Below are 125,051 nucleotides of genomic sequence, written 5' to 3'. Positions count from 1 at the left end.
AAAAGTAAAAACAATCTCAGAAACTCCTGTGATGGAGTTTAGTAAATAAATAAATGGTTTGGTTGCCAGAACAACAGCTGAAGGTTCATGGCTCAGTTGTTTTAACACACACCCACACACACACACACACGCACACACACGCACACGCACACACACACACATACACAGGCTCTCCAAGTCAATTAAATTTGATGTTAATAAGTTGCACAATGCAAGGTCCATAAAGACATGGATGAGTGAGTTTGGTTTGGAGGAACTTGAATGGCCTGCACAATGTCCTGCACCTCAACCCGATAGGACACCTTTGAGATGAATTAGAGCAGAGATTGATAGACAGGCCTTCTCGTCCAACATCGGTGTCAGACCTCACAAATGCGCTTCTGGAAGAATGGTCAAAAACTCCCTTAAACACACTCCTAAAGCTGGTGGAAAGCCTAAAAGTTGAAGCTGTTAGCTATAAAGGGGGCGGGGCCAACATCGTATTAAATCATATGGATTAAGAATTGGATGTTAAGTTCAGATGAGCAGGTGAGCGAATACTTTTGGCAATATTTTATATATTTATTAAAACATATTAATGCAATGGCTAAAATGCTTTTAATGGGTTTTAAGAGCTACAGTACGTCTTTGAACTATGCACTAGCATTTAGTGTAAATTGTATGTCCAATATGTCCAAGAATTAATAAGATATATATTTTACCAGTTACAACTGTTAATAAGTAGCTCTGCTTAATGTCTGCAATATTTATCCTAATGTTATCTTGATAAACAGTTGAGTCACGTCTCTAACTGAAACACCTCTCACCAGTAGGAGGCCAAATATGGTAAGGAGGAGCACTGACTCTTCACTAGCTCTGAACGCACTGAACTGAACCTGCTTTTATTTTCAGGAATTTATATTCAGGAATTTTTAAGTTCCCAAATATATAATAATAGTATAAATATGTCTTTTTCTGTGTGTTTATTCCTCTCATCACGTTCCCTTTTCCAAACATCTGTCTCCACTATTTAACCCAATTCCGTGTCTGTTCCTGCTGTGATGTGGCCATACATGCATGACGGTGTGGCAATTGAATTAGTAGACTTGTGTATCCACTTTTTTTAAATTAAAAAGGAAACTTGACCCTGTCAGCTGGCCAACTATTGGCCTCCCAGGGATTCCTATAATATAGGACAGGACTGTACGGGGGATGTGCCAATAACTCCCAGACAAAGCGGTGCAGTGGGCAGTGTGAGGATGTGCATTTACCTGCAAAAAAACAAACACAAAATGCATTTGGTGATCAATAAATATTAAAGTGCCCTATTTTCTCAGAATACCGTCGTGTTTGTCCAAAACACCAATCGTGGAGACATTCTTTTTTTTGTGTAGTGTGTGTGTGTGTGTGTGTGTGTGCAGCTTGAGTAGCTTTGTTAAAAAGCTGGAATGTTTCCATAAGCTTGGATTTATAAAATCGTCAGGTGTGATAAAGAAAGAAAGAGAGAAAGAAAGAAAGAAAGAAAGGCAAACAAAGAGCAAGAAACTGTGGCAGGTGAGAAAAGGATCTGGACTGATCAGGATAAAGTTAAGGTGAAATGATCTGGCTCTGTACCCTTTCATCTAGAAGTGGACCAGAAGGGGAAATACCTGCCACTAGATGTGGAGTGAATAAATGTTGTTGGCTGTGAAAGCTGAGCTGCAGTGGCACTCAATAATTCAGTGCTTGTAACAGACGGCGCATCAGCGGGGTGAAACAGCCGACTGATATGTCCTGCCAAAACAAAAGAAAAATAACGCGGACACCGTTGTCATTGTAATCAGAGCTGTGGAAGATCCATAGAAGTGCTTTGGACCTTGTTGTGCTGTGTGTTGTTTATTGTAACCTACTGGCATGTGAACACAACACAAATTTGAGCTCTGTTGACATTCTGGTGTATTCCGGGTTTTAACAAATAATACAAAAATATCATAATCATTAGACAGTTTTCTTGTGCATTATTGATTGGCGTGTTCAAATGACACAGTATTGTTCAAAGGTTTTGAGCCATCCTCTTTTCTTTATACTGAAATCAATTAAATGATGTAAATTATGCTGCAAAGTGCCTAAAGATACCGTTTAAAATTAGCCATTAATGAGCCCCACAAATAATCACAGACAGGATTACAAGTGAAATCACACTCCCATCGGCTGGGACAAGGAGTACAAGGAGTAGGGTAAAACGTAACAGGCATCATAAAATAGATGCTACTTACTATTGTTCTGTTTCTGAGTATGGGAATATATCATGGTCCTCCAAAAACAAACAGATTATGAGAAGAAACTATGACAAAGAAACAGAAAGGATTAAAATGACCACCATGGCAGGACCTCCGGTGGACACAGAGGCGGGAATCAAACCTGTGTTCATGGAAAATATGCAAACTACATGGAAATAGAGGAGACCCACAAAGCATGGGGAGGACATGCAAACTCCATGGACACAGGTGCGGGAATCGTACCTGGACTCTGATGGTGGAAGGTGACGGTGATAACCACTAAGCCACTGTGAACCCTCATACCAACCTCACTCATCATCTATACCGCTTTATCCTGTATTCAGGGGAGCCTGGAGCCTATCCAAGGAGACTTAGGGCACGAGGCAGGGTACACGCCGGACAGGGTGCCAATCCATCCATATAACAATGTGTTAAAATCACTGAGCCAAACCTGCAGCTGCTACACACTGAATTCATTTCGAGTTTCCCCTCACACCAACCTGTTGCTGATTATTTTCCTTATATGCTACACCGTATCATTACCCACAGTAATATTATTATGACTGTCTTGTGAATATTCATGAATACTGTTCCGTACAAATCTTCAACCTCAGGGCCTCACTAGTCATTATGCACTAAAGTAAAGTACTTTTTTTAACTACTTTACTTAAGTGCGGCGTTCATGCAGATTCCAACTGACACATGAACGAATCACTTCCTTTTAAATGGAACAGGTTTTTGAAGCACAGTAAGCATACGACCATGTCTCCCGCCATGCGTAATAAATACACGGCAAAGACGAATCCATTACTCCCCAATGTTTCCGGGCACAGGATATTAAACCTGCATCAAGCACTATTAGCACTGAAAATTGGATGCTAAACTGCCGAGCTTATATCGAATCCCAGAGCTTTGTGGGTATACAGAGTAGGCTGATACTGTATATTGCAGCAACATGCAATATTTCCCCCTCCATTAAGCTCTTTACAGCGCACGCTGTGTGCCCTGGTGAGGTAACATTAAACTGGGTGTTTGTCAGGACACTTCCTGCCCTCTGTCACTCATCTTATATTCCTCAGCTTATCAGTCCCTCTGTGACCTGTGCTCACGGACTCTCATAAAACATTCTGGGAAACAACACTCTCTCTCTCTCTAGCTCGCTCACTCACACACACACTCACACACACACACACACACACACAAAGGTGTCTTCCATTACCAGCCTTCGAAAGAACAGGCGGCGAGCGTGGAAGTAGCTGAAAGACAGATAGAGGCAAGAAGAGCTGAAATAGAAAGCCTGTTGAACAGTGAGTGAAGAGCGCTTCTAAGAGATCCAGGCAAAGAAAGAAAGAGGGAGGGAGACAGGGAGAGTGGGGGCAAGGGAGAAGGAGAAAGATAGAGTGAGAGAGCGAGAGAGAGAGAGAGTGAGAGAGAGACGGCTCGCCGACTGCTTTCCCTGGTTTGTGTGCAGCCGTGGCAGCCATGGCGTCGGAACCAGGCACCCAGTCCAGGGTGATGTTTCAGACCAAAGAGGAGGAGCCCCCGCCTCGCAAGCTGGGCAAACTAACAGTGAAATACAACCGTAAAGACCTCCAGAGGAGATTGGACATCGAGGAGTGGATCGATGGGCAGCTGCACCTGCTTTTCGACTGCGAGGTGAGAGACGGAGGGGGTTATAGAGGTAGTTTATACTAGACTGCTCACTGTGGCGATCGAGTTGTTTGTTCGTTCTGGCATTTTGGTAGGAACCAGTTCCCTAAATCATCCAACAGAATAAAGTGTGTAATACACCCCAAGAGAGGCATGGCTCTCGAAGATCAATTAACTGCCCGTTTTACCCACACTGGATTCTTCAAGTACTAATTCTGCCCTGTAGGACCGTGATCGTGATGTTGCAATTGATAAATGATGGGTTCTGCTGTCTCACAGCAGCGTATATAAACGACACGTCATGTTGAGTGATACTATCTGACCTTAAGTGATCTGGCAGGAACAATAACCGAACTTACCAGATAACATTAAATAAGCAGACTGTTATTGCTTATGGGTGATATAGTTTTTTTTTTTTTGCTCGTCTGACTAATGCTTTTATCCAAAATGACTTACAATGGATCTCACCTCCAGTTTGTGTGTGTGTGTGTGTGTGTGTGTGGAGTTCTCCCTGTGCTTTGTGGGTTTCCCCAAGGTACTCCGGTTTCCCCCTCCATGCATTGTAGATTGATTGGTGCTCCCAAATTGCCTATTGTGTACGACTGGGTGTGTTTATGTGTGTTTGTGTGCTGGTGCTTTTGATTTCGTCTGAAAAATTATTAAAAAAAAAAAAGAAAAAAAAAAAAGACTTGATTAACAATTGAGACCAGAGTAGATGAGCATTTTTTTGCTTAAACACTCAGCTTGGTGGGGCTGGGATTTGAATTTACAACCCGAAAACTCCTAGACCTTGAACTGGCAATGCTTCTGCTTGAGTAGATGTGTGTGTGTGTGTGTGTGTGTGTGTGTGTCTGTGAGGGGACATTATAATTGTAAAGGTTATATGAAATGTGCTTAGCTGTCTGTGGGATACCATGGCAACAAGGCTCCGGCTGCCATGTGCGATAGCCTGATAGAGTGATACAAATACTGATGATGGTGATGATGGAAACGTCAGTGATGGGGCCAGCATTTCCTCTCCTGCCTCCAACAAAGAAACAAAAAACACGAGAAAGACAAAAATGACAATACTACGATTCGGTTCTTAACGATGTTTGTGTTCCAGACTGTTGCAGTTTGAATCCAAGTGATTTTTAAACCCATTAGAAAGCTAGGACCGAGTCTGAAAGGAGAAATGCTGAGGCTGGCACACCTACATGTTATTGAGTTGTAAACACCGATTCCCGTCTGTTAACTCCCCCTTCCGCTGATTATCAGTGCTCTCTCGACAGAGTGACAGTGTCAGTAGGCAGGCTGCAGCCAGAACCGTGCAGCTGCCAGGATCCGTATGGGTTTCAGCTGACAAGGAGAGAGGAACAGTTTAGGTGTGGAAGTTCTTTTGTTGTGGTGTGAATTTAGTTTGATTCATTTTGTGAAACCTAGCTTGTGTTTGTTGATCTTGTCTGATCATACGAGTTTCTCTTGGAATGAAAATAAATGATATTACACTGTATTTGGAATCCATCCATCCATCCATCCATCCATCCATCTAGAAACCTCTCTAGTGCACCCAGGGACCTTTGGGCCAATGATGACCATTGTTTTCATTCATACAAAATTGCAGTATCCGGAGAAAACCCATGCTAACCACTAAGCCACCGTGTTGGCATATGTAATTCATATTTAAACAAAAACCTTATTTTAAAATTGTAAAAAGATACTTTTTGGACATATTCTGAACTGCTCTTTAACTGCTTCCTAATCAAAGTAAACTCAAGAGGCGTTCCAAGCAGAGCACGAGGATACACATCTTATTAAAAACACAGTCATATATAATGGACAGTTTGAGCACACCAATCAGCCTATGTTGAGCCAATGCGTGTGTTTGGATCGGTGGGGGGCGGTTGCGTCTACAGCCTCTGAGTGTACAGCCCTAACCACTAAGCCTCTGTGCCACCTAGCAACATTATGGATCATCTACTAAATTTTACCAACCATAAAAAGTTGACATGTTTTTAGGAGTCGGTTGATAAGGTGGGACCGGACCGTCACCTAATGCAGAGGATCCACACACAAACACACATCCAATCATAAATAAACAAGCAAGATTCAACCAACCACCAGTAATAATAAGATTCAACCAACCACCAGTGATAAGCCCTTTTTAATTTACTATTACAAAACTCTTCAATAATATTTTATCTAGCTAGCGCCTATGAAATATTTTTCATCTTTTTCCTACAGACACATTCTAGCTGACCTGAAGTTACCTTTTTACAACAGAGGAAGTCTAGTGCTGTCATCATTCTGTCCAGTCTCTATTAAATTGATTCATTTTTATGTTTTCTTTCCATCTATCTTTATGGCAAGCATAACGCTAATAAAAATCCCAACATAGTTTCACATTTATTTGTTTCCATGTTTATTCGTTCATCTTAAGTAAAGGGCTTTATCCTGGTCAGGGTCGCAGAAGATCCAAAATCTATCGCAGGAATTTTGGGTGTGAAGTAGCTTATTGTAGCTTATTGGAAGGGCTTGCGCACATACTTGTTTACTTGCTAATTCACCACTTGCTACAATTGATAGTTTTTGGTTGGTGGGAAACTGGAGAACCCAGAGGGAATGTAGTTGGAACGAGCACAGAAGCTCTACACAGACAAAACCCTGAGCTCAGGAACAGACTGGGGAGCTTTTGTTACACAGTGTCACCTTCTTTTTTTCTTAGAGTGAAATCATGTTGCTTTAAATCAGTAGAAATGTTCCATTAGGTCAAGCATAAACATAAACAGACACAACATTTTATATTGTTGCAGGCTGCAAATAATATATTAAGATGTCATTATGAGATTATGAGCCAATAGACAAAGCAGTAAAATACAAACACTCATTATGTTGTCTGCGGTGTACATCACCCTATTGCAACCACATACTTATCTTTAGACTGACTGGTTTCTTTAGACAGAATTATGGGTTTTAGTAGTATGGACTGGAAATGGCAGACAGCCAGCACGGCCATAGCACTGCTTGATCAATGCTCTCTCTGCTTCACATGTCTGAGACTGGTCTGGATGAATTGGAAGAAAAAATTAGTAGTTTTTAAATAAGCATTGTCACCTTGCACCTCGAGAGTCTGGGTTCGATTCCGGCCAGATTAGATTCCCGTCTCTGTGTGCACGGAGTTTGCATGTTCTCCCTGGGCTTGGTGGGTTTTTTCCGGGTACTCTGGTTTCCTCCTACAGTCCAAAGACATGCAGATTAGGGTAACTGGCATTCCCAAATTGTCCATAGTGTGTGAATGAGTGTGTGACTGTGTGTATGTGTGTGTGTGTCCTGCGATGGATTGGCACCCTGTCCAGGGTGTATCCCTCCTCATATGGTTCCAGGCCCACCGCGACCCTGAATACAGGATAAATTGGTATAGAAGATGAGTGTCTTTTTTTTGTCTTTGGTTTTGCTGTGGTGGCACGGTGGCTTAGTTGTTAGCACTGTCGCCTTGGACCTGCAGGGTCTGGGTTCTATTCCCAGATAGGTTCAATTTTGTCTCTGTGTGTATGGAGTTTGAATTTGCTTCCAGGGCTTGGTGGGTTCTCTCTGGGTACTTTGGTGTCCTCCAACAGTCCAAGCTCATCTCTCAGATTAGGTTAACTGCCAATTCCAAATTGCCCTGTGATGTACTGTATTGGCACCCTGTCCAGGGTGTATCCTTCCTTGTGGCCAAAGTCTCCTGCAATAGGCTCCAGGCCCCCCTGTGACCCTGTATACAGGATTAAGCGGTAAAGACGATGAGTTAGTGAGTGAGTGAGTGAGTGAGTGGTTTTGCTGTTTGAATTGAGATTGTGATTGCACCCTTTAAAAGCAGGCAATATAAATGTAGAACTTGAAAGGTTTCATGAAGCAATCATTCCTTCTGGTGCTTTAGGTAATGCATGCAGAGTACTTTTGCACAAAATGTCAGAGGCTGATTGTTGAGGTTGATGTCCTCTTGTGGTGCAGCTAATATACAAAATATTTTAAAAAATACTTTATTGTAGGCTGTGACCTCTAAATTCCTGATTCAGATACTTGCAATATTACTGAACAATTTCTTACTTTGTTTACATTTAGGCATTTGGCAGACGCTCTTATCCAGAGCGACTTACATTTTTATGTCATTACACATCTGAGCAATTGAGGGTTAAGGGCCTTGCTCAAGGGCCCAACAGTGGCAACTTGGTGGTTGTGGGGTTTAAACCTGGGATCTTCCGAACCGTAGTCCAATGCCTTAACCACTGAGCTACCCCTGGCCCCTCGTTTCCTTCAGAACATCATTTAAAAAATCTTTCTTGCATGAATAAATGTCTGTAAGCTGACTATATTCTCATTACGAGGCTAACCTGTCAACAACCATACCTTACAACTCTTGTAACTCATTTTTATTTTTTGGAATAGCAATTAGCTAATAAATTCATCTAGTTTTCTACCTAGAAAGCACTTAGCTTGTTAGGTGCTAAGTCACAGTGCATGAGTGGCAATGCATTTGTCCACATGGTCGATAAAGAGGCTGAATTTTGCATGGCTTGGCGGTAAGGATACGCTCTGGGTATGTCAAGTCTTCATGTGGAAGCATTTACCGTCAGTCCCTTGTGTCACTGAATTAATTATTCAAGCTCATCTCTAATGCATTCAGCCACTCATTGGATGCTTTAAAGGATCTGTGCATCTCTGACTGCATTTTCATGTATCATGTATAATAAATAAATAAATCATGGAAGCTCAGCTGAAAAGCACTGTGGCTATATGAAAGCAATACTAGGGGCATCACTTACAAACTGAACAGCAAATATTGTCGGATTAAAAAACATTTCATCTCACATCAAATATTTTCACATAAAGTGTAACATCAATGACGTCTGTGTCATTATATGTTTATGGTAGGAACTGCGTCTAATTCTGTGGCAAGCAGTGCTGGAAAGATTAGTAGTAGACATTAGGACCATGCTTGTCTGCCTTGCAAGCACTAAGTTTTAAGGAAGAGAAACATTAGCATTCAACACTAGTACAAATGATGTTTTAAATGTTCTTGCAAGGCCTGCCGGGAAATAAATTATTCAGTCACTGGAGGTTCACCACATAATAATTTTTGGCCCGATTGTAGATTGATGATGATAGATGGATGGAACTCTTTAAATCTTCAAATGCCCTCAGAGCCTTATAAGTGCCAATTCAGCAGGACCCACTACAGATGCAGATCATATTACGCTAATAAAAAATACTTTCTAGCATCGTTAAATGCTTTTGAAAATGATTTACATCTTTCATCAAGGTAAGGAATAGCACTAAAGTTCTTAAAATGTTAGTTATTATAATTAAAACATCAATTATTCTGCTAATCTTGTTTTCTCACATAAGAGTGGACATGGATTTAAATGTACTTTTTAGCATTGTACTGAAGACAATGTCTTTAGGGAACCCAGACACAGACCTGAGTACACTAGAACCCAAAGACCGGTGGTGTAAGTAAAGTAATGTGAACCCTCTGTAATGTGCCCTGGCATTGATCAGCGTGCCGTGATCAAGACCACTATTTCAGCTGCAGTGTACTCAGGCAGGGTTCAAATCATGTATACTATACAGACAAAAATATTTGGTCAAACCTGTTAATGATTGAATTCAGGGGTTTTAATCAGGCCTCTTATCCCCAGTGAAGGGCAATCGTAATGCTTCAGCATACCAAGACATCTTAGACAATGCTATGCTTTCAACAGTTTGGAGAAGGTCCTTTTCTATTCCAACATGACTATGCCCCCGTGCACAAAGCAAGGACTACTGTATAAGGACATGGTTTGATAAGTTTGGTGTGGAAGGAATTGACTGGCCCGAACACAGAGCCCTGACCTCAACTCCATCGAGCATCTTTGGGATGGACTGGAACGGAGATTTCAAGCCAGATCTTCTCATCCATCATCAGTGCCTGACCTCATAAATGCTCGACAGAATAAATGGGCACAAATTCCCACAGAAACGCTCCATAATCTTGTGGTCACCCTTCCAAAAAGAGTGGAACATCACAAAGTGTGTCCGCCACGGTCCTCACAACAAAAGAGACTTAATTACTTATTGGCTGCCAGGTCCAAATCCAACATTCAAAACCATTAATGAGAGTGTTTTTTGCAAGGAAATACATCTAACATGGTTATCTTAAAAAATACTTATTAATAACTGCTTTTTAGTCGTTCCAAATTCCCTCTGAATCGTCCATGATGTGTTTCGATCTTGTGTTTCATTACTGCTAGTTTACATGAGCTTCTGCCAATGTGCTGACAGGTTCATGACTCACTGCTTGGTGTTTGGAATAAGGGACCATACTCCCTACATATCGAAGTAGCTTTTCATTTGATGCTTTTTATGATATTTCATATTATGATATTAAATCGAACTTCTGCAAATTAATATCCTTGTGACATTCAGTTTCACATAGATTTTAATCGGTGAATAAATGATAAATCAATCAGTGAATAAATGGTTTGCTTCCTTTTTTTTTGTTAAACATTATTATTAGTTAGCTAGCAAAACAGCTGTTTTTAGCTGGAATCTAATTGCGTGTGTTACTTAATCTAATCATTTTGACTCATACACATTTCCATAATTTTCATTTGATTGTGTAAAGCTGCTTTGCGATAATGACCATTGCACTATACAAATAAAATTGAATTGAATTGAACTTAAAGCATGAGATGAGGCTGTGAAACCATCAGCACTCAACACAATTTTCTAAGCTAACTAATTATTATTATGTGACTTTTTAAAAAAAAAATTTGTTCTGCTTGTGATTGGTTCTTAAGGCGCTTTCAAACCAGTCTAATTTTCTACCTGTATGTCTATTTGTCTGTCTGTATGTTCATATGTTTGTCCAGCTGAATTTTGTCATACAAAACTAGCTGGACAGGACTTATTGAAACTTTGCCAGTACAGTCAAACCTTGGATTTCAAGCATAATTTGTTCCGGAAGCCTGCTTGTTTATCAGAACATTATATATCAAAGCAAATCTCCCCCATAAGAAATTATGGAAAATCTGAGGATTCGTTCTACAACCCAAAAATAATCATAAAAATATAAAACAAAATCTAAAATAAAAATAAAACAAATTTATCTGCACTTTACCTTTAAAAAGAATACAAACAGAGCAGTCTGGAAGGGTGGCACGGTGGTGTAGTGGTTAGCACTGTTGCCTTGTACCTCCAGGGTCTGGGTTCGATTCCTGGACAGGCTCGATTCCTGGCTCTGTGTGCATGGAGTTCAAAGGTTTCCCTGTGTTTGGTGGGTTTCCTCTGGGTACTCTGGTTTCCATACTCAGTCCAAAGACATGTAGGTTAGGCTAATTGGCATTCCCAAATAGCCCGTAGTGTGTGTGCCCTGTAATGGATTAGCACCCTGTCCAGGATGTACCCTGCCTCCTGGGATAGGCTCCAGGTCCCTGCGAGTTTAAGGTAAAATTTATTTGACATTTTTTCTCATTTTGTACAACGCTCGCAGAACAAGTTACTCGCAATCCAATTACACTGTAATAGGTATTTGCCCAAAGTTAAATCTGCATCATAAATGACATCAAAATATTGAGTAGAAGGGAAGTTATGACCAATTATGGGACAGATTACTGTGCATCTGTCAAACTGTGGGCGTGTCTTAAATCAACTGCTGGACAGAATTTAATTAAACTTTTGCAGGACTTAGATATCTGCCTGACATATTACCTGCACCTTAAGTGAAATCAAAGTAAAATGTTGAGTAAAAGCAATGTTATGAACAGTCAACACCTGCAATTGATATTAATTAGAAAAGCTAAACTTACTAGGATTTTGTAATATTTACACTACTGAAATAACAGCTTAAGTGGTATAAGTGAATTTTAACGCATTAGTGTTGTTTTAAGACAAAACTTATTCTTTACTGAAGACTCTTATAGTCAAAGTAAAGTTGCAGTTCAGCTGCATGGTCAGTTGCTTGTTTTTTGGGGGGTCAGGAAAAGCTGACTGTTTTTGAGTTCACAGAAAAACTAAGTCTGTAATTTCACGGTTTTCTACTTTTAAAACACAGCATCATCGATTCTGCTTGGGTTTATTGGGGGAGCAGTTCTACTCAGGCATGGTGCAAACAATCATGCTGTAGATTTACTTTTTGGGGAAAATTTTTCATTATAATTTTGCAATATACTTGCAACAAATGTTAAGTGTCAACATTTAACAAAGACAACTAGTTAATATGTCAAGACCTTAATATTCTACCTACCATTCATTCATTTAAAACCTTATAATATTATAGCCGTGATACCTATACATAAAACACATAGAGCCGATTCATTAGTGACTGCTTTCCTGTGAGAAAATGTACAATCTAGCATGGTTCATTTATCAGCTAGAACAAACTATGCATTATAGGACTCACTGAAGCTTCTCAGTCCCCCTTCACTAAAGCAGAGAAGCTGCAGTGTCAGATTTTGTCTAAGAGCTCATTAGTAACACTCAATGCCAATAAAGTTCTTTTTCAGACAAAAGTTTGGCATCATTTTAAATAGTATCCTTCAGCAATAAATTATAAAAACTTTGGAAATTCTCATGAAACTGTCATTGAGCTGAAAAATAACAACTTTAGGTGGTACCCAATGATTATCTTTATCTATTCCTAGATTCTAGGCTTGGTCATTTGCATGGCATTGTACACTTTTTTGTGTCTCAAAATGGCATGTGATGAATGCATTGTCAAGATGTAATTAAAAGCATGTCACAGTATCCAATTAAATCAGCTCAGGTTATTGTGAAGTTAGGATGGAGATTTCTAGTCACAGTGTCTTTCCTCCTTTAAGACCAAACTTATTATCTCACTTTTTTTCTATCTAAATCTCTTTATTTAAGACCAAAAATAGTGTCACTATTAATCACAGTGTCTTTTCAGTCATTCTGAAACTGAAAAGACAAGTACTTTATCAGTAGTTCTTCATTAATCTTCAGTAATCATGGTTAGGGTCATAGATCTGAAAGCTCATCTGGTAACACTGGGTCAAGGTCGGAGAATTTACCCCAGATGATTTTCAATCCAGGATGTAGGATTTTCAAATCCTACAGTGCTGCATTCACACATCCATCTTTATACGTATTCAATTTAGCACAGTCAACAGGACAATTTACCAAAGTCAATCTACTGTCAAAAAATATTTGTCTTTAATGGATGAGGACTACGGTAGCGCATTGCATTCACAAAAGAAAAAAAAACACAGAAATTATCTCATAATTATGACTTACTAACTTGTAATTATGACTTAATATCTCATAATTATTAGATCTTGATCCCCCTTATCTCATAATTATGAGATAGTAAGTCATAATTATGAGATCAGGATCTCAAAATTATGAGATATTAAGTCATAATTCTGACATACTTCCTGAGATTTTTTTTTCTTTTGTGAATGCAATGCGCGTCCGTAGAGGACAGTACTGGGTACTGTTTTTCTTTTTGTTTAAAGCAAGTTCCAAAGGTATTGTTTGTATCAAAGCTTTTTACTTATCTGCTCTTCTCTGCCCAGGAGGAAGAGATTCCCGAGCTAGAGATTGACATTGATGACCTCCTGGAGCTCTCAGATGAGGAACAAAGAACCAGACTACATGTAAGCCCTAAGTTGTTCTTTATCACTTTAATATGTTCCTTCATGGACAATATTACATTGGGCCATACTGTTTGTCATATTTTCTGTGTTGGATACTGAAATTTTTGATACAGAGCTGCTAGATGTTATCAGATCTTGGTCTCAATCCCCCAAACAGATAAGGGGAATCAATTCAAACAACAAAACATTATTCTTTTTACATTTAAATGGTTTGACTGGAAAACAAAATAAATGCGATTTTCAGAATTACTGTTATTTCCTGAGTCTTTAACAAAACTTTTAATTTGAAAGTTAATTTAAAAGTTACACTTTTTTGGCAAAAACAAACATGCATTTGATGGACATTTGGAGAAAGTTAAAGAGAAAAAATAGGAAGTTTATAGCCTATTATTGCCATAGCAGTTTCCCCAGCACTCATGGACTTCTGTTATAAGATGCTTTTATCAACCACTAAAGTCAAAATGGAAATGTTGGAGAAGGAGGTTTAACTGAACTTTTTGTATTGTTTGTTGTGTATGTTGTTTGTATATTTTTTTTTTTTTTTTTGCCAGGCGGTGTATTGTAGATACAAAATTGTATATTTACATAGCTCACTGAATTATCAGTGTTGACGAATCTGTGGGAGGTGGATTTATAAATTATTGTTTTTGTGTCATTTAATTGGGTTTTTCTTGTAAAATATCTTATTAGATTCCAGGTACAAAAAAATATGCAAAAGTAAACACAATTGTATAAGATAACAAACTTGTTTCCCGAAAATTGTAAAATAATTGGTAGTCATTCCTTATTTACCGTAAAGTATGATATTATAAAGATAAAAACTGAGATAAAGAGACTTTATTGGCATTGTAATAATTCAACAACATTGATATGGTAGCTCTCAGAGACCAGCAGCAATAAAGACAAAGTAAAAAAAAAACAAAAGAGATAAGTATGCTAAAAATAAAACAAAATATACATACATACAATATATTCAATAGAATGTTTAAAAATGTTTGTCTGGCAGGATTTACCTTTTTTTTGTTTTATACTGTCGTTTTGATGAGAAGGAAGCTTAAACCGGATTGGACTTACTTTTATTGGCAAGCACATAATTATAATCTACAGCAGTAAGCTGTAATTTACTATAAACCAAAGGCATTTAAGTGATCTCTCATCACACTGATTTCCAACTGCATTTCTTCCTTTAAGATGATGGTTCACTACTATACTTGCAGGTTTTATTCATGTGTTAAACACTTCTTAACCCAGGTTTAGTAGTGTCAGAAATCTCCTTAGTTGTTTTCTTTGCTTGATGCCGGACAATAATTTTGATATTGAGTAACTTGACCCATGACCACAAGATATGTTCTCTGACATTGTTGTTTAAGACATGAGAAGATACTCCCCGCATTAGTTAATTAACTTGTTTCCAGCATAAACATATAAATCACTGCAGTATTTATTCAATGGAAGGCTCTTACCTATTTGCTTAAGTAAATCCAGGTGGTGACTTTATTTTACCCAGGTAGTGTAAACAGACAAACCGATCAGTCATTAGATTAAAACCAAAGACATTAAGTCCACTGTTGTGTATTTTCCTATTGTGCCACGGGGGCATGACTCCACAAGACCTCCGGGGGCTTGGTGCGGCGTCCATGGATCGGACTGGTGCATTCCATGGATACTCCTTCGGATAATTAAGATCTGGGTATTTTGAAAGCCGGATCATCAACCTTGAATACCCTGCCAGCTAAGCTCCATTCCCAGCAGGCTGAGATGTACTGGGTGTAGCATATGTTCCTATCATAGTCAGCATTTTTTTTCTAAAGTTTGTGCCATATTAGTTTTTCTGTGGGACTTGATGGTACAGTGTAGCCTTTGGTGCCCATCATACTATCACCCATTTACTGGTATACATATGATTAAAAAATCACGTAATTGAATTCATCTGGAGTTGGTGTTAGTGGTGTGGTCTCAAACGTGTGATGTGTAGACAGTATATGTGTACACATGGCAGGCGATATTCTCCCACAGCACTGAATGCAATCATTCACAACACAACAGTGCAGGAATGTTATTGAGATTGGCTCACAAGTACTCAGCACCATGTTGTACCATATTGGTTTGTGCATGGAGTCAGGTGTGGTTATGTGTGCAAATAAAATGTAAGTAATCTACTTCGTGTACTGGGGTTGCACTTTGAACCTGTCGTCAAAGAAGCCCTGAATGGGAGGGCGCAGGTTTCAAAAATAATTTACATTTACATTTATGGCAGTTGGCAGATGCTCCTATCCCGAGAGACTTAGTGAGGTGATTTGAAGTTATCAGTAAATACATCCAGATAGTGGTTCAGTAGGTCACTCACACACAAAAAGAGCACTATCTTGCTGTTTGTCATTTTCCAATTTTGCATTGGCCAGGGCCTGAGCAAGCCAATCAGATTTTTCAATATTGTGACCTCATATACCAAGAGATCCTTCCCAAAGGCTTCTCAAAGCTTGGTTCAGCCCTGCTCTGCTCAACTCCACCTACACTACCACTCAAAAGTTTGGGATGACTTGCAAATTTCTTTTTTTTTAGTTTACTGATCTATTTTTTACATTCTACAACAATACCGGGGATTTCAAAACTAAGAAATTATGGAACAACAACAGTCAGTTGTTATTTTAGGACACAGAGGTCAGACCTTCTGGAATAGTTCTTGCGAGAACAGTATTGTCAAGTGCATTTGCAAAACCCATCAAGCACCATGACGAAACTAGCTCTCATAAAGACCTTCCCAGGAAAGCAAGACCAAAACTCTGCTGCAGAGGAGAAGTTCATTTAGAGTTACCAGCCTCAAAAAACACCAATTAACAAACAACACCTCAGAGCCTTTATGAAGGCTTTACAGATCATGAGTAACAGATACATATTAGTACATATTTTGGACGCCTTCGGCATTGCTTTACAATGTAGAAAGAAATAAAAATCAGGAACGATCATGGAGTTAGAAAGTGATCCCAAACTTTTGAGTGGAAGTGTACTGTACCTCTGCCTACAGTACATCTGTCGTTCACTGGGTGCCATTTCAAAGAGCTACAGGAGATAATGCTAGGCTTTTATATAGCTAAACATTAAGAATGCCTTTGTGAATGAACACTCAAATGTATTATCCCATTTTTTTGTTGGTCATAATTAGCATAGTAAGGTCTCAATCATGAATGTTTCTTCTCTCTGTGTTTTGACTGGCTAAGAAAATGCTCTCAATGGAACATTTAGGGGCAAATTCATTTAAAGCCACAAACACTGAAACAGCATGTTTGGAAAAGGAATAAAATAGAAGAAAGAAAATCAAATATTGCAGGATGTAGATCTGATTTATAATTTCAGCTTTAAGAGTAAAAGATACATTTTGGAGGCATATAGGTTTGGTTTTAACTTATGGAGCCAGATCAGTTTTATAATCCACGTCCATATTTAGTAATTCACGTATAAATGTAATGTGTGTCACAAATGTATTTCATGACCACATACTGTACAAATGGGTCACAAATGTATTTCATGACACACATATAAATGTCACTTGATTCACAAAAGTATTTCATGACACACATATAAATGTCACTTGATTCACAAATGTTTTTCATGACACACACCTATTTTTTTTAAATCTATTAAGAAGAAGGTTTAAATGCCCTTGGTTAATCACCATTGATCACCAGCAGGTGTGCAGACTTCTGTAAAAGCAGAAGTTTGGGCAGTTTGCTGGTCTGGAACATTCAGGTGTGCATTAACACAATGGCAAGAGGGAAAGACATAAGCAATGGTCTTAGAGAAGCAGTTGTTGCTGCACATCAATATGGAAATGGTGTGAACCATTCCCAAACAATATGGAGTTCAATGACCATGCGATGCTCAAGCTCGTAGGCTTTGGAGCATGCAGATTTCTCAGTCTGCAAATAAGTGTAACCAAGAAATAATTTTTTTTGCCTTTTACTTATACGGGGATCAGTAAAAACATTTGTAAATTTATTTGTGAACTTATACAGATACCGAGTGCCTTTGAGGTTAGGATGCAGGTGACTTCCATTCTTTATAACACATGTGGCATATGCTATCCATGTGCGGTGATTAGGATGAATGGAATAGGACACTAGTTAGGTATATGACTGTGGCTTCATGCACCCTGGATAACTGCCATGTTTCCTTGTAATTCAGACCCGTCTCTGACTTGGTGAGAACTAGACGAGAAAGCACCAGGGAAAGATGGCTGTGTGACAACGGTGTTTATTGCAAATACTGCATCATATGTCACTTTGTGACTACTGAAGGGTTTCTGCATAACCATAAGTTTTCACCACACATGGACTTGTTCTCAGTAGAGCAAACCTTTCAGATATTTTTTAGAAGAATATTAGCATCTAATTTTGATTTAAAGGTGCCATTTGGTCCAGTAAACCTTAGTGTAATTCTAAACCAGCAATGCACTATGTATTTGTAATTCGAATTGTTATACTGTGTATGATTCATAGTAAGAAAAGCATAAAAGCTTGTTGTGTATCTGACCATATGGCTAAACCACTTGATGTAAAAATAATTTTCTTTTTCCCTCCTCCTCACCAGGAGCTTTTGCAAGAATGTGGGAAGCCAAAAGAGGTACTGTGCATCTCTTCACACCTTAATCATCCATGTTTTTGTAAGTTATGAAGAAAACACAAGAAAATCTCTCTTTTCTGTCTCTTTATCCTCACAGGATTTTATCAACGGGTTACTTTATCGGATGAAGGGCCTGCGCAAGATGTCCGGGCCCCTTAAGAAATAGTCCTAGGTCAAAAACCATACGTAACATAATGTGAAAAACGGTGTGTCTGAAAACTCATATCTACCTGTACAGAATTGAACATGTCGGTGGAACTATGTTAAAACATCAAATTTTCCTTTGACAAATGAGACGGCAAGGGAGCTGTTTAGACATAGATTTTTTTTTTTCTTTCTTTTTTTTAACATTACGGTTTATGTAAATTTATGACACTTCTTTCCGCAGACATAGGGTTGCATCATAGATAAAACTGCATTGTCTATTATAATTTTTTTTTCTTTTTTGTGACTTGTACATTTTTGGTTGGCTATTTATATGTTTTTTGTTGTGAAATACACTGTATGTGATCATAAAGATACTTTTCAAGTGTAGACTGTTGGTGATCCTTAACTATGTTGCACATTGTTTTTGTCTTGGTTTAGTAATTAACCATTAAATGCCACGGTTTGGATTAGCTGAATGAAATAAATCATTCACCCAACACTACACCGAGTGTGCCCCAAGTACATACACTGGACTCATTTACATAAAGAAAGCTAGTTGTTCATTTCAAATCTTGCAACTTGTGTCAACATGGATAAAAAAATGTGTTAAAGGTCCAATTGTTGCCCCCCCCCCCCCCCCTTTATTTCTTACTAATCCCCAAAAAATTGAGTTATGGGGAAAAAAGTACATCCTTTTTCAATGCAATGTATTTTAATGGTTTGGAACAATGTCAATGTTGGGTTTATTTTTAAGGCACTTTTAACAAAACAAAGTTGCTCAAAGTCCTAAAATGGCTGCAGACATAGAAACAGACAATAATGCGAAAATAAAATTCACATAAAACAACAAACAACAATAAGTCCGCCTTCATTGCATGAAATAAGCAAATAAAACAGTGAAACAATAAATAAATAATGTAGAAAAATAATTAAAAACCATGGGAGTAGAAAACCATGTCACATTGTATTAAAGGCCAAAGACTATAAAAAGGTAGGTCTTGTGGTCAGATTTAAAAATAGGAAGACTAGAGGCCTGCCTAATGTGCAGCGGCAGCTCATTCCACTGAATGTTACTGAAAAGGCACGAACGACCTGATTTAGGGACTGTAGATAAAAGCTGCTCACCAGACCTGAGAGACCGCGCTGAACTGGATGGCTTCAAAAGGTCAGCACTATACAGTGGTGCTAGATTATTCAGGCTTTTAGCAAGACCTTATACTTGACCGTGAACTGCACAGGGAGCCAGTTTAAGGACGCCAAGACAGGAGTTATGTGTTCCTGTTTACATGCAGTACTGTTTACTTTTTTTTAAAATAGTATTTCTTTAAAGACATTCTTCCTCTTCAGACTTTTGCACAGTACTGTACAGAACAAAAACAAAGACTAGTGATACAGAACTGACTTAATAAGAAATCCCATACTCATTTAGGTGTTATAAGATAGTATAACCATAAATCAATCCCTGGTATATCTGTGTGCTATAGGACTGAAAGTTCAATATATCAGTAATGGTGATCGAGTTAATATAAAGTCCACTTTTACTGATAGAGGCTCAGGTGCAAAACGCTGTGTGGCAATTTCAGTTGGCCATGCATTTGTCATTTGCTTGACCATTTATATGGAATGTTTGTGGGTAGATGCTATGTGTGGTTTTTGTCAAATATGTCTCTTTGCATGATGACCAAATGTCCTCACCTTGGTTTCAACAGTTTAAAGGATTTTATTCCAGAATTTTTGTGGTTTGCAAACCTACATTTTTTGGCTTTTTCTGTTCCTTTCATGAAAATCATACTTAAATCTTTCTAACTGTGCCATCATAAACATCACCATTTAATTTGCGTACAGAGACCTGTTGTTATGGATTGACAGACTCCACAAACAGGGACAGCGAACCCCGAACAGACCAGACACCGGGTGAAGGGAAGTTCAATTCAATTCAACTCAATTCAATTTTATTTGTATAGCGCTTTTAACAATTGTCACTGTCGCAAAGCAGTTTACACAATCAAAAGAATTACTTAAGTTTGTATGGAATGTGAATGTGTATGAATCAAAATGGTCAGTTTGTCCCTGATGAGCAAGCCGAGGGCGACAGTGGCAAGGAAAAACTCCCTGAGATGGCAAGAAGTGAGATGTATTTATATGTGTTGGTGATGAGGTTCAGGTGTGTGTGATTGGGATTCGGGAGATTGGGAGCGTTGATTGGGGGTAGAGCCTGGTGTGTCCATGACACCTGTAGATCCATCAACAATGATCTTGATTTAGCATCTCTGAGTGGTTAAACAGTCTGACTTTTGACTGAATTTCCTCCACTTTGTGAAAGCTCTGCATTTGTTTAAACACTCGTTCTCCCTACAGAATGATGAATTTCAAATTGTTCAGTGATGGCCTCAGAATCCTTCCCAGATTCCTAACAGCTACAGTTGCTTCTCTGTGGTCATGACTGATGTCCTTCCTTCATTCCCTGATTTAGACACAGGCTTGAGTGTTTCAAGACACGAAACATTCTGCTTTTATAGTAATAGACACAGTTCTTAATGATTAAATAATTTCTGCATTTGTTTAGTAACACCTGGCTGCTAATGACACTTTTAATGATTGTGGAAGAAGGAGGGTTGCATGTGGTGGTATCAAAAAGTTTCAAGACTATTTTTTTAACAGGACAAGAGACGGCAGCACAAGGCTGCACAGACAGATACCCACAGAGGAAGCATTGACCTTCAGTCAGTGTGCCAGAAGACATCGTCCTGTGTACATCGGGACATGTGCAAGGGCCAGGGGTAGCTCAGTGGTTAAGGGATTGGACTACGGTTTGGAAGATTCCAGGTTCAAAGCCCACAACCACCAAGTTGCCACTGTTGGGCCCTTGAGCAAGGCCCTTAACCCTCAACTGCTCAGATGTATAATGAGATAAAAAAAATGTAAGTCGCTCTGGATAAGAGCGTCTGCCAAATGCCTAAATGTAAATGTAATGTAATGTAATGTAAAACTGCTGCTATTCTGACCATTCGTTACCACATCTGCGATTTCATCCCAGACAACAAGTTAGAACAAACAGCGAATGTAAAATTCTGCATGAAACTGGGGAAATTTGCCACAGAGGCATTTGGCATGATTCTGCAAGGTTACCATTGTGCTGCAATGAGAGACGTTTTGGGTGGCAAGGATGCGTGCTTCCAGAACAGAAGAACATCACTGGAAGACGATGAGCGATCAGGAAGACCGTCAACGAGCTCAATCACTGAAAATGTCGACATCATTTGGAAGCTTGTGCAATTGTGATGATCATCAGAGAACAATCCACAACATTGTGCAATGCTCACTGTCTTTTTCAACATTTGCTGCATTGTACATAAAAAAATAATTCCTAGGTTCCAGACTTTCAATAACGAATTCTACTACTAGAAATTAAGACATCTGAGGGAGGATGTACAGCAAAAGTGGATCTGTGGCGAGAAAATCTCAAAACATTTTGATAACACCTCTACTTATTTTTTCCCACCAGGTTTCTAAACATTTTAAAATTTCCCAATTAAAGGGTATGTTTACTCTCTTTACCTATCCACTAAAAATTCAGCCTAAAAAAAAAAAAAAATCTTTTGCATTTTTAAGTTGTTTGTTTATAGACCTTGGTGAGGACCACACAATGACTATTTAGGGTCTGATTAAAAAAAAAAAAAAAAAGTAACTGCAAGAGAGTTTACCCCTAGCCTTTATATCTCAGTGAATAGTGCATGCCTCAGTGGTATGTGATTTCCTGCCAACATGTGGAAACTGAAAGCTATGCCATGTCTTTCTACATGACGCTGTGACACAGGACCCATTACTGCATGAATGAAACGTACCGTTGTAAGCTCATGAATAGATCATTGTGTTGGATGTCACCGAATGACAGCATCGTCACTGTCTTCAAGACAATCCACTGTGGTCAGCGTGTGGCTGTCTGAAGCTATGTGTGTGTCTTGTTCATGTCTAATACATTGGCTGTTTTTTTTTGTTTGTTTTTAGTTTTAAGATGAGCAACTTGCGTGACAGGTAAATCCTCTATGCACAGTCAGAATTGATATATATATCCACTTTCATGTCCTCTGTGCTCAAATACAGTTTATTATTGTTCATGCACACATATTGTTTTGTGTGTTATAAATAACACAGAGCATTACCTAACATTGCTAGACTGCTTGTCTGCACATTGTTATAGTGTCAGTGGTACAGGATTTGAGATGTTCCTATTATATACTGTACAAGGGTGGCTGGTACAAGCAGGCTAGCAAAGCTAAGTCGCTGTTTTTTAAAGATTAAAACTGTGAATATGAGTTTGCTTTTGTGGTATCTAGATAAAATTGTTAAGTGTTAACAAATGTTTTTTTAAGTTGATTATTACTCTGGATTTTTATTAGACATTTGGCTTACAGTAGGAAGAGATATACAAACAGATTTTCGCTTATATTTGATGGTATCCATGATTTTGTCTTATTTTTTTTGTACCCACTTATTTCTGGGATTTACCAGTGATTTCCTATTTTCGCTCTTTTCTTATGCAAGAGAAATTTTTCTTTTTTTCTTCTTAACAATATTTTTATTGATTTTAAACAGGGATATAACAAAGTAAACATGTATGGCCATTTTTGCAATCTGTGTTTATGAACCCCTTATAAACCCCTAAACCCCTCCCATCCCTGACTCCAAGCCAGTCTTACATGTCTAAGAAAGGCTAGACACTAAACATATTTAAAGAAGGAAAAAAATGAAATAAAAACATGGAGCTGGACATCTGGGAAAAGAAAAGTAGAAAGAGAAAAAGCAAAGGAAGGGCCCATTGCCTTCTCCAGAGACAGACAAGACATAATATCCCTGACCCACTGGGCATGAGTGGGTGACGTGGCACCCTTCCACTTGACTGCCTGGCCAGGAGGGACGCAAAAAGACACTAAACGACGCTTATCTTCCTCTCTAATTATGCCAAAAAGAGCATCTGATTCAGGTCTGGTTCACGATTGCAATTCAGTATGTCAGTTTCAAAGACATCCCTCCAGAATTTTTCAAATTAGGGCATGTCATGTCCAATACATATGAATAAGAGACGCCTTCTTCGCTTTTACATTTATTACAGCAAAGATTGACATCTGGGTAGAAACGAGCCCTGTGTACAACCTTAAACTGTAATAAAAAGCGAAGTGGGGGGGGGGGGGGGGGGGATGGGGGGTTGTAGGGGGGCATGAGGAGGTTGAGTTGACAAGTTTGAAATTTGAGTTTCATTTGTCATCTGACAGTGTCAAATTTACTTCTTTTTCCCAAGCTGTTTAACGTTGCTTAAAGTGGTGTGACTTGATCCCATTAATATTTCATGAATAGTGTATTTTAGGCCTTTACGCAGTGGGGACAAACGGAGGAAATTATCTATAATATTTGCATCAGAAGCCTCAGGGAAATTTGGTATTGAAGAACTACTGAAGTGTCTTACTTGCAAATATCTGTATAGGTTAAACCTTTCAGACAGCTGTTCAAATGATGCAAACCTATCATTAACAAAAGATCTTTGCAAAGCTTGATGCCCTTACTGTAACATTCCTGAAAGACTGAATCATGAAAGGAAGGACGAAAGAGATGGTCAGAAACGCAAGAGAAAAGAGTTTGTCCAATGCACAGAAAAACAAGTTTTAAAACTAAGACTTGATTTAGAAATTGATGTGGCATATAATCAAATTTAGACTGTGATATGTTTTAGAGAGGTTATAATGTTTGGATCATTTAATTCACAGGATAATGAGATATTACTGGTCAATTGATCCCAATTAAGACTATAAAACCCCTTAGATGCTTGCATGCATCCTGCTTCTGAAAGGCTTACAGATTGCTGTCAGACGCTTTGTCCATCCAGGGTTCATGCAGAGAGAACATTTTAGAGACCGCACGGATTTGATGAGGCAAATAAGTGGACTCTGAGCTACTATCAGGACAAATTGTTACAAAAAAACCCTACATTTTATTTATAAAACTTCAACATAGATGACAGAAAATAAGCTCCCACTTCATGTGCTATCAAATCACTTTTTTTTTTCTTTAAGTGTACTGTATTTCTCTTTCACTACTGCTGTAGTTCCTCTTTTAATTACCTTTTCTTCCTCTTTAATTCTAGCAGCCGATTTGCAGACGGCACAGCACACACTTGCCCTTATGTGGTGCTTAGGGGGTGTTATCTATGTTAATCTTATACGTCTCTAATATAAGATAAAGTGAGATTTGGAGCGTTTTGTTAATCTACCAAAAAAAACTACAACAATAAAATAAAGTCAATGTTAAGTAGACTCTTTAATTTGACACTTGCAATTGAACTCTGGTGCATCCTACTGCTATGAATGGTTCTTGAGATCTTGAAGTTCTTTTATAACTTGATTAGTGTCCACCTGTGCAACTATGTACCTGTAAATTCACTGAACAAGATTAAAACCTTATTATTACAAAAAACCTTTCTGTAACATTCAAAGCACCCAAAAGCATGATGGAGGCTATCATTCTCAAAGGGCCTTGGTCAGAGAGGTAAACAAGAACTCAAGGGGCACTATAAATGGGATCTTGAGTTCCCTTGTAGGGATGAAAGAGACATACAGCCATGACTGCAACACCAATAAGGCCTCTATGAGAAAGCAGCCAGACAGAAGCCATTCCTCACTGAAAGACACACAAAAGGTCGGGAGTTTGACAAAAAGCATCTGAAGAACTCCAAAACCATGGGAAACAAAATCCATTGGTCTGATAACACATATATTGAACTATTTGGAATCAGAAAATCAGGCACTGCGCATCGGCTTATTAAAACCTTCCATCCAGTCAAACACGGTGGTGGCAGCATCATGCTGTGGGGATGTTTTTCTGTAACTGAGACGGAAAATGAAAAATTGATGCATATAAAATAAAGAGGTATCCTAAATAAAAACCTTCTTCAGATTGCTCAGGATCTCAAGCTGGGATGATGGTTTACATTTCAACTAAAACTCCACCCAAAGCATACCACAAGGAAAACACAGAGTAACTCTGTGAAAGTCCTGGGGCCAGAGCTGAACCCAACAGATCATGTCTGGAGAGATGTAAAAATGTCTGTGCCTCAAGTCTGCCTGTTTAACTTAGTTAAGATTGACTAATTCGGTGAAGAAGAATAAAAGAAACTTTCAAAAAAGGTGTGCCAAGTTGTAGCTTTATTCACAAGCAGACTTGAGGCTGTCAATGATGTCAAAGGTGCTTCAACTGAGTACTAAGTGATGGGTCTGAATACTTAGGTAAATTGGATATTTCAGTCCTCATTGTTTTTTTTTTTATATAAATGTGCTCCAAACACTTGTTTGTACTTTAACATGAATTACTGTGTGTATATTTATGAGATAAAAAGAAATCCAGTGTAAGATGAGTGTGAAACAAACAAAACGTGGAAAACTTGAAAGGGTCTGAAAAGGGTCTTTCTCTCTGCACTGTATTTACAGTACAACCCTGAATAGTGATGCTTCTAGACAAATGCCATCTAAAATAATTGTGCTGTATTTTATCTTAGACAATACATAGTAAGACATAAAATGTAGAACGTCATGGACTGTTTTCAGTCTTTTTATTGACCTAAAACAGAGCTCGCATGCGGACAAAAGGCCAAATCACACAAAAACCCCAATGTTAAAAATACTCATGAACAATCAAGACATTTGAGAATCCGCTCTCTTCTCTGTAGTAACCACAACATGTGGTAGGCACTCTTAACACGAATGCAGTCGTTTAACCAAGCAATTAAGCCTCAAATTATTGTCTAGCCAGAGAGACAAAAAGCCTGATCTCCACTTTTGGAAAAAAAATAAATAAAAGTGGATGATTAGTGTCCTAATGGATCACTCACTATAGTAAAGCCCATAATGCTGGAGCTCTGGATAATGCTAAGGCACTTCCTTGCCACTCATCTCCCCCTTTCACATTCATTCGGCCTCTCAATGATGGACCAACCAATGGTTATATGTCCCAAGAGCTGGTCTGTAATGCCTGCTAATGCACTTATCTTTCCCTGTTACATTTGTTCTGCATAGCGGCTCACTTTAAATTCATTTATATTCCTCACAGGACAATCATGGTGCAATGTAATTAAGCATTCAAAAATCCAATAGCAAATAGGACAAAGTGATATTGTATAACAATCCAGAATCAGATCTGGGAATTAGTGAGAGGAAGTGAAAGGGCAGGTGGGAGGGGGTGTAATGGTTTAGTGACTCACGTCTCTGTTAAACATAACCACATGCATCACACAAACCACCAACCAGACACGGCTGAAACGCTAACCTCTTTGGCACTGATCTTAAGCCTAGACTATGTGCTTGGAAATAAAACCTTTGAACAGAGAGACTTGGTCACAGTGCTTTATTAACGACACATTCAGCATATGAGACATAATTAAAAACTTCCCTCAGTTCTCTTATTTCTGAGGGGAAATTACAACATGTGGCCATGGTTTTTAACCCTAAGTAGCTTTAAAATATTGACTTAATGTCCATGGCACTTCAATAAATTAAGTTAACAAACGTACATATTTCTATTTTGTGAGTTTACCATAAACCTGCCATTATTTACATTTTGCTGCAATTACATAGTTTACTTATTTCAGCCCTTAATTGAAATACATTGATCTGTAAAATATTTTTTTCAATATAGGGACAATTCATCTTCCTGTATTGGAATTTAAAAGAGTTTATTTTTGAACATCCACATCACAATGTATCACTGTGGCTTTTCCTTCCCTACTAATCACCATTACTGTTCCCAATGGAAGAAAAGAAAGACTTTCTTTGTATTCATACAATTGTATTTTATTTAAATAATACTTTGCTGAATACACTGCAGTGCTCAGTTATGAAAGTCTTTAACTCAAGAACTAATATATAGGCATAAATTAAACATATTTAGTGCAGAATTGTGGTGCAGAGTGTACAGTACTGCCTCGGAACTCCAGGCCAGTAGTTGGACTGCCTGTGCTACATCGCATATAAAGATGAATGAGTGTGTATGTGTATATGTGTGTGTGTGTGTGTGTGCAGAAATTATGGCCCAGTGCTTGCCTTGTGCCCAGTATTTCTGGGAAAGGTTTTTTATCCAGGTTAACCCTAAGCATGAGAAAGCATGTACTGAATATAAATGAATGAATGAATTATTTAATAAATGTTACTTTTAACTACATTCTTTTAATCAAAACTACAAAAACTGAATCCTTGATGAATATCAGATGATATTAGTAGATAAAAACTGTGAGGGGCGTTCCAGTCGCCAGGATTTAAATAAGTCCTGACATCACTTCAAACCATTTCCACAAATTTAAGCCATTAAAGGAGTTCCTGGAAGGCCGGCGTTTCAGACACGAAGCAGGCACTTTCGATCAAGGCTCTGGCATACTGAGAAGCCTTTCTACCTTGATGGTATGCAGGCACTAGTGAAACACTGGGTTAAGTGCATTAGTGTAGCAGGAGAATATATGGAGAAATAAAGGTAGATTTCACTTTCAGTAGATTTATCTGTGTTCTGCACAGTCTTGGTTTGACTTGAACATCCAACGTATACAAGATTTCAGAAAACATTTAATTCTGCCAAGGGCTAGTGTATTTTAAAAGTACCTAGCTTATTTTAACGGACATATCTAGATACTTAAATGATTATTTTAATATTAAATTATATTTCCATTATAATGATTTTGTTGATCTGTACTGTCATCATGATCTGTACTGGATTATGTTTTCTTCTTGCTTTTCCTAGGGGCTTTGTAACTGGATGTACGGTGCTCATTTCGATCAAATTCATCATGGCCTTCCCTTTGGGAGAAAAAAAAATATCAGTAAAATTAATCTTTCATTGAAAGAGGTTTATCGGGTGAAACATTGTTAAACAGTGATTCTGCCATCAACAACTCTAGATCATCTTGTGACTAACTGAAGTATGCCACCGAAGAAAAACTCTTAACCTTCCGGTCATCTTGACCCCTTTTGGATCGATTTTAAAATCTGGTCAGTTTATCGACTGGTTATAATAATAAACCCATTTAAAGCCTTAAAAAAATTTAACCAATCTTTGTTTGTTAGAAAGTGCGCTCTGAGAATTCCGAACAGACACACTCCACAGAAAATGTGGAGGCATAGAAAGTAAAGAACTATGGGCATACCTTTAAATAAAATTTAGAGATAAAGGGTTCAATTTGCTATGAAATTTGGAAAAATTTTGTGGTCTGATGAGTCCAGATTGACATCAAGGTAATAAGGGATGCGCATGAAGCAATGCACCCATCATGCATACTGTAGTGCTAGCTGTACAAGCCTCTGGAGGCAATGTTATGATCAGGGGTTGGTAAGCCTAGGCTCAGGAACGTTATGTGAAAATAAAATAAACTAAGCTGATGATCTGAATGTACTGAATGACCAGGTTATCAGGTTTTCTTCTCTGGTGACATGGCAATTTAGGGAGTTATTCCAGGACTTAAATTGTGAAAAAGTGGTTCTGGGAGCATGGAGAAATCACTTTCACATATGAATTGGCCACCACATTTTGCGCTGTGATCAAAGTAATTAAATCAACAAAATAGGGAGTATATGACCTTTTTTATGCAGGCATTGTAAATATAATATTATATAATGGAAACAAAATATTTTGTTAAGTGGACTCAAAGTGGTTTCTACCTAAAACAGCGATTGCAGTACAGGTCCTGGTCACATGTGTGGCAACGAATGGTGGCATCCTGATTACAGATACAGCACCAGGGCAGCTCATCTTCATCCTCGTCCTCATCATCACCATCACATCTGGCACTCCAGTTAACAGAGACTGCAGGGGGCTTTGTTTTAGCTGACTGCGATGGAATCTTACATAAATACAATACATAGAATGGAGTAAATATATCTTAGGCAAGAGTTAATGAAGCATAAAAGAGTGCTTGTTAAAGTTGAAGTGCCCCCCTAAGGCATAAACATGAATTACACTTTCTCAAAAAAGCCATTCTAAACCTTACTATAAATGTCCTTTCTAATCAAATGGAAACAGGGGTGCTAAATATAGAAATAGTTTGCTACTTTAGTGGGATGTTAGAAGCAGCAAATGTAGGCTGTATGGAGGTAGATAACCGTCCACATACCCTGTGTAATAAACCTAACTGATTGTGTGTGAACTGGAAGTGTGTAGAAATTTTGTTACCTTTTTCTTATTGAAATTAGGCTTTTCTTTATTTTCTGGGCCACTGTACTCTAGAGGGATGTTATAACCACTGGCTTCATCTAAAGTAGTCTCTTCTGACATCTAGAGGGAAAAAACAGACAAAGTAGGTTGTGTAAATAAATGACTATAGTTTTGTCACATGGTCCACCCTTTGTCCATTTAATTGTGACAATTCCTAACAAAAATAATAATTTAATAGTACATTACAGCAAATAATAACTTTATAGTACAATTAAACTAATATATACAAGAGTGTTCAAATCAGAATTAGGCTTTTGATTGCGCACAATGATCCAGTTATACTAACACACATATCACAGTGTTTCACTAGCGCTTAGATCCCATAAAGGGAGAAAGTTTTCTCAGACATGATCATACTGTCTGTTTCATGTCTGAAACATGGAACTCCTTTAATGGCCCATATGGAAATGGCTCGGAACGAGGTGAGGACTGTATGGGGACGTGGCAAAAACTCCCAGCCGAGTTCCTGTAAAGTGCAAATGGTGTTCGTGAATAATTGTGTACTGTTACCACAAACAGATGTGACTTTTTTTTTGTTGCACCATTTAAAACTGATTGACATTTCTGTAAATGTCAATCAGTTTTATGGCTTCGTTCATGAGAATTTCATCTTGAGTCCCGGTTTGACTTGAACGCTCCTCATAATACACTACATATAGTCTGTTATCTTTATTTCTACAACCACTTTCTACCTTCTTTAGAATCCTTGCAACTGCTTCCTCCTCAGTCTCTTCATCACTGTCAGGTTGCTGGAAGTCTGTTATTGTGACTGAAACACACAAACACAGCCATACAACACCCAAATTCCAGAAGCAGTGATACACAGTTGTTGTTATAAAACTGAAAAACACCCCAGGGGAATCCATGTCCTGGCATGTTCCTGGGAGGTGGGTGGAAGCAGAGGACTTGGAGAAAAACCACATGAAACCAGGGGAGGGGAGCTCCTATATCACACCACAATCCTACAGCACAGTACTGTTCATTTGTTTTTATTTGGTTGATATACCTCATGTTCAATTCAGTTTTGAATTTAGAATGTGCCTTTTTTTTTTTAAAGAGGATTTACTAATATGTTATTGATCAACTTTATTGACCATTACAGTGGGGCAAAAAAGTATTTAGTCAGCCACTAATTGTGCAAGTTCTCCCACTTAAAAAGATGAGAGAGGCCTGTAATTTTCATCATAGGTATACCTCAACTATGAGAGACAAAATAGGAAAAAGTGAATTAATCAAAAAGTGAAATCCATATTGTAGGATTTTTAATGAATTAATTGGTAAATTCCTCAGTAAAATAAGTATTTGGTCACCTACAGTACAAACAAGCAAGATTTCTGGCTCTCACAGACCTGTAACAACTTCTTTAAGAGGCTCCTATGACCTCCACTCGTTACCTGCATTAATGGCATCTGTTTAAATTTAGTTATTAGTGTAAAAGACACCTGTCCACAACCTCAACCAGTCACACTCCAAACTCCACTATGGCCAAGAACAAAGAGCTGTCAAAGGACACCAGAAAGAAAATTGTAGACCTGCTACAGGTAACGAGCAGGCTGGGAAGACTGAATCTGCAATAGGTAAGCAGCTTGGTGTGAAGAAATCAATTGTGGGAGCAATTATTAGAAAATGAAAGACATACAAGAACACTGATAATCTCCCTCGATCTGGGCCTCCATGCAAGATCTCACCCCGTGGGGTCAAAATGATCACAAGAACTGTGAGCAAAAATCCCAGAAAGACATGGGGGGACCTAGTGAATGACCTGCAGAGAGCTGGGACCAAAGGAACAAAGGGACTCGAATCCTGCAGTGCCAGACGTGTCCCCCTGCTTAAGCCAGTACATGTCCGGGCCCGTCTGAAGTTTGCTAGAGTGCATTTGGATGATCCAGAAGAGGACTGGGAGAATGTCATGTGGTTAGATAAAAACCATGCTTTTCTGCAAAGGAACCAGGACGACTGATTCGTGTAAAGGAAAGATGGAATGGGGCCATGTATCGTGAGATTTCGAGTGAAAACCTCCTTCAGCAAGGGCATTGAAGATGAAACGTGGCTGGGTCTTTGAGCATGACAAAGATCCCAAACACACCACCCGGGAAACGAAGGAGTGGCTTCGTTAGGTCCTAGAGTTGAAAGTCCGTGTTGCCCAGCGACAGCCCCAAAACATCAACAAGAATGGGCCAAAATACCAGCAACAGTGTGTGAAAACCTCGTGAAGACTTACAGAAAACGTTTGACCTCTGTCATTGCCAACAAAGGGTATATAACAAAGTACTGAGATGAAATTTAATTATTGATCAAATACTTATTTTCTACCATAATTTGCAAAAAAATTCATTAAAAATCCTACAATGTAATCATTTTGACCCCAGATCGAGGGAGATTATCAGTGGTCTTGTATGTCTTTAATTTTCTAATAATTGCACCCACAGTTGATTTCTTCACACCAAGCTGCTTACGTATTGCAGATTCAGCCTGGTGCAGGTCTACAATTTTGTTTCTGGTGTCCTTTGACAACTCTTTGGTCTTGGACAGATGTCTTTTATAAGGATAACAGATGCCATTAGTACAGGTAATGAGTGGAGGACAGAGGAGCCTTTTAAAAAAGTTGTTACAGGTCTGTGAGAGCCAGAAACCTTGCTTGTTTGTAGGTGACGAAATACTTATTTTCTTCCATAATTTGCAAATAAGTTCTAGATTTGTCCCTGATTTTTTCCCTGATTTAGTCATGTCCAATTCCTTCCCATCACTAGGGGGCTCCCACATTAAGCTTCTACTACCACTCAGTCGGGTGGGCAGCAGATTATCACGCGTTTCCTCCGACCCCTGTGACGTCACTGACCGCATTTTTTCGAACTGCTTGCTCATGCACCATTGGGGGGAGGGTAACACACTCAGAGGACAGCGTCTCCGGCTGTGAGAGGTTACAGCATCACCCGGGGATCGCAAATGGTCCCACAATTCTGATGGCTCCAATCAAGAGCGTCTGTGAGCTCACGCAATCGGAAGGAGCGGATAGCGCTGTCCTCCGAGTGTGTTACGCCGCCTTTAACGGTGTGTGAGCGAGCAGTTCGAAAATATGCGGTCGGTGATGTCACGTGGGTCGAAGGAATCAAGTGATAGTCTGCGGCCCACCCAACTGAGTGGTAGTAGAAGCTTAATGTGGGAGCCCATATATCCATAGGAAATATATTATTATAGTAATGATAATCAGTTTCCATGGAGTTTGTATTGAATACTTATCCACATGACAATTAGTTAATAATCAAAAACATCCACATTACACCTCCAGCAACACTGAGCTACCTTTGTCTGGGTCTCGTCCTTGCAGCACAGCCATTCTTTTGGCTATCTGAAGAAGTTGCCCTTGGCAGTTTTCCTCTCGTTTCAGCTCCTCCATGGCCTCAGCGAGCAAGCGTCTCTTTTCTTCCTCCATCTGCTTGAGTAACACCTGCTCGTCATCCAAATTCTCGTCCACTGTCCCGCTTGCTTGCTTGTTTAGATCGTTTAGTGGTGTGAATGCATTATCGGAGTTATCATCTATATTATATCACATGAAAGAAAGAAATATAGAGTAGATCCTAAACTGAACCATTATAAACAGGGCCAACATTATACAAGCTGATCATAAATACCGTCAGGGCACTGCTGTCTGTCAATAGCAACTTCCTCAGACATCTGCGTGATCAAGTCATTAGCCTGTTCGGTTTGAGTCCTGCTCTCAGGAGGCTGGTGAACCTGAGACATCGGCATCAGTAAACAATATGGTGGGACAATTTTCAAAACATTTGCCATCACATCACAAGAGAATAGATCGCAGGATTGTGGTGACCATGTAATATCCATATATTTCTTTCAACAGATAAGCTGGTCTCAGGTAGGAGTGCAGTTACCAGCATGACAATATACTGGAAAATAAAAACTGAAATAATGTTGAATATAAACTTACACAAAATTTGTCTCATCAATAATTGCATAGGAAATAAATGTCCAAATGCAGCATATAACAAACATATAACTACAAAATTATATTAATTATTGTATTAATTATTTAATTAACTACTTGCTTCAATACACTACTAAAGGCTACAAAAGAAGATAAAAAAAACATTTAAGCGTTGATTTGTCCCTTAGAATTCTGAATTTATTCTAAGGAAGGTTTTATCTGAAATTAAAGTCAGAACTCGAATAAACTGCCATGACTTATATTATATAAGGTCATAAGGCCATGACCCATTATATATAAAATATAATACTTTCCTTACTTAAATAATTAAATATATTTCATGCCTCCTTTATACTTTCCAAGGTTTAAGCAGTTACTGTCGTTTACTGAACCCATGACACTGGCTCTCTTCTACCATACTTTTAACATGAACGAATCGCCTAAACAGTCTAGTCTACCCTAGTCTCTAGGGCTGGGAAGCACCAGGGACTACCTGATATAATATCATGATACCCAGGTGTCGATTTGTATTGTGATTGAGTATCACGATTTTATGAATATCCCAATTCAATATTACATGTTTTTTTTCCAGATTTTGATACAATTCCACACAATCTTAGCAAATTATTTGCTCCTACCATACAGTATTCTGTGCTGCCAATGTGTGACTATTTTAAAGTGCGCCATCTGTAGGATTTCAGAGGAACTGTGATGTTTTTATACCTTCAATGCAAACATATATAAATTTAAAATGTATATAAAAAAAAAAAATTAAGAATCAGTGCTGCGATACATGTATTGCCAAACATAACTAAATCGATTTCGCCCTCATCTTTCAAAACCATTCCATGCAAAACCATTTAACCAAAATAAAAGCAAACATAAGGAACCATTTTTTTTTTTTTTTTAATCCGGAATTTAGCCTTATACTTACTGGTGGAGAAGCCTGAGAAGGAGCTGGTCTTCCTTGCAAAGCAGCTAAACGGTCTTCCATATCTCGAGCTGAAGGCACTGGCTGATCTGGAGCTTTCAGGGCAGCAAGACGAGCCTCTATCTCCTTCTCAGATGGAATGGATTCTACACACAGATAGATCGAAGATGTATTATTTATTTACTTTCTGTACTGCTCAAGCCCTTACCAGGGAACTCAGGCCACAAGGGCACGCTGAATGGGGTGCCAACCCATTAAAGGGTGCAGGCACACACATTTAAGGTTGAGTTATGCTTCTGTGTCAAGTCTATTCAGTGCCAACACTGTAGGCTAAGCAAGTTGTGGACTGGTGTGTCTGTGCCGCACTTAAATTACACCTCCAAACCAGTTGGCGGTGGGGTTTCTATGCTTCTGTGTTGAGCCTCTTCGCCACTTTCGGGTCAGTTTTAAATGCCAAGTATTTCTGTCCATTTTTCGGACTCCCTTTAAGTGTCACTGTGATATTACATTTTTACATTGCATTTAGAAATGTGAAAAAGCATTGCCAGATCTTTTTTTAATGCATTTTATTTTTACTGACATAAGAAACTTATCCAGGAAATATCAAACACATTAAAAGCATCTCAGAGATAACATGATTAACAGACAAAACTTAAAGTATTGTATTGTTCAAAAGTCTAAAGGCACCCTGTGTTTTTTTTTTTTAACAAACTTTTTTTTTAAATTTTGAACTTTATTTATAATTGAGTCAGTACAAAATCATTTCTGATTTTTAAACATCATATCCCAGCACAAAATAAAAAAAAAAAAATACTTGTCGCCAGGAAAGAAAGCAGCATATTATATAACTGACCACTTTTTAGACTAAAAACTAAATGGAAGCTGCTGAGATTTGCATACAAAAAAGAAGCAGGTGCACCAGGCAAAGCCCTCAGAAGAACTGAAAAACACAAATTCTTCTGCCGCCGGTGGCTGGAGTTTGTGTGGCTGGTGTAGCGGGCGTGCCTCACCAGGTATCAGCGTAATAATATATCGGCCGAAACATTGGAGCAGCGCGAGGAGCGGCAGTGAGTTGACCGCACACTCGATTCGCAGGTAGCAGGTGGTAGCACGCGGGCATTAGGATCTGAAGGCGGGCGGAGCTGTGGGGACTCTCTAGTACACAAATTGTACCAGAGACCTAAAGGGTCCTCAAAGCATTGTCACACCAAATACTGTCTGTTTCATTAATAACGGTTTATTAGCCATTTACAGGTTTTTTGCCTACAGCATTTATTTGCATGTTTCTTAAGACTTTTGCCAATTACTGCAAAAAACTTCAATTTCATTGATTCAATAAAAGCGATTTATGGTGAAGAAACTGGAAATGCAATACAATCAGGTGGATCACAGTTGCGCAATCTGTGTCTCCATGATGTGCAGTTACTTTTATGAGGAGCTGCACATTAGGGTAAGCCATACCTGTAGGTTAAGGTGTAGGGTACCTGATGCAGAAGCATAAACCAATTTTTGACACCCAATCATACACCAATTTGGAAAAACAATCAGTCTAAAATACATCTTGTGACTACATGCAAAGCCGTGTCAGATGCACCTCAGTGTTGAACCATACATCTTAACTGTGTTAATGAATGTGTAACACTCTTACTTGGTTTCGTTTCCTCTTTCAGCTTCTGGAGTCTTTGTGCAATCACCTGGTCCTCCTTACTAAGACCCTTAGTTGAAATGAGAGATGGTGTATTATGCTTTCCACTAGCATGTCTTGAAGGCTGATCAGGTTGATTTTGTTTGGCTTCAAGAGCAGCAACGCGCCTGCAATCCAAAACAATATTAACGTAAAGTAAGGACACTGCGTGATATGATTTCAGCAAGAAAACATTTTCTTAGCTCTTACTTTTTATAGTTTTCAGGCGGGGACCATCTTCCAGCATCATTCTGTTTTTCACCACTATATGTAAAAAAGAGTATTTATACCTCATTTATACTGTTTATCCTAAGAGCACAATATAATGTATCGGTGTATTAGAAAGCAAACCTTGTTAGATTGCCATGGCACTGCTTGCAGACTTTTTGCTGAGTGTTACCGTAGCGGGGCACCAACGCACTGAACGATAGACATCCTGAACAAAATGAGCGTCCACAGTTTTTGCAGCCCAACTGTAATGACATGAAATGTTCATTAGTCAAAATGATAAAACTGGTCAGGATGAATCAAAATCTCTATATTATAGATATCGACCAAGACGCTTTGTGACAATGTCAAAAGTGTTGTACAAAGAACTGGAACCATCTAACATCTTAAGTATGTACGCAGAACTAGTACAGATACAGAACTCAGCAATGAAATGCAGTTTAGCACCTACCAGAAGTGCAAATAATAGTGTAATAATAGGGTAATAATACATTTGCGCAAATATAGGCACTGTGCAAATTATAAGGTGCAGTTAAATAAATAGAGTTTATATTATCCACACACAAACACACAGTAAATATTATATTATGTAACATGGCTATGCAGTGAGAATATGACGCAAGTACTGAATAGATATTGCTATATAGTGAAGACGGGGATATAAGCAGCTAATGTTCATAATAATTAGCAGGATATGTGTGTGTGTGTATACAGTATATATCCATTTAGAAACCTCTGTAGACCAACCAGGGACCGTGGATTCCCTGTTTATTCCTATTTTACAACTGGAAACACTCACACACGCATTTAAACACTACAAACTCCAATCTGCATGTCTTAATACTGTGGGGGGAGTACCTGGAGGAAACCCACCAAGTAAACTCCATGCACACTGACGCAGACCTTGGCCTCCCATGACCCTGACACCAGTTCCCCGTTTTTCCTTCCTTAGACCAGGAACATCCCACAAGAGCTGCAGTTTTGGAGTTACTCTAACCTTGTCCTCTAGCCATCACAATTTGACCATTATTAAAGACATTTAAATCCTTAAGCGTACCTATCATTTTTGCTTCCCACACTGGGTAAAAGGTTCACTGCAGCCTAATACATCCTACCCACTTCCAACGTCCACTGTACAAGAAATTGAACATGTAGCTACAGTGACAAATTGAGATGGCTAGACAACTGCGTCAGAACAGCTCCAAAACTGCAGTTCTTGTTGGATGTTCCCGGCCTCAAGTGGTCAGGACATACCAAAAGTGATCCAAGGAAGGCGAGAGGGTCGTGGGTGGCCAAGGCTTACGGATGCACAAGGGGAACAAAGGCTGGCCTGAGTAGTCTGATCCAATAGAAGCGCTAGTGTAGAGCAAATTGAGGGACAGTTAATGCTGGGTGTATTAGAAAGATGTATATATATTGCATGACTGTTTTGGTGTCAAGGGGAGGGGACCTACTCCATATTAGGCAGGTGGTCATAATGTTTTGGCTAATCAGTGTATATACAAATCTACATTTATATGTGAATAATAGGGGGAAAGGCACATGGTAATACAACTGTGAGATGTAGTACAGGGAAAAGTAGGTAAAAGTCTTGTTGTTTTAGTAAACAGACAGGTGTCATGTCTTTACAATCTGTATGAATCACAAGTTTCAATTAACAATCTATTGAATATATTTCTTTTAAAAAAATATAATAACTGTAATAATATTGTGTCTGCTACATGTCATTTTATCACATCACTGTATCCGTTGTTTATACAGAAAACAAGATTGATTGAGCTTCTCCTATTAATAATTCAGGTAAAAGTTTTCCCCCCTAAAATGTAAACACAAATAGACAAACCTCTTTTTTGAAGAGAGTGAACTTTGAAGCACAACCATAACAACGCTTATCCATAGCTGGCCTTCCACTCACTGGAACTGCTGCAGTTATTGTCAAACAACAGACGACACAACACAACACAACACGCGATTCCAGACGAACAAATAAAAAAAACTTTATTAATTCATATACACAACTTAATGTGTTGCCTAAATTAATTAAAACGTTTAATGAACAAAAAATTATATTGCACAAACACAAAACTCATGTCAAACAAGCTAAATACCGGAAGTAAAACATGTTTTGTGAGCTCACGGGAAATGTAGTCCTTGTAAACTTCTTAGCAGCTAACGTGCGTTTAAACTTGGAGTTTAAATTCGCCTATTTAAAACTACAAACATAGAATATAGCCATAAATATGGAAAAGTTTGCAAATTCTTTTCAATTACAAATTATAGAGCCTAAAGCTGATTAATGAACTTATTTTAAAAACTACATCACCCAGTAAGCTGTTCATGACGCACGATTGGAATGACGAAAATATGTTAGAAGATTAAGATAGGGTTATAAAATGCAACAACATTTGAAACGACACTGTAAAAGTGATATAAAAATATCACTGTAATAAATAAATAATGTGTAATATTAATCGTAAAATAAGGTGCAATCCAGGATTCGTTTTTTTTTGTGTCTATGCCGGAAGTGTGGATCACGTGGTCCGAAGTTACCCAATCGGCACGCTGTCACCCTCCTCGCGGTTGTCGTTCAAATCTTCACAGACGTTAAGAAGAGCTTCCAACGGTAATTTTTTTTAAAATAATAATATAAATATATATATTAATAAATGTATGTGAGTCGTTCTGTATAGATATTGATTATTAAATGAAAATTTGCAGAAAACTTATAAATACTGTAACTAACTATAACTAAATCTTTGTTCGCAGGCAGAAGAGACTTGTGACTAGCCAGCTAACACTGTGCTGCTTGTCAACGCTCTCTTAATCCAGAGTCTGCTGTTTACATTACAGGTAACTATAATTTATGTCTTGTCATGTTTATGTTTATATTATTTTGCCCGCTGTCAAAGTGTGTGTATACGATGTGTGTTTGCTATTGAATAGCTTTCTGCAGCTCTATATGAGAGATCAACACTATATGGACAAAAGTATTTGGACAAACCTGTTAATAACTGAAGTCAGGTGTTTCATTCGGGCCTTTTATCCCCAAGGTCAGGGATATCAGCAATCTTAATGCTTCAGCATACTAAGACATCTTGGACAGTGCAATGCCTTCAACTTTGTTGTAACAGTTTGGGGAATTTTCTATTCCAACATGAGTGTGCGCTAGTGGACAAAGCAAGGACTATAAACGCATGGTTCGATGAGTTCAGTGTGAAGAACTTCACTGGTGCAGTGAGTCCTGATGTCAATCTCATCGAGCACCTTTTGGATGAACTGGAAGGAGATTGCGAGTGTTCCCAAAGAAACACTCCAAAATCTTGGACAGACTTCCAAGAAGAATGGAGGTTATTATAGCTGTAAAAGGGGCACAACTCCATATTGAAGTACATGTACATTTGGATGTCATTGCAGGTTTGTCCAAATACTTCTGTCTATATCGTGTATATGAGCATAGAAACTGACTGCTGCTTTTTCAGGAGATGGTCTTCCTTGGTTTCTTGACTGCTTTTAAATTCACACTGTTACTTGTGCAAACTGAAGCTAGTTTACTATTTTAGTGATGGACAAATTATTTTAACTCCGAGTTGTTCAAGTAATATAGCATGACTCTATAATGCCACTTACCATTAGCGTTTCAGTTTTAAGGTAGAAAGTTTTCTTGGTACGCCCAAGTCGTGATTAGATTTATGTGGGAAAAAAGTCCTGCAAAAACAGAACTTCTTTGTGCTATTTCTAATGTTTTTTTTTTATATGCTTACCTCAGACATCTTATGAGATAAGCATCATAATGTATCTTTTCTAGTTTCTTTAAGTGCACTCTATCAGTTAGCAATGGCTGAGGGAGAAGTGGAGTGGGAGTTATGCAAAGAGAACATCCAGCCTCTGAGACGTGGCCGAGCCATCTCCGCCCTGCATCAAGCGCTCGCCCAGCAGCAAGAGGGTACCACTAGTGCCATCAGCCAACAAAAACAGTAAGCACCCTTTTTCCTTTTTTAGTTAAGAATTTACTGTGGTAAAATTTTGGTTGTTTTATTAATGAATTAATTGTGTGTGAATTTTTAGAGCATACGAGTTAGAGCTTCGAATGTATGATGGCGATGACCCTCTTGATGTGTGGGATAGGTGAGATTGTTTTAAACATTTTTCTTAATGTCTTTTTGCAATATGATTAAGGAGACTAAGCTGACAGCCTTTTGACCTTGCAGGTACATAAAATGGATTGAGCAGACTTACCCACAGGGTGGTAAGGAGAGTGGTTTGACCATTCTTCTGGAAACAGCAGTTATGAAGTTTACAGAAGAAAAAAAGTATTATAACGATTCCCGTTACATCGACCTTTGGATCAAATTTGTAAGTGTAATACTAATTCAACAACAGAGCTTGTCTCATACTTGTGTTGTAATAATATATTTGTGCTTTGCCGTTTTTGAACTATAGGCTGAAAACTCTTCCGATCCACTGGATGTCTACCGGTATATGCAGGCTCAGGGAATAGGGACAATGCAGGCATCTTTTTATATTGCTTGGTCTGAAGAGTATGAAAAAAGAGGAAACCCACGGCTGGCTGACAACATATTTCAAGAAGGGCTCAAATGTAGGGCTGAACCTCTGGACAGGCTACAACAGTTTCACAAGTATGGACTATTGTATTCTGTTAATCTTCTATACAGTCGGGTCATATTTATGGCATAAATGGCTCTAATTTTGTATTTTTCCCTCTGTACACAGACATTAATCTGAAACAATGCAAGATGTGATTGAAGTATACAGTCCAAGCTCATGGGGTTTTAAAATATGGATAATATCAACCATTTACGGAATTACAGTTATTTTGTCAGACTTAAAAGTAATGAGACAACAGACTCATAAGCAGTTTGATGGCCGGTTGTGTCCTGTTACTTAATTTTATGACTAATTAAGAAGCTGAAAGCTTTGGCATTGATTCCAGGTGTAAATTTGTGTTTAATAGCTGTTCATTGGAACTTTTTGCATGCGGTCTAAAGAGATGCTGATTCAGGTAAAGTAAAGGACTTCATTAGGCTGGAAAAACAAAGAACGAGAACGAGAGAGCAGTGGCCAAATCAAAAAAAAATTTTTTATGATTCCTAGAAAGATGAAAAACACTTAATTTCGTACGTAAGACCAGAGAAGACGACTAAAGAGGAGGATCATATAATCCTCTTCTGTCCTCCAACAGCCACCTCAATAAATGTAAATGTTTCCATTTTGCCTTAAAATGCAAACCACTGGTAATTTTAAACTTTAAAATAGAGGGAATTTCAAGTCAAACCAGAACTTGTGATGAAATTTCTCATGTATGAATGCATGGAATAGATTGACTTTTAAGCACAGTATGCTGCTGAGTTTCTTTGATGCAGTTTAATCTTTGAGGGCGGCACGGTGGTGTAATGGTTAGCACTGTCGCCTTGCACCTCCAGGGTTCGGGTTTGATTCCCGGCCAGGCTCGATTCATGTCTCTGTGTGCATAAAGTTTGCATGATTTCACTGTGCTTGGTGTGTTTTCTCCGGGTACTCCGTATTCCTCCCACAGTCCAAAGACATGCAGATTAGGTTAATTGGCGTTTTCAAATTGCCTGTAGTGTGTGAGTAAGTGTATGTGTGTGTGCATGTCTGTTAATGACAATCCTGGCGGAGGTTGCTCGGAGTCCACTGTAGTTTCTCTCGTCAAGATTTAGCGAGTCGAGTTTTTGATCCTTGATTGTTTAAACAATAACATGGCTAATGCATACCATAATTAAAGGTAAAGGTAATCCAACAAATCATTAGTGTGTTATAGCGGAAATGTGGAGGGGAATCCACATGCTTCTTTTAAACAAACATGTGTTCACCTTCCAAATACAGGCTTCGGACAAACTCACAGGCAATCTAAAGTCTGTACTTTAATCACATCGTAATTTGATTCATTTCAGTTTCATTACAGTGGTGTACAAAGGAAAAATACATAAAAAAATAAAATGGGTCTCCATTCGAAAAACTTATTTCCCTGGCTGTAGATTGATTTACATTATTAAACATAATTTGCAGAGCATTTCACACATCTCAGACATATCTGTAAGTAAATCCCAATCTGTCTATCCTCAGGGCTTTACAGGCACGTGTTTGTAGGCAGATGATGACGTCATTAAATGATCAGGATACAGATGATGAGGAACCGGAGCCTCAGAGGGCTTCACTTACAGAGCTGAAGGCCAAGGGAAAGAAAAAAGCTGTTGCTCCCATCAGTAGGGCGACTGGAACTGTTGGCTGTGAGTAACGAATACTAACACAATTTTTACTTTTTACAATTAATACAAATACACTGACAATTTTTTTTTTTTACCTTTTACAATTTCTTGGTTACAAACAACAGATGTAAATTGATCTTTTTTCCAAATTTGTTCACTGAAGTGCTGCTTCAACAACTGGATCATGGATCACTGGATAACTGGTGTATTGATGATTTTCTTTTTTTTTTTTTTTTTTACCTTCACAGATGCCAGGGGTCTGCAGTTTAAACAACCAGCTGCGCCAAGTCAGAACAGTCGTCTTGTAATATTTGATGAGAACAAGGAGCATCCCGAGCCTCAGGAACTCAAATTAGAAAGTTGGGCGTCCCATCCAACTGCCAAGGCCAAGGAGAATGAACAGAAACCTGATAAATGGGCAAATGTTAAGGTACTTAATTCAATTATGGGGAAAATTTTCCACTTAATTATCGACCAGTATGTCATATACAGGAAACATTAAACTCCAACCAGGCTTTGTGATGAAAATCCTTGTGATTAAAAGCGAGAAAAAAAGATTGACATCACAGAGACTCTTAGCTGCAGTAAACCATTTGAATGAAGCAAACGCTTTAAAGAAGGCTGTACGAATGATGTTTCTGGCCGAGGTGGCTCTGAGCCCACCGCAGACGTTCTTGTAAGCATTCAGTGAAATGAATGACTAATCTTTAATAATCAACAAAGTTGTTGGCAACTTGCAGAAGAGACGCATCTGACTGTCAGTACTGTACACACAATATTTTATGAACACTACTTGCACGTTACAGAAGCTCAGCTAAGAGTTATTGCTACATCCTCCATACAGTCCTGACCACGCTCTAAGCCATGCCTACAAGTTTGGGCCATTAAAGGAGTTTATGGGAGGATGTGAGATAACGTTCTACCTTGATGGTATCCAAGCACTAGTGAAACGCTGAGATAAGTGCATTAGTGTAGTAGGGCATTAGGTAGAAAAGTTTTTCTCACGCTCATAACTGTTGAATCAAAAGTCAGGTTTGACTTGAACACCTCTCATGTATATAGATGATTGACAGTTTTTCTTTGGTCACTAACACTATTTTCTCTCTCTCATTACCAGTTGCCCCAGAAGTCCAGATTTGGTTATAGTGTCGTCGCGCCACCGCCAAAGCCAACTTTCCAGCCCTTTGTGGAGGAGAGTGATCAACCCCCTGTTGTGTAAGTGTTGTTTGAGATACTGCTATCTGAGGCGAGGCAGGTATGCAGCTCGACCAGCTGCATGCTCGTTGTATTTTTCAACATTCATGGCATAGTGCATCGAGAATTTGACACTGTTAATAGCAAATTCTACTGCCAGGTTTTAAGGTGTCTGAGGGAGGACCTACGGCAAAAAAACTGAGCTAATCTTGAAACCTTTTGATACCCCCTACAATCACCTGATTGCTATGGAAGTCAATAACTAAATCACAAATGGAAAGATACGAGTTGGGATGGTGTCAATGGTGAAACAAATCAGCTCACTTTTGAGAGTGTTTCAGCAACCCCATGTTTTGCGTGATTCCTGTAACACACCGGTTGATGACCTAAACATGACATGGCAATTTTTTCTTATTGCATTAGATAATCTTTATGTAATCTTAAGCATGTGTATTTTATACTTGGTTCTAAAAATTTAGCCATGGTTTTTTATAGGAACATTGTGACAAGTATTCAGAAAATGCTGCTGTAATTGCACAGTGTCGGTAATAAAACACTTGAGAGTATGTTGTTATAGATAATCAACGTTTTGAGTGGTAACAGTAACTACTTCACATAAGGTCATATGACATGACCCTGTTGCTGATTATTTTCCTCTAGCAGAACAAATGTCATTCTGTGTTACTTTTATGCCTGGTAAAAACCTCAATTTTGTGATAGGTAGGGTAGGTTTTCAGCATTGCCTGGGCATTAGTGGCTCAGTGGTAGATTTCTCACCTGCCATGCGGAAGGCCTGGGTCCAGTTCCCACCCAGTGGCCAATCCCCAGTCACTGGATACAGTCCCTAGTCTGGATTAAATAATTTTAAGTTAAGATATGATTTTGTCACAAAGGGCATCCAAAACCTGTGCCAAGTTGTGTGCGGATCAGGTTGGTCCGCTGTGGTGATTCCATGACAAGAGCAGCCGAAAGACTAACAACATACTTAAATTATTTTCTGATTATGCTGTTCTTCTTTCAGAATGCCATGTAAGATCAACCCAACCGTGAACAGTGTTCTTTCAGCAAGAAAGCCCCGTCGTGAGGAGCAAACACCACTAAAGAGGCTACAAGAGAGGCACCAGCACATGCAGCTTCAGCAGGAAGATGAAGACAAAACTGGAGAAAAGAGCATGTACTGCAAGGAACTGCTGTTCAGTGGTGTCACTGAGTTTTGTTTTGAAGAGCTGCGTGGTGAACGATACCGCCAGAAATGCAGCCAGAGACTGGAAGCTGCCAGCAGTGAAGCAAGCAGCCAAGAACCACCACACACTAGTCAAAAAGAGTGATGTGAACAAGTAGTTACGTCCATGATTTAGACTGAATGGCCATTTCCATCCATGTTAGTTTTTTGGTTGTACCTACAGAAATAGAATCTAAAAATAGTCATGGAAATGGTAATCTTTGTGCAGTGATTGGGTAATATTTCAGGACCTTAGACTCCTTTAAATATGTTGTGTATTCTGATGCTTGACTGATAACCATTTTAGGATTCTATTTCTATCGTTGTACTTATCAATGTGCTTTTGTATATATTTGTATATACAGTATAAAACTCCCACTATACACTTACTGGCCACTTTATTAGGTTCAATTCAACTGCTTGTTAATGCAAATATCAGCCAATTACATGGCAGCAAGTCAATGCATTTGACATCTAGAGGCATCTAGACATCGTCAATACGATCTGCTGAAGTTCAAACAGAAGCAGTAAGCAGCAGTTCTCTGGGCAAAAAAAAAATGCCTCATTGATGCCAGAGGAGGGTGGCCGGACTGGTTTGAGCTGGTAGAAAGACAAAAGTACTGTAACTCAAATAGCATATCGTGACAACCGACATGCCAAAGAGCATCTCTGAATTCACAACCCTCAAGCTTTGAAGCATATGGGCTACAGCAGCAGACCACACCATGTGACACTGCTGTCAGCCAAGAACAGGAAATTGAGGCTACATTTGATCAAAAACGTGGACAACAGCATTGGAGAAGCATTTCCTGGTCTAATTTATTTTATTTTTTTTTTACTTTTCCTGTATAATTTGAATGGTATGGTCAGAACTTGTTGTAAACAATGCGAAGGCATAGATTTATCCTGCCCTGTATCAACTGGTGGGGGTGGTGTAATGGTGTGGGGATATTTTTTGGTAGACATTGTGCCTCTTAGTACCAGTTGAGTACCATTTAAATGCCAAAGCCTACTTGAATATTGTTTTTGACTTTGTCCCTTCCCTTACGACCACGGGATAAGTTCACTGTACTCAAATGGCCTCCACCATCACCAGATATCAATCCAAAAGAGCACCTTTGTAAAATTGGAGATTTGCATCATGGATGTTTAATGCCATCATCTCAATATGAACAAAAATCTCTAAGGAGTGTTTCTAGCACCTTGTTGAACTTACGCCATGAAGAATTAAGGTAGTTCTGAAGGCAAGAAGGGGGTCCAATGCAGTACTGTACTAGCAAGCTGTACCTAAAAAATTGGCTAGCCAGTGTATACTACCACTAGCTGGCCTTTTTTAAATCATGTATTAACAATCAAGTTAATAAGTATGGTGGATCCAGTGCAAATTTTTTTTTATATAGAAATGGCTAGTACAGACTCTGATACTGTATGATGTGCACTTGCGCAGCTCATTGCAAGAACCACAAAGTTTTTAATAAACACAATGCGTTTTTAGCAGTGTTTGTAGTGATTTTTTAACAGGTGTGACAAAGTGACAAATATTGTTTCATTAATCAGTTATTCAATCATTAGAGTAAGTATTTAGTCATTAGGATGAAAAGGAGGAAAGAAACAGACAGCTTGTGCACTGCAGGAAATGTATGAAAAAATATCAGTTTTAGATTTAAGTAAAATACAATGGAACCTTGGATTACAAGCATTATGTTCCGGAAGCAGGCTCCTATTCCAAAACACTCATAAAGCAAATTTAATTTCCCATAAGAAACTATGAAAACTCAAATTATTCGTTCCACAGTCCAAAAAAATAAATACATAAAAATGATTAACACAAAAGGTGACAGAGAGAGAGTGTGTGAACGATACTGTGTCAAAGTCCACATGCTTAGGGAAAATTAATTTTAAATTTGATAATAAAGAACATATTGGAATTTTTATGGCTAGATTTGGAAGTTGTCACAAGGTTGCAATACATTATAAAAGGAAACATGGCAAAACATCTCACATACTGTACAATACTGCTGCTAAACTTAAAAAATAATAATAAACAGATCTGGAATGCAAATCTGCAATGTTATGTGGCAAAAAATAAAGGCAGCTGACTACCTTAAAGAACTGATTGACCACAAATTCCCATCAATTGATTTTTTATCCCTGATTGCCCAGGGAGTGTGTGTGTGTGTGTGTGTGTGTGTGTGCGTGCGTGCGTGCAAAGGATGTATTTTAAAATTTGCACTGGCACCCTGTCTAAGGTGTACCCTGCCTTATACCCTAAGTCTATGGATAAAGCAGTATAGGTGATGAGTGAGTGAGAGAGTGCTAAGTCTGTTCGACAGGAAACATGGACTAAGTAGTAAAGCTGTCTCAGTGTTGCCAGGCTCTCAACTTGTTGGTGAGCAGCGTCAGGTACTTTGGTATATACTTCAGGTGGGCCTTGTCCTGGTCTCTTCATACTACCGTCAATTTGTACTTCATAAACAATATGGAAGGTGAGACACCGTGAGTATCTATCATCTTTGACATCTCCACAATTTTCTCAGCTGTCCTGAAGTCATTTTACACTGTGACCATAGAGAAAATTCTCCCTGGGAACATTACCAATTTGTACAGTAAGTTTAATTTAATCTACAACAGGAAATAATGGAAATAAGTATGTAAAATCCTGATGACCACAAAGCCCTGCAGAGGGTGCTGAGGTCTAATTAATGGATTATCAGGGCAGCACTATCCGGCTGCTGGACATTTACACCAGGATTAGATTAGTACAGATTTTCATGGATCCCCAGAGCATCTGAACCCTGAACTTATGAACAATACTCTAGCTAATCTAAATACAGTAGGGCAAAAAAGTACTTAGTCAGCCACCAATTGTGCAAGTTCTCCCACTTAAAAAGACCTGTAATTTTCATCATAGGTATACCTCAACTATGAGAAACAAAATAAGAAAATAAATCCAGAAAATGACATTGTAGGGTGTTTTTTTGTGTCTTGTGTCCTTTGACAGCTCTTTGGTCTTGGCCATAGTGGAGTTTGGAGTGTGACTGTTTGAGGTTGTGGACAGGTGTCTTTTATACTGATAACAGATGCCATTAATACAGGTAACGAGTGGAGGACAGAGGAGCCTCCTAAAGAAGAAAATTACAGGCCTCTGTCATCTTTTCAAGTGGGAGAACTTGCACAATTGGTGGCTGACTAAATACTTTTTGCCCCACAGTATACACACTTTTTGTGCCCTGTGATGGATTGGCACCCTGTCCAGGGTGTACCACACTTCACTAAGTCTCCTGGGGTAGGATCCAGGCCCCCAGCAACCCTGAATACAGGATAAAACGGTATAGACGATAAGTAAGTGGTGAGTGACATGACATCTTTTGTAAGGTTTTTGAGTGAGTTAGTATGTGCTTGTTTGCCCTTTGATGGATTGGCACCCCATTCAGGGTGAATCCTACCTCATGCCCCGAATCCTTTGGACAAGCTCCAGGATCCCATGAGCCTGAAGAGGATAAGTGGTATAAAGAATGAGTGAGAGAGTGAGAGGTTTTTAAGGTTACAGTTGATAACTCTTTCTCTCTGTTTTTAAAACCTGCATTTTCCCCTACCGATTATAAACTTCCCAAACCCTGCTGTGATTTTTAGCCTGGATTGAATCAGTGAGTAAACAATTGCTGCCTGGATGCATCATAGAGTTCATTGTGCAAACGTGTGTGTGTGTGTGTGTGTACATATTCTATACCACTTTATCCTGTATACAGGGTCATGGGGTGGGGTGTAGGGGGGGGGGGTGTTATTGGAGCCTGTCCCAGGAGACTTAGGGCATTAGGTGGGGTACACCCTGGACAAGATGCCAGTGTATCGCAGGACACAAAAATTCAATCACACACTAAGGGCAATTTGGGAATGCAAATTAGCCTAATCTGCATGATTTTGGACTGCGGGAGGAAACCAGATTACCCCGAGGAAACCCACCAAGCATGTAAACTCAATGTACACACCAAGACAGGAAACAAACCTAGACCTTGGAGGTACAAAGCGACAATGCCAATGACTAAGCCACCGTGCGACCTATTATAGTACATATTGAAAAATATTGAATAATTACTTTCGTTCTTTTAAATATCTACTGTACTTCTGCATCAGTGTATCCTTTTATGCTTTTAATGTGGTTGGTTTTTTATCTTGCACTTCCCTTGACCTGTACCCATCGTTATATTGTTATATTACTGTGTTTTCTATTTATGGTTTTGTTATGCACAGTCTTCAGAATGAGTAACATCTCATTCAACTGCACCTTTGTACCTGCTGCGAATGCTCATGTGACCAATGAACATTTGAATGCTGAATGTTAAAACTTTCACTGGGATTTTTCAAATGATACAGTATGCATAATCAAACACTAACAAATAGACTTGAAAGAAGAAAGGAATTAAATTAATAATCTTTGACATAGATAAACCTTCTGTAAGGAGATGCTTATTTATGACCAGTTGCATTTTTAATTCAGATCTCATTATACATCTGAGCAATTGAGGGTTAAGGGTCTTGCTCATGGACCTAGTGGTGGTACTTTGGTGGTTCTGGGGTTCGAACATGAGCTGAGCTGACCCTGTTCAAACGATTACCTTCAAGAGGCGTGCACAGAGATACAGGCGTGTGACTTTATCTGCTACACTGTAAGCAATCATTTGTCCATAAAAAATACTGCCTATAAATAATTAAAACGTCTGACAGTATTAATTATTATTAATAAAATAATTGTAATTTTTTTTTTGTTAGTTTTGAGTGCTCTTGGCAATTGTCACCATGTTTTGGTTCCTATAACACCACACTCTGCTTGTATTTTATTCTTTATGTTAACGCTCATCTTTATGGTCATCTGAATGAGAGCAGCAATTTCCTTTGCTTATCTTTGAACACTTATAGCCTGTATAGTTTCTTATACAGATTGATATTAAGAGAGATATCAATAATATCTAAATTAATATATTTAACAGTGTTCTTTAATTCATTTGTTCAACTCTTAGACAGTCTTTAATATTATCATCTAAAAGTAGATATAAAAAAAAAAAAAAAAACACCAGAGCAGTCTGAAAAAGAGGGTCTTAGTATCAATGACTGTGTTTTTTAGTATCAGATGTCAGATCTATCAGATGTCAATCATATGGTTAACCTGGATGGGAGTTCACTAGAGTCAACTGCAACTCAGATATTTATTTAATTATTTATTTATTGAGATATATCAGATAAGTCAAAAAAAATAATAGCAATTTCACCACATAGCTGAAATATGCCAAATTTAATTGACATATTGTCATATATACTTTGGTTATTTGTGAAATACAGGGTCATCTGAGGGCCACAATTACAATCATAATGTTAATGTCCTGACATACTTAAGAGTAAACTTACAGTGTTTACAAAAAATCTTGTGGATTGGTTTACTAAACCCATGTCTTGCACATCTGAGTACTCACTATCTGGCATGTTTAAAAAAAAAAAATCATCTACACTGTTCATAGCTCACTCAAGGGCACCAGTGGGAATTTTACGCCCCATGACTTGGACAGCATCCTTCTCTAGCATTGGAATTATCCCTGGCGGGCCACTTTATGAACTCTCTGGTCAAAGTCAGATGACCTAAAGTTGCACCTCTCTTGGGTCTAATTAGATCCAGCAACATGGCAATGTGCAGAATAGTGGTAGACACTGCAAACTCCAAAAAAAAACAAAAAAAAAAACTGTCCCATCTCCTGGCAAAGTACAGCATATCACCAAATCTGCTGATAAAGTCTTTGTCTGTTGTATAAAAAGTCAGGAATTACTATCAAGACAAAGACTTTCCCTATTCTGAAAATGTGCTACAGGCTACAAAAACCCAGTTAAAAACCATTAACTGGTGAATCTTTCATCCCTAACTTGAAGATATTGTTAGATATGATCTAATATAGCATCAGTACAAAAATGTTCCCTGTGAAGTATTGCTGTCACATCCAGACTGCGTTCTTGCTTCATGCCCAGTGTTCCCAGGACAGGACAGGCTCCAGATCCACTTCCCAGGATCAAGTATTTAATAGACTAAATTGATGGCTCCCATCAAGTCCCTCTCCATACAATTCAAAGGGTAAAAAAAGTGTCATTAATTAAACATGCTACACCATTTGCATTTAAGAAGACAAGAAAGAGTGCCATTCTTATTAGTAAACCCAAATGCAGTAAAAAGCTTTGTGTTCATTCATGCTTTCAAGCACTAATTGCCCAGAGTCTATTTTAATGCCCCTTTCATCATCTCTGTCTCCTGGAGTTGGGGCTTAATCCTGAATCACAATAGCCTTAACAACCAATAGGGCAGTGGCACAGAGCTTAAGCAGCAAGTCACTTGTTGCCAGGTCAAATGTCACTTAGCAAAATGATTGAAGTCTCAACACAACTCAACACAAAGTACCATATTGTGATTTGTAGTACCAAAAACTAGGCTGCTAAAAAGTAACGATTCTCTAGAGGTTTAGCAATGAGAGCTGTTAATGGTCATAAAACAGAGGGGGGGGGGGGGGCTGGTGGTGACTGTGGAAGTGGTCCTCAATGTATAGGACAAAGTCATTAAGATGCAAATGTAAAGGAGCCCTTTCCCCACTGTGAGTGAAAGCATTGATTTAATGACCTCCTTTTATGCTTAATTTGTCCAAAGTGTCAAAAAAGGTCAATGCTGAATTATATACGTCGTAGTCGTAGGTTAAAAAAGGACAAAATATCCTGACCCTGTATCATAGCATCTTAAATATTTCAAAATAAATATACGATTATTATATTCCAACATATCTTATTAATTGAACTATATTATAGATCACAATATTATTTCTATTAGGTAACTATTACCAATTATATAATTACAAAAACATCTTTATTGGTAACTGTGCATTTACTACATGTATGCCTGCATGAAGTTTATTAATACAGGCTCCTTCAATTTATGCTGCACGCATTGACTTCCTCCCGTGATCCTTCATCATTGCATCGATTATGACCTAACCAGGTCTGTGGCATGCAGAAGCTCCAGGGCATGAACCTGACATCTCAGCCTGCTTGCTCATGGTGGAAACAATGTCAGGTGGCTGAGCCGTCTCACCGATCTGTTCGCCATCAATTTCTGTGAAGTAGTTAAACCAGACTCACATGCTACAAATGCTGAAAGGGACTCAGCCCACAGTAGAGAGTCAGAGAGAGAGAGAGAGAGAGAGAGAGAGAGGGAGGGAGAGAGGAAAGGAGGGAGGAGAATGAGAGAGAGGAGGAGAGAGAGACAGAGAGAGAGAGCACATGAGTGAGGAGGAACGAGAAAGGAAGGAAAGCACGGAGCCATCTCTATGAGGTGGATGAGTCCTCCAGCCGTTGACTGTGATTCTTTTCCTCGCCATGGCCGTGTCTTTAGTCCTGCCCACCCCTTGCTGCACTTGGAGCAGGAGCTGATGGAGGGGGGAGCATATCATTTCCAACAAAGAGCCTCTGCGATGGCCGTTTGTGCCTGGAGGGAGAAACGCATCAGGCTTTCGCTGGCAAGCAGCAGCCTGCAGTCCGAGGCTGCTTAAGAGCTGGCCCTCCTTGGTGTGTGCGCGCATGTGAGTGTGTGTGTGTGTGTGTGTGTACACGGCTGTGCGCTCACAAATCATCCTCCTGGTGGAGAGGCTCCTCACCTCTCATCACAACAAGGTAAGCAGACCTGCTTTTATAATTGAGTCCATTATTCACTCCAGACGATCCTTTTGTTTTTTACCGTTTGCTCCGCTGCTTTCCAGACAAGCAGGAAGATGGAAGCAAAACACATAGAGGTTCATTGATGAGAAATAGAGCAGTGTGTCATGTCCGTAAACAACACAGAGAGGACAGAGGAGTATTATACTAAGGGCATTTGTCATCCTAAGTGACAAAGGAGAGGAAAGGAGCTTTAGAGACTAAACAAGCACTGAAGGACTGCAACACTGTGGAAGCGCTTTCACCTTCCCCTCACCCAATCCCACCTCCCCCCCCCTCTCCCTTTCTTTTTATCCATCTCTCTCACATCCTTTCTCTTCATCCTGTGATGCTTCATAGCAGCCACCCCATGCTGAGGCTCCTGCATTCGGACTCCGAGACGAATTGTCCTCGTATCTTCCCTGTGCATTGTGGTAAATGCCAAATGGAGGTCTGCGGGGAAAAGCGAAGAAAACTGGGCCAGTTGTTGCTGTCATACTGTGTTTGTCATCGGCCGCAGGCAGAGCGCTTAGTTGAACCGATCTCATCCGACTGCACACATTCCATAATAATGTTCCAGATGCTTTATGCATGCTCGAATATGTCATATCCTGAAATAAGGTTCATCAGGTTCGCGGCCCTGAGAAAAAACACACCGAGCTGCATCTGCTCCCGTCTTCCACGCTCATGTGTTTGCTCAAGTTTGCTCTGGTCAAACAAAAAAACGTGGAGGTGTGAGGAGTGGTTTGCTTAGTAAAGGTGCCAAGCAATTATGTGTGAAAGTAGCCTTCATTTAAGTTTCGTACCATGCACTCATCTGTCTGTCACATGGTCGGATAAGTCATGAGAAAAGGAACAGCACTTGAATTAGAAGTGAAATATTGTTCCATTCATATTGATGATATCTATTATTATAGTAAATATATAAATAATAAGGCGGTCAGTATTTAATGCATTGATCTCTATATTGGTATGCATATACTGGTTTGTTCTGTTTTTTAGCAGTTATAGCCAGTCTTCATTAATGAAGTGTGCTGTTGTACCCAAGACCTCACTGATGATTGTAGCTCCTGACAGCAGCATGTACGGGTCATTAGTGCGTCTCCACTTCCTCAGTGTTATGCTGGACGCATCTGGTTTGACCAATTCTAGAACCAGAGATGTGGAAGCTGAAACAGCACTGAGAACAGTTCAGAATCACACAAGAGGTTCAATCTGATTTTAACTAATTCTAGTACTGTTCTCAGAACTGTTTTATGTTCAATCGGATGCATGCTGCGGCACACTGAGGATGTTTGAAGAATTTAAATTTATTTGTGTTAAATCAAGTCAACATATTTAATATTTAAAATTAATTAAATAATTTATGGGCAGCACGGAGGTGTAGTGGTTAGCACTGTTACTGATAGCACTTGCACCTCCAGGGTCCCGGTTCGATTCCCGTCTCTGTGTGCATGGAGTTTGCATGTTCTCCCCGTGCTTGGTGGGTTTCCTCCGGGTACTCAGGTTTTCTCCCACAGTCCAAAGAAAGGCAGTTTGGGATAATAGGTGTTTCCAAATTGCCCATGCGTGTATGTGTGTGTGCCCTGTGATGGATTGTCCAGGGTGTACCCCACCTTGTGCCCTAAGTCTCCAGGGATAGGCTCCAGCCCCTCTGCGACTCAGGAGAAAGCGGTATAGAAGATACACTAACATATATGCTACTAGTCAAAAGTATGGATATGTCTTCTAATTCTAAGTGCTTTGTTTAGTGATTTATTTTCTACATTATAGAATGATACTGGATATTTCAAAATGATTAAATAGCATTAAAAGAGCATTACAATAAAATAACATTAAATAAAAGTTATTACATTACCAATCGACTGTTGTTGTTGATACCTAATTACCTAATGCCATATGTGTTATACGTTACTGCGCAGTAAAATTCCTTCTTCAGATATCCCATCATAGCTGTGGTCAGCCATGATACAGCACCCCTGGAACAGATAGGGTTAAGTGCCTTGCTCAAGGGCCCAACAATAACAACATGGTGGAGCTGGAACCATCATCCTACTTTTCAGTAACTCTGAGTGTAAGCATTTTGTTAGAAGTGGGATTTTAAACCCATACCTTCAGGAGAGACTGCAACCTAAACACAGCATCTTAGACCACTTGGCCATCCTGACAACAATAAGGTCATAAAGACATGAAGTTCAGCTGTTTTGGAATAGGTTTTGCTGGAACAGTATTGTCAAGTGCATTTGCAAAAGCAATCAAGCACCATGATGAAATTGGTTCTCAGGGAGACCATCCTAGGGAAGCAAGACCGAAACTGACCTCTGCTGCAGAGGAGAAGTTCATTTAGAGTCACCAGCACCAGAAACCATGAATTAACAAACTGCACCTCAGACTAAAGCCGTTATGAAGGCTTTCCAGATCATAAGTAGCGGCACATCTTAAAATTATCTGTTCAAAAGAGATGAGATATTGCATATTTTAAAATGCATTTTTTTGTTTTTTGGATGCGAAAGAATTGCTTTACAATGTAGAAAGAAAAACAGGAAAGACCATTGGGTGTGTCCAAACTTTTGACTGGTACTGCACGTCTATTGTCTACTTGGTAAGATATAATATTTTGCAGCGCATCCAAAGCAACTTCCAGTTGAAAGGTGACGGAAGTGAGTATGAGGGCTTAAGGCCAACCACTGTCAGCTTGGAGTTGATGGGATTTAAACTAACAACCAACCAGCCATAACCCAATGTTTGATCCAGTGAACCATCTCAGCATGTCCTGCATTGTAGCACTGGTAGAATATGACTTTTTTGCTGTAGAGTTTTGGATGTAGCTTGTTGTTTACTCACCTAGAGCTGTTCTGCTCATGCATGGCTACTGCTGAAGTATTGAATCAGAAGGTTTTGGGACTATTCATGAGACTTTTTACACAAAAGAAGGTCATTGTGTCAACACCACTAAACCCATTTAACTCTTTGTTTCCGCACTGACATTGTGCCAGGGCTTAGTTAACTGTCAGTAGTTCCTGTGCTTAGGTCAATTACTGTCTAACCTGTCTTTCATGAAAGAGAAGATGTAGAAGAAATAGAAGGAGAGGAAAAAGAGTGACAATGAATGATGAGTAGGAGAGCTGAGGACTACAGATGTGACTTGGCCATGAATGCCACCGACATAAACTTTCAATGCACATTAAGGTTTTTGTCAGAGCTGATCTGTTGCTGGTCCCCAGAGTGCCTGTAGTCATGCTTCATGGTACGTGGCTTCATGGACACAGTGGACTGTGACTGTAGGACCTGATCCAGTTTCTGCACTGTCTGGCAGGACCAGCTGACTGACAAGGGGACTATTCTCTATCCCTTCCTGGAGAAAGGATCCCTTCTTTTCGCTGTCCCTGTACACCCGCTCTGCTGCACTTTAATCCTGGCTTCGCACAAAATTGCACGATCAGTAAGATTTCATCGAAAATCTATTTTAGATCAGGACTCATCTTAACCTCTTCAACTCTCGCGACCAATCCACACTTACTGTACATTCTTTAGTCTCTTAATGCTCCTGAACTAGGTTTTTTTTTGTATTACATTCACTGCACTTGCGGAATAAGTCATACTGTTAAGTCAATAACATATATTAATTTTAATAACCTACGTAAATTTCACGAACAGGAGCGATATAAAATGCATGCCCTTGACATCAGTGAGTATATTTAAACAGTTCCGCAGGCCTGGCTTCAAATGTAAGGTAATGAACTTGTTTAGTCTTTATTTACATAAGTGATAAATAGAATGTGCACTAAAAGCAGATGTTGAAATCACTGTTTTATCCAGTGGAGAGGCAGATCAAATAAATCATGTCTGCAGGGAATTTAGCAGGGAACATTCCACCATTGTACAGTTGTAGATATTGGTGGATGTTTTTATCAATAAATTAGTCCCTGAAAACCGAATTGGAGTGTCTTATTTGGCCAGTCTGATGATACGTCTTTTTCCACAGAGAGGCGAGAATCGAGTAAGGGCCAGATGGAAATCATGGCGTATATCCAAGCTATGAAGAAATTAGTACTTCTTAATCAGCTGTCTAGTTGTCTTTGTCATCGCCTTTCCAAATTAGTTTTAAACAAAAGCGCTATTTGGGCAGGATTAAATCATTTGCAGGGGCTCATCTGTGATTATATTCCTTACCATATTGGCCATGTCAGGGTTTTTCCTTCCTTGAAAATATAAAACCAGACTCACTTATCGTCTATACCACTTTATCCTGTATACGGGGTCGCGGGCAATTAGCCTACTCTGTATGTCTTTGGACTGTGGGAGGAAACCCATTAAGCATGGGCAGGACATGTAAACTCCATGCACACAGATGGAAATTGAGCCTGGCTAGGAATCTAACCCGGACCATGAAGGTGCAAGGCCACAGTGCTAACTACTACACCACCATGCCGCATATAACACCAAATGTTGTTTTAAAAAAATATATTTTAGTAAATACTGTACATGTACCCTGTTTACATTATATACACATCAGAGATTTTTACAGGTAAATGCTGCTACTCATACTATATTCATTCCTGGGTTGCATGCATACTACTCTCAAGTGATGCAAAAGGATTACTTTTTGCCATTAAGGCAGGCATTTATTTATGGAGGAGATATAAAAATGAATAATAAAACCAATTTTTTAAGGCAGGTATTAACAGTTACATTGGGAATGCATAGGATTAGCTTGTAAATAGCATAAGTAATGCCACTAAATACCATATTAGAGTAGTTGCATGTTGTGCCATGAGTAAATCGGGCACAAAAATTGGAAAGATGCCACAGAATAAAGGTAGTTAGAAGAAGAAGGACAAGGAGTACATTTAAATCAAAGTAAACATATGATCTTCCAAAATATCCGTGAAGCTGTGAATGCCGTGTCAGCGGATGGAGGCGCAGTTAAAGAACAAAAAAGAGTTTCGATGGCACATGGAGTGGAGGCATAACCTCTGTCACCTATGCTAAGATTTTATAAAGTTTTTTTTTTATAGCAGTTGAACTGGATAGTGGTTTCATATTTATGTCTTTCAGAGTGCTCGTGGCAATCTGAGGCAGCTCAGCAACCATTCGTCCACCTCATTTAATAGATCTGTGCACGATCTATAGATAAATAGATTTCTGCCTAAGCCCTGGATGGCCAAAGCATCTAACAGCAATCTGTAAGCCATTTAGAAGCAGAACACATGCAAGCATCCAAGAGTTTTTATACCTTTAGTCCATGAATTACAGGGACCAATCATTATAATTCCTAAAAAGATCAATCAAAATTGTATTATCACTTATTGCTGTTTATAACGCTTTATCCTGTATACAGGTTCGCGGGGGGCCTGGAGCCTCCTCCTAGAGAGGTTTTTTTTTTCTTACAGGTGCATGTATTGGTGACATGAACAGTTTTGTTTCATTTTTTTGGTGAACTGCTGATAATATTTCTTCTAAATTTAAATTACTGTATAACTATTGTTATTTAGAGTGTAAATTTTAAAGAAGAGGCAACGCATCAAAATAATGTAAGATCATGCAGTATTTGCAGAGCTTTGATAACTAAAATAAAACAAAATGCAAATAATCATTGTAAACAAATTTTGTTAATGCTTTGGCTAAATGACATTGAAAAAAATCTGTATTTGGTGGAATAACCCTGATTTGCAATTATAGCTTTCATGTGTTCTGGCAAGCTCTCCACCAGTTTTTCACATTGCTGTTGGGTAACTTTATACCACTCTGTTTGCAAAAAAAAAAAACAGCTCAGCTTTGCTTGTTGGTTTGTGACCATCCATCTTCCTCTTAATGACATTCCAGACGTTTTCTGAATTAAATTGCAGTGGTCTCTTATTTTTTTTTCCAGAACTGTAAATATTTGTTCATATATTGCTTCTTGCATGGGACCCAATGTCTTTCAGATACAGTACGGGTTATCATAACTACTGTGTCTAAATATAGCTTTCCTAACCTATTTCTGGTGCACTTCACACAAAATAAAATAAGCTCCAAGTTTTTTTTACCCATTCCATCCCCAGTTGCAATACTAGGCTGCAGTAACTGTGTCACTGGGATTTAAGCAGATGAACACATTCTCTGTCAAGAAGTCCGAGGCTTGCTTGCAAAATCCCTCTTTCAAATGACAGAAATGGGTGAAGCTCTTGCTTATCACTCTCTCAGGCATGAGTTTTGCTCTATTTTCCATCCTGAACATTATGTACCCTTAATCCCTGCACATAAAATATGCATGAATTGAATTACACATGAGTTATAGAGACAATATAGAGATAATGCCTCCTGGAAAGAAATCTAGCTCAGAATGCTTCATCTCGGAATAATATTGTTTCTTTACATTGATGGTTTTTATCCTCAGAAAATATGTTTATATATAATATAATAATAAAAATATTATTTTACTAATGATTACAATTATTAGTTATTCAAAAGCAGTGTCTCTTTATAATTACATTTAATGTTATAAGTGGCACAATGGCTTAGTGGTCATCACTGTTGCCTCGAATCTCCCGCCGGGTTCGATTCCCGCCTTGGGTGTGTATACACTCCAGGTACTCCGGTTTCCTCCCACAATCATGCAGATTAGGCTAATTAGCATTCCTAAATTGTCTATAGTGTGTGAATGAGTGTAGGGTGCGTGCATTTGTGCCCTGCCATGGATTGACACCCTGTCCAGGGTGCACCCTATCTTATACCTGAGGTTTCCTGTGATTGGCTTCAGGCTTCCTGCGACCCTGTATAGAATAAGCAGTATAGAATATAAATGAATAAATACATTTTATGCTATAGAATATCTGTTAAAAAATCTGTTCTTGATTTCACATACCTTAAAGCAGCTATAAACAATTCTTTCTTTATATTGTTCTGAAGTTAACAAAAAAAATCACATGCAACTAATTAGTTAATAGTGGAAAACGTAAAGGTAGAGCTTCAGTTGTCACAAAGTGCTATATATTTTTTCCATAAATGCTAAATTAATGCATTCTTAAAGACAGCGAGGTTGTGTAGAAATGGTTATACGTTGCTAAACAATGCAATAAAACAGGGAAAAAAATGCATTTGTTACTGTTTTTAAGTTTTTAAGACTTTCATTTCTCCAAACATCTTAATCACCTTAGCATCCAATAATGCTGCTTAGTAATACAGAAATGCTTACATTCTGTGATGCATATAGTATTTCACTATATCAGTCACAACACTAAACCACCAACACCAAGTGAATGAACATTAAATTATTAAATATACGAATAAAATGGTAACAGGGTCATCATTAAGGCTTATCTATGTCTGTGGAGACTAAAAGCTAGCCTGTCCGGTTTAATCCCACGGCAAAGTAATGCAGCACAAATTACAAATAAAAAGTTAATTCTGGTCACTTATAGAAAGGTATCAAAACACCGAGTGAATCACAGACTCTCGCATATGGGGCTTAGCAGGCAACCAGTTCAAGGTTGTTGACCTCCAAATTCCCCAGCTGTCAGCACCCAGGGGATGGTAACATTCCAGCGGCACAAGGGGAACCCATACGATACTGGAAATAATGTTTTGTGTTTTAATTTTATGGCTGATCGGTGTATAAATTATAACATAACACATAAATCAACAACATGATATCACAAACTTTAGCTCTATTTAGCTAGCACGATTGTGCAGTAATGCTAACTAAAATGTTAGCTCTATGCTAACATGCTAATGAGCTACTAAAGTAAGAGCAGGGCGATTTAGCATAACACACAGCATAAGCTTGAATATGCAATAACGCGTTAAAGATTTATTGCATACATCAAGTAGCTTCATTTTAATTAACATTTCAGGCCACTGGAGCATGTACAGAGTGCAGGGCATGATTTAAGCTGAGCGGATAGGTGAGAAAACAAAGAGGTCATTAAGCGGACTCTCTCGCCCTCTCCCTCTCTCTTTGTTACAATAGATCTTTGACTGTAAGGGAGCTCCTATACACATACATGCACGAATGCTGCAGTCTCATTATAGTCAAAGGGCAGAACGGTCACAATAGTGATCATGATGAAGGAGTCCTCCTGCCGTCTCATCCCCCTGCAGAGCATCCCACTGCAGCCTTGATTGTATACATGCTACTGAGCAAATCTTGCAGTGTAATTCAGATGGGATTATGCCTATTCCTGCCTCAACCATTACATAATCTGGAATCCCTCACACATACCTCAATCTAACATGATTTTGGTGAGGGATGAAAGAATGGCAGTCCCACAATTGGATCAGTAAGGAGATGTTTTTTGCTATTCCCATCATCGCAACGACACCTGTTCGCAGTGTAGGTTGCTGCATCACTGCATAAAAACACATATACTGTTCTGCAGTAAGTTTTCCAAAAGCATTGCAAAGAAACGGTGTGTAAGGTTCAATGTGAGGTTCTCACTCCCTTATTGTCTATACCTCTTTATCCTGTATACAGGGTTGTGGGGGGCCTAGAGCCTATCTCTGGTTACTGGGGGCATTGGACAGAGTGCCAATTCATTGCAGTGTGGGCACACACACATACAAATGCTCATTCACACAATAAGTTGCAGGTCTTTGGACTGGGGAGAAAACCAGAGAACCCAGAGGAAACCCAGCAAGCCTGGGAGATCATGCAAACTCATGCACAAAGACTTGAGGGGGGTTCGAACCTGGCCCCTTCAGGTGCTGACTACTAAGCCACTGTGCCGCCTCAATGTGATGTTGCCACTACAAATTAACTTCTTTGTGTTGCAATGCTTTTAGGAAACTCAACCCATGTTTGTATGGTCATGAACATTATGATATCTACGCCATTGTTGATAATTTTATTCATAAATATTAGAGAATGGACATTTCAGAATTGAACATTGAACACTGGTTAATTTCACTGACATCGGCAGGCAACCGGACCATTTTATAGCCATTAGCAAACGACTGATAATCAACCACTTACTGCTTCAAATAAAATAATTTAATAATTATTGAACTTATTTACAGTATTATGCATAATGTATATTAAATTACCAAAAACTTGGCAAAAATCAGAGTCAAAAAGGGCTTAAGGGAGACTGGATAACTATTCCTCAAGACAAAATAAAAAATGCAACAAAGTCTGGCTGTTTGGAAAAAAATATATGAAGAAATGATATGTAGCTTAGTGACTTAAAATGACTTTTGCATAGTATTGTGTAAACATGGACTGGCAGTATATTAGAATTCAATTTAGGTTAGCGCAATATAGTCTGTTTTCTAGTCAAATGAGATTAAAGCTAATGTGGGTCACTCAGCAGATCTTGTCATGATTAGTATTATCAAAGTAGGGACTACGGTCTGATACAACAGCCAATGGCTGTACATTTAATGTACTTAATTTGTACATTACATGTATTTAATTTGTACCTTTAATTACAGAGATCCCTGTAAAAAATATATATATCTATCTTAAATATCAGGAGCAGAGTTTATTTTGCACATTATTTGTTTGCACACTGTGTACTAATTTAATTGAATTTCATATCTCAGTGGATTAGGTGTAAGAAAGTGTTGTACTTAATGCAGCATGAAATAACACCATTAATGGAGATATAATTTTTCATATACCCCGAGTCAAAAATCATAGATTTCTTACACATGTCTAGTGAGGCTGAAAATTATTTCAGAGTAAATAAAAGTGCTTTCTTACATTTCCAAACACATATATGCACCTTTCACACAATCAGATTATAGGACTACTTTGTTTGGCTAGTTTTACAATACACACATCACTTCTAGTGAGTATTTGAAAGATCCACGCTAGTTGTTGGCTGGGTAACCTGAGAAATCATTTATGATTCTGAGAGTATTTAATCTGAGATTTGATCTAAATACAATAAATGTACTGAAAATATGGCAAAAGAAGACTAGATAAATCTTTATTAACTGACATACACTGATTAGCCATAACATTATGACCACCCTTGTCCTTTAGTCAACATAATTTAGCTCCAGTCAAAGTCAATTCATGCTTGACCAAGGAAGAAAAACCAGTGAACTGGCAACATGGTCAGGGTGGCCATACAAGGGGAGTGAAGGATGACCTGTGTAGTTCAATCTAAGAGAAGCAAGCACTAGTGTAGTTGACATGAAATTGAGGAAAAGATTAATGCTGATTTACATGCTGGTAGAGTAACTCTTCCTCTTTGCAAAGGTACCGCTCAACATTATCACCATCACAAGTGATGCATTTGCACCATCACTAAACTCTCGAATCATCTTTGAAAATCCCCTTTGTCACAGTTCTTAGTCTTCATGGTTTGTATTGAGCTCATGGGTAAAAAAATTTTAATCAATTTGTGGACATTGCTCCGCTCGATGGTGTTGTCTCCGTAAACATTCAGTAGCACAGTGGGAGACTATCACCTGCATCCCTCAGAGAGGATTGAGCAGAATCATTGTATGGAGGAAAAGTTACTCTACCAACAAAATAAGTCACCTATGTGAGTTAATAAAATAGTTATGCCCGCTATAACGTTACTTTTGGGACATCACCTCGTACCTGTACATCACTTTTATATTAAACGCTAGCAGAAGTACCGTTGATGGGAAAAGAGTTTGTAGAAATTGTTAAAATGTTAAAAAAGTTAATGCTAAAAATAAGCTCATCAGCTTTAGTGTACTCAGTTAGAACTGGGATTGGATAATTGGTAATTGTAACAAATTTATGAATTTGTTATATATTGTCATTTCATCTTATTACAATCAATGATAAAGAGAGAATACACAGTAGTTAAATTTGTGTTTATGCCAGTTGTACTTCTTTCGTCGTCAGCCAAATACATTCCCTGTTCAGTAACTGGAGAGTGAATCACAGATGAAAAAATGAAAAAGTAGATTGTATAAAGATTAAAATTTTGTCTTAAAATGACTCCAGTGTGGTAAAATTCGCTTATACCACTTCAGCTGTGAAAATATTAACTAAAACCCAGTAAAACTATTCAGTTTTTATTTTATCTATTGGTGCGGGTGTTTCTGAGCAAGTAGCTTATTAGTACTGTAGCTTATTTTAAAGTAGATGATTAAATCCGCCATATAACTATTCATAACATTTCTTTTACTCAACTTTTCAATTTTACTTATAGTGCAGGTTGATCTTCAGTCAGACATCTAAGTACTGCAAAAGATTCATTAAATTCCGTTGAGCCATTTTTGCGTGATGCTGTGACAAATTCTGTCTGGACAGACATACAGACATACAGACAACATTTTCAAAGATTGGTTTCTGGTTCTCTAATGTATGAAAGAGCGAGTTCTGACCAATGTACAGACAAAACCTTTCTTTTATTTATATAATTAAAACAAATTATACTGTCATGTCTTAACTTGAAGAACACAAATTTTTAAATAAGCAGGAAATTTTATGCTCATCCTACATAGAAGAAGGAAAGAGAGATCGAGAGAGAAATAGAGAGAGAGAGAGAGAGAGAGAGAGAATAATGGGTGGTCATGCCTCAGAAAATCAATAGCAGTAACTGTGACACCACGGTGCTTTTGGAGAACAGAGATCCTGTTTGTGGTCTTTCTGTTTAGAGGCGGTTATCACATGCAGCCAGAGAGCAAACTAGCTTAGATTTCATCCTCGAGTCAATACACATTGATCTGTTTGTACAGGTAGAACAAGCTAAGTATAAATATTTGCCCTGACAGCATGTTGTACATAAAATCTTCATCATTGTGTCATATTGGTTTAGCTAAAAAAAAAAGTGAGGAATTGTGAAACAGATCATTTGGAGGATGCAGTGTTTTTGGTACAGTGAATGTGATGGATGAATTTCCTTGGGCCAGGTTGTATAGCTGAATAGAGTGATCTGGTCGAAGATAGTTTTAGTACAAAATATTTGGTATTCCTTTGGTTAAATTTTAAGATCTGATGATTATCAGATGATTATTTTTCTATCAGATGATTATTTTTCTTCCGTTTTACTATATCGTATACGGTATACACAGTCAGAGAGAGAGAGAGAGAGAAAGAGAGTGAGAGAGAGAGAGAGAGGAGCCTCAAATGAATTACAGTTCACTTAGCAAAACCTTATTCCTAGATGTATAGGGCGAGATATATCTAAATATATATCAGATCTTTCCTTGGGTGACAACAGGAATAGCCATGTCCATCCACTCAGTTATTCAGATCATTGACTTGAGGTTATTAATGCTGACTATGCATTGCTGACTATAACTATCTGCCTGCACAAGCTAGATATTGCACAAAGAATTAGTTTTCAATACTCCAGCTTTTGGCCATGTAAGCAAAAGTGGTCTGGCAAATGTGACTTGGTCAATCGTGTTACAGCTTGCAAAAGACTGCTCAGTAAAAGTTCTTTTGCAAGATGAAATACTGAAAGCTTTAAATTTATATATTTTATATATTTGAAAAGGCTAAAAGTTAAAGTATCCTTTTTTACATTAAAAGCTTCTTCTACAAATCAAAATGCATGGCTAAAGGTCGGGTTTTTACAAAGCTCAAAACAGAAAGAAAGAAAGAAAATATAGAAAGAATGAAAAAGACGACCTCACTGGCTGGCATGGCTGAAGGCAGGGTTAGTGGAAGCTGTCGACGACTTGGCATTCGGGATGAGCGGAGGTTGACTTCTTGAATATTTTCATCCTCCTAATGCACTCTTAACCTTGAGGCAGGAAGGCTTTTTATGTATACGATGTCTATGGCTGTCAGGGGAGCTTGGTATTAATGGGCTAGCAGTCTTTCAAAGAAAAATGATAAAACAACATCAGTGTAATGTTTCATTTTTGGCATCCACATCAGTTTATTTGCAATTAACAAATGGCTTAAAGCAGCACTGCTAATGGTTATAGTATGAATAAGAAAAGTAGGGACTCATTTCTTTCTCGCCTGGAACGAAGATTCACACAGCCTGTCAGTGACAGCTGTGCCAGATGATGACACAGAACAAACGGCCCCTAGATGTGGCCCTGCGCATTTGGCCAGAGATTTTTCATTCTGCTTTGCTTGCAAGTGCATTACATAAACATGAACAACTGTGATTCAGATGTTTTTTGGAATATTTGATAACAAATGTAATGATAATTATTTGATCTATTATTCTTTTAGCTCCAAAATACCTATTCTCCAGCTACTGATAGCTACAGTAATACATTTTAGTGTTGCCGTCTTAACTTTTAACCTCTTAAGGCTACCAGCACCGATCAGTGCATAGGGCAACAAGAGTTCTCCATTGTAAAGGACTTTCGCGTTTCCGTAGCGGTTGTTCTTTTCCGGGGCGGGTTGCTAGCCCAACCCTTCTCCTCTGGCACTTGGGGACCGGCAAAGGCGGAGCTTTAGACCTCCGGCTGCGGGAAGTTACAGCCTCACCAAGGAACCAAACCAGTGATCTCTGTATGATAGGGCGAGCAGTTTACCACTGCGCCACTCGGAGGCCCAATAGTATGTGTGGTTTTATGATGTTAAGGGTGCGTGCAATAAAACATTCTAATCAAGGAGGTATTCTATATTTCATACAGCCATAAGAGCACATAGGTCAAAAAAAAAAAATGCTAATAAAATGCACATGCAAAAGTCTTATAAGTAAGACTGTAGAATAAATTAAAGAAATGGGAACAAATGTTGTTTTGTGGCAGGCTGCAAAGTGCCTAAAGATACAATTTTCAAAACCGGTTGTTTACAGGATGTAACAGCCACAACAGCAGCCTCATTTCCCCTCTTGTCTGTTCCAACCACTCATTTGGTATCATCAGTATACTAATGACTGGCTCGATCATCTGTCATCTGTCATTCTCACTGGGTCATGACTTAGATTAAATGTTTTTTTTATGTTTGAATGATCATAGGTTACTGTGTGGCTTAACAAACAAAAATATTATCTGCAGCTTGTCAGGTACAGATATAAGAGACTAAAACTTGCAAAAAGTCAAAATGTCCTGCAGGGAGCCTGGAGAACATTGCTTTTAAAATACAAGAAAGTCAGGCTCCTTGGTTTTAAAATATAAAGAAATAAGGGATGGTCTAAGAGTTTTGCTCAAAACAATATTTTGTTTAGGAGAGATTTGACAACAAAACATGACAAACACTATTATCTGACTTTTACTCAGTTAAATTATTTTCCTCTGGCACACAAAGATGTCTATAAACAATTATTTTTATTTTTAAACCAAGATAAGGCCTTCGTTAAGAAATTTTGATCTTCCACATTTTAGACAAATAATGACATGAGATGGGGTTACAGGGTAAATGTGGTAAATCACTTCCTTCTGAATCTGGTAGACGAGTATGCTGATTATTAATTGCAAATTGATCTTTTGATATTGTTCATAAAACACACACAAAATATTATTGATACTGCATACCAATCATAACTGCAGATTAATTTATCCATTGTGACAAAACTGTTAGAGGTGAAGTTATAGCGTTTTCACAACATTTTGTGATTAAAAAAACATGCACTAAATATTCTTTGTCAGTTTGATCTATGATCTTGCTTTATGTGAAGAAAAAAAAGTACAAAACTTTCTGAGTAGTCAGATGTATTGTATTTTCAGGGAAAGCCTGCTGCGCTGAGAGATTGTATGCACTCGTTTAAAGAAAGGGAACCATTTTTCCTAGTGAACTGGCCAGCTGTGGTTCACTGCCTAATTCCAAATTTCACAAGGCTCTAAATCATAGTCTACTTAAATGGCAGCACAAATTAGTAGGGCCAAGCAGTGATCTAAAATGGATCAAAGGTCTACCTTAATAACACATTCTAAGACAACAGAATAGAAAAAAGCGATTTAATCAGACACGGAAACATTTTACCATTATACTGCAAACATGCCGTGCTTGTTAAAAAAAAAAGTTCTAATCAGTACTATTTAGGTTTTTTTTACTCTTAATATGAATGTTTTGATTGCTACATGAGACCCATTTTAGCATTAAAAAAGGGCAAGAACTACATGGTAGTAATGCATGTTTTTTATTTATTTAAAAGGGCTCTAAACAGCAAAAATGTCAAAATTATATGTCAACATTGTTTTGGCTATATTGGCGTGGATTTTGCATGATTTTACAGGTTTGGCATAGCTACTAAATAAGCATGGATTTCTGTCTGTTCCAGTGTAAATATGAAATTAAGTATTTAGTATGATTTTATTATCAATTATATGTTGGTTATGTTTTAACTGAGAAAGAGAGAGAGAGAGAGAGAGAGAGACAGAGAGAGGAAAAAGGAAAATGCTTTGTTATCTTTTTGCTGTGCTCCATACTGGCAGCAAGTTAGTACTGTACAAGGAAAAAAAAGTTGTTGTTTTTTCCCACACAAAATGGGTAAAATTAGAAATATTGTTGAATATCATAAGAAACATTCAAAATAATATGTGAAGTTAATTTTACCATGCATCATTAACTTCCGTCCTCATCAGAAACTATATCAAAGTAGACCATGTTCGCTGAGGAAACTCTACTGGCTGTAACTGTACTTTTTGTTGGGTTCAACATTTTCCAAAATTCTGTCAGTGGTCGCTTATTTATTAAGAGCTGTGGGTTACTGGGTTACTGATTGGAAAAGTTGGGGGTTTTAGCCCCTTAAGAAAGGCCCTTAACCCTATCTGCTCCAGGGCCACTGTATCCTGGCTGACCCTGCGCTCTAAAGCAGCTTCCTAACTGGAAAATGTAAAAAGGTCATTTCACTATGCTGTAAGGTAGGAATAAGTAATTACATAGCAGATATTTTTCCCATAAAGTAGTTTACCTAGTTACTATTACTGATTTTCTACGTAATGCAATTGTTAAGTGGTTTGCCAGAAACATGTAAATTCAAAGCCTTTAAAATAATATTTTGTAGCTATTTAAAAAAAAAAGTTTGGTAATTTGAATTACCGATGTGCAGTTGGTTACCTCTGGGTACTCTCGTTTCCTCCCACAGTTCAAAGACATGCAGAGTAGGCTAATCAGCATTTTCGAATTGCCCATAGTGTGTGAGGGACTATGTGTGCTAGTGTCTTTCAATGGATTGGCACCCCATCCTTGCCTTGTGCTCCGGGCAGGCCTCCCACAACCCTGTACAGGACAAGCGTGTATAAGTGTGAGAGAGCGAGTGAATATTAGACAACTTTGTGTACCAGAGGAATGTTGTTTACCAGATTACCAGAATAAACTTCTGAAAACTGCATTCATTGAGTTTTGCAGTCAAACTGTCCTTATGCAGGTTATGTAATGCCTTTAAAAAAAAATTGAAGGTATCTAACTATAGAACAAAGCCTTAAAGATTTAACTTATTCACCTTATAAGTAAAATATACATATTAAAAGATTCTAAATAAGGTCTAGAAAAATATTAACTTTTTTTCCCCAGTGCATAATGTTGCAATCACCAAAAAAAAATTTGCAGTGGTAAATGTCAGTGTGAAATGTTTGCTTCTACTGATACTATAGTATCTCTGATTTTTTTTTTTTGACACAACGCTATCTGTTTTTGGACAGGTTGGCTATCTAGAATCCAATAATGTTTCGCAAAAAGAAGAAGAAGAGGCCAGAAATTTCTGCACCAAAGAACTTTGAACACAGAGTCCATACCTCTTATGACGCTAAGCTTGGGATCTTTGTGGGCCTACCAACACAATGGCAGAGTCTTATAGAGAACCTGCGAAGACCCAAACCCATGGTGGACCCCTCCAGAATAACACCAGTGGAATTAAAACCAAAGAAGGCAAGTATGATAAGAAATACAAGGAATTCGGATAGAAACAAAAGCAAAGTAAGTAACAAAACCTTTAAACTTAGGTTTGGCATGTATTTTAACTCATGTTTTAAGGCAATCTCTGTTAGTTCTCTTCTTCAAAGACTAGACCAAAGAAGAAAGTTTCTTTGCTCAGGTTATAGCTGAGTAGTGAGAAGCATAACATAATTTTACCTTCTTATGTATGATGAGCTTGCACTTACAATTACACTATGAGCTGTACACTGACTCGACAGCAACAATGCTTGGATTACACCAAAGATTTATGACTCCATGCTAACAATTAATAATGGTCCTTGCTGTATACCCCTTGCATCAGAGTCAGGGATAAAAAATGCAGTTCCAAGCAAAGGGAAAGCTACAGAGCAGTGGACCATGACCATGGCAGATTTCCCCCATGGCTACAGTGTAATGATGCTTTTTTCAGTAATAGTGTAAACAATCCAACAGGACATGACAGAAATGATGCAGCATTTTCCCTGTCCACATCTGTGGCATTAAATGTTATGGCACAAATAAGGATTTGTGTTAGATATGCAACATTACATTAGATTAAACCTTTTATGCATCGTGTTGGGCCTCATAACGTTGCTATTAGATTATAGAAATGGGCTAGTGCACAGTGTATACTGCGCTTAACATTTACTTCCCCTCTACCTAATTCAATACCGAGCTTGAAATCCAGGCCACTGGGCTTTCTTCTGACAGGTTAACCAAGTCTGTTCCTGAACTGCAATGGTGCTATGAGTCACGGCTACTTTAGGGTATATTTATATCGCCCATCAAGGACATAGTGACTGAAGCACATGGCAGCTGACATAAACTGTCCTTTGCGGCCCAAAACCCTGCCAACTGGCTCTGAAATTGAGGTCAACATCAGCTTTGCGAGAAAAACGTCTGACAGACCAACAAGGTGCAAGAGAAACAGTGTACACTCTGCATTGTTTTTAACCCAAGAAACAATGCAGTACAATGCAGTACACTCTGCATTGTTTTTACCCTACTAAATTTTTCTAACCCCATGTGTTTTTGCCAAAAGTAAAAACAGATTTTGCTAAATTACTAGGAACCAACAAGGTAGATCTTATAGACTGTATCCCAAAATAGCCTCGCTTATGAAGCATAAGCCCCATTCGAATTTTCACTACTCCACTCACATTAATCATAACATCTTGCTGTGTCTCTCTTCTCCTCAGACAATTGTGCGTGGGACATTCGTCGGGCACGGAGCCTACATTTCAGCCATGCTGTCGGATATGAGTCGTCTGTCAGTAACCAGCTCCAACTCCCTGCGCAAAAGCAGCCCTTCGACTCGTAAGAGAGCCCAATCTTTGGGACGCCTTGGTGAAGTGATGGAGGGTGATGGTTACCAGTATGAGGACCTGGAGCGCACTGAGCTTGACCCAGATTCCCAGAACCACTGGCGAGACCAGATACGGAACATCCACAGTGAAAGCGGGACCCCGTTTATGGGTATGAAGAAGAGCATCACCCTGGAACCCAACGGCATCCTGCCTAGAGCTAAATCCACTTACGAGGTTAATGTTAACTCACTAGAGGGACATCCTCCTCCTCCTCCTCCTCCCATCCTACCCATGCCTCCACCACCGCCAATCCCAGTGCCACCCAGGCCAGTTTATGTGGGTGGAGATATTAGTAGTCCTAATGAAAGACTGATGATGAGAAGGGAGTTTCCCATAGTACTGTCTCACAACCCAAGGCCCATCACCTGCTTTTATAGTCCAACTATACCCATGCAGCAAGGACAAGCAGAGAGCGGAGGGTTTAATACAGATATAAGAACTGCTGACAGGTTCCTGGTTCATCCACAAAACAGTCCTGGGAGACCGTACTCTTCTTATGACCTAAAGGTAAGCACATTTTTAAACCTTTAGCTTTTTTCATTCTGCAGACACACTAACAACCAACAGACAAAGTCTATTTTTAACACACTGAGACTTTAACAAGTCTCGATTATCTTTATTCTCTTCGTGCACCTAGAATCAACTCTCAAGTCACTTTTATGTTAAATGTTTAAGAATTTTACAATTTTGCATATAATAGACCACCCACATTTGATTTGCTTCTTCAGCTCTTTGCATGCATGTAAGTAATTGTCATAGATAAACTAGCACTGTTATGTCTTGAGGCAGTGGACAGAGGACAGTTTTCCAATGCATGTCCCGAAGTACCACTGTCCTCCAAATGTAAGTTTTTTCTTTGCTCCCAAAGCAGTAAAATCCACAATCTTAACTAATTGAATTAACCATAGCTAATTAAAGGACTCTCATTAGTTGAGGAGTGTATACTGTATATAAGAGCTGGGAGAACACAAAACTTACAGGTCATAAGGTACTCCAATAAGCCACATGCTTAGTTCATGATGATGTCTTAGTAATATGTAATGTCAATCTAAATACAAGATAAAGTTTCAGATTCTAAAAAATCTACATCTCATTTTCAGCATTTTAATATGGTGCAACTTTATCAAATAAAAAAAAAAAAAACATATACATGTCAGTGTTTTTAAAACTCCATATAATAACTTGTGTCCATCTGCATTCGGTCATTTAAATATTTTGTACATTTGCACGAAAGCAATTAGTCTTTCTGCTTCTTACTTCTTTAGATATTCTCAGCTTTCAATATTTCAACGATTCAAGTATTATAATCTCACTAATACGCAGACCTTGCATTACAGGTTTGTATCTCCGCATTCTGAAATAAAGAGCGTGAGTAAGAAAAAGTCAAAAAAAAAAAAAAAAAGAAAGGAAAAAGAAACGTAAAGGATTGCCTTAAAGGTCTCTGCCTCCATTTGTTATCAGACTTTGGAGTGAATGCACATACAAATGTACAGTAAATGTGACCTGTGTTTAGAAATGTGTCAACATAAACCTAAGGATAGCCTCAGGTACATTACCTATAAGCAGACAAGAGCGGATCATCCAAGGTAGCTAATAAAACACCTTCCATAAAACTGCATTTAGGATTTGATTTTTACACAGTGTGCTGCTAGACTGCATATATCAAGTGCCTATAGAAATGCTGTATATAGCGTGAAAGTGATGCTGCAGCACTGAGTGCCTTTCACACTTTTTTGCCCTGCAAGTTTTACACTGCATCAGGAACAATCTATTATCCGGGACTTCACCATTTTCATAAAACTCACAATTAAAACTTATTCACATTTGAAGAAACCTAGTGAAAAGTCAGAACCTTGGTAAAGTTCAATGAGTTCATCTGAGACCACTGGATATACAGTACAGTATAGCCCTATGGAATCTTACAGCTTTATTGATTGCCTTAATGATGATGCAGTAACTAGAGGTGGTAAAAGTACTAAAATTCTTTAATCAAATTAAAGTGCAGTGATTTATTTAAATAAACACTTTGCCGAAAGTTCAAGTATAAGAAAGTTCACGTTGAAGAACAATTGACAAAACAAAAAGACAGATCAGATTTAATAGATTAGTGTCCCTTTTATTACTTTATTCAGAAATGTGGACACTGAGGCTAAGTAACAGCTTTATTCCCAACCTCTTAAATGTTAGCTATTATGATGGTAACACATGGCATAAGCTTGTTAAATACTAATAGCTGGTGAAATAAATTAAAGGCATATGTAGCTAGGTTTTAGCTTGCACTCTTCCTGTTACATTAGATTCTTCTGTTAAATTTCTTAGGTCTCTTTCTACTGGACACTATCTGATGCTATTGTTTTGGCAACGTTATGACAATTAGTAACGTATATGAACAAGAACATTAGTTTGTGGTTATAAAGTAATTATTATTAAGATGTGGTGTAGTGGGTAGCACTGTCGCTTTGCACCTTCGGGGTCCGGGTTTAATTCCTGTCTGTTTTTTTTCCCCCACAGTCCAAGGGCATTCAGGCTAGGCTGATTTGCGTTCCCATAATGCCAGTGTGAATGGTGACTTGAAGTCTTACCATGGCCGTAAAAAATGGGAATAAATGCAATGATCACCATTGGCCTCCACAGTCCCTAAATGGAATAGACAGGTTTCTAGATAGATGATGAAGCCACATAAAGTACCAATAAAATATGAACATTGTGTTTGTATTGGCATATACAGGTTATACAGGACATATTAAAAAGCAATAATTACAGCAAATCCTCAAATTGACGGCATCTAAATACCAACATTTGAACATCTGAATATTTCTTAATGTAGCATAATGGATAATGACCCAAAAGTCAAAGGGTGTTACATTTGATTCTATTGGATCTTCTTTTGTTAAGTTCAAATGGATATTGACTCTAATCTGATTAGATACAAGGTAAAATGCCTGTGCATCCAGATTTTGGGGCCACCCTGTAGAATAAGGTTTATGAAAACCAATATATGTCTGAGGGAAAGCTTCCACTCGTATGTTTAAAATAAAATGTAGACAAAAAATATAACTTGCACATTCATTCATTCATTCATTCATTCATTCATATTCTATACTGCTTATCCTGTAATATCTCAAACATTTTTGCCAAATATCTATGAGCTCTGACCCCCATTTCATTGATAAATAAAGATCATTGTTTCATATGTATAATTAGTAGATGATGAAGTTAGTAATCTCAGTTGGTTAAAGCGGTACTCCACCTTACCTGCCAATTGTTGTAACACCAGCTGTTGCATGCGAAACTAATCAAAATGCATTTTATTTTCCCAAAATGTTACTACAAGTATTCACATTAAATGTTTAATATTACACAATTTGAGAATGTTCAGCTGAAATGCTTCGAACACTACAAACACTACAAAAGGTGAAACATCTAGCTAGTTAATAAAGATGAATAAAACTTCAAATGACTACTAAGATAGGTAAGATTTAATTATTTGTACCTTTTTACAGCATAGTGAAATGATTTTTTTTTTTAAATACAAACAGTGGCAACTTGGCGATGCTGGGGCTTAAACCCTCAACCTTCCAGTCAGTAACCCAGAGCCTTAATTACTTTATCCACCACTTCCCCAATTAGTAGTTTCAGCTTGAATTGATTTTGACCAGGTTGCCATGTGATAATCCTTTGCTGCTTAAGAGTTAGCAGTTATGAGCTACCTAACTAGCCATGCACTATAACACTATCACGGTAATAATGTATGTATTTTAAGAATTAATTTTTTTTTATTAAAATTACTACTAGCATAAAACATATATGTAATTACTCAGATTTAAGAGAGAATTATTTTTAAAAAGATAAATATAATATATTATATGGGAGACAGACAGAGAATGCATTTGAAATGTTCTTCAATAATTTTCAAGTTTCACTGATCTTGTAATAACAACGTATTCGCTAGATAGATATATCTAATAGTTGCAACAAAAAGGTCAAAGAAAATCAGCCAAAATAAAGCACACCCCGATTGTTGTTTGCATGATATAGGAGAGTAAAACATATAATATTTTACTTAGAAATTTTGTAAAACGTCCTGTAAATACGTTTTCCTTACATATAGTAACTGAATGCATTTTCTTTGTAACGGTCCAGCACTGGACGCAATAGTAGTAGTAGTCATAATACTGTAGTTTCCAGTTGCCATGTGCCAGTTACCACGTGGTATTTCTGCAATGTATTTAAGGCATTTCATTGATGGAAGGCCTTATACACAATGCAAGTAAAAATATGTGCCCTTAATGTACTTTAGAATTCGAATCCACAATGTGATTATCCATGTTTTAGAATTTGATATGCCTTATATTTTAATTTCTGCCTGCAGTGTTTTGCTGGTGTCTCTGAAGATTAAGTACGCTGGCACACTTCCCAATCTGTGAAGCTTGTTCTATGAATTTTGACGATTTCTCAAGGTGATAAAAAATGACGTAAAGCACTTAGAGCTGCAATCTTCCTGTGGAAGTGGGATGCTATTTTTGGAAGTGCTCATGCCCCTGGGAGTAAATGTTCTAAGTTCGACGCACACTTAACAGAAAACGTAGGATGGCATGAATGGGAGGATTTGCAGTAGCAAGGGATACAACTAATGAAAGGATGGCAGGTTTTAATTAATATTAGAGCACTTTGGCCCTGGGACATCAGCCAATATGTATCTTTCTTATTCCCAAAAGTTACAGGCAGATACTCTCCTGAGACCTCAGCCGGGCTTCTTCCACAGTGGAGCTAGCAGTCCAATGGTGAACACCACAAGGCCTCACAGAACCGTGCGGTCATCCTCCAGCTACACAATCGGCCTCTCTCCCAACATCAGTTTCCGGCCCTCAGGCCCTGATCCTTTTCTGAGGCATTCGGGGTGCCCCAATCCAGGCCTCTATCCCAGACAGGACAGCCCATCCCAGCCCCGGCCTTCGCCCACTGGCTCTCTGGCCACCAGTCCAGCTGGAACTTGTTCGCCAGCCTTCAGACCACAGCAGCACCCATCCCCCCGGCCTCCGCCTGACCCACCCAAAGTCACCCATGAGCAGTTCAAGGCAGCCCTGCAGATGGTGGTGGACAAGGGAGACCCACGGTCCTACCTGGAGAATTTTGTCAAGATCGGCGAGGGCTCCACCGGGGTGGTGTGTATTGCACGAGAAAAGCACAGTGGCCGTCTGGTGGCAGTAAAGATGATGGACCTACGCAGGCAGCAGAGACGGGAGCTGCTGTTCAATGAGGTTTGCTATTCTTGAGAAACCTAAAAGATTTTTTATTGTAGAGTAATATTGAGTAGAGAGAATAGAGAGCATTAGGTTGCATACACAGTTTTTTTGATAAGCTGGTAAAATAATAAAAAATATAACATATATTTGTGATATATACTGTACATAAATTAAGGAGATTCACTGTATATAAAAAGCTCTAAAACACCATGCACATATGCAAACAAATGCTTTTAGTATCCTTCATTACAATGCACACATGATAGCTTTAAAATATTTAACAAATGTTCTGTACTGTTGGCAGCTTTTGACAGAGTTAGTTGGAAAACATTTGCATTAGGTCCAAGTATGTTATTTTTTCTTTTTACTGCAGTAACTAAGTGTGTATGCATATGTAGGTAGTGATTATGCGGGACTACCAGCACAGAAATGTGGTGGAGATGTTTAAGAGTGCACTGGTGGAGGAAGAGCTCTGGGTTATTATGGAGTACCTCCAGGGAGGAGCTCTGACAAACATAGTGTCTGAAACCAGGTAAGCCATTATGAGTCAAAAACAACAAGTACTAGAGATTTTTTTTTTCTCAGCCAAAGAGATTTTACTATACTTTTACTTTAACCAAAGTTATCTAATTATTTTCATGAATATAGAAAAGATTGTTTAAAGAGAGCCATGTAATTTAAACATTGCAGTCTTTATGTCTTGGTTAAGATCTCAGGTTAAAAAAACAAAGGTACCAATGGGTGGTCAAGACTTTTTTTGACTTTCATAACTACATGATGTTGCTATTAGTTCCCTTGCAGTAGTTAATAATATGCTTAAATATGAACAAATCAGTAATAAACTTGGACACCAACAAGAACTTCAACAGGTTTATTTGATGCACTGTCTGTATCTTGGAGGCATGGTGGCTTAGTGGTTTGCACTGTCTCCTTGCACATCCAGGGTCCGGGTTGATTCCCGCCTCAGAGTTTGCATGCTCTCCGTGAGCTTTGTGGGTTTCCTCTCACAGTCCAAAGAGATGCAGATTAGGCTAATTGGCATTCCTAACTTGCCTGCATTGTTGAATGTGTGCGCGAATGTTGACCGGAGGTCATAAAATGGAAGTAAATACAATCGTAATCACCATTGGCCTCCACGGTCCCCAGTTGGACTACAAAGGTTCCAAGATGGATGGATGGGATGTCTGTACATTACTGTGGCCCTGAAGTACAAATCACTATAATTTTGATCATGCGAAGCTGCCTTGCAACAATGATCATTTTTATAAATGTTCAATAAATACAATCGAATTGAATTGAATTTCAAAAACCCAACAACTTTTCCCGAAACACAACATTTCACACAGCACAGCATTTTCTTACATATATATATCAATTAAATGTTTTTTTTTTTTGGTTTTCTGAAACATTTTTGTGTTTTGTGAAATCTCATATACTTTATTCTTTGGGACCACCTTGGTATCCTCTTAGAACTCTTCACTAAAAAATTTAACGCCTGGCCAGTTTGGTACAGTTGAAACTGTTTAGATTCCCTTAAAGGTATGTGTGTAGCCAAAGGAACCTAAAGTGCCCTGTGCAGTGATATCATATTGCAGGGGTTGCAAAACATATTATGGAAATATTATAGAAGTCAGGTTCTTATGTTGTAGCAGCTTGTTTGAACCACAGGAGGGCAGTAGATTACTAGTAGGAGTCAAATCAGGTTGTGTACCTCAGGATAAACTTACTGTTCACCCAATCTTTCTATTTAATGAGATACTGTATGATTGATCTGCCTAATTCAATTTGTCATTGTTGTAATGACAGTGCTTCATTTTTTTTGCATTAACATGCATTAATGCATGTTTTCCCTGAACTGCAGTATGCTGCTTCATATTACTTCATTTCTTTAATTATAAAACTTTACTGTACTGTACTTACCTGAACTTAACTTATTTTTACACAACAAAGGTATGCAACATTACGTTAGCTGTATTTTAGGTGCTATACTAACTATATAGAAAGCTTAATTTTCAAATGAAACACTTTATCCCTCTTGTAAACCTAAAATGAATAACTTACAGTTTTTTTTCCTAATGCATAAACCCTATGATATATTGCATAACCCCTTATTCATCATTTAGTTATTTGTCATAAGGCACAAAACATTTACTCACATACCTCATTCTTATTATTATACATCATCACTATTTGTTTCATGGTAGTTATACTGAGTAATAATAAATAGTAATAACTCAGTGAAACAAATCATAAAACAAATAGTGATGATGTATAATAATGAGAATGAGGTTTGTGAGTGAATGTTTTGTAATGGATTCTTATACAGCATATTGTGCGAAGTTTATGTTAAACCAGTACCAACTTCTAGAAATTCTATAAGACTACAAATGAAAACGCAAATTTTATTTTTGGTGAGCATAAAAAGTTAAGATCTGCCTGTTAGCCTAACATTAAGATGTAATCACCCAGTCATACTGCTGATCCAACCATAAGACATGGAATGAATACCTGATTTGATGTGCTTAACTGTGCAGGTTGAGTGAAGAGCAGATTGCCACGGTGTGTGAGGCTGTCCTGCAGGCACTGGCTTATCTCCACTCACAAGGTGTTATTCACCGTGATATCAAAAGCGACTCCATCTTGCTGTCCTTGGATGGAAGGGTAAGATTCACTTTGCCTCCCCATTCTTTTTCACTCGCTCCCTCCCTTTGTTTGTGCTCCAAATGCATGCTTTAGGTATTTCATGGACCACATTATGGATGAAAATAATTTTACCATGTAGCAAGTGTAAACCGCAATGCTCTTTTTTTTCCTTTCAGATTAAACTTTCAGACTTTGGCTTTTGTGCTCAGATCAGCAAAGATATTCCTAAAAGGAAGTCACTAGTAGGGACACCATATTGGATGGCCCCTGAAGTTATCTCAAAGTCACCATATGGCACTGAGGTATGGATTATGGAATGGAAACATCATCATGCCATAGTTAAATGAATATAACCTTAACATCTTAGCATATATTATTCCTCCGTTTTGTAATAATACTGGTATACAACCTTTTGTAATTCAATATATTTAAAAATGTAGGTAGATTTCTTTTAAAGAAGAATATTAGAGACCATATTAATAGGCATGTGTACAAGTTTTACACCGCCTAAAACTCCTTAGAATGCAAAGTATATCCATTATATATACATTTTTGCAGCATTGAATGTATTGGATTAATCGACCAACTTAATTTATCTCATATACATATAAAAAAAAATAATTTGCCATATTTTGAATCAACAGACTAAACCAATATCTTAGTAGTAAACATTTAATACGCTTTATGCTTATGATTGTGGTGTGACGTTGGATCACAGGTAGATGTGTGGTCTATGGGCATTATGGTAGTGGAGATGGTGGACGGAGAGCCTCCTTACTTCAGTGAAACACCCGTGGTGGCAATGAAGCGGCTGAGAGATGAGCCTCCACCCACTATACGGAACATTCAGCAGGTACCTACAGTACATTCAACACGTGCACAGAAATATTCAAAACAGCTCCAGTTTGTCATAGCTTTCTCATCCTATTCTTTCTAGGTGTCTCCAATGCTGAAAGACTTCCTGGACCGCATGCTGACCCGAGACCCATTGGAGCGTGCTAGCGCCACAGACCTCCTTGAACACCCTTTCCTCCTGCAGAGCAGCTCTCCACAGTGCCTAGTGCCCCTGGTCGAGCAGTACCGCAAGCGCATGTCTCGCTGCTGAGTTCTTTATTCTTCTTGTCTCTTTCACCTCTCCAAATACTTGCCATCACAGGCTCTTGGGACTCAAGACCTGAAAATCCTTGGTGCAAATGAATACATAATATCGTAAGCTGATACACAGTACAGCTTTTATAGACTCACAGACAAGAGCACTTGTTAGCACTTGCACATGCAAGCAGGATGACCTTGGCTAATGTACTGTAGATGGGGGCGATCATGAATTGCGGCATATGTAACAGGTGATTTTTGTTGTTGTTGTGAAGACCTCATACTGGGGATAAGTAGTGCTTAATTAAAAGCCTGTCACTAAGACTGTTTTTAGCACTGATGAGCTACTCACTATGTTTAAGAAAAGACATTTTCATGTTATCATGATGCTTGTTGGCCAGATTAGGTCAGTATTTTGCCAGAATTCCTAGCACAGTGAGACTACTGCACCTTGTCCAGGATTTGCATGCCAGTGGCATTTGTAGGCCAAATTTAAGGTAGACTTGAAACAGAGCTTAGAACATTGTCATTGACTGTCGTTCAGCTCCTGTGGTGGCGACTGTTTTTAATGAGCCATTGGAACCAACTGTATATTCTACTGATTTATCTATTTATTATGTTTATTTATTGAATTTTTTTTTTCAATGGACTAAACATCTGCTTTTCACAAGGCGGTTCTGAATCATCCGGAAAAATTTATACACTGTAAATATTGCTTCTTAGCTCGACAGGTTGACTTTTTAAAGAGTAACTAAAGAAGGAATAATGTGTATATACAATCATGTTGAGTCAATCCTGTATTTGCATTCTGATCATTATGACTGAGTGGGAAAGGTACATATGAAATAAGTCATCTGGCTTTAGTGTGTTTGTTTACAATGTGTGTGTGTGAGAGAGAATGAGAGAGTGTATGTTTACACTTGGGATGTGATATTCATGTTGGCATTTTCGCATCCAACCTGTTGTACTGTGACTTATTTTCTTAACAGTTCGTGGAGTTTTCAGTGGGAGTGTGTGAATCTGTGTGCGCTAAGGAATGGCAGGCGATTGTGGTTATGTTCATAGAAGTAAAGCACACTGGATGATACGTGCTGAATGGTTTCTCACCAGCTGTGTACATTCTGTACATCATCTCTAAATTTCTTGAACAATTCAGCTTATTCCATTGTGATTTTATTTATATGTCAGTTGCTCATGATGAGAAAAATTAAACCTAATTTCTTTTTTTTTTCTAAACAAATAAAGGATAAATATTCAGGGATGGTGCTGTTTTTCAGACACACACACAAACACACACAGACTTATTTTCTCAGTCAAATGTTCTTTAATTTTATTTAAAGAATATAAATGATTGACATTCACAATATGCATAGTAAAATAAGCAACACAGCTATGGTGCAAATATTTCTTCCAGTTAAATATAATTAAAATTCCATTTTACATACAACATTATCTTATCTGTACACAAACTGAATGCATATGCTATACTTTAATAGCATACATATACTATATACCGTATATTACCTTACAACCCTGTAGTGTCTGAAATATGAGCGTGAACAGATTTCGTACATGAATTTCATACAGTACAACTGCCTAAAGCTTGTGGATGTATATAAGTGAACATACAGAGGTATATTTTAAACTCACTAATTATGAAGGTTAATAAGACGATTTACCTGTGACCCTGTACAAAAACCGGTGGCTGTTGAACTGCACATATCATGTTCTCAAAGACAGCACATTCATGTATTGTATAGACCATTTACCTGCTTTATAGATGCATCTCTAGCCTTATCTGTGTATTTACAGTGGTGTATCTGTGGGTATAGCTCTGTGAGAATAGTTCTGAGAAAAATGAAACCTCTTGGGAATCCAAACTGCAGAAACCCATCAAAAACAAATTGCTTTACTCTGCAGGTTTATCTCATTTTGTTCATGATAGTGTTTGATAAAACAGCTTGAAACAAGTGAAATCCCTGCATGTGATCCCTGTGTGTGTGTGTTTCTTTCTAAATTTCAAAAAGCAGCAGCTAAAATAGTAGGCTCTAATGGCTTTGCAGAAGTCTGGGAGACTTCTTGTTGAAGTGGTTCGGCTCAATTTCGCTCAAAAAAACCAAACAAACAAGCAAACAAACAGGAACCGTTTAACAAATTCACTCCTACTCACTCGCTCATCATCTATACAACGTTATGTTGTGGACTGGATGACAGGGGGGCCTGGATCCTATCCCAAGAGACCTGGATGGGGTGCCAATCACACACACACAAACAAACACACTAAGGGCAATTTGGGAACGTCAATTAGCCTAATCTTTATGTCTATGGATTGTTGGAGGAAACTGGAGCACCCGGAGAAACGGGGAGAACATGCACGTGCACACAGACCCCTAAGTGGGAATAGAACCCGGACCCTGAAGGTGCAAGATGACCATTAAGGCACCGTGCCGGCGCTTTGCAAATTCACTTAATTAATATAGCACCCTTTAATTTTTTAGATAATTTGCTTTTCGTGTTTTTTTGTTTGTTTCTAAATCGAGAAAACTAAAATCAAATTCGTGGATTCCCAACTTTAAGAGTAAAGAAGAATTCAATTCAAGTAAAATAAAAATAATAAATTACAGAAACAAACAAACAATCAAATAATAATAATAATAATAATAATAATAATGTTATTAAATAAAAGTTAGGCTCGGCTGACTGGAGGACTGGCTTCAAATTCGCACCTGACGCCGCTGATGCTATCGACACTCGGCTGACTATTCACCAGTTTGTGTGTGTGTGAAAGAGGAAATGTCTCCGATCGCGCGATCTTGCCTTTGGCGGACTGCCGGTCTCTCCCCAGTCCCATGAACTCCGGGGCGGTGAAGCGCCGCAGTAACCTGCTCCCGAGCCCGTCGAAGCCCGGCCGCCGGATCCGGCTCCTCTCCCGCGGCGCCTCGTCCCGCCCGCACAGCAGTTTGTTCGGTCTCTCGGTCTTGACGCCGCCGCCGCGCCTGATCGAGCTTTTCTTCCGTTCGGAGGTCTCGCTGCTCCGCGGTTCAGCGACAACCCGAGAGACTCCGTTCATTTGCTGTAAAGCCGCTCTGTCCACGTCGCTTTTCTTCACGGAAGTGTTGCCATGGCAGTAGAATTTCGGGATGAGCGGTCTCTCGTCTGGAAGAGAAGCTCTTTTCAATTGGCTGACAGACTGCGTGACGTCACGAGCCTCGCCCTGATACGACTGTTTGCGTCCCGTCTGCAGGTCCGGCTTGAACGACTTTGTTTTCCCCCACTGGGGCGGATTCTCTCTCATCTCAAGGTGCTCAACTTTTTGGCAGCTTTTTCTCACAAAGCCGGCTTCCTTAGAATTCTGGAACTGTTTCACGCTGAACAGGGCATGCTGCTCCTTCTCAGCAAAACGCCTCTCTGGAAGTCTGGTTAAACTTTGGTAGCCACTTGAGCTGGTTCTTTCTGGGGAATGCTGTTGACTAAATCGTCTCTTAAGGTCTTTGACGTCACTGACCCACACCTGCCTCTGAAACAAAGACGGCAGCGAGTCTTCGTTCTTGCCGTGAACCTGCTTTGAGAATTTTTCCAGAATTTGCTTAGGGAGTTGATTTGGCCAGGACACATCACGTGATCCACCTGGGATATCATGGACTTGCTCGACACTGCTACCCATCTTCTTTCCTGTAGTGCTGAGCACCTGAACACAATGGCTATGTCCCAAATATTCAGCTACCTGAAGGGCAGTGTGGCCTGCGTGATTACTCTGTTCCAGTCTCAATCCAAGCCTCTTGAAAGCCCGAATGAGAAAATCCAGGACCTGGCTGTGTCCCCCATAGGCAGCGTATGTCAGGGCGCTATTCCCCCAGGTGTCAGTCAGCTCAGGGTTGGCGTTGAACTGTACCAGGAGCTTCACGGCATCTAGGTGGCCGAGCTCACAGGCCAAACTAAGAGCGGTGCGCCCGTTCTCATCCCAGGTGTTCACGTCGGCACCTTTCTCCAGGAGCAGCTGCGTAAACTTGGATCTGGTGCTGGGCTCCTGCAGGCACACGGCACACATAAGTGGCGTCCGGCTGCTCTCGTTCTTCGAGTTGATGATGCGGCAGTCCAGTGCATCGAGCACGAAGCGGGCCAGGTGCACCTTGCCACTATTCATGGCCTCCAAGAACGTTTTGGTGCCAGAGCCCTGGCACAGGTCCTTTGGCCTCAGCATGGTGAAGCGCCTCTTCTCTAGGAGAAGTCCCAAAGGTGCTGGAGTGTGTGTGTGTGGCTCCGTACTGTTTCTGTTTTTTAAAAGGCTTCAGAGTTTCTGTGCCTCAGACAGGGACTGTCAGCCGTTTTTATATGTCCCTCACTCTGTGTGCCCGCCCCACGTTGCTATGGTAACATCCATTTGAGGCCAAGCACTGTTATAGCATCCATTCAGAATCTCATCCTCTCCTCTCAGGCAGGAGAGGCGAAAGATATACTGTTTTGAAAGGAGTAATTACTTAGAGGGGAAAAAAATGTTTCTGCCATGTGCTTTAAACTTGTGGGTTTTTATGGAGGACTAATGGTCTCCTCTTCATCTTGAAAAAGATGAATATTTAGTAAACCATATTTTTACCATTCTACGAATTTACCATGAATTTTAAACTACTTACGGTTCAAGGACAAATGGCTAAACATGTGAGTCATGATTCTTAAGTACCAACACACATCAAATAAATGCACAAAATGAATATCACATACCTCCAATTTGTACTGAGCTTACCATTTCAGTTACATTTTACCTGACTGTCCCACAGACATTTATTTAAATTACTCCTGTTTAGAAATTTCTGCAATTGTATGAAGACAAAAACATGAATCTGTGTATAATAAATGTACTACTGATATATGTTTGTTAAAACATCTTGCTTATTACACCAGCATTTTTTCATTTGGACATAATGTGCTGGGGCAAAATTATTCCACATGATTAAATAGGCTTCTACATTTCAGTGGATGTATTTCGGCTTTTTCAACAGTCTTCGCACTAGTCAGTCGAGCTAGCAATTTGAGTGGGTGAAGGTCACGCTTGTGTGAGTGTTGTAGCTGATATGTGCTGATTTTTGTTGTTGTTGCTTTTATTTTAGGTTTGAGTGAGACATGTTATTTCTGCTGTAATAAAGAAGTAGAATGGATGTTTGATCAAATCAGAACACAAAACATAAAGAACTGTGCAAAAGTGTAGAACAATCCCTCCTAATATTTTGCTTCCAAAGAAGCAGACTTCCTTGTATTTTTAATATAGTGTTGAGCAATAGTTCTTCAGGTTTCCTGAAGGAGGCTTCTCATTTTCAGGACCTGTATTTTTGTCTGTTAGTTTTACTTTAGTTTTAGTTACTTCTTTCAAGCATAAAAAAAAACATCTAACATAAGGCATTAACCAGTGAGAATATAGTGCAGATGATGATAAAATTATCCGGCTGGTGATTAGTATACTGGTGATCCTGAATGCTGAGTCGGCGGAATAGACGCAAAGGGAAATGAGGTTGCTGCTGAGGTTGTCAAATAAAAAAATATATATATTTTTAAACTTATTATACATAATTCATTTATATTCTATATCACTTATCTTGTACAGGGTCATGGTGCCTGGAGCCTATCCCAGGAGACTTTCGGCACAAGGAGAAGTACATTCAGGACAGGGTACCAATCGATTGCAGGGCACACACACAAACTACAGGCAATTTAGGAACCTAATGTACGTGACTTTGGACTGCGCAAGGAAACTCATCAAGCACAGGGAGAACATGCTAACTCCACACACACTGATACACAGATGGGAATTAAGCCCTCGACCCTGGAGGTGTGAGGCCACAGTGCTAACCACTACGTCACCGTGCCGCCTTCTACATAATTTAACTTAATTTAATATAAAGAGATCAAGGGTGATTCAAGATTTTTGCACAGTATTGTATTTTATTTGTTTTAACAATAATCATGCCTTTTATGATATGGAAATAAACCATTAGCTGGTGTCTGGTATAAAGATCTCCCGTATTTCAAAACCAAAACAAAACCAAAAAAACACTTATATATGGACTTTTGTTATGAGGTGTATTATTTTGCATTTGTGAACCAGGCACCAACACCTCCATTAACGGAATTAAGGTGTTCATCCTGCTATGCTGATACATCTCGAACATACACACATTATCATGGCACATATGAAATACATTTAAATAAGTAAGTAAATAAGTGGCTTATTTACCCCACCATCATTCCCCCGACAATCGTAGATTGTCCAATCAATGCACAAATTACACTGAAAGATCCCCCCCCCCCCCCCGACTTTTTATTAAATAAAAGTTAAAAATGTAAAATGAATTCAACTGCCTATATACCTTTAAATGTGTGTGCGTGTGTCTGTGCACGTGAGTGTGTAATAGTTTGTTCAATATTTTTTTAATTATCTCGTTGATGACACCTTGTTATAGAACACATTGCTTAGCGGTAATAACATGGTTAATGAGCTATTAATATATATGAGATTTTTAGGCCTCCCATCTAATATCATGGTGAGCCATTACTTGGACTGAGGATGATACACGGGAAATAACCATAATAAATTGTATGCCCTGATGAATTACTCTTAATATCCTGCACTGATACCTTTTGCATAATGTGATAGCGTTCAGTTTCTAATTTTTGTCATTAGTCACAGTTAATTACTAATACTGAACTTGCAGTGCTACTTTTTTTTAGATGTAGCCTGACGGTGTATATTAACAGGGATTTTTGTTTGTAGCCACTCTTAGCCAGTTTCTATGTATGCCGATTAATATTTTGCCACCCTGAAAATCACTGCATCTATCCTGGCCACTATTTCGCTAAAGGACTGGTTACAACCTTGTTTATGACCAAAAAGAAACAATGAGAGAGGAAAACAAAAAAGAAAGTTCTTAATATTGCCCTTTTCTTAACTGTAACTATGTTATCACTTCTTTAGGGTATTACTACTGTTAAGTAGTGCCATATCATTATCTTAGTAATTGCTTATGGTCTTATGGAAATTTGGCTAACTGTAATTTTAATAATAAAACACACCATGTGAGCTGTGTGTAGCCGAGGTGAGAAAACACCAGCGGAGATTTTATTTAATTTTGCCTGACCATATGTTCCCTGTTATTAAAAACAGTCAGGGGGGACAAGTTAATGTACAGCATGTATAGGTATGTGCTGCATATACTGTATATGTCTTTGATCTTTGTGTCATGATGAATCTTGTACACATTTTTTTACTGTCATTGTAACTGTATAAATATTTGCATGCAGGCACTGTTTTTTTTTTATGTACACATTAATTTGGCTTAATTTTTAAAAAGTCCACAAAAAAAAAGCTTAGCAAAAAAAATAATCTGACTTTTTTCATTCTAACACACTGGAGAGCTACAATTACTGTCCACTGTATTTTGCAATATTAACCTACTTAACCCCCTAGAGTGCCTTGATAGATGCATTAGAGGAAATACAGTACTATATGTACACAAACACAGGTACACAAATGTATCCCATATTGCATCCATGAGTGTGTGTACTGTAATAACTGACATTTGATATATTATATCAGGTATTAAGTTGCACAGCTTAATTTTGCACTATGGCCCATACAGAGAAGTAGATGAAATGGATCAAATCTGTTGAAAAATACCTTAACTCCCTGATCCTTCTATGCATCCAAGAAAGTTTAAATCCTAAATATTGTTTTAAAGACCTTTTTTTGGGCATTATGCAACCTGGTTACTCCAGTTGTAATATATATATATATATACAACATTGCATGTATAGATGTAAAGTAATATCTGATTTGATGTGATGGGTCACATACAGTGAACTTTGTAAATTTGTTCTGGCAAATTATTTCTCTTAGGCATGCAAGGTTGTCTATAACAAATTATAAAATCTGTAACAAATTGTTCAATTTCAGAACATATCCTTCTTTTCTGCGGCTTACAAACTAACTTGTTTTTGACAAAGCCTGACATTGAATGAATGCATTCCAGTGCAGACAGTAACATAAAGACAGCAGCCACTTGCTGATATTGACAAATAAAAAGACATTTTTGTGCAACTTTCTTTTTTATTCCAATTTTACTAAAACTCATTCAACATACCATTTATATTAAAGTGTAATCATTTAAATTGCCAAAAATTTAGTTTTAGGCTGATATATCAATTATATCAAGTGCTTTGCAGGATCATGTTAAAATGACCACAACAATATTGACATACTACATTTGTGATTTTAACACACTGGTGATTAAAATAAACTCACAGTATTCTCTATCAGATTGTAGTACTTCTTAATTCCTTTGAAAAAGGTAATGCCCAGTACACAATGCACTACTGTGCTGTTTAGATTGTGCATTAAATCTGAAATAATATCAATCAATCCTTAGTAACTTACTGTAACTCCCTGAGATTTAATTTAATGAAATTGCCGTTAAGGGTTAAGAGTTGTAACTGCCTCCTGGGGGGATCTTTCTAAGCCTGTTAATTAATCCTTGGCCACACAATGTGTTGAGATGTGTCTTGTTCCAATTTCCAATCTGCATGAAATGGATTGGCCATGTGCTTGTCTGATTTAGTTATACTAAATTAGAGCATTTGCTGGATTGAGAGATATTATTCCATTTGTGAAGCCAACTGCGCCCCAAGTTTAGCTAACTATACAGCTGTAGCAATGAGCAACAAACATTATACATAAACATTACAATTTTCAAGGCATTAATTACTAATTAGTTTTAGTTCTTGCAGTCTCCAACATGTTTCTTTATTAATATTATTATTATTATTATTATTATTATTATTTTATTTCTGTTGTTATTAGTGATGATGATGTTGTTTACTGTACTGTACTTTAAAGTGACTTTATTAAGTGTCTAATTGAAATAAATATGGTAATAGAATTTCATGTTTAAAGTAATGTAAGTTGTTAGTGCTATATATTTGATTATACACCTGATATACATGCACATCACACTTTCCTGTTATTTATATAGTTCTATACATTTTCATTGGGCAGTGGTTGCTCAGGCAGTTAAGGCTCTCAGGTGCTAAATGGACGGTTGGGGTTTCAAGCATTGCTAGATGCCCTTACAAAAATTATTCTGCTGTTGTAAGTTTCAAAGCATGGATAAGAAAGGAGGAAGGTTGGGTGTCGGGAAGGAAAATGAAAAACCTGGAGGAAACCCACCAAGCGCAGGGAGAACATGCAAACTCCATGCACACAGCCCCATGGTGGGAAGTGAACCCATGGCCTCTGACAGCACTGTAGCCTCTTCTTTAATGAAGTGATGTTCTTGTGATATTGCACTATTTACAAACAAAGTACCCTACAGTCATAGTGAAACCGCATTGTGCTCACTGCACTGTACTGTACCAAGCACTGTACAGATTAAACAAATCACAAATAATTTTATGGAGAAATTGTCATTTCTATTTGAATTACAAATGTGGCCAAACAGCGTGTGATTTAATTGTTATTGTAGTATTAAATGCAAAATAAAGTTTGTGTTATTGTTTATGAACATTAATATGCATGACTAAAATTATAGTCATTATATCTTATCATTTTCAATATCAATCAAAGACTTAAACTAATGTACCAATGTCCAAAAGAGTAAAACTAAAGACTAAATCAAAATAAGCTGCAAAAAATAACACTGGTGCATAATGAGGTTTAATTGTAAGGCAGACTGAATGTAAGATTCTATTTCTGAGTTATTTCTTGCATCTTAGGGCTTAGAAGCTATTTTTGTCCTTTGTCTGTCAATAAATAGATTTCTGAATCATTGCAGTCAGGCTTTCAGCTTGCATCGAGTTATTGTGCTAGGTCAATTGCTTTTAGTGAGAATAGTGCTTTCAAGATGAGCCTGCGTCTATTTTGGGGAACAGAAGTCTAACAGAAATGTGCATAGCGCTTTCCTAGAAAAAAAATAATATGATCAAGACAGGCTTTACTGAAACCTGTAACTGAGTCATTAATATTCTCTTGCCATGCATACAGGACAGAATACAAAGTAAGGCCTGATTTAGTACATGATGCTGACATGCCACTGATTTATCTGCTTTTTCTTGAAATTCATGTTGAATTGGGGAGTGTAATAATCAGGTTTTAAAAATATCATCCACATTATGCAAACTCCCAGCGTGAATGGCCAAAGGGGAAATCAGGGATGGGGAAATTGTGTAGACGTATGTTGAAATGAGAGATGTCACCATAAATACTGAATCCCCCATTTGCCCAGCAGCCTGCATCTAAACTCAGCCTTGTAGAATAACTAATTGGAAATTAAACCTCATTTCAAGTTAATGTGTCATCCTCCCCAGTGTGTGTGTGTGTGTGTGTGTGTGTGTGTGTGTGTGTGTGTGTTATTCACTGGGGAAATTCTGCTTACGAAGTTGGATGGCTGAGTCAGTGTGGATGCTGGAAAATGAATTCGAAAAAGTCTTCTAAAAAGAAAAAAAAATTACTAATAGCTTTAAAACTTGCCTTTAAAATTCCGTATATATACAATAACAGACAAACTGAAGTAACAGCAAGACTTAAGGTTGCAATAAAACATTACTTTTACCTTGCATTACAATTTTCTTTACTTTGTAACACAATAAGACATAAATACACATATCCATGCCTCTCACTGCAACCATGGTAATGTGGAACCGTCCATCCTTCAGTATACCACTTATCCTGTGTAGGCTTGCATGCAACCCAAAACCTATGGGCTATTTGGAAATTGAAATCAGCTTACCCCCACATGCTTAACCCATTTTTGCTATAGGAGAAAAACAGAGTTCCCACCAAGCATGGGGAGAACATGCAAACTCTACCATACAGACTGGAGGCGAGACACTAAGCACTAACCACTAAGCCACCGTGTCAACTTAATGTGGTACTATTTATTTATAATAGCAAAAAAGGAAATCCCAGAATTATACTTTATGAAAAAATATCTTGTGTAACTTTACTTTCACTTTACAATTTTACTGAAATAAATTAAGCTTCAACATACCCATTTTTACCATCATGTATTTTTCCTCAATTTAAATATTGCACTTAAGTGGAAATTCTGTTCTAACTTTAAATACATAAATATAAATCAAACTGTACAAAGACTAATCATGTCACGAATTCAACCTATACTACTGTGATTAAGTGTTAATTTCTTTTCTAACACAGCCACAAAACATAGATTTAATATATTTCATGAATCCATATTTCATGAAGGACTCATAGGATCTCGCCAACCCATTTTCACTGAGCGTTTCAACCTGGTGATAGTGGTGGATGCAGAGCCTATGGCAGGAACACTGCGCGTCATGCATGGGACACCAATGCATTGCAGGCTACCATGCACACGCTTATTTACACCTAGGGGTAATTAGTCGTAGCTAATGCACCTACTGGGATGTACAGTAATTGCTAGGTTAAAAGAAGCCAGACTTATGGAGAACACGCACAGAACCTGTGAACACCTTGCAAAGTTCTGAAACAGCACACAAACCAAGTCAAGTTCCATCTATACTGTATACATGATTTAAAATGTTTTTTGTTTGTTTGTTTGTAAAATTAAAAAGAAATACTGTTTTCAGACTTCACGCTATACTTGTCTGTGTGATTCCCTAGACATTGTATCTGGAACAAAATAAGACGGGGAAGCCCCTGGGGGAGATCTAAATAATCAATTAAAATCTTGTTTTAATTAAACACATGTTTACATTTTAAGCGTGCGAAAAAGCACAAGGTATGGATATGGAGATTTCTATTAAGAATAAATTAGGTATTCTCAGAGAATGGAATAGTAAACTACTAAAGTTGGACTGTTTTTCATTACTATATTATGGCTTCCCATCTTACATATTTTATGCTATTATTGTGTAGCTCCTACAGCCTTTTGTAAACTATCTATTCACAAATGATAAAATAATTTCTTGCAATGTCAGGACATTGTTGCAATGCCAGTCAGTCCGTCCTTGCAATAAACTCGAAGGTTCTGGAGGGTCAGCACACTCAGACAGTTAAAAACTCAGTTAATTCAAATATTGCATAATTGTAAATTAATCAATTCAAAAAAAAAATTTTTTTTTGTTCTAATGAACCATCAGTAGTTTTCCAACTTCATTATTTTTTTATATATTTTCCAAGCAGATGCCATATGTTTATGGCATCCCCCCTCGATTCCCACCTTCGGGGTCTATGTGCGTGAGGTTTGAGTGTTCTCCCTGTGCATGGTGGGTTTCCTCCAGGTACAGTACTCTGTTTTCCTCCCACAGTCCAAAGACATGCAGATTAGGCTAATTGGCAATCCCAAAGTGCCTGTATAGTGTGAATGTTGACTGGAGTCACTGAAGGAACATCAGACATGGTGGGCTACCAGTAAGCAGGCAAAGATGTATGCATGTGCCATGTGGCCATGTTGTTATTTCTTGCTGAAGAAAATGATTGCTATGAATCACTGATAGCTAAAGCTGTCAGTTTTGACCATGTGGGGATATTTGGTTGAGTGAGGAAAATTGAGAAAAAACTGATGTTTTTTTTTTTTTTTAAATAAAGAAACAAACAAAAACTCAAAAAAAAGTTTCCTTGAAACAGATGATTTTTCTTCTTCTTTAATTTTTCAACTCCAGTTTTGTAAGATTCTATATTTTTATTTGAGCTGCCAGAAAGATTTCTATATTCTTTCTGGCAGCTCAAATCCAACTGTTCGTTTTCATCTGACCTCTCTTATCAACAAGGTGTTTACACCCACAAACTTGTTATATTCAGCGTTTTTTTTTTTCTGTGTAAACCCTACAGCATGTTGTGTGTGACATTCCCAGAAAATTTCTGATTCAGTTTACTGAAACAGTCAGCCCATCTGGTACCAACATCCATGCCATGTGCAAAGTCACAAAGATCATTTATATTCTTCATTCTGATGTTTGGTATGAAGATGAGCCAAAGCTCTTCATAGGTATATCTGCGTGACATTTTTTATGATTGCAGAAGGGGTGTGGAGGTGTGGCAGGAAATGCTGTGAGAATTATATCCATTAAACTGGAGCCACTGGCCAAAAAAAAAAAAAAGTCAGGACCCTTCATGTGTAATTAGATCCATGTAATTGTGAACATGGCCATCTGGGTCCTCGTCGATGACCTGATTGAAATTCTCTCCCTATGAAAGTGCGCACAATTCAGCCATTCATCCATTTAGGAACCTTTGTGGTCCAACTACAGCTACAACCTTGGAGGTCAATGATGACCATTGTATTTATTCCCATCTTGCAATTTGGGAACGCAAATTACCCTAATCTGCATGTCTTTGGACTGTGGGAGGTAACCAGAGCGCACAGAGGAAACCCACCGAGCACAGGTCGAACATGCAAACTCCATGCACACTGACCCAATGCAGCAATCAAACCCAGGACCTGGATGTGCAAGGCGACAGTGCTAACCATGAAACCACCGTGCTGTCACATTTCACCCACAATTCAAATGACCATATTTCTAGCATGTTTACTTTGTTCGGAGGCCTTTCTATTTTCAAAGCAGTTCTCCACTAATTGATATTCATAAGATGCCACATACATGAGTAGAGGATTCTTCTATTACAGTAGTTATAGTATATTAACCCTTTATAGGGAATTCTATAATGCTAGAAAACCCTCAAAAGCTGAATGACAACAATTCTGCAAAGATGAGTGGGCCAAAATTCCTCCAGAGCTAGGTAAAAGACTCGTTGCAAGTTATCGCAAAGGCTTGATTGCAGTTATTGCTGCTAAGGGTGGCCCAACCAGTTATTAGGTTCAGGGGGCAATTACTTTTTCACACAGGGCCATGGAGGTTTGGAATTTTTTTTCTCCCTAAATAATAAAAACCATCATTTAAAAACTGCATTTTGTGTTTACTTGTGTTATCTTTGACTAATAGTTAAATGTGTTTGATGATCAGAAACATTTTGTGTGACAAACATGCAAAAGAATAAGAAATCAGGAGGGGACAAATAGTTTTTCACACCACTGTATTTTAAGACATATATATTATAATGCATATGCTATATATTTATTTATACTAATTATATTTACATATAGTGATATTTATGTACAGTATGTAGACATGGATACAACCAAAGGATAGTTTCGAAGACCCTGAGAAGCTCATGCACAAAAAGAATTCAGTATTCAAGGTTATAAAACCTCACATTCCATGGACACTGAAGGACCTTTTTAGATTTAAAACCTGTTAGCGTTCTTTTTTCTTTTAACTATTCTTTTTTGCACCACCAAGGTTATATGTTTAGTCTTGATGCTGAAGGGAAAACAGTTAAAAACATCAAAGGTCAGCCTTGAAGTACTGAAAAGACTCATACAGCATGTTGTCGATTGACATCTCCCCAAAGTTTCCTCTACCCTCCTCACATTTTCTCACATGGCTCCTACCGTTGTGGAACTTGTGAATTTACCACTTATAGGTGCAGGTGTGGGATATCATTGCACATTAATCTACGCAAGTGTTATTGTGCCTCTCAGGTTGTTTTGTTCTTATTACCCATGGGAACACTAGATTGTTTTTCAGGAAAATGCAGAGGGTGATGTAACTGGAAAGTAGCACTTAGGGAGCAAGCAAGAGAATGATCATCAGGATTTAAATCTTTGTGAAGTAAAATAGTACATAACATAAAAGTGAAGCATATTATAGTATACCTTGCTGTGTACATTAGATTTGCCATTGTGGCCATAATTTGCCACATTATAATTTTTTTATTTTATTCTTTTTATATTTGCTGGTAACTCTACATGTATTATGGCTATAAGGATTATCCTTAATACACCCAGCAGTTGGTGGCAGCGTATACAATATGCCATGTTATAGTACTCTCTTTAAAAGTTATCAAGATTCATAATCTATCAGCCATAGATTATTAGCTTGTCTCGCACAGTAACACATGGTATTCAGATCATTTGGCAGCAGTGTTGTTAACATATTGGGAATATTTTTGCTTGGATATTTTCGGTCATAGCTCAAGTCTTTCTTCTTGTTTGTAAGTGTTCCCCTAACTATCATTTAAATCAACCAACTCCTTTGGAAAGATTTGCTATACCTTAGCAAAACCTTAATGCTATAAATCCATTGTCAATAAGTCGCACCAGTTAAGTTATGTTTTTTTATGCATATACAATGTAATTGTTTTTTGTTATTTATTGAAGGAGAGTTCAAGTCAAAACAGGACTTATAATGAAACTTCTTATGATCGAAGGCATAAAACTGATTGACCCCTACAGAAAACTTTAAGCACAGTTCTGTGATGAGCCTCCAGTGATGAGCCACAGAAAACCATTTGAATAGTGCTAACATTTTAAAGTGTCCATAAATCCGAAACTTTCGGAGGTGCCTCGAAACCCACTGCAGTTGTTTTCATTGGGATGAAAAGCATGGTTTTGGCATACAGAAAACTTTTTACTGTGACGGTATCCAAGCACTCGTGAAACACTGGGATAAGTGCATAAGTGTAGTAGAGAATTATGTAGAGAAATAAAGGTAGTTTTTATTCTTTTAACAGTGTTCTGTTATTCTGCACAATCAAAAGTCCCAGTTTGACTTGAACATCCCAGGTATATAAGAATTCATTCTGTCAGAGTGCCCTTAAAAAGTACCTAGGCTCTTTCTGCAAACATGTCTAGATACTTAAATGATTATTTTAATGTTAATCTATATTTACAGTTTTTGCTCTCATAACTTTTCTCTGTCATTCTGCATAATCATTGATAATATATCTGTGTATTAAGTTGAAGTATGGTGTAAAAAGTTGAAAAAACCTGTTCGTAGTTTTCTGGTATAGTAACTGAATGCACTTTACCTTAACATTTATAAAATGTTAGTTGATAAATTAACATTAGGGACAAATGTATCAGCATCAGGCGCCATTAATAATGTTAATTTATGACAATATATATACAGTAAGGGGGAAAAAGAAAAAAGATGACTAACTTGGGTAAGGGTTTCTTAAACTTTATATAAACAAACAACATACTGTAGCTACCAGGTGACTATTCATCATGCATATCCTACTGTAAATGATTTCATCTGATATTCTTACTTGACATCTTGAAAGGTTTATGAATCCTACAAAAGTATAAAAATATTATGTTAAGCCTTTATTTGTCACATATATATTACTGCATAGTGAAATTCCTATTTTGTAAATCCCAGCATAACTGGGTTCAGAGCGCAGGGTCAGCCATGATACAGAGCCCTTGGAGCAGACAGGATTAAGGGCCTTCGCTGAGCTGGGGCTCGAACCATCAACCTTCCGATCAGTACAGTAACTTAGAGCCTTAATCCACTGAGCAACCAATGTCCTATTAATAACAGCATGAGGTAAAAAACATATCTTATTGTCAAATTATCCAGCTGTATCTCTTCATCTGAAAGGACATTAGATATTTAAAAGAATGTTAATAATGTCCTGCACAAAAATTTAAGCCCAACTTGGATAAGACAAACATCATGCTCATGCCATGCCATGACTAATTCCGATTAATTATTCTGGTAATCACCACACAACCTGTTATCCAGATGGCACAGGGGCGGTGAGAGAGGGTAGCTCTAATGGACTAATGGACTGGGCAGTCCTGACAGCCTACGCCATCATGACTGCTCAGCCCGGCAAATACGGTTTGATTTAACACCCCTCAAATCAGGGGCGAAAAACAGGGAATTCTGAAGTGGAGGTGGATGATGGAAGGTAGAGCGGGAGAATGTGGGGGTGGGAGAAATAACATAGAACAAAACCTGGAAAGCTCTTGTACCATCAGGAACACCAGATTGCACATGTTTACCAGAAGAACCTGAGGAACTGTTGAGTCAGTATCTTGCTTTGCTGACCAGAATAGAATGCATAATACAAAGCAAAGCAATGAACATAGCACTCTAATCAGCTCCAACACAGGTATTGAGATAACATGTCTAGCAAAAGAGCAACTTGAAGTTTAGCTCTATGAGATAGCCATTCGATACATAAATGATATTGCTTTTTAAAAGTCAGGATCTCTCCATTTTTCATCTCCAATGCAACTCCAGTTTCAGTGTTGGCCTACGGTAATAATTAATTTTAAATTACTGCTGTAGTAGTAGTTTAGATTTTTAAATGTTAGTTTTTTCACTCCACCCTCTGTAACTGTGCTTTATAATTTAATAAATTAATTAATAAAAAAAAAACGAATTCACGCACATGAAAAAAATATAATTTACAAAAAAATTAATTACTTGCACAAAAAAATTAATAATAAAAAAATTATATATATATATATATATAATATAATATATATATATATATTCATAATATTCATTTCACAAATGTAAAACACATTTCATGTACAACTGTGTACAAAATTTTTGAATGTTTAAAATTCAAAAGTGTATCATGGATTGTGAATGTGCAAATTGTCTTTCCTGTGTGAATCACCCTTGATTTGTGTGTGTGTATTTTTGAGACTTTGCTGGCAGCAACGTGGGTCACTCGTACTCTTTAGCCAATCAGATGCGACCTCACCATTCAACCGATCACAGCCCTCCAGGAGTGCAGCACTCAAGTAGCTCAGCTTTGCACACCTTTTGCATAATCTGAGTTAATTACAACGGAAATGAAACGAACCAAGAACAGGATGCACGTTATTACTTTATTTCATAATGTATTAATAATGAACTTCACCGGAAATAACACAGCTAACCACTTTATCATCTTTATAAACACTTCAACCTCATTACATGTTTGTCACAGTTTTTCATTTTAAAATGACACACAGAATTTATTTATATATTTATATATATAAATATATGTTTAAATGCTCATTTTGAGACTTCTATATTTTTAAGACATCATTACCATATTCCAGTAGAGGTCAAATTTACACATTATACATTATACTTATATAAGTAATGATAACTATTGTTCTACCTGACATATTCAAAACCCAAATGCAAAGCTTGATGTCTGAAATCTCCCCGTTAACACTCACTGGAAAGGCTTCCATATAAGCACATATGTTTTTTAATCATCATTGACCTATGCCCTATGGACAGCACAGATCTGTGCCGCTTGGGTTTTAAGTAATAAGTCAATAAGTAATAAGGTTTTTAGAGTAATGTCTGTGCAGTTTCACATATCCCATATCTCAGATTACAGATACTCTATGAGCCACTTGTCTAGCTGGAAAGCCATGAAGTTGCAGTTATCTCATGTTCACACTACTGTAGCATGTGGATGATTCTTTTTCTATGTGCAGTATGCGCATGACAGAGAGCCACAATTTACTTACAGCAGCCAGTGAGAAAGTGAGAAACCATGCAGAAATCCTGCACTTGACTAAAGATAGAGATATCATAAATAAAAAGTAAATGTTAGTAAAAGTCCTCTCTCTCTCTTTCTCTTTCTCTCTCTCTCTCTCTCTCTCTCTCTATCTATCTATCTATCTATCTATCTATCTATCTCTCTCTCTCCTCTCCCTACTGAGGATGTGCTATTTTTATTATGAACTGTTACTGTCTCCGCTTCTGATTTCAAACACCTGCTACATGATTAAGTGTTTCATGGAAGGAGGGCCAGTCTTGCAATTACAGATAATATCAGCAGGTGGCTGATATTTCTGCTTCAAATACTATACATCAAAAGTAGTGAATTAGAAAGTACAGTATTTTGTAGATTGTAAAGATAAGAGAGTAAAAAGTACTTTATAGTTAAGTATAGCTATAATTCAGTAAAGTATAATACTATACTATACTATACTATACTATACTATACTATACTATACTATACTATACTATACTATACTATTCTACACTGGACTGGACTAGACTAGACTTGCCACCTGCTGAGTATTACCATATCATACCATGCAATACCATACTACACCATACTATACGAAATTATACTTGCAACGAGCAATTAGTTCCTATTTACCATTTGCTGTTCAAAAAAGGAAAAAAAAATTAGAACAATGGTTTCATTGTATCCAGTCATATATATATACATACATACGTACATACATTCTGTTTTATTTTTGGACAGCTAATAGACAATGGGAACTTAATACGGGTGCAATTAAAGTATATTATTATAGTACTGTATACAGCATAAGTATATAACTATACTATACTTTCATTGCACTTCACTATACTTTATCCATCCTTTACTTGTCATACTGTATATACATGCATACAACTCTTTAAATTTGTATAGGGATATTTGTACAACATTTAAAAGATGGACAAGTAACTTGTAGCTTTTGCATTCACTTTGTTTTGTTCCTTACACTACTCTTGTTCTGTTACCTTAAGGATGAATGACTGATGTGGGGGCAGCTGGTGCGTAAACACATGTTAAAAACACATACCTGTAGTATATGGTGGTGTTGTCACGTCCTAAAGTTAAGCTTGTTAGAACAGGAGGCTGATGACTTGGCAAACTGAAGTTTGTGTAGTGTTTATAATGTATCTCATGGTCTTCAAAGTTTTTTTTTTCTAATTTTCTGTCACTGCTTGCTGTTTGAATCATTACAAAATCACAATTAAATTAATTTGCTACTATGTTATTGTTACCTCAAACACAACTGCAGGCTGATTCAACCTTCAGCCAAAACTATCAGGGATGGAGTTATTTTCTATCAGTTTATATGTTAAAGATTAAAGGTTAAATATTCTCTATTGGCTTTATTTGTCTTATTTTGTTTAACAGTATTTTATCAAGCCCTCTTAAAATGTTTTCTGGATGTTCAATGATAAATGTCTTTATTACACTTGACAGAATAACATAATTGTAGCTACTGTAAAGAACACTAGCACCAAGTATTTAATTATTATTATTATTATTATTATTATTATTATTATTATTATTAGTCGTAGTAGTAGTAGTAGCATTGAGAGGACTTTCCACAAGAAAGACCAATAAGTTTATAATTAACATAATTAACTCCCCAATACTTTGTCTTGTCACACTTACATACCCATGTTCCTGATTAGCATGCTTATTGCTTGGCAACATAAGCGGGAGGACAGGCCAAAGACACTCCATTGCCCTCGGCTTAATGAAATGTTCAGCTATCCATTGGATTCTGGAAAATGACTTTGTAAAACTCAAAATGACTCACTGTGACTGATTCATGCCCTCACAGTCATCATGATGTGTAAGAACATAGCAATCACACATTGGCCATCTTGAAGATAATGGGCACCAAAGACTAAAGGGGAAGCAAAGGAAAGTATGGTGGATTGAAAACGCTTCAAATCCATTTAAAACCCATTTAGCGCACGAACACTGCAGTAAAAAAGCCAAGAAGTTTCAATTTAGTTGAGAAAATACCAAGGAGGTTTGTAGGTACCCAATCAAGTATGTAACACAAAAAAGTAACACAAAAATATCTTTAGTCTATGCAAAGTACTGTAAGAATCTTCTTCTTCTTTGTCTTTCGGCTGTTCCCTTTCAGGGGTCGCCACAGCGAATCATCTGTCTCCATCTGTAAGAATACAGTAAGTTAATGTCATCACTGATCCTGAACTATACTCCTTATTTTATTTGTCTCAATGCTTAACAAAGGTAAATGAAATGAACAGTGAATAAAACATAAGTCTAAATCAATGCTCCTTAATTCTCACTCCAGGCCCTAGTTTTCTCATCTCCAGCACATCTAATTTAATGCCCCGTCACACTTTAATGAAGACAATGAAGTTCCAATGAAGAACGCAGGGGAAACGTAGTCAAAATGAAAATCACACTACAGTCTTAACAGGTGCTTTATCATATGGATCCAGTATTTGAATGTGGTTAGCACTTGAAGAACGTAATACCAAATTTATGCAGTCATCTACAATGTGGCATGGTCTACCATGGTCATAGCACAAGCCTCAAGAAAGAACTCAACAAAGTGACATCACAGTGACACCTCAGATAGAACTCCATGCTTGTATGACATCCGTAAAAAGTATGAGTAGAGCTATAGATGCACATTAAGAAAGCAAGGAATGTCACATATAAACTCTTAATTAGGGACGCCTGTGAATTGAAAACCAATTCAGCTGACGAACTTAGGAATCTGATGAGAGAAAGCCATGAGTGTGCCAAGCTGTCATCAAAGCTGAATGTACTGTAGCTACTGTACTTTGGACAATTTGAAATATAAACTATATTTTGAATTGTTTAACACTTATTTGTTTGCTACATAATTTTATAGTAAACAAATATGCCGAATATAATAAAAAAATAAAGAATAAGACCCTGAAAGAGAAAGTGCAAACTTTTTCAAACTTTTTGATTGGTAAACTTTTTGTATGGCAATAAATTCCACCGCCATACAGCCAAAGATCCCAGATAATTTCTGAGCTCCAGGTAGATCGATTCTAGTTCCAAATGACAGAAAAAAAAATGGAGACAAGTCCAAGAGGACCACCACAATCAATAATTCTTGTACAATAATTACTCAGATACAAAAGATGACATTTTTTTGGGAAAAAAAAACTTTTATTTACTTTATCCCTCAATGCTAGAATAAGCTAGAATATGGTTTTGGCACTATCCGAGTATGGTGTGTACGCCTGATTTTCTCCTAAAATACTGACTATTGTAAAGAATAGTCCTATAAATATAGTTTGCTCTTAAGAATATAAGACATTTCCAACAGCAAGCATTCTTAAAAATGTGATTTATTTTTTATTTTCAAGTGGAATGTAAACCATGCAATTTATATATATATATATATATATATATATATATATATATATATATATATATATATATATATCCTATATACTCAAAAAGTGTATAAACCCAGATCTGCCCTTCCTAGAATTTTTCATTTTCAACATTTTATTTGTACTAAAATCAACAACCTACTGAAAGTCCAAGAAATTGCATATATTTGAAAAACTGGTTATGTAATAGTATACGGTTTATTATTAGAATATAATTTCTTTTTTCATTAAAGAAAAATTTGTGAATTTGTACTGTATTTTTTATTTGTTAGATATAGATAACTTTCAAGTTTCATAAATGTGAAAACTCTTCATTCACTTGGGCCATTTAAAAGTGTGAGCTATTTTAGGATTTTGAACTCATAACAGCGTAATTAAGGAAAATTGAGGCTGAATCTGTAATTTTGACCAAAATTGCTTCACACAGCAGTACCACAGGATGTGTTTGTGTGTTTAATAAGGCTGCAAGTAGAGCTCTCTGCTGCTTTTTTCAAAACAGGAGGTGGAGATTCAAACCGCACGGTTGCAGGCCATGTGATGGAGACCAGCAGGCCAGCCACATGCCATGTTTTATTGAAGCCTCAAAACAAAAGCCAGGCTGTTTTCTGCCGAGTTAATAGAAGCTGCTTCTGTCTAGACACAGGTTAGTTGTTTTTTGTGTTTCTAAAAGAGGCACAAAGCTAAAATAGATGCCTACATATTATTAAGAGGTTAGCTTTTATGTATGCTTAGATGATTTTTAATAAAAAATTTAAAAACATTATGTTAGCTATTTCATATTACAAATTGTGCACAATTTATCAGGCATTGAAAGAGACAATGATGCGGGGGGACTCACACAATAAGCATTAGGAACTGTGACTGTAATCATTAAAATACTGTGAGCACACAGTAAATGCAATAAACATAACAGACGCAAGACAACGGTAAGTCAAATTTCTATTAAAACACTGGCTCCAAAGCTTCTCTAACAGGTGGCCCTGGACAGTGACTGAAAAATATAAGGCAGAGGTAGAGCCTGAAATTATTTCAGGAACCCTGTGGGTCACAGGTTTTCCCGCAGAATTCCCAGAGTAAGATGAAAGTCAGTTTCGGTGTTCATCATGTGACTGGGACAGTAATAAATCAAGTTCCTGTATTGGGAAAAACAAACATGACCATGGAATGGGATAGGAAATATTCTTTCAGAATTGGGGTGGGACAGATTGGGATGGACCAGGAGTATTTTTGTGGAAGGGTTACACAAGACAGGTGTAAAAATCCACTCCTATGATACCTTCTAATTGTGGGTAAGGCCACATCATCTTCTCCAGGTGAGAAAGACAGAGAAAGACATGTCCTTGGCCTTCAACTGGAATTAGACATGCATCCATGGTTAACTGACCTACTGGCTACATAATGTTCCCAGGGAGGCTTCTTGTTGGCCTCTGGTGGGAGCCTTGCTAAAGAGGTTATCTCTTTATTCTCTGGCAAGAGCCTTGTTGAAACATACTGATTCTTCTTTGTCTTTCGGCTGTTCCCTTTCAGGGGGCGCCACAGCGAATCATCTGCCTCCATCCACCTGTATCCTCTGCATTCTCTTCTCCCGCACTAACAAACTTCATGTCCTCTCTCACTGCATCCATAAATCTCCCCTTTGGTCTTCCTTTAGACCTCCTGCCTGGCAGTTCCAACCTCAGCATCCTTCTACTGTACCAACATGGTCACAATCTCTCCTCTGAACATCCAAACCACCTCGATCTGTCCTCTCTGACTTTCTCTCCAAAACATCTAACATGGGTTGTCCCTTTGATGAACTCATTCTTGATCCTATCCATCCTTGTCACTTCCAAAGAGAACCTCAACATCTTCATCTTTGCTACCTCCAACTCTGCCTCCTGTCTTTTCTTCAGTGCCACTGTCTCTAAGCCGTAGAGCATCGATGGTCTCACCACCATCTTGAACCCCTTTTCTTTCACTCTCGCTGATACTCTTTTGTCACATTACACACCTGACACTTTTCTCCACCAATTCCAACCTACCTGCACCCGCTTCTTCACTTCCTTTCCACACTCTCCATTGCTCTGGACCATTGACCCTAAGTACTTAAAGTCCTGAGCCCTATTTACCTCTGCTCCCTGTAGCCTCACCGTTCCACTTAGGTTCCTCTCATTCACACACATGTACAGTATTCTGTCTTGCTATAGCTGACCTTCATTCTTCTGGTTTCCAGATCGTACCTCCACCTCTTTAAATTTTCCTCCACCTGTTCCCTGCTCTTGCTACAAAGCACAATGTCATCTGCATCATTGTCCATGGAGACTCCTGTCTAACCTCATCTGTCACCCTGTCTATCACCAGAGCAAACAAGAGCCGGTCCTTGATGCAGACTCACCTTCACCTTAAACTCTTCTGTCACACCTACAGCACATCTCACCACTGTCTTACAGCTTTCATCTCTGCCACTTCAGACTTCCTCATACAATACCACAATACCAAAACTCCTCCCTCGTGCACCCTGTCATACACTTTCTCTAAATCTACAAAGACACAATGCAACTCCCTATTACCTTCTTTGTACTTCTCTGTATATCAGCATCCTCAAAGCAAGTACTGCATCCGTTGTACTCTTTCTAGGCATTACTGATTACTGATTGACTGAAAGATTTATTTATTTTTTCTGTAGACCCGTGTCTAAGCATTATGTTTTTTTATTAAAATCTTGACTTATAATCTTTTAAATAAAATCCATTGAGCCTAATAGTTTGTACTGTATTAGTTTACCAAGTATGTATTAGGTGGGAGACAGTTTCCTTAAAATAGTTAGATAAGTGTGTGGTTGAATGATGGACTGAAAGATTGGTGAGGAGGTGGGGAGTGTTTTCATAAAGAATGTTGGCTTGCTGCATGAAAGCAGACCGAACTGTGACAAAATCACACAATGACTGCATTCAGCATCGTTTGCTAAGTAAAATGTGAAGGAGTAGATGCAATAACTTTAGTAACTTTTTAACCTTTTAATATTCATACAGTATATCTTCTATTGCATCATCTGACTGCCATTTTCATACTAAAATAAAAGACATACACATATAGTTGTAAATTTATTTTTTATTACATTTTCGATAACAACAACTGAAGATAAATTATATTAAATTAAGAAAAAAACTATTACTTAAGCCTAAGTGAATTCTCATTATGATTTTATTTGCTATTATAATGTGTATCTCCTTAAGAAGTACCATTAAATTATATTCTACTGTATAATTACTAAATGAAGCCCATAAATATTTGTTTGCATATCTTTTCTAAATGTACACAAAATGCTCCCATAAATAACTGGAAGTGCTAAATAAGGACAGTAGAGCAATGTCCTTTTTAATACCTATTCTATATACTCTAAATCACAATTGACACATTACCTTAACAGCTCAGTTCTGCAGGTGATTGTCCCTTTTAAATAATCAAAATTAATCCTCACACGTCTTTAAGGCATATTGCCAAGACTTTACTACAAATGTCATGATGGGAAATTCTGGCACCTTGAATGCATCAACATGATGAGGATTGAAATAAGAGTATTGACACGTTGCTGCGAATTGATATCGCAAAGTTTATCAACCACCAAAGTTTATCACTACACCTGCGGACGTGCTAAAGAGGGCTATGGAGAGCAAGGTGAATGTCCATCAGCCCCGGAAAACTTGCCCATACTGGCCATTATGCGCTGTCTTGGTGTCTTCGGTCTTATCTACATACTCGGGGAAGTGAGCACCCAAACATGCATTTACTGCTTCCTTAAGATCACCTGGTAGAGACCACATCTTCTTAGCATGATCTGAAACAGCCTGCTGGTGCATCTGAAGGAGTGCAGAATTGAAAAGGTAAACAGGTTAAAGATTGTTTATTGCAAAAATTTATCTAATGTTTACCATTCTGTGATTAATGTAACTATATAAATGTAAACATAAATATGAGAATATATTGAGCATTTCGAGTAAATACAAAGTACCCTGGAAAAAAGAAAAAGAAAATATTTTTTTTGGTCATTAATTTAAAAACTACTACTTTAATATATGTATTTTTATATATATATGTGTATTTATATGTTTAGTATATGTAGCACATTTCCAGATGATTTTGAAAATTTACAATTTTCTTACTCATGTTTTTAAAACCATTGTTTTATAAAACCATGAACCGTTAAAACCATGTTTTTTAAAACCATTAATTTTTAGAAAAAAAAACTAAATTACAAATGTAAAAAGAAAAACAGCATTAAAAAGAAAATTTTAAAAGAAAAAAGGGAAAAGTTATTTAAACATTCAAAGTAAAAAACTACTTATTAAAACACATTTAAATACATAAATAAATAAACATATACATGGACATTAACTGGACTTTTACATTGTCTTTTTTGATGATGAAACATATATTCTGAAATATAATCTTGGGTGTCTAAATTGATTAAATTAATTGAGCAATGACAACATCCAACCTATGATCATGTGGAATTTTAGGGAACAAGTAATAAAAAAAAAGAAAGAAAGAAAACATTAGTAAATATATCCTGTAAGTTACCTGACTGTTCAGGCCTCTGATGTCAGACAGAGTTTCAGCCTGTTTCTTCTTAAGTTTCTGCTCCTGCTCTTGTGATGAAATTCCATTGCTGTCGGCGGTCTAAAGACAGAAGGGCCAGTTACGTTTACAAGATTCACACAGTGCACAAATTTCTCACACTTACATTTATGTAACTGAATGCATGCAGAAACATTCTGTCAAGAGCCATGCTTATATCTACTGTATCTACTGAGTATGCTCAACTGAAACGTGTAGTAGCAAAGAATAAAATATAGCGGGCATGTTATTATTAGAAAAGAGAAAAAAAACTTTTTTTTTTTTCTTCTAATACTAGCATGCTTGGATGTGTTCTACTCTTCTTATCATCCAATAACTGTTTTTGTACATTATGCAAGGCATGTGATTTTTTTTTATTCAATAATGACTTGAAACATAATGACATGTTGTGCCATCAATCAATCAATCAATCAATCTATCTATCTATCTATCTATCTATCTATCTATCTATCTATCTATCTATCTATCTATCTATCTATCTATCTATCTATCTATCTATTTTGCTCTCTCTCTCTCTCTCTCTCTTGAGCTACACATGATTCTTCTGAGTTACCAGTAATCCAGACTTCCTCTGTTCTCTAGTCCTGCCGAAGCCACTTAAGCCCTACATCTTATTTAATTTCTCATCAATTTGGAGACTCTCACAGCTGCTGAGGATGGCCCCATATGGCCTGCTTAAACTATTGAGGATGAGAGACTGAGGATAGTTCTACCCAGAAACCATGAAGGTGGATTTGAACTGCCTTTGATCCATTTTCTTACGATGGTTTATAACTGCAGTCTCTGATAGTTTTAGGAGGCCTATCTACTGTCATCCAAATAAGGATGAGTTCCCTTTTGTGTCCTGTTAATATTTCTTCCTTATGTGTTGTCAAGGAGTTTTTCCTTACCATCATTGCCTCTGGTCTGCTTTTTAGAGACAAATTGATAAAGCTTTACATTTATAAAACTTACACACTCAGTCATCATCTATACTGTTAAATCCTGTATTCAGGGTCACTGGGGGCCTGACGCATATCCCAGGAGACTTCGGTGGGATACACTATGGGCAATTTTGGGAACGCCAATTAGGCTAATCCACGTCTTTGGATTGTGGGGGGAAACCAGAGTACCCGGAGGAAACCCATCAAGCACAGGGAGAACATCCACAAGGGAATCGAACCTGGATCCTAAAGGTGCAAGGCGACAGTGCTAACCCCTACGCCACTGTGCTGACATCATTTATCAAATTATCCATTAAAAAAGTATTTATTAATAAATACAGTGTTTTAATACCGTATAAGTACAGTCCACGATAATAAATCCTTTAAACATTCAGCCTTTCGTTCTCAAGATATCACCCTAACAAGAATCTTGAATCGATACATGTATGAACAAACACATGGAAAAAAAAAAACTAAAAATACAACGCTTTCAACACAAACTGTAAATCAGAAAGTTTGTGTCCTGTAGACTTTACTGTGTTGGAAAAATTACTACAAAAATGTCTGTTTTTATAGAAAAAAAAATCATCACGGCAACATACTGTACTGCAACAAATATAGAAATAATTTTGTATCAATCAAGTGTCAATGTTGTTATATAACATCTTAAAATGTGCATACTAATATAACAATAGGATTTGAATTACAGCTAGAAGTACCATAATGCTGTTACATAAAGTTAATCGAATACTTTGAATAGTTTTAAGTGGTAAGATAAAAAAAAGTTAATTACATTAAAGGAAGTTAACTTACTCTAGACTTGTTACTGAAATTACCCCAAAACTGTAGATTAATATATAAACAAAGTTCTCCAAACTTAGCTGAGACACTGCAGGTTTTTTAGAATGAATCTGTGCTACAAAAAAAACCTTTGAATGAATTTTAATGAGCAAGTATGTGAAAGAGAATTAGTCAGCTCCCACATGCTCACAGCAAACTGATCTTTATCCCCGATTTCAATGTGTGTGTGTGTGTGTGTGTGTGAGAGAGAGAGAGAGAGAGAGAGAGAGACTAAGAGAGAGAGAGAGAAAGAGAGACTAAGAGAGACTAAGAGAGAGAGAGAGATTAAGAGAGAGAGACTAAGAGAGAGAGAAAGAGAGAAATAAAGAGAGACTAAGAGAGAGAGAGAGAGAGAAAGAGAGACTAAGAGAGAGAGACTAAGAGAGAGAGAGAGAAAGAGAGAGAGAAAGAGAGAGACTACGAGAGAGAGAGAGAGAAAGACTAAGAGAGAGAGAGAGAGAGAGAGCGAATCTCTCTTTTTGTCCACAAGCTTGCTATAGTAGCCATGGTTACTGGTTTGAACATGTTTGCTCCGATGCTTTCTTTCCTCTCTATCTTTCTTTCTTGCATGACCTCTTGTTCCTCCCATTTGTTCACAATAATCACTCGTTCTTTCACTGTGCTATGACTATATTAATTACCTGCGCAGCGTTGTTATCGTCCAGTTGTTCCGTACTCTTGGTCTTCTTCAAGCTGAAACACATTAGCAGGAAGTTACATGCTGTAGAGTCCAACTGCAGTGCTACGTACAGTATACACCACGCAGGCACGACAGGTACAAGGAAGCATTGTCATGTAGGAGCCGCCTAGTTAGAAGTTTAATATGTATCAAGCTAAGGTGTCCACAAACTTATGGCCACATAGTGTTTGATGTGTGTTTACAGTTTCCCCATGAAATTGGGGTCCTTTAGCAGGGCACACACTCACACATACTCAAACCTGGCCGGGAATCGAACCCGGACCCTGCAGTACAAGGTGACAGTGCTAACCACTAGGCCACCATGCTGGCATCATCTATGTATTAAAAATTAAAGTTATGATTTATTAATTATACAACTATTATCTATACTATTCACAAATAAAAAACAATAATACAGAAACTGGATTGCATTGTGGGAAGACCACATTAATGATGTTACACTCAAAATAGTATTAAAAGCAAATATAGCAAACAAGTTTAAAAAAAGGCTGCTATTATACACCAAGATTATAATACTTTTTGAGAGTGTGTGTGAGTGTGTGTATGACTGCGAGCATGTTACACATACAAAGCTTCACCTCACCTGCTCTTGTCTGAGCCTGAGGTCTTTGATTCCTTCTTCTTTCCCCCTTTACTGTCACAAAAAAAAGAGGAAAACAGCATGACACTGATACAGAACTCTTTCTGTGATGTACACAAAGACACACACACACTTCGATTTGCCTGGTTACATTATTTGGAATAAATCCGAAGAGAATTTTATGATACCCAGACCATTTAATTATACACAGAGTCGACCAACACACACAAAACTTGGATAAATATTGAAATACTAAATGTATTGCTATATATTATATATTGATATACTATATGATATTATTATTATATGATATTATTATTAATATTATATTAATATATTATACATCATACTATTTTTCTCATATATATATATATATATATATATACTGTATATGCACTGAAAATACAATGTGGATTGTATGGGTGCATAAAACCACAGAGATTAGCCTCATAATCAAAACACATACAACACAAAAGGTATTAATACAACACACACACACGCACACATACACATACACACACACATACACAAAGTGCACTCTAATCCATTAGTAGAATGAGAAAGCTAGATAGCTTGCAACGCAAGATGACTCATCACTCATTTGTATGTTTTTCTCTCCTGTAAAAAGGTCAAGGGCACACATACACATGCACACAAACACACGCACACACACACACACACCTCCACACACGCACACACACACACACACAAACCTGTTCAGCGCCTTCAGTTCATTGGCATGTCTCTCCGTAGCCATCTCCAACAGCTTGGTCAAGCACTTTAAGACAGAACACAGGAAGTTGCACGTACACCCACAGGACACCCACCAGCACTACCGTCTGGCCATATATTAATGAAATAATTTGACACCCTTACAGCATTGTTTTTTTTTCTTATTATTTTCCAATACATACTAAAATTGTGTTCATGTCGAAATTTTGAATAGACATTGCTCAGCACCCTCCACTGGCCTCCAATGTACTGTACATATAAATTATAGCTATAGGTAGTGTACATACAGTAGACTGTCTATTTTTGAAATTCAGTATATGCTAATACAGAACAGAGAAGCGCTCTGCAGCTGTTTTCCTGCTGTGCAGAAGTGTGGGTAGGTTGGAATAGAGTTAGATAAGTGCTTATGTGGCAGTATTGGCGTGGAATCAGGAGTGAATTCCTGCTGACTTTCCTGATCCCTGACCCTGATTACAGGGGACATCCCCAGAAAGAGCTCCTCTGAGGGGCATTAATGAGGACACATAGCTAGTGAACCGAGAGGAGAGAACGAGATATAATAAATCAGGATTCCACTCTGGGCTAAAATCGATGCGTCAACTGTAAGGGCTGCCACATGGTGTCAACTTTCTAGATTGTGCCAACTGTGTCAAATTAAATGTCAAACTTTTTTTTTTTTTTTTCGAAAATGTTGGTATACCGGGCAGGATTTGGCAAGGATTCATTTGGTCAGTCTGATGCCTTGAGGTTAGTATTTATCATAGAGTAAAATATCTTAAGGTGTGGTTGCTGTAGAACCTGTAATTTCGCTTAATGATATACAGTACTGGTCTGGAGCCTAATGAATCTTTATAGTGCCTGAGAAAAGGATCCTTACAAATTATATTGGCTAGATGGATGTGATAGATGTGTTAGATAACTACAGTACACTGCTTGGCCAAAAAAAAATTTTTGCCACTTAAGGACAGCTGGCCTACATCAAGGAAAAAACAACTAAGGAGATTTAAAATGGCTGGAACTGGGTTATTAATTGTCCAACACTTATACTGTATAATGATAATAAGGATAATGCGGAACTGTCAAGTTTGTATAAACAAAAAAAGTGGTATGGAAAAATCATGATTGGAGATGACTTAAACACTGTGAAGTTGCAATGTAAAAAGAAAGAAAGAAAGAAAGAAAGAAAGAAAACTACAGTTGAAATCACAGTTTATTAGTGAGAACGTACAGGATTGGGAATAAACAGCTGGCTGGCCATACCATAAGAAAACCACTTATGCTAATGAAGATAATCTGGGAAAAGGAAACTGGTTAAGGACCACAAAGATTGGACTTTGTAGCAATGGAAAAGGAGAGATTGACCCTATTTTGGAGATGTCAGGGTGGAAAGAAAAGCACATGAATTGTGCATTGTGCCTACTGTACAAGCCTCTGGGGGCAGTGTTGCCTTGGGGTTCTGGGGTCTGGGGTTTCCTTGGTTGGTCAGGTTTAAACTATCCAGCTGATGACCTGAATGCACTGAATGAACAATACGTATATCACACCAAAGGATCATTTTTTTTTCTTTTCTGATGGTATGGGCATATTGTAAAGTGTAGAGTGGTTCTGTGAGCATGATGAATCATTTTTCACGCATAAATTTCACACCGCATTGTGTGACATAATCAAAGCATAAAGCAGTCGAAGGAAAATATGAGTGTGTATCTTTTTTTCTTTTTTTTTTTTTGGCCAGGCAGAGTACATGATTACACTTATGGTTCTTACAACCATGAAAAAGTGTCAACCTTGTAGTGTAGAGCCATCTCAGTCCAATCACTGGTACTTCTGGTGCCAGAGTTTCTTTCTTTGTACAAATGAGTTCTACTGTAAAAACTAGTTATGTAACTGAATACAAATGTGTTATGAACTGACAAACGTTACAAATGGCCACAAATGCAGATGTACAGAGATTTAGAACCTGATTTTTTTTTAAACCTTCCAGCAAGCTATAGAACTGTGTTCAACTCTGACACCTAAAATCAACCACTCATCAAAAAACAAATGAACAAACAAGAAAGTAGTGGCACAGTAGTGGAAGGTTTTGCTTTTATAGAGGCACAAGTGAGCTGTCAGATACCAAGCTTAAATAAAGACTACGCTTAGTAAATGTATTTAATCACTTATTCACTCACTCATAAGCTATACCACTTTTGTATACAGGGTCTGCATGTCCTTGAAGTGTAGGGCAAAACCAGAGTACCTGGAGGAGACCCGCCAAGCACAGGAAGAACATGCAAACTCAATGCACACAGACGAGGAAATCGAACCTGGACCCTGGATCCACCAAGCCGCCTTGAGTAGCATCAATGTGCTGCAATTTGTAATATTTACATTTCACAGCATTTGGCAGACTCCCTTATCCAGAGTGACTTACATTTTTATCTCCTTATAAATCTGAGCAGTTGAGGGTTAAGGGCCTTGCTCAAGGGCACAACAGGGGCAACTAAGTGGGGTTTGAACCTGGAACCTACAGAATTGTTGCCCAATGCCACTGAGCTTCCCCCGACCCCAACAATTCAATTAATACTAGTAATTGGTAACATTAGTATTTCTAACACACTACACAGTTTTGTGTTTTCACATCTATGTCACACCTGAGCTAACAATCTGATTTAATTATTAGTAGTAAGTTGATTAAGGTTGAGGCATATATTATTAATATTATTAAAAAACGATGGCTCTCGGTAGTAATGATTGTTTCACAGTGCTGTAGACATAAACAGCCTCAGTGGATTCAGTAATCATGAATTATGCATGCATTCCTACTCATTATCAGTGCACTCAAACGAGAGTTTATTCATCCATGCATCCATCCATCCATCCATCCATCCATCCATCCATTCATCCATCCATTCCTCATCTATAGAGCTTATCCTACATAGGGTCTTGAGGCAACTTAGGGCACCAGGCAACCCATGGCAGGAGACAAACCAATCACACACTATCGGCAATTTGCAAATACCAATCAGTCTACATTGCATGTGTTTGTACTCTGGGAGAAAGGCGGAGTAGCCAAAAGCACAGGGGGAAGATGCAAATTCCACACAAACAACACACCATACCCCCCCCCCCAAAGCACTGGCAATACTCCTGGCAATAAATGCCTCAGAGCACTGGCAACACTCCTGTAGTATCTGTTCTCCCTGTGTGTAGTGGATTGCCGATTGGTACCTCAGAGGCATGCTGCTCTTTCTTCTTTTTCAGCTGATCGTTTTTCTCCACCCACAGTAATCGAAGCTCCGCCTGCAGCTTCATTTTCAGCTCATTGATTTCTGCTGGTGGCCCCTCAGCCCCGGCCCTGAACAGCAAAGAAATGAGTCAATCACCAGAAACTCCCCCAGGACCAGTCAATTTAGTTTTTCAATAAAGATAATAATGAGAAGAAACAGACTTACAGGCAAAAAAAAAAGTGATCAGGAACATTGAACTGCTTCACATCCAACACTTAAACAATAATAGGTGATTGAAAAATAATTTTGATTGAATGGATTTAACCATATCTAGTGGTAGATGCTTGCTTTATGTCATAATAGGTTCTAAGTGTGAGTATCAGTTTATTGGTGAAATGTGTATGCACCATAGCCCATCCCTAAAGCATACGCTTTGCAATAGTTTTTAAATTATATATATTCAAAATAAGTATAAGATTAGATATTATATTGAGATTGACTAAAGCCATGATTGTTAAGTAATTTTAGTCATGCAGCCATTTTTAACCCCTTAAACCAATAGATTTTCCTTCTTCACTCTGAAGTTAAATATTCAGTGACTACTATAGTTTGTTTAGCAGCTACATTGAAACTACTAGACATGCCGTTTTTGAGAGAGGGAGAATGTATGGCATTGGCATTTAAGGGGTTAAATAAGCGTTCAAGATTAAGATCATTTTCACAAAGAGACCAAAATCACAGCACAACCCATCACAACACAACAGCATGACATTCACAAAGACACAGAAGCATATCTATGCCCTCAAGATTGCCAAATCACAGAAATAGACATTCTCAACAGGACTGAATAAATGGAAGCAGTGGTAGGTCTCTGTTTACTCATTCTGCTTCGACGAGGACTTCTTCTTGAGGGATTTGAAGAGGTCACTGTATTTCTGAGTTAGCTCCTCGCCCTTCTTCTGGAACTTCTTATCCAGCTCTTTCAGCTCTTTCTCCTGCTTCTTGATGACCTTCTGGTAATTCTTGTGCTGCTGCAGTTCATCACAGGTCACAGAGGCCAGCTCTGTGTGTGTGCATGATTGTGAGTGAGGTTGTGTGTGTGAATGGTTTTGTGTGAGAGACAGCAGAGAGACAAAGACGGTGAGTGAGACAGTGGGATTTTTAATTGTTTTTAGGTAATTTCAAGAAATACAAGGTCAAGCATGCAAGTACAAGTGATTCTCTTAAATAATAATATAATTTTATACATATATTTGACATGAAATATACAGGGATAGTATGTTCTGTTTTAGGCATCTACTGGTGTGTGCACTGTTAAGCCATTACCATCGAAATATAACTCATTCTGCTCTGGTTCACATCTTACACAGCCTACCCAGAGCTCCACAAAGCCCTGAACTCTCAGGTGCTGCACCAGCAGCATCAGCTGGATTGGAGGTTTCTGCAGGTGCTGCAGAGTCAACTACAGGAGCGTCCTGCTCCGCACTGGGAGCTGGGTTAGAGTCATTAGCTTGTGGTTCAGGCTCCGCGTTTGCAGCAGGCTCACCATTTGGATCAGCGGGATTCTCTGCCTCAGGGGTTTCAGATGGCGCAGGTGTTTCTTGGGGAGCTTCTTCTGCCGGCGCAGGTTCCTCGCTGGGTGGCGCTTCTTCGGCAGGTGGAGGTGCCTCGGCGGGAGGAGCCTCTTCTGCGGGTGGAGGTGCTTCGGTCGGAGGAGCCTCTTCCGCGGCCGCAGGTGGCTCTGGGTTTGCCTCGGGTTCAGGAGCTTGTGGTTCTGGTTCAGCCGGTGCTGGCTCATCTGCTTTGGGCTCTGCATCTGCTGCAGGTGCTTCTTCAGGCTTAGCGTCGCCCTCTGCTGGGGTTTCAGCAGCCTCAGGCACTGTTTATGTATAGTTAGAGAAAAAGAGTTCAATAATGCAAATAGTAAAATAGTAAAAGTGCATAATGACACTGATGAGCTGACTGATATAACCTATAAATTTTACTATTTAATATGATGATGATGATGATGATGATGACGACGATAATAATGATCCCTGATTGAAACAACATATTTGTATAGATTTCTTACCTGCGGCTGGAACAGCTGCAGCACCAGCCATCTCATACTTGCTTACAAAGTTAGCACTCTGAAAGCAGATTAAGACCACGTATTTAGACAAATGACCCGGTCAAAGTTTTTTTTATATGTGTGTGTGTGTGTGTGTGTGTGTGTGTGTGTGTGTGTGTGTGTGTGTGTGTGTGTGTGAGTAAATGTGCTTAAAAACTTGCCTCCTGTTTGGCAGGCTTTGTCGTTTTCACTGGATTAAATAGCGCATCAGTGAAATCTGAGAACCCAAACATGCAGATAAGATTACAACACTGATCAAAAAGTAATTAAAAAAATTTATTATTTTAGTAAAAGAAATTTTGGCGGTGTGCATACCAGCAAATGCAGCAGGGATGTAATCTTTCACCTCAATGTAGACAAACAGGGTAGGGAGCATTAACGGCATGTTGCTCTCACTACGCAGACAAAGATGATGGAATCCTGGACACACACACACACACACACACACACACACACACAGTATGTCATATGCATATTTTTTATAAATTATTTGCGTTTTTTACTTTACAAATCCGAAAAACATGTTGAACACCTTTGACGTACCTGATTGGATGGCGTCTATAGGAATAATCCTATGTCCGATGAATTTGCCTCCCTCCTCAAAGACGGCTATTCTGACTGAAGCCAATTCGGTCAACAGAACCTGTTTTCAAACAGACATTAGGAACATGCTTAAAACCCAATGTTTTTTGACCATTTGAAATAACCTATACAGTAGTAAAAGTTATTAAATATACTGCATTACATATTAACACACCTTCTCAAACACGAAGGGCTCCTCATTCCACACAGGGTTGATGGCATTTGGTGTAGCGGTGGGTTTGGTGCGGAATTTCTTTTTGGGGTCTCCAGGTAAGCCAATGATTTCCACCTCCACTACTGTCTTCACATTCTTGTCAGATAGGAACTGGCCTGAGTAGACCTGTAAAAACATAGATAATGGGTAAGAGAGGAAATGTAAATCAACACCTTCTATATAAGAAATCATAAAAATGACATAAAGATGCCTTACAGAATTTGAATATTTTAGATTTAAGGCTGTAAATCTAAAAAGCAATAGCAATAATCTGTAGCAATAATCTCACTCTCAATTTCTATTCTGCTTTACCCTATACAAGGTCGTGGGACGCCTGGAGCCTATCCCAGGAAACACACTGGGGTGGAGTATCAATCCATCACAGGGCACACACACACACACACACACACACACACACACACACACACACACCGCAAAAGCCAGTTAGCCTAATCTGAATGTCTTCGGACTGTGGGAGAAAACCGGAGTACCCAGATGAAACCCACCAACCACGGGCAGAACGTGCACACTGACAGACCAGAGGTGGGAATCGAACCTCTTTACTGTGTGAGGCAACAGTGCTAACCACTTATCCAAGGATAGACAATAACAACTGCATTTAATCACTGACAAACCAAGAACTTTATCTCTGAATAAATTAACCAGAACATCAATTACAGTAATGTAGCAAATCAGTGTAGAACAATCAAGCACTAATGTTGTTCATTAGTGTTTCGACTTTATTATGCTCAGAAATTTACATCAGAGACTAGAGCCAGGAACCATCACTGTACATTTGTAAGCTTAGAATTCAACCTAAAAACTGAGCTGACTTGCCTTGATTGAGACCGTGTTGGGGACATTGGTGTCGATCTTGTCGCAGAAGGGGTCAAACGTCTTGTCGTTCCTCCGCATCACATCATGTTTTAAGAGGTACCCAGTCCTCCCGTTATACTCGAACAGTGCCATGTTCAGTTGCATGGGAAAATCTATTTGTCAAAGATGGCAAATCCAGTTAAGCCAATAGTAAATTGTTCTGTAACAGTCTGCCTTTGTTTATTTAACTGGTTATCATTATAATTAGTAACATTTGTACAAGAAATAGATTATCCATAAAAATAGACTTAATAATTTAGAAAGAAAAAGTGTAAACATATGCAGTACCAATCAAAAGTTTGGACACTTTCTAACTCCATGGTCTTTCCTGACTTTTATTGTTCCTACATTGTAAAATGTACTAAAAGCATTCAAAATATGCAATAATAAAAAAATATGCTTAGACCAGTTGATATTGAGTGTTTGCTACTCATGTTCTGTAAAGCCTTTATAATGGCTCTGATCTGAGGTGCTGGTTGTTAATTATTTAGTTAGTGATTTTTGAAGCTGGTAAGTTTTGGTCTTTCTTTAATTAGATGGTCTTCATGAGAGCCAGTTTCATCATCATGATGCTTGATGGGTTTTTGCAAATGCATTTAACAATACTGTTCTTGCATAAACTATTCCAGATCAGCTGACATTTGTGTTTTAAAATAACAATTGACCGTTGTAGTAGTAGTTGCTGTTGTTGTTACTTATTACATAATTCCATATAAGGTATTTCATAATTTGAAAAACTTAAATTTTCAATTGAGTTACTTAAATTTTTGTACTGTTAAAATTTAAATGACAGCAAAAAAAAATTTAGTGTCATCATGAGATATCACAACTGGATCTGATTTTGACCTTGCCTTCAGTCATAATGGAAACCAGATTTTACATATATTGTCCAGGCAAAACATAACACCCACAAGTCTATTAATGTGTAGCTCTGGATCTTGTGTTTGAGCTTTGTTTTTTAACTAGAATTTCTTGGGACTATTAAACAAGGATACTTTAAGGCAAACATTGTGCTTCAGTGCTGCCACCCAGTGTGTTAGCAGAGATACAGTACATACTGTAATTTAGAACATGACCAACAAAGAGGAGCATTTTCTTTTGCCCTTTTGACCACATGATCATACAGTATAAAGGTGTAAGAACATTTTGGTCCTTTGTCCACTGTTGTATTGCATGCCTTTTGCCTTTCGTTGTTGGTCCAGGGTGTTTGTGGGCAACACAGGGACAGTTTATCATGCATACACCAGGTTTTTCCCTTGAGTGATGCAACTTTATATAATACCATGTTGTGCAACTTGGTACCATCTCCCTGCAAAATGTGTGCAGTTGGGTTTGCCTTTGCCCAATTGTACAAATGGTTGAAGTTGAAAACACTGTAAATGGATGCTTAATTGTTCTTACTTCCATAATTCTGTCCATATAAGTTTGTACTTTGGGAATTCCAATTTTGTCTATATTTTTTGTCACATATACAGTAGAACCACTTCTTTTACATTCGCTTCTCAGATGAAAGTGTGCATGATTGTAACATACTGGCCTCTTCCCACATTTATAAAAGTGAGAACTCTAGCTGGTTAACCTTATGTACGTAAATGCTCACTCATAAGAAACTCCATGTTTCCATTTCTCCATGTTACTGAAAAAAATAAATCCCCTATGGTTCCCATAACAGAAAACTTTGTGCATCTTACAAAGTGCTATCACCTAAGCCTTAATCCATAAAAATATGTCCTTCTAAGTTATGAGCCTTATAAGAATATATTTTACATTAATATATCTTCACTTTTGTACTATATTGATGACATTAAGAGGCAGTTACCCATGGTCTGGTAGTTGAGTGCCACCATCTGACAGCCGACATTCCAGAAAGGCTGAGGGTTATAGTTAGAAGAGTCCATACGTGTTCCTTTGGGGTAGATTCGACTCATCTGTCTCTTGTTATATCTGAAGGATGCAGTAAAGGAATTCACTTACATGCTTGATTGAGGAACATGGCAAATTCAGAGATGTTTTCAGGATGGTAGTTGTAGAGAATGCAACCGTGCTCTTACAAAAAATTGAGGACAAAAGTATGTAAAAGTTTACATACACCTCGTCGTTTAAACTCAGTTTTTCATCACTTCATGCATTTCATTTTACCATACATTTTGTGTGTTGCACCAAATAGGGCTTCTCATCTGCGTTTTCTATAAGAACTTGTTTTAAAACAATAGGAAAAAATTACTTCCTTTTTCTTATCATTTTATTAGATTGTCAATTAGTTAAAAGTTTACATAAATTTATTTAGTATTTAGTTCAGGATAATTTGGGTAATGTAATGATGGTGAGGATATTTTCTTAGAACAACTCATTATGTCACAAAACTAAAATCATCTTAAACTGGTTTCTTGAACATGACTATAAGTTAACTGCACTCAAATGGCCTCAACTGTGGCAACTGTGCAATGCTCACTCTTACTCATTCATCATCTATACCACTTTACCCTGTATTCAGGGTTACATGGGCCTGGTGCCTATCCCAAGAGACTTAAGGCACGAGGCGGGGTACACCGTGGATGGTGCCAATCTATCGCATAGCACACACACACACACACACATGCACATACTCACACGCTTATTTACACATAATTTGGGAACGCCCATTAGACTAATCTGCATGTCTTTGGACTGTGGGAGGAAATCAGAGTACCCGGGAGAATCAGATCAAGCATGGGAGGATATGCAAATTCCATGCACACAGAGGCATCAAACTTGGCCAGGAATCGAACCCAGACCCTGTAGGTGCAAGGTGACATTGCTAACCACTAAGTGATGCGATCATGTCAATATTGGCCAAAATCTCTAAATCTTTATTTCCAGCACCTTGTTGAATCTATGCCTGATGTCTCTGATTTCTTCACAAGTTGATTTGTTGCCTTGGGGTTCAGTTGCCTGGGGTTCTTTTTGAACTAAAGATCATTCATCTTTATCATTTGTCCCTCGCCTCTTTCCTAAATGATGGAGTGTCTGCATGGTTTTACTGTATATTTGCTTACAATAATTATACAAATGCTTGTTGTACCTTCACTAGTTAAAAATAAGAAACTCTGAGAAAAGAAATTCTGTAAAGTCTGTAATCTTACACTGTTAAAGTGTTTAATAAATTAAATCTGTCTCTAATCGCCTGTTTTAAAATTATCTCTGATATGACAAAGCCCTAACTGGTTCGATAAAAGAAATGTATTGTACCATAAAATGTGTGCAGTTTTTTTATACTTGCTGTCAAATTCTGAAAGTATTGGTTAATGAAATGTAAAGGATACTCGACAAACTCCACGGCACTCTTGGCGATCAGACTCTCTCCTTTGGTTTCCACAAAAGAAGAGATGGCGTAACTCTTGTTCTTTTCTGCGCTTGGACAAATCATACAACATCATAAATGGCAATTTATATTATAACAGCTATGATATTTATAGTAATATTTATAGTAAACATTATAGATTTATTATAAGCATTGAGTTTGAATTCAAGCATAAAATTTCTTTTACGGATAGACATGACTCACTCTTAGACTGGTCAAAGGAGACGAACTTGTGTGGCTGAATATAGTTGACTATTGAAGACATCGCCTCAAAAGCTTTCACTTCCTGTCCTGCTGTACCCTAACAAATGCAAAAAGGATTTCAACAGCAAACATAGTCAAATCTTTTATATTTTATTTAATAACCAAACACAGGAATATTACAAATAGATTGCAGTATGTTATGTATATGTTATGTATAGTTTCTCTGGATCTTATGTAAATTCTGGTTCTTATTTTCACTTTTTTGCACTTTTGCCTTCAGTGATATATAGTGTTATATAAGTATTTCTAATATTTTTATGAGCACATATGGCAACAATTATCTTCTTCTTTTTATTTATTTTTCTTTTTTTGTCTGTAATTGCATCAGCTTCATTATGTTACAGGACCCAGATTATATGTATATTTATTCTGATCTGAATTAGGGTGAATTTAGATTTGATATCCTATGATGCATATACAAGCACATCAACCTACAAAGTAATATGAAGATGAACCATATCTCAACAAAAATCTCTCAACTGACTTAGGCATTATATCAACCTAATTTTGACCAAAATTGTCCAAATACAAATATCATTTGACGTTCTCATGTTGTGTTATGAACGCTACAGTACCATTTAAAAATAATTAAATATCCTGTACACATTTTCCCCTAAAATACATACATAATCTCAAAGTAAGTATTTATCATCATCATATAATTCCCTTACTTCATCTGAGTTCTTCATCTTTTCCTCATCTTGTTCTTCATCCTCATGGGTCTCATCCGGTTCATTGGTCTGGTTCTCAGCGTTCTCAGGGTTTGCAGCGTTCTCAGGGTTCGCAGCGTTCTCTGGATTCTCCGGATTCTCAGGGTTCTCAGGGTTCTCAGGGTTCGCAGGGTTCTCTGGGTTCTCGGGGTTTTCAGGATTCTCAGGATTTTCAGAGGCCCCTCCTTTTAGAAGACACAACACAGTATCACTTGGCTAGTTAGGATTAAGTCAACCTGACCAGTTATACTGTATAACGCCGACAGGACGTTTTTAGACCCTTTCAAGATTTCCATTTTTTGTTACCTTTCACAGTGATCTTTTAATTTTCAATAATTTTTGTCCTTATTATTCTACTCACAATCCTCTGCAAGTCAAAACAGGTGTTCATTTCTAGACAAATAAAGACATCCCATTTACACAAGTATTAAAACCCCTCGATTGGTTAAAGCACCTTTGGCAGCAGTGACAGCCTCAAGTCTCTTTGTGAATGATGCTACAAGCTCCAAAGACCTGTTTTTCTGTCATCAAGTAGTACTGTGTGTAGAATGATGGGTAGCCGGAGCATTTGAATCGGTGTGAAGCATAACACACAAAGCGCACAACTTGAAAGAGTCTGAAAAATGGAGTCTGTGACTATTCTCACCTGCTTTCTCTGCTGTTGGACTCTCCTCTTGTTCTTTCTTTGGTGGAGGTTTGGCTGGGGCTGTAGGGCCCTTCTTGTTTTTGATCAGAATTTTTCCCATCAGCTCAGAAGGACTGGGAATTTGTTGACCTGGCTTCAACTGTAAGCAACACCCAATAAAAATCATCATGCCAGCTCTGACGTGTAGAAATCTGATTAATAAACTCCCAAATAAATTGTAACTCATACCTACAGTACGCCATTTAGGTATCTAATAGTGATTAAGTTATCTAAATATGGTTGAAGTCACATACCGGATACTTCTCCAAGGGGTCAGCAAGTAGAGCGTCTCCAAATATTGTCCTACAGTAGTTAGCCATCTTCTCCTGCTGTTTCACACTAAATACACAAAAATCTAAAATAAAAGACACGCTCTACATGGAGCAGCACCAAAACGTGAAATCTACTCTAGATTATGAAGACATGGTGAAACAAAAGTGTCTTACGTATCCACGTGGTTCTCGAAGGAAAGAATGACTGGATATTTCGAAGTTTTGAACGCACACTCTGCAATAGCGTCAATCACATCCTACCACAGGGAAAGGATCAAAAGATTATTCATCGTATTAATCAGAGATATTTATTTACAGTAGTTTAGTTCTGAGGACCAACTGAATTTATAGCAAAGACATTTTTTCATTCCTAGTTAAATATATGGATAGATGAAAACATTTCATAATTTTTATATATATTTCAGTTCTGACTGAAGGAAACCAAACCTTAAAAAGGATCTCAGTTGTCATGGTGAAGCCATGAGTAATGATTGGCTCTTCATCTGGAGGTTTGCCCTTCCAGCAGTCAAGCTCCAAACAGCGACATCCAGAAAGCAGACACTGACGGTACATTTCTGGAGAGGAGGGGCCTGAGAACTGACCGGCTATGGACACACACACACACACACACACACACACAGTTCAAAATTTAATACATTATCCTGAAGCCTACAAGGGGAAAAATAAATAAAATATGTCAAAAATAATAAATGATGCCTATTATGTATATATTTTTATACAATTATGTATATTATGTCCAAATAAAACTAGACCATTATAGCCAAGTTTAATAAAACACTTACGTTTTAAATATTCAGGACACTTCACGTGTTAATGTTTCATGTGATGAAATGAGTGTTTCGGCATTAGCAACAAGATAAAACTTGCTCTGGCATGCTTGCCATGCTTATTATAGCTAAATGTGAATTTACCTGTAATAACTACTGTAATTATAACATTTAAAAAATTAATAAACAAGCAAATAGGCAAGAGCAGCATTATCTCATTTAAGTTTTAATTATACTTATTATACTTACTTATAATTATATTAAAAACTTAGAAATGCATGTTTAGATTTAAATGTTTAGAAATGCATTACACATGTGTTATATAAATATTTAAGTAGTGTTACCAGTGAGATAGGTGTTGTGGGAGGATTTGATGTAGTAGTGAGGTATGGGCTGGGTCATGTCATGGCACTGGGCCATTTTGTCTAACATCACAGGTGTTGTCTCCGGCCCCATTAAGAAGAACAGTAGACCCTCTGGGGATATCTGACCTGAAAAGGGTTATATATATATAGTGGATTAGACCTATATATTAGGAGATATAGACCTCGAGTAACGATTAACCGATTGCGAGTAACCCGGTTTGCGAGCGAGTCTTGATATACGAGTACTAAGTATTATCCAGTATCATGTAGAACGCATGCGCTTCTTGTTTTGACACCGAGCTTCATGTGATCACAACTGAGCTAATGATTCTTCTCTCTCATACACTGTGGAATTGTGGGTAATCGTCTCCCATGCTCGGTCAACATTATCTGTGCGTGCATGTTTACTATAACACTGTAACAAAGTATGTGCGCATACACACAGCCAGGAAAATCAAGGAGTGGCTCCATAAGAAGCATATAGACTATTTAAAAGCAAAATAACAGGTCTTTGGAGTCAGAAATCTGGCTGATAAGCAAGTGATCAAATACTTATTTGACACAGTAATTCACAAATAAATTGTTAAAAAATACAATGTGATTTCTGGATTTTTGTTTTTAGATTCTGTCTTTCACAGTGGAAATGCACTTATGCTGAAAATTTTAGACCCTTCCATGATTTCTAAGTAAGAGAACTTGCAAAATCACAGGGTGATCAAATACTTATTGACCTCACTGTGAAAACAAGAAATGTCTTCACTCACCCCGGTTAGCATTAGCGGTTGAGGGCTCATACTTGTCAATGAGGGCCTTCACCTGATCAGGTCTCAGTGGTGGGTAAAGCTCTTGATTAAGCCTCGAGTCTCGCTGCTTCTCATAGAGGAACTTGCTAAAGACCTCCTTGGTCATGTAAGGCTTGCTTGAACTGAGCATAACAATAATAATCATAGTCGATTAAAGAACTGTGTGCAAGTGGAACAATTCATTTTCATTAAGGAATCACAACATACAGTATATACCACATATTTACTAATGTCATTAGTGTATATTGTAGTAGTGTGATTTAATGTTGAACTTATAGCACTATTTAACATATTATTCTTATATATAACAAGGGGGAAAAGCTTATCCAAAGCAAACAGTGTGAAATACACATTAATAATAAATTAGATTATATAAGTTACATTTGAAAAGGAGAGAAAAAGAGAGACTTACTAGGTGCTGAAGATTTCAAAGACCTCTGGTCTAGGACAAAGGTTCAACAGGAAGGTCTTGAATGCAGCTTCAGTGAACACTTCAGGCTTAATGGAGTCAAACTAAGAGAAAAAAAAAAAAATTGTGCACTCCTTATACCACAAACATACAGAGCATGTAAAATATATAATATTATACCACATATCTGGCAACAGTCCCATCTTAATTAAAATGATAGAGTTATATCTACTGTATTAATTTCAATGCATTTCAATGCATTAATTTCTGTGGTAACAACTTTTTAAAATCAAATCTAACTATAAACAGTTATTAAATTGCTGTAGTAGTCCACTTTTGGGATCATTACAAATGATCAAAAATACGAAGAAATAAGGTGTGGCTTAAGGTTTAGCCCTGAGTGCAGTAATAAAATGCACATAATCAATAATGTTTCAAATATTTACAATAGTATTAAATAAATAATAGCATAACCTAGTTTATGAATTGAGAGGGAAAAAAAACACTGTTAAACTGGCAAACTCTCACCTTTCCCTTAGGAAGCTTTGCAG

General features: G+C 38.0%; 5 protein-coding genes across 5 annotated transcripts in view; 3 read left to right on the top strand and 2 right to left on the bottom strand.

Annotated features, from left to right (window-relative positions):
• Positions 1 to 3,378: 3,378 nt before the first annotated feature.
• On the top strand, positions 3,379 to 18,658 carry ppp1r14d (protein phosphatase 1 regulatory inhibitor subunit 14D). Its single transcript, XM_053510301.1, has 4 exons — positions 3,379 to 3,893; positions 13,424 to 13,504; positions 18,092 to 18,124; positions 18,222 to 18,658. Exons 1-4 carry the CDS (start codon positions 3,720 to 3,722, stop codon positions 18,288 to 18,290), a joined length of 357 nt encoding a protein of 118 aa, XP_053366276.1. The 5' UTR covers positions 3,379 to 3,719; the 3' UTR covers positions 18,291 to 18,658.
• Positions 18,659 to 26,645: 7,987 nt separating this feature from the next.
• On the bottom strand, positions 26,646 to 38,403 carry zfyve19 (zinc finger, FYVE domain containing 19). Its single transcript, XM_053510573.1, has 11 exons — positions 38,142 to 38,403; positions 36,422 to 36,543; positions 36,281 to 36,334; positions 36,035 to 36,198; positions 34,390 to 34,532; positions 33,145 to 33,247; positions 32,816 to 33,049; positions 30,205 to 30,281; positions 29,471 to 29,572; positions 28,960 to 29,141; positions 26,646 to 28,101 (listed from the first exon to the last, which is right to left on the bottom strand). Exons 1-11 carry the CDS (start codon positions 38,193 to 38,195, stop codon positions 28,020 to 28,022), a joined length of 1,317 nt encoding a protein of 438 aa, XP_053366548.1. The 5' UTR covers positions 38,196 to 38,403; the 3' UTR covers positions 26,646 to 28,019.
• A 443-nt stretch (positions 38,404 to 38,846) lies between these two features.
• Positions 38,847 to 46,456, top strand: bub1bb (BUB1 mitotic checkpoint serine/threonine kinase Bb). The gene is made up of 10 exons (XM_053509365.1): positions 38,847 to 38,921; positions 39,065 to 39,148; positions 40,104 to 40,272; positions 40,364 to 40,423; positions 40,507 to 40,651; positions 40,739 to 40,935; positions 42,404 to 42,567; positions 42,795 to 42,976; positions 43,664 to 43,761; positions 44,762 to 46,456. The coding sequence occupies exons 3-10, from the start codon at positions 40,133 to 40,135 to the stop codon at positions 45,066 to 45,068; spliced, it is 1,293 nt and encodes a 430-aa protein (XP_053365340.1). The 5' UTR covers positions 38,847 to 38,921; positions 39,065 to 39,148; positions 40,104 to 40,132; the 3' UTR covers positions 45,069 to 46,456.
• Positions 46,457 to 52,288: 5,832 nt separating this feature from the next.
• Positions 52,289 to 80,975, top strand: LOC128535857 (serine/threonine-protein kinase PAK 6). The gene is made up of 9 exons (XM_053509929.1): positions 52,289 to 52,657; positions 69,143 to 69,368; positions 70,595 to 71,269; positions 75,481 to 76,023; positions 76,407 to 76,540; positions 78,543 to 78,669; positions 78,828 to 78,953; positions 79,370 to 79,504; positions 79,589 to 80,975. Exons 2-9 carry the CDS (start codon positions 69,165 to 69,167, stop codon positions 79,754 to 79,756), a joined length of 2,112 nt encoding a protein of 703 aa, XP_053365904.1. The 5' UTR covers positions 52,289 to 52,657; positions 69,143 to 69,164; the 3' UTR covers positions 79,757 to 80,975.
• A 23,670-nt stretch (positions 80,976 to 104,645) lies between these two features.
• Positions 104,646 to 125,051, bottom strand: part of plcb2 (phospholipase C, beta 2) — a 26,298-nt gene continuing 5,892 nt past the window's right edge. The window contains exons 7-32 of the mRNA XM_053509247.1: positions 125,029 to 125,051; positions 124,504 to 124,604; positions 124,053 to 124,213; positions 123,268 to 123,414; positions 122,583 to 122,740; positions 122,310 to 122,392; positions 122,118 to 122,202; positions 121,825 to 121,963; positions 121,140 to 121,363; positions 120,409 to 120,505; positions 120,167 to 120,251; positions 118,684 to 118,808; positions 116,826 to 116,977; positions 115,950 to 116,114; positions 115,736 to 115,835; positions 115,508 to 115,612; positions 115,354 to 115,409; positions 115,154 to 115,211; positions 114,629 to 114,961; positions 113,962 to 114,145; positions 113,084 to 113,210; positions 109,855 to 109,919; positions 109,145 to 109,195; positions 108,503 to 108,554; positions 106,042 to 106,140; positions 104,646 to 105,320 (exon numbers count right to left, since the gene is read on the bottom strand). The exon at positions 125,029 to 125,051 is cut by the window's right edge and continues 53 nt beyond it. Coding sequence (XP_053365222.1) covers positions 105,150 to 105,320; positions 106,042 to 106,140; positions 108,503 to 108,554; positions 109,145 to 109,195; positions 109,855 to 109,919; positions 113,084 to 113,210; positions 113,962 to 114,145; positions 114,629 to 114,961; positions 115,154 to 115,211; positions 115,354 to 115,409; positions 115,508 to 115,612; positions 115,736 to 115,835; positions 115,950 to 116,114; positions 116,826 to 116,977; positions 118,684 to 118,808; positions 120,167 to 120,251; positions 120,409 to 120,505; positions 121,140 to 121,363; positions 121,825 to 121,963; positions 122,118 to 122,202; positions 122,310 to 122,392; positions 122,583 to 122,740; positions 123,268 to 123,414; positions 124,053 to 124,213; positions 124,504 to 124,604; positions 125,029 to 125,051 — 3,146 coding nt within the window. The 3' untranslated portion in view covers positions 104,646 to 105,149. The remainder of the gene's footprint in view (positions 105,321 to 106,041; positions 106,141 to 108,502; positions 108,555 to 109,144; positions 109,196 to 109,854; positions 109,920 to 113,083; positions 113,211 to 113,961; positions 114,146 to 114,628; positions 114,962 to 115,153; positions 115,212 to 115,353; positions 115,410 to 115,507; positions 115,613 to 115,735; positions 115,836 to 115,949; positions 116,115 to 116,825; positions 116,978 to 118,683; positions 118,809 to 120,166; positions 120,252 to 120,408; positions 120,506 to 121,139; positions 121,364 to 121,824; positions 121,964 to 122,117; positions 122,203 to 122,309; positions 122,393 to 122,582; positions 122,741 to 123,267; positions 123,415 to 124,052; positions 124,214 to 124,503; positions 124,605 to 125,028) is intronic.

The sequence above is a fragment of the Clarias gariepinus genome, chromosome 13, assembly GCF_024256425.1.
Source record: "Clarias gariepinus isolate MV-2021 ecotype Netherlands chromosome 13, CGAR_prim_01v2, whole genome shotgun sequence".
NCBI classification, from domain to species: domain Eukaryota; kingdom Metazoa; phylum Chordata; class Actinopteri; order Siluriformes; family Clariidae; genus Clarias; species Clarias gariepinus.
The sequence above is the reverse complement of the archived record's forward strand: the minus strand, read 5'-3'. Positions and strand labels throughout refer to the sequence as shown.

What these genes read in the sequence shown, in the direction of transcription:
- ppp1r14d (XM_053510301.1), top strand. Translation starts at nt 3,720, where the DNA reads ATGGCGTCGGAACCAGGCACCCAGTCCAGGGTGATGTTTCAGACCAAA. An exon ending in AACAAAGAACCAGACTACAT is followed by an intron (nt 13,505 to 18,091) that starts GTAAGCCCTAAG and finishes CCTCCTCACCAG; the next exon opens with GAGCTTTTGCAAGAATGTGG. An exon ending in AATGTGGGAAGCCAAAAGAG is followed by an intron (nt 18,125 to 18,221) that starts GTACTGTGCATC and finishes TTATCCTCACAG; the next exon opens with GATTTTATCAACGGGTTACT.
- LOC128535857 (XM_053509929.1), top strand. Translation starts at nt 69,165, where the DNA reads ATGTTTCGCAAAAAGAAGAAGAAGAGGCCAGAAATTTCTGCACCAAAG. An exon ending in TGGAATTAAAACCAAAGAAG is followed by an intron (nt 69,369 to 70,594) that starts GCAAGTATGATA and finishes TCTTCTCCTCAG; the next exon opens with ACAATTGTGCGTGGGACATT. An exon ending in TGCTGTCCTTGGATGGAAGG is followed by an intron (nt 78,670 to 78,827) that starts GTAAGATTCACT and finishes TTTTCCTTTCAG; the next exon opens with ATTAAACTTTCAGACTTTGG.
- bub1bb (XM_053509365.1), top strand. Translation starts at nt 40,133, where the DNA reads ATGGCTGAGGGAGAAGTGGAGTGGGAGTTATGCAAAGAGAACATCCAG. An exon ending in GGCGACTGGAACTGTTGGCT is followed by an intron (nt 42,568 to 42,794) that starts GTGAGTAACGAA and finishes TTACCTTCACAG; the next exon opens with ATGCCAGGGGTCTGCAGTTT. An exon ending in AGTGATCAACCCCCTGTTGT is followed by an intron (nt 43,762 to 44,761) that starts GTAAGTGTTGTT and finishes TTCTTCTTTCAG; the next exon opens with AATGCCATGTAAGATCAACC.
- zfyve19 (XM_053510573.1), bottom strand. Translation starts at nt 38,195, where the DNA reads ATGGATAAGCGTTGTTATGGTTGTGCTTCAAAGTTCACTCTCTTCAAA. An exon ending in CTTCTCAGGCTTCTCCACCA is followed by an intron (nt 33,248 to 34,389) that starts GTAAGTATAAGG and finishes CCGATGTCTCAG; the next exon opens with GTTCACCAGCCTCCTGAGAG. An exon ending in TACTGCAATCGCTGTTTTAG is followed by an intron (nt 28,102 to 28,959) that starts GTAGAAACCACT and finishes TTTCTCCCAAAG; the next exon opens with GGAAGGCCATGATGAATTTG.